Source organism: Callospermophilus lateralis, chromosome 11, assembly GCF_048772815.1.
Source record: "Callospermophilus lateralis isolate mCalLat2 chromosome 11, mCalLat2.hap1, whole genome shotgun sequence".
Taxonomy (NCBI): domain Eukaryota; kingdom Metazoa; phylum Chordata; class Mammalia; order Rodentia; family Sciuridae; genus Callospermophilus; species Callospermophilus lateralis.
In genome coordinates, this window is record NC_135315.1 from 23,489,429 (window position 1) to 23,631,193 (window position 141,765).

General features: G+C 46.5%; 4 protein-coding genes across 6 annotated transcripts in view; 3 read left to right on the top strand and 1 right to left on the bottom strand.

The window, feature by feature from the left end:
• Nucleotides 1-10,638: 10,638 nt before the first annotated feature.
• Nucleotides 10,639-42,041, top strand: Kpnb1 (karyopherin subunit beta 1). Its single transcript, XM_076869640.2, has 22 exons — nucleotides 10,639-11,064; nucleotides 11,165-11,223; nucleotides 13,374-13,556; nucleotides 17,689-17,889; nucleotides 19,510-19,662; nucleotides 21,121-21,180; nucleotides 21,936-22,025; nucleotides 22,585-22,695; nucleotides 23,466-23,567; nucleotides 25,616-25,840; nucleotides 27,196-27,387; nucleotides 28,688-28,818; nucleotides 30,122-30,269; nucleotides 30,675-30,746; nucleotides 33,033-33,177; nucleotides 34,310-34,392; nucleotides 35,591-35,698; nucleotides 36,194-36,337; nucleotides 36,650-36,755; nucleotides 37,122-37,236; nucleotides 37,694-37,855; nucleotides 38,949-42,041. Coding segments are annotated over exons 1-22 (2,631 nt in total). The 5' UTR covers nucleotides 10,639-11,024; the 3' UTR covers nucleotides 38,950-42,041.
• A 9,362-nt stretch (nucleotides 42,042-51,403) lies between these two features.
• Tbkbp1 (TBK1 binding protein 1) lies at nucleotides 51,404-68,249 on the top strand. Of its 3 annotated transcripts, none has more exons than XM_076870274.1 (10): nucleotides 51,404-51,474; nucleotides 53,308-53,561; nucleotides 53,855-53,977; nucleotides 54,236-54,340; nucleotides 55,667-55,847; nucleotides 56,414-56,589; nucleotides 56,705-56,766; nucleotides 64,726-64,844; nucleotides 65,067-65,785; nucleotides 66,787-68,249. In XM_076870274.1, exons 2-10 carry the CDS (start codon nucleotides 53,337-53,339, stop codon nucleotides 66,913-66,915), a joined length of 1,839 nt encoding a protein of 612 aa, XP_076726389.1. In that variant the 5' UTR covers nucleotides 51,404-51,474; nucleotides 53,308-53,336; the 3' UTR covers nucleotides 66,916-68,249. The 3 variants fall into 3 exon arrangements, with proteins under 3 accessions (XP_076726389.1, XP_076726391.1, XP_076726390.1); XM_076870275.2 differs by lacking the exon at nucleotides 51,404-51,474 and adding an exon at nucleotides 52,058-52,917; XM_076870276.1 differs by lacking the exon at nucleotides 54,236-54,340.
• Nucleotides 68,250-89,224: 20,975 nt separating this feature from the next.
• Nucleotides 89,225-101,234, top strand: Tbx21 (T-box transcription factor 21). The gene is made up of 6 exons (XM_076870766.2): nucleotides 89,225-89,715; nucleotides 98,271-98,425; nucleotides 98,742-98,863; nucleotides 99,512-99,670; nucleotides 99,817-99,878; nucleotides 100,087-101,234. Exons 1-6 carry the CDS (start codon nucleotides 89,225-89,227, stop codon nucleotides 100,703-100,705), a joined length of 1,608 nt encoding a protein of 535 aa, XP_076726881.1. The 3' UTR covers nucleotides 100,706-101,234.
• Nucleotides 101,235-140,954: 39,720 nt separating this feature from the next.
• Osbpl7 (oxysterol binding protein like 7) overlaps nucleotides 140,955-141,765 on the bottom strand; it is a 14,615-nt gene continuing 13,804 nt past the window's right edge. Inside the window, exon 23 of the mRNA XM_076869694.2 lies at nucleotides 140,955-141,765. This exon is cut by the window's right edge and continues 239 nt beyond it. The gene's annotated coding sequence lies outside the window, so the exon portion shown is untranslated.

A 141,765-nucleotide genomic window follows, 5' to 3' on the forward strand; every position in this document is an offset into this window, starting at 1 on the left:
TAGGGCTGGGGATGTGGCTCAGTGGTCAAGTGCCCCTGAGTTCAATCTCCAATACAAAAAAAAAATTACCCTAACATAAACTAGATTCAAATATGCACAAAATTCCTCGTAATGGCACAAAAGCTGAATATAAACTATATGTTGTTCAGGTAAATCTAAAGCTCCCAAGTAATTGGAACACAAGTTTTAAGTTTCAGTTCATCTTTCCCACATACTTATTTAAAAAAAAAAAAAAAAAAAAGTGTGTGTCGGGAAGGGGCTTTTCTCCACAACTGCTTAGACCAATTTTCTGACTGATCTTTTTCTTTCTTTTTTGGTAAATCTTAGTATGTTGTCCAGCCTGGTCTCAAACTCACGGGCTCACAAAATCCTCCTGCCTCAACCTTCAGAGTAGTTAGGACTATAGGTGCCATCCATCATTCCCAACATGCACCACACCTGGCTTTTGTTTTTCCCCCAGTACTGGGGATTGAACTCAGGGGCACTCTACCACAGAGCCACATCTCGAGCACTTAAAAAAAAAAAAAAAAATTGAGGGGGGGGGCGCCTGAGGTGTGGCTCAGTTGTAGAGCACTCACCTGGCATGTGCAAGGCCCTGGGTTCGATCCTCAGCACCACATAAAAATAAACAAATAAAATAAAAGGTATTATGTCCAACTACAACTAAAAAACAAAAATAAAAATTCTGAAGGTTTCTTAATTTAAGAAAATGAAAAAAAAATTCTGAGACAGGTCTTGATAATTTGCCCAGTCTACCCTTCCTTATACCTGCAATCCTTCTGTCTCAACCTCTTGAGTAGCTGTGTGTCACCATTCCTAATGTTGATGTATCTTTCTGTGGATCATTTTCATCCACCAAGTTGTTTTCAGCATTCTGGAAACAGGCCATTTGATGCTGAGATGATTTCTTGAATAATTCCTTCAATGACTGCTTTCCCTCTATTTTTCTCTATCTTCCATATCTCTTCATATGGAATTAGTCTAACTGAGCTATATCTACTTTAAAGATTTTTTTCATTCCTATTTTCCAGCTTTGGAGTTTTTAAAGGATATTTTAATTTTGTTTTTCAATGCTTTAATTGAAGTTAATTGTTATTTTTTTTTGCGGGGGGTGGGGGGGTTGGTTTTTTTGGTGGTGCTAGGGATTAGAGCCCAGGGCCTTATGCATGCAAGGCTAACACTCTACCAACTGTCCCAGCCCTGGTTATTTTATTTGTGGGCTGAGACATAGCTCAGTTGGTAGAGTGCTTGCCTTGCATGAATAAGGCCCTGGTTTCAATCCCCAGCACCAGGAAAAAAAAAAAAAAAAAAAAAAGAACAATTTTATTTGCTAACATCCTATTTTATAACCTTTTGTTCTTGTTTCATGTATATAATATTTCCAGATCTTTCTGAGAATATACATCATTGTTTTAAAGATTCGATTTTGGGACTGGAGTTGGAGCTCAGTGGTAAAGTACTTGCCTAACACAAGTGAGATACTGGGTTTGATCTTCAGCACCACATAAAAATAAATATATAAAATAAAGGTATTGGGTCCAACTAAAACATATTTCAAAAAATAAAATTATTTTTTGTTTTGTTCTATTCTCTGAACTGCTTCTATTTTCTCCCATTTCCTTCTTTCTTATTTATATGGACTTTGTTCTTCACGTTACAGATTTTCTTAACCACTTAGCACTAGTCTTTGACTGTACATAGTAAGTAGTAAGCACTAAAATTGACTCAAAGTTCTGTGTAAAGCAAAGCTTTTCAGTGAGTGAGCATTTGTATAGTGAGCTTTTATTTGGAATTCTCAGCTTTTTGTATCTGAAGTAGGTTGAATGGTAACCCCTCAAACATATCTATCCTAAACCCCATTAGCTGTGCATGTGATCTTATTTGGACAAAGATTCTTTGCATACCTAATTAAGGATCTTTAGATGAGGCCCTTCTAGATGGGCATCCCAATGGGCCCTAAATTCGATAACAAAGTATCTTCCATGTATCTGTGCATTCCTGGCAATTAACCCAGCAACCAGGGATTTGTGTATATTAGGACAGTGCTCTATCATTAAGCTATATCCCCTGTCCAACAGTGTCTTTTTCTTTTTCTTTTTTTCCCCCCAAGTACTGGGGAATGAACTCGGGGGCACTCAACCACTGAGCCATATCCCCAGCCCTATTTTGTATTTTATTTAGAAACAGCGTCTCAGAGTTGCTTAGCACCTCGCTGTTGCTGAGGCTGGCTTTGAACTTACAATCCTCCTGTCTCAGCCTTCCAAGCTGCTGGGATTACAGGTGTGCGCCACCACACCTGGACCTAACACTGTCCTTATAGAAGGTAAAGAGAGGAGAAAATTGTGAACTGGGAGGCAGGCGGATAATGCAATCAGAAGACAAAGCATACCTGCAGCCACCAGAATCTGGAACAGGCAAAGCAAAGAATGCCTTCACTTCCTCTAGAGAGATGACAGGCCTGTTGACACCTTTATTTCAGACTTCTTTCCTCAGAATTGTGAGAGAATTCTATTATTTTAAGCCACGCATTTTTGGGAGATTGTTAAACAGCTCTAGAAAACTAAAACAGTATCCATAGGTACTTCCTCTTGGGCTGGTCAGTGTTTCCAGAGGGATCCTCTAGTCTACAGAATTTAAGGGTGTTATTCACCAGACTGAGAGAATCTAAGGGACAAGTATGATCAGTGGGACAAGGAGGTCTTGCCATCTCCATCTTGTCTTTTGGTATTTAGTCTTTTTTTTTTTTTTTTTTTTTTTTTTTGGTGCTGGCAATAGAAACCAAGGCACTTCACATGATAGGCACCCAATGTACTGCTAAACTACAACCTCAGCCCCCAGAGTATTTTATAGCAATAAACAATTTGGCATCTCAGAGGCTTAAAAAAGAACAAAGGTTGTGGGGCTGGGGTTGTGGCTCAGTGGTAGAGCGCTCACCTCGCACATGCGAGACCCTGGGTTGGATCCTCAGCACCACATAAAAAAATAAACAAGGGAAATAAAGGTGTTGTGTCCAACTACAACTAAAAAATAAATATTTAAAAAAAAAAGAACAAAGGTTGTATCTTGTGCCTACCATGTCTGTCCCACTCTCATTTTTCACTGAATAAACATTTGTATCTTTCATTCTCAGTCTTTTTGGTACCATTTAAACATTGCATTATGAGGTCTGGTGATATAGTTCGATGACACAGCACTTTCCTTGCATGTATGAGGTCCCGAGTTCAATCCCTAGCACTAAAAAAATTTAAAAATATCTGGGTGCAGAAAAAATGTAATATACAGTGCCACAGTCTGGCTGGGCACAAAATAACCCAGCCGCCAGGAGGCACTTGTAGGTTCAAACAGGAACTCCTTTATTGCCCGAACTCCCTCGAACGCCACCCACGCGGCCCTTCCAGGAACACCACACACCAACCGGAACTCCCTCCCCCCACTTTACCAACCAAGGGCAAACTCTCCAGGAATCCCCAGGAGACCTCAACCAGAACTCCTCAAGAACTCAAAAGTAGCCGGAGGGCGCCTGAGGCAGCAGGAGCGGCCCTATTGCCAGACAGCAGGGGTCCATATACAACTGAATACACAGCCCCTTTCAATCCAGTATCATCCAGTCACAGCAATTATACTCAGCTCAACTTAATTATCATCGTCTTAATGGCTTGCTGGGTCACCCCTCAACCACTCCTTCTGGCAAAATGCCAGGGGCCATTCGGACTTGGCTGTGGCTGTCAACAATACAGGGAATTTTAAAAAATACCTACAATTCTTAGGGCTGGGATTGTGGCTTAGTGGTTAAGTACTTGCCTAGAATGTATGAAGCACTGGGTTCAATCCCCAGGACCACAATGAAAAAAAAAAAAACTAAACAAAATAAAGTTATTGGATCCATCTATAACTAAAAGTATTTTTTAAAAAAACACCCTATAATCCTACCATCCAGAGATAACCATTATTACATTTGATTTAGATATTCCTAGTCTTTTTCCTGTTCATAGATACACAGATATAACACATGCTTCTTTGATAGTAAAATCACTGCGATCTGCAAGTTTGTTTGTTTTTCCCTCTCCAGTGCCATAGATAAAAGCCCAGGGTGTGGTGCATGCTAGGCAAGCACATTACCACTGATCCACACCCACCTGCCAGGCAAGCTTTTTTTGCAGGGGGGAGGAGGGTTTACTGGGGATTAAACCCAGAAGTGCTTAACCACTGCACCACATCCCCAGTCCTTTTATTTTAAAATATTTTTTAGTTTCAGATGGACAAAATACCTTTATTTTATTTACTTACTTATTATTTAAAAAATATTTTTATTAGTTGTCCATGGACATTTATTTCATTTACTTATCTATATATGGTGTTGAGAATCGAACCCAGTGCCTCGAACAAGCTGGACAAGTGCTCTACCACCGAGCTACAATCCCAGCCCTATTTATTTTTATCTGGTACTGAGGATCAAACCCAATCCCTCACACACACAAGGTAAGCGCTCTACCACTGAGCTACAACTCCAGCCCCCCACTTTTATTTTAAGACAGGGTCCCATTAAGTTGCCTAGGGCCTCACTAAGTTGCTGAGACTGGCTTTGAACTTGTGATCCTCTTGTCTAGGATCATAGGCATGTGCCACCGTGCCCAGCATTTTTTTCTTTTTTCCTTAAGTTTTTTTTTTTTTTTTTTTTTTTTTAACTGAGCTATATTGGATCTACCAGTCAAGTGTATTTTAAAGATTTTTTTGTGTGTGTGCTGGGGATTCAACCAAGGGCCTTGTGCATGCAAGGCACTCTGCCAACTAAGCTATATCCCCAGCCCCCAAGCACTCATCTTAAGTATACAGATGATGGATTTTTTCATACATATACCTACAATATTATAATTTGCCTTTTTATACACAGCCATTTATTGTGAACATTTTTATATGATTAGATGATATTCAACAGCATATGAGGTTTTTTTTTCCCCATTATATTTGCATGGTTTTGTTTGTTGGTGCTGGAGATTGAACCCAGGCCTTATGCATGCTAGACAAGAGCTTTACCACTAAGCTACATCCTTTTTCAAAGAAATATTTTTGATATTGGAGAATGAACCCAGGAGCACTTCACCCTGAGCTAAATCACCTACCCTTTTTATTTTGCTTATTTTGAGACAGTCTCAACAAGTTGCTGAGGCTATCTTTGAGCCAGCAATCCTCCTGCCTCAGCCTCCCGAGTTGCTAGGATTATAGGTGTGCACTATTACACCCAGCTCATCCACAGGACCTTTTTAAAACTTTTTTTTTTTTTTTTTTTTTAATATTTATTTTTTAGTTCTCGGCGGACACAACATCTCTGTTTGTATGTGGTGCTGAGGATCGAACCCGGGCCGCACGCATGCCAGGCGAGCACGCTACCGCTTGAGCCACATCCCCAGCCCCCTTTTTAAAACTTTAAGCTAGGGTCTTGCTAAGTTGCCCAGGATGGCCTGGAACTTGTGATCCTCCTGCCCCTGCCTCAGCCTCTTCAGTAGCTGGGATTATAGGCACCACCACTGCTCCCAAATTAATGATTGAAAAAAATATATTCTTTAGTTGTAGATTGACACAATACCTTTATTTATTTATCTTTATGTGGTGTTGAGGATGGAACTCAGGGCCTCACACGTGCTACTACTTAACTACAACCCCAGCCCTAGAGAAGTGTTTTAAGGTAACAAGTCTCTCTGCTCCTGGGAATGAAGATGAAGTAGTTAAGTCTTGCTGCTTTTCAGTGAATGCTCTTGCTTTGCTAAATTTCTTGGAAGAATTGTCAAGTGGATACAGCAACTGAGTTTGCCCCATACTAAGCTGGTGGGCACTCAGTCTTTAGGATGTCACATTCAGCTCCATTCTCCCTCAAGGCCAGTGAGGCCAAGATTGAACAACTCCCTGTCAGCTGGCTTTGCTGTGTATCATCAGGGTAACTGGGAGGGAAAGCTGTAGCAATCTCATCCACTGCTTAGCCACACTTGTACACTGGGAAGCTTTTGTTTGGATGCAAGCTTTCCAAGGTAAGCAGATTCTCCCATTCCGTTTAACTTTTTTAGGTACTGAAGATTTAACCCAGGGGTGCTTTATCACTGTGCTACATCCTCAGCCCTTTTTGTATTTTATTTTGAGACAGGGTCTCCCTAGGTTGCTTGGCGCCTTGCTAAATTGCTGAGGCTGACCTTGAACTTGCAATCTTCCTGTCTCAGCTTCTGTAGCCAGTGGGATTAAAAGTGTGTGCCACCACACCTGGCTCTCCCATTTTATAGATCTGAAAGGTTAGGTACTTTGTTTAGGATCAAATAGAAGTATCTAAGACTGAAACCCAATCTTTTCTTGATGTCAGAATTCATTCATTTAAAAAAAATATTTATTTATTATTATTATTTTTAGTTTTCGGCGGACACAACATCTTTGTTTGTATGTGGTGCTGAGAATCGAACCCGGGCCGCATGCATGCCAGGTGAGCGCGCTATCGCTTGAGCCACATCCCCAGCCCCGAATTCATTCATTTTTAAAATTAAACATGTTTTGGTCCCAACTCCAAAAAAACCAAAGGCCAAATGTACTGATATGCGGATGCTAACACACAATAAGGGATGAGGGAGGGAAGAATAACAGTTCTGTGGATTAGATAAAGGGGAATGAAGAGAAGGGAGGGGGGATGGGAACAGGAAAGACAGTAGAATGAATTGGTTATAACTTTCCTATGTTCTTATATGAATACAGGACCAGTGTAACTTCACATTATATATAACCACAAGAATGGGAAGTTATACTTCCTGTATGTATAATATGTCAAAATGCACTATATTGTCATGTGTATCTAAATAAAAAAATAAAAAAACAAAACAAAAAAAGTTTTGGTCATGAATTTTTTTAAATATTTTTTTTATTTGTGGATGAACACAATACTTTCTGAACTTCAGCCCTAGCATTGGTCATGAATACTTCTGACATACAAAAAGTTACAGAGAAAAACCTGTCAAAATGAAATGCATTTTGCAATCCATACATAGTCCAAGAAATGCAACGCGAAGCCCCATGTACCCTACCCTGTCTTATTAATCATGGAGGAAGGTCCAATTCCTCCCACTTGGGATACTGCAAAGTGGCATCAGTATCCCTTCCACAGTGCAAGCCAGAAATCTATAGATATAGTGACAACACTTTCTTCCAATCACCAAGTTAATTACTTTTGGTACTCCTTTGTTTCCATCATTCCTGTTATGGTTTTCATTTTCACAAGTACCAACTCTTATCTGGATTATATTGATGACCTCCTAACCCGGTTCCCTGCATTTGCTTATCTCATTCCATCCAATCCCACACTGCAACCACTATCCTTCTTAAAACACTTCAGGGGCTGGGGATGTGGCTCAAGCGGTAGCACGCTCGCCTGGCATGAGTGCGGCCCGGGTTCGATCCTCAGCACCACATACAGACAAAGATATTGTGTCCGCCAAATACTAAAAAAAAAAAAAAATAATAATAATAATAATAATAATAAAACACTTCAATAGCTCCTCTTTGCTCTTAGGATACAGAAAAAACTGCTTGTATGGTATGCAAGGTTTCCCTACTCAATATTCTAGTTCCCTCAGTCCTTTGTTATCTTGTGTTTTGGGGATATTGGTCTTGCTGTTCCTTGTAACCCCCAATTCCTTCCGACCACAGAGCCTCTGTACATGCGATTCCTTCGTTCTTTTTTTTTTTTTTTAATTTTTTTAGTTGCTGATGGAACTTTATTTCATTTATTTATTTATATGTGGTGCTGATAATTGAACGCAGTGCCTCACACATGCTAGGCAAGTGCTCTCTACCACTGAGCCACAACCCTAGCCCAATTCCTCCCTTCTTTGGGTATGCTTGCCTTGAGTCCCAACTGGTTATTCCTTGGCCTTGTCATTTTCACTTCACATTTGAGAGGTTAAATGATTAAAATCTATCTTCCCTAACAGGATAAAGACCCAAAAGTACTAACTTAGCATAAAATTTGCTAAACAGATAACAGCCAATGCATATATAATATTTTTAGGGCAGTGTTCCTATGCAACATGTACTAACTCACTTAGGACCTCCCAAAAGCTTTGAGGAAAGTACAATCATTACCCCCATTTTACATTAAAAGTTACACAGCCTAAGAGTCTGTAAAGCTAGGAAATGAACACAGGAAGCCAGTTTCTGGAGTCTGAGCACAACACTCATGCTATTGGTGCCTCAGCAACACCTGCTGAATGCAGTAGCATGGGAGTACTTTTGACTAACAGCACCATTAGTAACCTTAGACTAAAACATTTTGTTTTAGTGCTGGGAATGGAATCCAGGGGCATGCTAGGCAAATGCTCTACCACAGAGCTACAACCCCAAGCCCAGGGTCTAATGATTGACCAGAACTTTACTGCTAAACTTTTATTTTCCCAGGATTTTATTTCAGTTACTTTAAAAATCCATTTGAGTGGGGCATGGTGGTGCACACCTGCAATCCCAGTGGCTCAAGAGCCTGAGGCAGGAGGACTGTAAATTCAAACCCAGCCTCAAGAAAGCGAGGCATTAAGCAACTCAGTGAAACCCTGTCTCCAAATAAAATAAAAAATAGGGCTGGTGATGTGGCTTAATGGGTGAGTGCCCCTGAGTTCAATCTTGATACTCCAATAAATAAATAATCCATTTTGAGGCCGGGGATGTAGCACTTGCCTAGCATGCACAATATCTGGGTTCAATCTGCAGCACTGCTAAAATTAATGAATAAACTAGCAAATGAATGAATTTGCCCTCACCTACCAATGTCATGACTGGTTTTGAGGTAGAGTAAGTGGTCTGGCAAACTGCTGGAGGGCAGGAAAATTTTGACTAAGAAGCAAAGGTGTATGTAGTTCATCTGTAGTGTAGGTAATCCAGGGAAGGACAATTCAAACTTTTCATGGATGACACCCAAATCTTCACCAATTTATTGCAAAGTTACACACACAGGGCTTCTCCCACCATTAGTAGACAGTGCTCAAGGCTGGGGTGAGGGAACGGTGAAGCCACAGGAAATAACTTGTCACAATATGGTGTGAGGAATGACCTCCCTATGCTTCTAACCTCAGAACTGCAAAGAAATTGCTAGCAGAGAAAGATCACTTCTTCTTTCAAAGATAAATGGCCAAGCTTTCCTAATTTTTTTTCAAGTCAGCAAAGACTTGAAAGTTTTCCCAGTGTGGCAATGTAGAGCAATAATTTCAAAGCTCAAGCTATATAGTGAAGAGCTCTATAAATCAGCTACATCCAATTCACCTTGAATCAACAAAGTGAAATGTAACTTTTCTTCTTTTTTGCTGTGCTGGGGATGGAATCCAGCGCCTTGTGCATGTTAGGCAGGTGCTCTACTACTAAGCTACATCCCCAGCCTTTTTTGAGACAAAGTTTACATTTCCAGGTTGGCCTAAAACTTGTAATCTTTCTGCCTCTGCCCCAGTCGCTGGTATTAAATGCAAACTCCCGATCAATTCTGGAAATGCTTAACTTGGAGCCCACCTACGAATGTCAGGAGAAGTCAAGAAACAGCTCTCTCTTTTTTTTAAACAGGAATTTTGCTAAGAAAATATCTTCATGAGTTCCTAAGACTAAAAAAGACCAAGGACCACGATCCTTTATGACTGTAAACACACTCATTCTGGATCAAGGTTATGCCTTCGTAGGGGCACCTCTGAAGGGCAGAAACATTTCTATTCTGTCAAGTACCTGGTAACTACGGACGGAAATCTAAGCCCATCCCTAAGTGAGACTATAAAAAGTACAGGTCTCAAAACCTACAAACAGGCCTAAGGGGCCTCCTTGGAGGGAAAGCGTCGTGAAAGACCAAAGAGTAGTTAGGAACGCTAGAGTCCAGTCCAGACCAAGTTACTATTACTAACCCACGGTGCGACCTTATACAAGTTCCATACCCTCTCTGGACTTCAATTTCCACGTCTGCGCTTCGGAAGTTGAACCACATGGTCTTCAAAATCCTTTCCAGCCAAGAGTCTAATAACAAGCAGATCTAGCTATTAAAGCAGCTTCATGTGGACGCAGTACAGAACTTTAACGGCGCCCCCCCCCCCCCCCCCCCCCCGCTCAGGCCGGCGAAACGCTTGCTCAACACGCCCCTCGGAGTGACTGCACTTTCCGGACCGCAGTCCGAGCGGTCCGCGATCAGCTCCACCCCTTCCTGGAGGCGTCCCATCGTGCTCCGCGCTCCTAAAACGGCGGGGCGCCTCCCGCCTTTCCGCGCCCGGACCCCGAACTCCTCTCCCCAGTTCTCCCGGGCACCCAGTCCTATCAACGTCTAGTATCCCAGCCAATCACAAGGACTCCGAGACTCGCCTTCAGCCCACCCTTCTGCCCGCGCTCAGCCTGTCTGAGCTTAAGGCCTTGACCAAGTCAATCCAATCAGTAGCGGGCTCTCACCTGCCCCACCCCGACTTCCCTCCCCTCGGCCAATCCGCGTGCCCCATCCCGCTGCCCGCCCAGCCAACCCGGACCCTAAAACCTGCGGACGAATGGGCGCAGGGCGGCCCTTCAACGAAGAAAGCCTGGCCAATTGGGGATTCCGCGTGGCCACAGTGGCAGCCAATCGACGTGGAGCGCGGTGCCGCCGCGGAGAGGTTCAGCCCAATATCCCTCCGCCTTCCTCCCTCCCTCCCTCTCTCTCTCCCTCCCCGAGAGCCGCCGCTCACTTACTGCCTCCCTTCCTTCTTTCTCCCTCCGCCACCCGAGCACCAGCCGCGCTCTGAGCTGCCCCCGGGGTCCCTCCCCCGCCGCTAGAGGAGCAGCTGCCGCCGCCGCCAGCAGCACATTAGGAGGGCGGAAGGAAGAAAAGAGGGGAGGAAGGAGAGCTAGAGCGCCTGCCCAGAGGGAGCCGGTGAATGGGCTTGTGGTGACCCCCGCCCCCCACCCCACCCTCCCTTCCCACCCGACCCCCAACCCCCATCCCCAGTTGGAGACGCCGCCCGAGAGCCCGGACCGTCGTCTTAGGAGGAGTCGCCGCCGCCACCACCGCTATGGAGCTGATCACCATCCTCGAGAAGACCGTATCTCCGGGTAGGACGCGGGGGCTGGGGGTCGGGCTGAGGTGATTGGGGTGGGGGAGGGGAGCACGGCCCCTCTGACCCTGCTCCGGTTCCCACTTTCCTCCCACCAGATCGGCTGGAGCTGGAAGCGGCGCAGAAGTTCCTGGAGCGTGCGGCTGTAGAAAACCTGGTGCGTCCCGTCCCGCCGCGCCCCATCCCGCCGCGTCCCCATCCCTGAGAGCGGGCCTTCCCGCCCTCCCGGAGGCCCAGGCCTCGGGAACCCACCCCGCCCCATCCCGTCCCCCTCCCCCCCCCGCGCCCGGTCCAACCTAACCCTGCCATCGGGAAGCCGGTGGGTGTGTCCCGCCCTGGTCCCCGGGGCTGGCCAATGGCGTACCGCGCCGGGGTGACTGCTGCCCAATCGCCGAGCGGACTGAGGGCGGCGGTGCAGCGGGAGGGAGAAAGAGGGAGGGAAGGGAAGTTAGGTTGCACGGCGCTGCGTGTTCAGCAAGGGTGGGGGTGGGGGAGCCGGGCCTAGGGGCCATGTGGAAGCTCCGGGACCGCCTGCTTGCCGGGTGCTGGCCGAGGCCGGCTTCTCCTTTCTGTCCCTTGGCCCCTGTGGCTCTCTCTACCTACTTCCCAGAGTTCTACCCTTTCCCATCTCTCTGGGTCTGTGCTTATGGCCAGGCCTGGCACCCGACTGCCTCTCAGCCCATTCTCAGTAAAATTTTTCCCTTTGCTGCCTGGTTATTACTCTTCTGAGATATACATACACATACATAGACAAATATATATTTGAAGTTAGGTGGGTTGATATTTGATCACTAGGGATCTGCATCCAGACAACGGACAGGCTCATCCTTGAGATCAGGCCTATTTCCTGATGAAATCCCAGAGGAAAGTTCCTGCCTCTCGTGTTTTCAAATTTAAGGGGCACCAAGGAAAAAGGAAATAATTTCGCTAAGGCCTGGACCTTTGTTTAAAAAAGTGGGGTGGATTGGTTAAAATAGCCTGCTGCCAGAAATGTTTCTCTTTGGTGTCCCTCCCTTGTTGGGGGGGATGGGGAGCACAGGGAAGGGTGGATGATACTTCAAGTCTTTTTAATAGGTAATAAGTCTGAAGAACACTGTAACCAAATGTGTTCTTTTGCAATATCCTGGCACAATAATGTCAACGACAACAAGGTGACAGGGCTTATTTCATACAAACTGCCTTTGAATGATTATTTTCCATACTTATGTGTGCTAGCTTTTACTAACCTTTTTATTCTTTGTCTAGAATAAATTTTCCTGCTCCTATAGGCTTATAAACTCCATTAAGAGTATATTCCTGTTTCTGCTTTTACTAATTTGCAAAAAGCCTTTTATTCTTTAAATTCTTTAATGGTACATAGTTAATAAAATTGGGGGGAATTACTTTCTCTCCTGTGCTTTTAGAATTTGTTAGCAGTAAGAAATTGTATCTGCTTTTGGCTTCTATTGACTTTCCTCTTTGGATAGGGCTTTTTTGGTGTGAAAATTTTTAAACAAGGGGTGGCTTTGGGGACCTGTGTGTCACAAAAGATTGAGTATGCTTTTCAGGGATCTATTATATTTAGTAGACAAGTCTAAAGTATGTAGGAGCCTTAGTACATTAACTGTTGACTATCTCATATATAAGATCATTTTTGTTGCAACAACTTGCCTTGCCATTTCTATCTTTTCAGTTATTCCCTAATTCTAAATATTCATTAGCATTTTGCCTTATAACTCGGCTTTTTTCATTGTTCCTCAGAGCTAGGCTCCTAAGTCTTGTGTTGGAGACTAGAAATTCTTATCTACAAGAATTTCCGTCTTATCAAAGATTACTTGCTTCCATGAGATCAAAAGCTACCCTCAGTATCATTTTTGGGGGGCTAAGGTCTTTTAAATTTAGAAAAAGAATTTTACTTTTGTACCCTGTCATAGTCCTTCAACAAAAACTTATTGAGTATTGAGTACTAATGTGAAAATTTGGAAAGATGATCTTAATGGGGAATCTTAATAAGTGTGAGGCTGCAGAAGATGGGAACTTCATCACATACTCAATGACATTTATAGTTTGTTTTTGATGTATGGTCTTGCGGTGTTACCCAGGTTAGTTTTAAAATTCTGGACTCAAAGGAGCCTGCTTCTGAGTGCTAGAACTATAGGAATATGCTACCATGCCCAGCTTTAGATTACAAATTTGGCATTTTCTAAGATAATTGAACATGATGTCCTGGAAAATTGACTGGTCTTATCCCCATTCCCAATCCCCCACGGTTTGATGCTCTATAAACTATCCAGAGTTGTTTGAAAATTTTGCATTTTTTCTTAACAGCCCACTTTTCTTGTGGAACTGTCCAGAGTGCTGGCAAATCCAGGAAATAGTCAGGTTGCCAGAGTTGCAGCTGGTCTACAAATCAAGAACTCTTTGACATCAAAAGATCCAGATATCAAGGCACAGTATCAGCAGAGGTGGCTTGCTATTGATGCTAATGCACGACGGGAAGTCAAGAACTATGTAAGTAAATTGCACCTCATTTTGGTCATACTGTCTAGGGAATAAGAAACATCTTTGTTCTTTTGCCATTTGCTTGGGACGGAGCTTGACAGTGTGACATTTGTGGGTTCTAAACTCTACCTGAAGGTGAAAGTTGTATTTGGTTTTAATGTCTTTCAATTCAGTTTGTCTGATGGATTGGAAATCAGTATCAAATGACTGAGGTAGCATGCAATGGTTTGGAGAGTTTTAATTGGATCTTTTGAATTGGAGTAGTATATGAATGGATGCTATATCAGAATCACTTACATAATTTGCATGTATATCTCCATCTCTGGGGATGTAGCTCAATGGTAGAGCACAGACCACATGGCTATCATGGCAGACCACATGGCTATCATGGCGTTGGGTTTGATCCTCAACAGCACACCCCAAAAAGGGGTGTGGGTGTGTGAATTTATAAGCTCTTCAGATATTTTGGTTTGGAAGGCCTAGAATAAAAGTTTTTGTTTTTTTTTCCAACTGTCATCCTATGTGATTCTTTCATAGTCAACCAGCATCTAGCTCTTGTTGAACTTCTGCTGTAGCTAGTTCTCATTCTTTGCTGGTTTAAGCTTGGCATTGTGTGGAATCAGAAGAATTAAATGATTTCTTGGGCCTTTCAAGCCCAAAGAGTTTGCAGAATGAGTATGACATTAATGATGGATGCTTTTATCTACTTACCAAATTGTGAAAAACTTTAATACTTTACTTTTTTCAAGAGTGAGATGGTGAATTTTGAGGAAAATGGAGTATCCTTTGTTGCTTTGCATCATAATGTTCTTTTGACTTTCTTGTTGAATTAGAAATTCATAATTCTATCTAAAGTATGGGATGTAGAATATAAAGATAGGTTTGGGGTAGGTAGGTTGGTTGGTTGTCTTAATGAAGTTCTTTAGTGGCCTGTGTTATGTGGATAAGGCCCAAAGGAGATTAAGTTAAACATTTGTGCAGTCATTTTGAGGAGAAACCAGTGGGCAGGTCATGGTTATACACCATATTTACTATATCTTAGTTCTACATGATAAGTAGCTTTAGGCAAATTAGTGTCCCTTAAGGCAACTACTTCTCTTTGTAATATGCTTCTTTTTGCAGTCTTGCAGTTAGGAAAGCTGTTTACTTTTAATCTTTTTTTGGAATATGTAAAGCTGTTTCAATTCACACTGGGTCTGCTTGTGTAACAACACTCCCTTCAGCCAGTTGACATAAGGGAAGCATACTCCATCAAAAAAAATTTTTTTCCTCTTTGTGTTGGTGTTTCCCTATATTGCCCAGGCTGCCCTGAAACTCCTGCCTCAGCCTCCTGAGTAGCTAGGACTACAGGCTTGTGCCACCACGCATGGCTCATCACTGAAAATTTTGATGCTCATTGTGCCTTTGGATTTCTCATTTCTTCAAGTGTGTGTGTACACACACACACATATTGGAACTGTAATTGAATTTATTGGCACATTGCTCTTGACACTTCTTTTTTGGTACTAAGGATTGAACCTAGGGGCTCAACCATTGAGCAACATTTCTGGTTCTTTATTTACTTTTTTATTGAATAATAATTATTGTTGTTGTTTGTTGAATTTATTGCTCAATAAATTGCAGAGGTTGTCCTTGAGCTTAGGATCCTCCTGCTTCAGCCTCCTGAGTCATTGGAATTGTAGCCACCGGATCCAGCAATGCTAAAATTTTTTAAAAATTGGGTAATAATCAATATTGGCATGGTTGAACTCTGATGCCTGAGAAGAAATTAGCATGAGCTGGGTGTGGTGGTATACACCTATAATTCCAGCTACTTGGAAGACTGAGACCCAGCTAGATTGCTTGAGATCACAAGTTCAAGGCCAACCTGGGCAACATAGTGAGATTCTATGTGTTTGTGCCCCCCACAAAAAAAGAAGCCATTAACTTGGCCTTTTTCATAGTATATCTAATGATTACTCTTAATGTTGGTGGTCTTTTTAAAGTGGGGAGAAATAGGGTTTCTGTGTTGTCTAGGCTGGTCTCATTTGCTATAGCATCACTCCTAGTTTAAAGGGGAAAAAAGGTTTTTGTACTCAGAAATTGGACATCTCCAGCCTCTAAGTTACTTCAAGTAGTATTAACTAAGGGTCTTCTAAAAGCAATTTTAAAGAAGAGATAAAAGGTCTGGCATTATGGCTTAGTGGTAGAACGCTTGCCTTGCACACATGAGGCACTGGGTTCAATCTTCAGCACCACATAAAAATAAATAAAGATATCATGTTCATCTACCACTAAAAAATATTTTTTAAAAAAGAAGAAGAGATAAGGTGAATGGGATTCAATGTGCTCCATATATGTACAGAGGTGTGAATGGGATTCAGCATAGTATAAAGAGATACCCTGACATGGGGAGGCAAGGAGAGAGAAAGATTGCTTAGTGAGTACGAAATTATTGCTAGATCAGAGAAATAGTTCTGGGGTGCTGTTACACAGTAAATTTTCTATAGATAATGGTATATTTCAAAAAAGTTACAAGAAAGGATTTTGAATGTTTTTTACCACAAATGACAAAGGTTTAAAGAATGTTATGTTTACCCTGATTGGAACTTTCTATAGTATATCTGTATATTGAAGCTTCAGGTGGTATCGCATTAATGTATACAATTTTTGTCAGTCAATCTACCCCACCAAAAATAAATAAATAAAGTACTATGGACTTTAGTCCTTTAAAAATACCCATTTAGCCCCTGGGACAATTCAGTTCATTTTTTTCCCCTCACTACATTGTGTTTTTAACATAGTTTTTGTCCATTCTGCTGTGCCTAGAGAACAAAATTTTGTTAAAATTAGTTTATTACTGGGTAAAACTGTTGGGGGTGAGGGCAGTCAGGGCAGTCAGGGATGGTGATATACTGTGTAAAAGTGAAAGGTGGGGAGTTCATTATTAGCTGATAATTACAAAGCAGGGTACTAAGTGACCTGACCCAGTCAGCAGAGCTGGCCTGAATATCTGGTAGCTATTCTTTGTCCTGTGTTCATGCCAGGAACAGTTAACTGTTTGACTTTGAGTGGACTGGGGATTCTTAGTGCCTTCATTGACTGAATTTAGCTGATCATGGTAATGATTAACACTGGGTCAATTGTGGCTTCATCCTTTAGCCTAACCTGTGACTTCACCCATTACATAAATGCTTGAGTGATTAACACTTCCAATGAGATATATTTAATGACAAGTGAATCTTGTTTTAATTGGCATATCTGGCTAGTTCTTGGAATCTGTTGGTAGTAGAGAGAACCATTCTTGGGCAAACAGAATGAATCCTTTTAAAAATAAAAATTCATTTTTAGGTTTTTGTAGCATCAGTAACTTTTGTTTCCATATTCAGTGATATTGCTTAACCAAGGCCTTTCTCTTTAAATCACTTAGAGTGCTGGGCTGTTGGTAACTAGAAGGAAGGAGGTTTATTTCACATGTCACCTATAAGTAGGATCTTTTCCTTGAGGCAGGTTTTAGACAGTGTCCTACTGTGAATCAGACCCACCTGGATGCCCCATAGGTAGTCATTCTAAAGCCTCACATTTCTTTCCACAACAAGGCTGTGAGCATTCTTCCCTTATATCACCATCAAGGAGCATGGAAGATTTGTGTCATTTCTGTCTTGAGGATCAAACCCAGGGCCTTGCATGTGTTAGGTAATCATTCTGTTACCAAGATATATCCTCATCCCCAGGAAAATGAATTTTATCCCTTGCTCTTCCCCACCTCCCTTTCATTTCCTTGACAAGGTTTCATTAAGTTGCCCAGGCTGCTCTCAAACTTGCCATCCTCCTGCCTCAGCCTCCTAGCTGAAGTTACAGGCATAGGTCACCATACCTGGTTCCCACTTAACTTTTAACACTATCTCTCCTAACCACTAGTTTTCTGCTGTGTTGATTGAGGTGTGTGGTTTTGGAGAAGTCTAATTCACAGCAGGGGATGGTTGGTTTTGCTTTTAGGCTCTGAGGAATGTTGATTTTTAAAGGTGTTGGTATTGAGGCTCACATGGTTTGGGCTTTGTTTTGTTGGCAGAACTTAATAGACAATGATATAAGGGGTGTGGTGGTAGGCAGATATGCTGAAGTTATTACAAATTGACAAATTTTGTCCCCTGTTTTCCAGGTTTTACAGACTTTGGGCACAGAAACTTATCGGCCTAGCTCTGCCTCACAGTGTGTAGCTGGTATTGCTTGTGCAGAGATCCCAGTAAACCAATGGCCAGAACTCATTCCTCAGCTGGTGGCCAATGTCACAAACCCCAACAGCACAGAGCACATGAAAGAGTCAACATTGGAAGCTATTGGGTACATTTGCCAAGATATAGTAAGTGCTTGCCTGGTGTATTTAATATTTGTATCTTTCATTCTCTCTAGCTGTGACTTGCATGATGTTAGGATTAGCTTATCAAATCATAAAGAAAACCATGCTGCTGCAATGTTTTGAAGTAGAACTGTTTGTTAATTTAGATCTATCCTCATAGATGCACTGAGTAAAGAAACTTGAGATTCACAAATTCAAAACATGACCAGGGATGTAACTCCATGGTGGCACATTTGCCTAGCATGAGCAATGCTCTGGATTCTATTTCTAGCATTGTAAAACAAACAAAAGTAATAATAAACTTAAAATTGAAATCCATATGTTTGGAGAAACTGGGTTTTTTCCCTTTTTTTTTCTTTTTGCAGAGCTGGGGATTAAATCTAAACACTTGAGCATGCTATGCAAGTACTGTACCACTGACCTACACCCTGAGGTTATTCTTATCTGGAGCATCCCTGAATTGAGATCCTCAATGTCCCATGAATTCCTGAGTGCTTTTCCATTTACTAAATTGCAGAAAGATTTGCCAGTTCTTCATACAGGTTGCAGCACAGTACTTCAGTTGCAGCTGCAGCCCTCCTATGATTATTATTGCCTCTGGAGGTTACCACTCTTTTTTATTTTGTACCAGGGATTGAGTCCAAGGGTCCTTAATCACATTCCTAGCCCTTTAAATTAGTACCAGGGATTGAACTCAGGGGCACTCGGCCACTGAGTCACATCCCCAGTCCTGTTTTGTATTTTATTTAGAGACAGGGTCTCACTGAGTTGCTTGGCGCCTGGATGATGCTGAGGCTGGCTTTGAATTCGCAGTTCTCCTGCCTCAGCATCCCGAGCTGCTGGGATCACAGGCATGTGCCATCACGCCCAGCCAGTATTTTTTTAGGAGACAGGGTCTTTCTAAGTTGCTCAGGGCCTAGCCAAGTTGCTCAGGGCCTAGCCAAGTTGCTGAGGCTGGTTTTGAGCTTTTGATTTTCTTGCCTCAGCTTCCCAAGCTATTGAGATTACAGGCGTGTGCCAATGTGCTAACATGAGGTTACTACTCTTGGTAACTGTTTTATGTAGACTTCATGTAACAAACTCACAGCACTTAACTTGGAGTTAGATATACCTAATTGTATTATACTAACATATTGATCTTTGGCCCTCAGCTATTCTGAAACTATTTGGTACATTATACAAAAGGAGAAAAATAGGGGCTGGGGATGTGGGTAGCGCGCTCGCCTGGCATGCGTGCGGCCTGGGTTCGATTCTCAGCACCACATACAAACAAAGATGTTGTGTCCGCCGATAACTAAAAAATAAATATTAAAAATTTAAAAAAAAAAAGGAGGAAAAATATATTATACAAAAGGAGAAAAAGCTAATGTTAACTTATGCCCATAGGCATTATGCTAAGAAATCAGAGACAAAATTGATGAGATTAATTTGTTTCTGTTCAAATTTTGGACTACTAGTTCTCTTGGATATTTTATAGTTACTTTGCAATAGTGTCCCAAAATGGAAATGCTTGGAAAATATCACAAAGTAATGATAATTAACTCATGGATTTTACAGTTAAAAGGACTGCTGATTAGTCATGAGTTTGTTATTATGTTCATTGCATTTCTTTGCTTTTTTCAGGACCCAGAGCAGCTACAGGATAAATCCAATGAGATTCTGACTGCCATAATCCAGGGGATGAGGAAAGAAGAGCCTAGTAATAATGTGAAGCTAGCTGCTACTAATGCACTCCTGAACTCATTGGAGTTCACCAAAGCAAACTTTGACAAAGAGGTAAGTTTTCTTTTTCTTTCCCTGGGGTGGAACCCAGGATCTTAAGCAGATGGGCAAGTGCTCTACTTGTGAACTACACACCTAGCTGAAGTAGGTTTTCTTTTTAAAACTTTGGTATAGGTTCAGAGGTTACTTGTAAAAGAAAACAGCATTACTTAGTGGGAATATTTTGGAATTTTAAAAACTTATAGCAATGGGGCTGTTCACTTTAGGAAGGTGCTCTTGAAGAACGATATAAATGTTTTGCCTGAAAATCTTCCTGTCATTTACTTGTTTATGTATAATGTAAAATATGCATACAACAAAATTTGCCATGTTTTATTGGTGCATTATAATTACACATAGTAGTGGGATTCATTATGTCGTATTTATACATACACATAATTTGATCAATCTCTTTCCCTAGTACTTTCCTTTTCCCATAAAATTTACCGTTTTAATAGTATATTCATGTAGAAATGGAACCAATCTTCAGAGCTTTTGCATCTTGAAAAAATGTCAGACTGAATATTGGGCTGGGGTTGTAGCTCAGTGGTAGAACACTTGTCTCACATGGGTGAGGCACTGGGTTTGAGCCTCAGCACCACTTAAAACACAAAAATAAAAGATATTGTGTCCATCTACAACTAAATGTGTGTGTGTGTACATTGAAAAAAAGATTCAATGTTATTTATTTATGTACATATACTATGTTTATTGAATTATCCATTTGGATTGCTTCCATCTTTTTGTCTGTTGTGAATGATGCAGTTGTAAATATGGGTATATACCTTTCTCTTTGAGATCTGATTCTAATTTTTTTGAGTGTATATCCAAAAGTGCAAATACTGGGTAATCTAGTCTGAAGACTTTTGTATTTGTTGACAATTTAGCTGGGCGTTTACCTTTTATTGGAGAGGTCTGAGAAGCCAGAGCAAACTGCAGTTCTAATTGATTAGAAAGCATGTTTTTTTTCCTTATAGACTTCAGAAGAGTTGGGAGAGTAGCAAATGAAGTTCATATTTTGTTCTCCCTTTACTCCTCACATTTGATGAGGATTTGCTACCCTCCAGAAAACAAATTTGGCCCCTAAAATAGTACAGATGTTTTGAATTCTCTTAAATTTTAAATACAAGGACATTAATTTTTCTACATGTAGGTTATTTTTTCTTGAAATGATCAACTTTATTTAAACCACGTGACTTTGTTATTTTCTGCCTAAATTCTTAATAGTGAAGGTTATCTTGGAGATTAAAAAGGATTAAAACCTTCTTATAAGGTAGGTCGTATACCAGACATTGGAGGCAAACTGTGTAGCCTCCATAGTGCCATTGTTGCCTCAAGGAATAGTTGCTGGATTATACCAGGGTTGTATGGGGCCCTCAAGGAGCAGCAGGTTTTTCCTTATATTGAAAATTCAAGAATCAATAAGTATGGTTCATATTTTCATAATTTTCTTTTTCTTTGTTCTTTCTGCAGTCCGAAAGGCACTTTATTATGCAGGTGGTCTGTGAAGCCACACAGTGTCCAGATACAAGGGTAAGTGTGTGGTCATACGAAAAAATAGGGCTCTCTTATGTACTTCCTTGGAAATGTCAACTCTAACTTAGTTTGAAATATAGGGAGTCAATGGACTAAAACAAGGTTTGAGTAACATTATAAAGTATTTTTTCCAACGTATTGAAGGAGAAAATAGTACTACTTGGAAAGAGCGTAATGGAAGTTGTAAGGGAGAGAGAAATGGTGGGTCCTTTTTTTTCCCCCTCCTCTCTGAACTAGAATTGAACCCAGGGACACTACCATTGAGTTATAGCTCCACCTCTTTTTATTTTTTCCATTTTAAACAGGATCTCAACAAGTATCTGAGGGTGGCCTCAAACTTATGATCTTCTGCCTCAGTCTCCCAGGTTGTTGGGATTATAGGCATTTGCCCAGCTTTAAGAGAAGAATGGGTTTTGATCAGCTTTGCTATTTTATTGCCATGTTATTCAAGTGATTGTTTCAACTGTAGCCATTGAAATAGTTTTGCTAGTGGTATAACCTAAACTTTCCCTTTAAAGTCTATAAAAGTAGCATTTTCATTCTGAATAGAATAAAATTTAGGGCTGTCATATGTCCCTTGGGCACCTTTGAAGAAAAAAAAAAGGAAATGGGAAGGGATAATGAGAACTGGGGTAGAGATTGATTTAGGGGGAGATTTTTGACATTACCCATACACAACCTTGACCCATTAGAGTTTACCATTGTAGATTGTGTTATTTTTAGTAAATTATTTAATTTACTCTTCTTAAAAGGTACGAGTGGCTGCTTTGCAGAATCTGGTGAAGATAATGTCCTTGTATTATCAGTACATGGAGACATATATGGGCCCTGCTCTTTTTGCAGTAAGTATTTCTTTTTTCTTTGTGTGTATGTGTATGTATATGTACCGGAAATTGAACACAAGGATGCTTAACCACTGAGTCACATCCATCCCCAGCCCTTTTTAATTTTGAGACAGGGTGTCACTAAGTTGCTGAGGCTGCCCTTGAACTTGTGATCCTTCTTCCTCAGATCCCAAGTTGCTGGGATTGCAGGTGTGTACCACCATGCCCAGTCTCAAGTATTTCAATTTTTAGGTGATATGAGCTTCTAGCTGATTGCAGGGAGTCATTATTCTTAGTTGCTGTTTTGTAATTTTTTACTTAATATTGTGAAATCAAGAAAATTCCTTGAATGTGTGAATAAATATAAGCAGCTCAGTGGTGTGCCAAAAAAACTTGTAGTATTATTGTGTTGGTAAAAGGAGTATATTTTGATAATCTATTTCTTGTTTCTTTATTTCAGACCTAGCTTTCATAAATTATGTTTTTGAAACTTGAATGGAATATCTGGTTAAAGAGGAGGGTCTAACTTGAGTCAATACTTACTTGAGGTCTGCGATGTCATGTTTTTTCTCTTAAGATCACAATTGAAGCAATGAAAAGTGACATTGATGAGGTGGCCCTACAAGGGATAGAATTCTGGTCCAATGTCTGTGATGAGGAAATGGATTTGGCCATTGAAGCTTCAGAGGTGAGCCTGGGAGGACATCACCATAGGGGAAGTGCTATTCTGACTAGGCTTGAAAGGTATTTCCATTTGTAGATGTTCTGGATGTCCTCTCTTCCCGCCCCCCGCACGCCCCAGCCAAACCTCCTCACAAAGGAAACAGATCTATAATGAGGCAGCTTATGTTTTTGTAGATATCTGATATGATTTGTTGTACATAATGGAATTAGTGCTATGAACACAGGGGGGCAGTAGGAAGTCAGTTTTATCATACACAACCTTGACCCTTTAGAGTCTACCTTTAATGACACCTGATGCTAAATTATTTCCTTTTTGGAAGTCCTAATGCATGCACAGGATGTGTATTTGATAGTTTACTAACTGGTTAAGGAAAAGAGTGGTTGTGCCCTTAGAATTTTCAAATTTAAGCTTTATTTCCAACCTTGTTTGTCATCTTGTTCTTCTAAAACAACAGCCTTATTTTTGTCATCCTATGTAAACTTCATATATCTCTTAATCCAAAGAACACAGATGTAAGGTTATTAGTATGAGTTGAGTTTGTGAAAAAGAATGTAATTTTTAAAGTTGCCTTGGTCCTTTAAGATAGATTTTATGTATAATCAAAAGAATATCATTCCAAGTAGATGAAAAAATGAGCAGTTCCTAAGATCACAGGAAATATTAGTGTTGGCCCCGTATATTTGTCACTAATCTTGGGACGGCTCTCATTGTATCCCTTTAGTATTGCAGCTTGTTCGTTTTTGTCTTAGAATCTGCTATACATTTCTCCTCAGGCAGCAGAACAAGGACGGCCTCCTGAGCACACCAGCAAGTTTTATGCCAAGGGAGCACTACAATACCTGGTTCCCATCCTCACACAGACGCTAACTAAACAGGTGAGCCTCCTTCCAAATCTAACAAGGTAAATTGTGAAACCTTATTTAAGGTGGGTTGGTTTGCTGTGGAACAGTTTCCATGGAGCAGCTTGGCAGCCCATCAACTATTTGATATTCTGTTATAGATGACTCAGGAATAACTGAGCTGGATCTGTAAGATCTCCTAGGCTTTGAGCTGTTTATAAAAAACCGGGTCTGAATATCTCATGTGTCTTAATTGGGAAGAGAGCACACACTGTTTTGATATTACTGAGTACAGCATTATCCACAGTAATAGAAGAGGTGTGTTCTGTAAAATTTGCAGTAAAGGTTGGGGGCTGGGAGTGTTACTCTGGTAGAACACTTGCCTAGTGGGTGCATGGCACAGGCTCAATGGTTGGCATCAAAAACAAAAGTTGGGAGGAGAGATGAACTAGGTTTAAGCTATTCTAATACCTAGGGTATCTTCATAAATCCGTGCTATATATATATTTTTTAAAATGCTGATTAGGTTAGTTTAAGAGTTGTATTCTGACCCATAAAAAGAAACTCTACTAATACAAGTTTTTTGTAAAAAGTGTGTCTTCCTTGCCATTCTGCTTTTTGTTTTGGGTATCAGGGATTGAACTCAGGGGCACTCAGCCCCTGAGCCACATCCCTAGTCCTATTTTGTATTTTATTTAGAGACAGGGTCTCACTGAGTTGCTTAGCGCCTGGACGATGCTGAGGCTGGCTTTGAACTCGCGATCCTCCTATCTCAGCCTCCCGAGCCGCTGGGATTACATGCATGCGCCACTGCACCCGGCTGCCATTCTGTTTTGACTTTATGCATCAGTTTTTCTTGGTATGATGTTTGGGACAGGTGCTTTTTTGTTTTTGTTTTTGTTTTTTTTCTGCCACTTCAGTTCTTACAGTGCATGTGAAATATTACCAAAGAATTGGCAGTGCTCTGAGGAAATAGTTAATTTGAACCCGAGAAATCTCTTTGTACATGGTAATATAATTTGTTTTTAGGAATATACACATTTTAACTTTGTCTTCAAAGGATAAGCAGAGATATGTTTGGTTTGAAATGAACTGTTTCCTTTTCATCTCATCTTTCAGTTTCACGTTGATTTTTTTTTTTTTTTAATCTTTTAGTGTCTTTGCTTTTGTGTATTTTTGTTATTTTTCTGGCTTGCATACAAATCTTTTTTTTTTTAAGTTGTAGATGGGCACAATATATTTATTTATTTTTACATGGTGCTGAGGATTGGACCCAGTGCCTCACAGGTATGAGGCAAGTGCTCTACCACTGAGCTACAGCCTCAGCCCAACAAATCATTCTTTATGTGTATAATTTTCTGACACTCCATTGGCAACATGCATTAAGTTATTGTGTGGTGATTCGCCATAATAGATAGACCTAGTCTACTTTTTAAAAATTTTTATTTATTTATTTGTCCTAATTTGTTATACATGACAACACTTCAATTTCAATTCATAGTATAAAAATGGAGCACAATTTTTCATTTCTCTGGTTGTACACAAAGTAGAGTCACATCATCCATGTCTTCATACATGTACCTAGGGTAATGATGTCTATTTCGTTCCACCATTTTTACTATCCCATGGTTCCTTCCTTCCCCTCCCTCCCCTTTGTCCTATCCAAAGTTTCTCCATTTTCCCCCACTTTCCCTCCCCACCCCCATTATGGATCAGCATTCACTTATCAGAGAAAACATTTGGCCTTTGGTTTTTGTATTGAAATAAACGGTAACTGGTATCCTAGAATTCTGTCTTTTTTCTTAGTCATTAACTCTCTCACTTTCCTGACCTTTATATAACTAAAGTCATTATGTATATTCTCTACATGTTTGTGACTTAACCTGTTGTTAAAACTTGGTCATTCTCAATTGTTATAAAGGCTATGCTGTGGTGAGTATTTCTGGAAGAGACTTAAAAATCAGGGCTTAATATTTTATTTCAAGAAGCTTAAGTTCTAAAGGTATTTGGGAGTCATCAGAAAACCTTTTGAATAAAAGTAATTCTTTGAACACAGACTCACCTAGTGCTACATCTTTCACCAGGATGAAAATGATGACGATGATGACTGGAACCCCTGCAAAGCAGCAGGGGTGTGTCTCATGCTTCTTTCCACCTGCTGTGAAGATGACATTGTGCCACATGTCCTCCCCTTCATCAAAGAACACATCAAGAACCCAGATTGGCGATACCGGGATGCAGCAGTGATGGCTTTTGGGTGTATCTTAGAAGGACCAGAGCCCAATCAGCTCAAACCACTGGTTATACAGGTAAAGCTGTCATTTTGTAAATATTAGTGGAATATTTATTGTTTGTTTCAACTTTTTGTTTTGAGTGTGCTTTTGTTTTTAATTACTTGCTGTCATTAAGAATATTAAGTATTTGGGGCTGGGGTTGTGTTTCAGCAGTAGATTGCTCACCCGGCACATGTGGGGCCCTGGGTTCGATCCTCAGCACCACATAAGAAGTAAATGAATAAAATAAAGGTATTGTGTCCAACTACAACTAAAAAATAAATATTAAAAAAAAAAAAGTAAAGTATTAGGATGAGACTGGGGCTCAGTGGTAGTGCACTTTCCTGGCGTGTGTGAGGCACTGGGTTTGATTCTCAGCACCACTTATAAATAAATAATGGTCTACCAACAACTAAAGTATTTGTTTTTAACTTTCAGAATTATGTAAATTGAGCTGGGAATGTGGCTTAGTGGTAGAATGCTTTGCCTGGCATGTGTGATACCTTGGGTTTGGTCCCCAGCACTGCCAGAAAAAATAAAAATTAAGTTAAATTAAATGTCATAAATCCAGAAACTTTTGAATGCAGAGAAAACCAAAAAGAAAGTCCCATTTTCTAGGGATTACTCTTAACTAAATATTGATCTATGCAACTTTTTTCACTGTACTTGTGTATAATAAAAAAGGATTTTTACAGTCTTATAACTATGTTTAGGGTATGATTTTTCAACATCATAGCATAAACATTTCCCAATTATTTATTTATTTATTTACTTTTGGATCAGGTTGTCACTAAGTTGCTGAGGCTGGCTTTGAATTTGTGATCTTCCTATCTCAGCCTCCCAAGACACTGGCATTATAGGCATGTGCCACCACACCTGTTTTTGTTTTTTTTTAATGTGGTGCTGATGATCAAGCCTAGTGCCTCACACATGCTAGGCAAGCACTCTACCACTGAGCCACAACACAACCCCAGCCTTGCCCTATAATTTTTAATGACTGATTATTCCCTTCTTTAGACAAAATTGACACTTTTGTAATAATAATCTATGGAAATGTGTTTGTTTTGCTAATATAAATCATCAGTTCATATTATTCACCTTAGAGCTTGCAAAACTCAGTCTTTTGAGATATACTAGTTGCCATCATACCTGTATCCTAAATTAGTCAGCATAAAGTGCTTAGAAACATGCATACCAAACTCTTATTAGAACTCCACATTGGAATTTGGTAGAGAAAGAATTTTGTCACATTTCACTCTACTGTTTTTATTTGATAAATGTTTCAGGAGCACAAAAGCATCTTGATGATATTTTGAGTTTAAATCCACCCATCAGTATTTCCTTTTGAGTAGTTGTCAATGTGAATTTGTTTTGTTTTACTGTATTTTCAGGCTATGCCCACCCTAATAGAATTAATGAAAGACCCCAGTGTAGTTGTTCGAGACACAACTGCATGGACTGTGGGCAGAATTTGTGAATTGCTTCCTGAAGCTGCCATCAATGATGTCTACTTGGCTCCCTTGCTGCAGTGTCTGATTGAGGGCCTCAGTGCTGAACCCAGAGTGGCTTCAAATGTATGCTGGGTAAGGGATTTTCTTCCTGGTGAGCTTGCCTGAGCCAGTGTCAAGAAAATAGGAGGTGTGTAGGGCTGGGTTTGTGACTCAGCGGTAGAGCACTCACCTACCACATGCAAGGCCCTGGGTTTGATCCTCAGCACCACATAAAAATAAATAAAGATACTGTGTCCAACCAAAAAAATAAATATTAAAAAAAAAAAAAGAAAATAGGAGGTGTGAGAGAAAAGTGGATCTACCTCATTTGGAAGGCTTTCTCTGAATACCGTCTCCTTTCTAATTTCTTCAATTAAAACGTGGGAGAATTGTCTATAGCAGGAGCCAGTGGGAACTGTTGAATCATGATGACTAGATCTCAAAGCACTTAGAGCAGTCATGGCAACCATGACTGGAGAGGCACTCTGTACTTGCTTTTTTTCTTTTTTGGGGGGGCAGGTACTGGGAATTGAACTTAGGCACTTAACCACTGAACCATATCCCTAGTCCTATTTTGTATTTTGTTTAGAGACAAGGGTCTCACTAAGTTGCTTAATGCCTCGCTAAATTACTGGGGCTGGCTTTGAACTCACTATCCTCCTGTCTCTGGACTTGCTTTTCTTCCTTGAGTTGCTCCCAGACAATAAATTTCAATTAAGGTAGACAGTTGTTGGCCACCATTGCCAAGAAAGGGACAAAAAGGACCGAAAGTGGGTGGTCTCAGTGCTGAGTCAGTATAGAGTACATGTCATTTATTGGGGGCCTTTGGGGTATAGAGGAGGAAGATGAAATAAGGAAGGAGTGGGGCTAAAAGCCTTTCTGTGAATGGAAAAATAACAGTATTGGTAGGTGAAAATCCTCTGCTGCTTAAATGAGTTGGATGTAGCCAGGTGCAGCAGCTCATGCCTGTAATCTCAGTGGCGCGCAGGAGGATCATGAGTTCAAAGCCAGCCTCAGCAATGGCAAGGTGCTAAGCAACTCAGTGAGACCGTATCCCTAAATAAAATCCAAAATAGAGCTGGGGATGTGGCTTAGGGTTGAGGGCCCCTGAGTTCAGTCCCCAGTAACCCCCCCCCCCAAAAAAAAAAAGAGCTGGGCATATTTATGATACAGGACAAGTAGACAATATAAGTAAGTAAATGTTTAGTTTTAAAGATACCTATAAAATGTAGAATGTATTGTGATGACCTTGACAGAAAAAGTCTTTTTTTTATTAGCATTGATATGTTCATAAGTCAGTTGGAGAACACTGCTCATGGTATCTTAGGGAAACATGAGGTAATCCTAGGAGACACTTCCCTCAGTACTAATATTTAATCTGTCTGCTTTTTAGGCATTTTCCAGTCTGGCTGAAGCTGCTTATGAAGCTGCAGATGTAGCTGATGATCAAGAAGAACCAGCCACCTATTGCCTGTCTTCTTCATTTGAGCTTATAGTTCAGAAACTCCTGGAAACCACAGACAGGTAACCAATGATCCATAGAAGTGGGTGATGTCACTGCACGTGGTGGCACCCTTCTGTAGCCCCAGGTACTTAGGAGGCTGAGACAGGAGGATAGCTTGAGTCCAGCAGTTGGGGAACAGCCTGGCAACATAGCATGTGCCTTTAAAAAAATAAATAAATAAATAAGAAGTGTTTTGTTGTTGTTTGTTTTATTCATGCAGCTCCTATTGTCCTCTGGAGGATAGAAATGTAGAGGGATCGGACAGAATTTTACCTGCCCTAGGGGAGTTACAAGAATCCTATTGTAGATTTCATTATTTGTTTAAATAAAAGGGAATGACAAACGTAAACTATGCTACTTAGGATTGTTAAGAAGCCCCATCATTTTTTTGCTTTTTGTTTTTAATTTTTTTTTTAGTTGTTGAAGGACTTTATTTTTTTGTATGTGGTACTGAGAATTGAACCCGGTGCCTCATGCATGCTAGGCAAGTGTGCTACCACTAAGCCACAACCTCATCCTGAAGCCTCATCGTTTTGCAGTATTGACAGTTGATGGTGGAGTATTTGGTAATGGTATAGGAGAAATGGTCACACTGTAAATCAGAAGATTTATACCAACTCAGTAACTGTCAATTTTATGATATCGGATAAAATTTAGCATTAGTATTTATACAGTTGATATATAAATGAGCTTAAGTTTGGAGTTGGGTAATTGCAATGACTTGGGTGATCAGGGAATGAGAATCTCAGGTCCTAAACCAGCTTCAGCAACTTAGCAAGACCCTGTCTCAGAATAAAAATAAATTGAAAAGAGCTGGGGATGTGACTTAAGTGCCCCTGGGTTCAATCTCTGTTACCCTAAAAAAAAAAAAAAAATTTGGGACCCCAAACTTGTGTTTTGTGTGTTATACCTAAAGCCATGAGCAAAGTAAATGATTAGGTAGGGGCTGGGCATAAACCTTCCATGTTTAATCCTGACTTCCCTGTTAAAGATTCTATGAAAAAAATTGGTGTATCTCCTCATCTATTCAGGCAACCTCTTTAATTTATCCACATGGATTCTTTTTTCCCCCTATAATTGTAGCCCATTCTCAAGGGTCATTCTATAGTTTACATTTTTGGAGACCATCATAAATATGACTAGTGGCTCAAAGTTTTGTTTTTTTTTTAAGTTCTGATTTCTAGATATTATATTGCCAAACTCAGATCAGGTCTACAGTTGTACCAGTTTCTGATTTTCTATTTTTTGGAGAGACATTCCAAAACTTCTCTGTCCTTTCTCCACAGTTGAGGCTTTAAGATTTTTGCCATATGTTCCTTACAGACCTGATGGACACCAGAACAACCTGAGGAGTTCTGCATATGAATCTCTAATGGAAATTGTAAAAAACAGTGCCAAGGATTGTTACCCTGCTGTTCAAAAAACTACTTTGGTCATCATGGAACGACTACAGCAGGTGCTTCAGATGGAGGTAAGACTGGAGTACCCTCAGCTATGGGGTGAAGGGGATAGTACTTTTTGTTGTTCAAGTCAAGTATATAAGGTTTAAGAAGGATGTAAGGCTTAGACGACAACAACCAAAAAAACCAATATTTCATTCTTGAGGAAGGCCCTTAGTTTAGTCCCAAACACCAGTGCCCCCATCCAAAATGGAACTTAACATTTTCATTGCTTGTCACAGTTTACTTGCATTTGTATTATGTTTCTTATTTTTACTTAACTTTTCTACAGTAAAATTGTTTTTTACTGTAAATAAAATACATAAAAAAAGCAAATAAAGTGTAAGATGACTAAATAAAATATGTAAATTTATTTTATGTATTATTTAATGGTGGAAGGTTTTCACATAGAATACGAGTTCTTCTTTTCCTTATAGTCACATATCCAGAGCACGTCTGATAGGATCCAGTTTAATGACCTTCAGTCTTTACTCTGTGCAACTCTTCAGGTATGATGGTGCTTTATCACCTTTTTTTTTTTTAATTCATACACAAAGTTACAAATAATAGTGGAATTCATTATACCATATTTGTTTCGGGGGTTTTGGTTTTTTGTTTGGTTGGTTGATTTTTTTGGTACCGGGGATTGAACTGGGCGGGGCTGGGGGGGCAGCACTCAACCACTGAGCTGCATCCCCAGCCCTATTTTGTATTTTATTTAGAGACAGGGTCTCACTGAGTTGCTTAGCGCCTTGCTTTTGCTGAGGCTGGCTTTGTCATGATCCTCCTGCCTCAGCTCCCCGAGCCTCTGGGATTATAGGCGTGTGCCACCATGCCTGGCTAATGCCGTGTAACAGTTTGGTCAGTCTCTTTTTTCCCTTCCCCTGATCTGCTTGAGAACTTTGCTAATTTTCCTTCTATTACTATTAGTTATAATTATATAAAAAGTGTGTCCCCCCCACCCTTTTCATTTTTGAGACATGATCTTATGGTCTTGCTAAATTGCTGAGGCTGTCCTTTAGTTTGTGATCTTCCTGCTTCAACCTCCTCACCTTAATGAAACCCAGGCCTCACTCATGAGAGTCAAGCACTCTACCACTGAGCCACATTTCCATTTCCAAACCCCTTACCACTTCTTAATAGCTTCAGGGAAGAAAGTCTGTCTCATGAGTTCGACAGTGCTTTTCTCAGTTTGGTATATGACTCTTTGGAAGAGTGATTTCCTACCTTCCTTTCCTTTCTGTCAAGAAAGATCCAGTTTGTCTTTTGAGAAGAAAACACCTCAGTATGTAATGGTCCCTTCCAGCTGAATAGCTAATTTGTGTTGGCAGCTTTTGATCTTGGTTTCCAATAAGACTAGATCAGTCAGATTCAGTTCCTAGCTGTGGTTCTCTTTTTTTTAGAAAAAGGGGTAGGATGAGGTGCTATAGCCCATACCTGTAATCCAGTGTTTCAGGAAGCCTGTAGCAGGAGGATCACAAGTTTGAAGACAGCCTCAGCAACTTAGCAAGACCTTGTCTCAAAATTGAAAAGTAATTTTAAGGGGGCTAGAGATGTGATTCAGTGGTTAAGTGCCCCTGGATTGAATCCGTGGTACCAGAAAAAAAAAGTGGGTTGGGGTTTTAATTCAGTGGTTGAGTTGGAACAACAACAACAAAAAGTATGGTGTTTCTAACATCATCTTTTGATACACTTGCTATTAAAAGTTTTATCATTGTTACACCATATAATGCCTTGTATTCACAGTAGAATCTTTTTTAAGGAGAGGCTGAAAGCTCTCATCTCATTGCTCTCATCTCAATGCAGTAGCTGGGAAGCTATTCCTTTCTTTAAAAAAAGCCCTGGAACTTATTTGTAGTATTGAATTTTAGTATTAATTACATTAATTAGGTCATCTTACCTGTGAACTCCTTTTTTGTCCCAGACTTTAACTTTTTAATAGATGACTGTTGAGAGATTTTCATTTCTCATCAGTCAAAATACAGGAAAGATTCAGTGACATGAGTTGAAGCAAACAAAAGAATAAGGAGACAGATTTGATGGCTGTGTAGTGTATGAAATTGGAAAATGTTTATCCGGACTGTACTTTTGATCACTTACAAATATGTTGGAATATAGGAAGCATTGCTTTTTGTTTTGTAAGTAGGAACTCCTAAAACAACATGATTTTTTAAATTAATTAATTGATTGATTATTGGTCCTGGGGTTCAGCCCAGGGGTGATTAACCATATCCCCACCCCTTTTTATTTTAACTGTCGTTCCAGTAAGACTAGAATAGGGAGACTACTTATAGGGGTTTGTCAGGCCAGCGTAAATGAAGCACAGAGTTTACTTTTGCCCCATTGAGGGTCTATCATATTTTTTGTGAACTGAAAAACAGAAGAGTTATTAAAATGAATGTAGCATTGCAGATGATTTGCAGTGTCAAAGTTCTTTTTTTTTTTTTTTTAAATAAGCACTCTACTGACTAAGCTATATTCTCAGCCCTGATCTGTAATCTTTTTTTTTTTTTTTAATTTTTTATTTATTTTTTTAGTTTTCAGCAGACACAACATCTTTGTTTATATGCAGTGCTGAGGATCAAACCTGGGCCACACGCATGCCAGGCGAGCGCGCTACTGCTTGAGCCACATCCCCAGCCCCTGCAGTGTCAAAGTTCTTGAGCAAAGAAAAAAAAATTGGCCTTTCTAAAACTTGAGAGGGGGTCTTAACTGATTTATAAAAGAAAAGATATAGTGTTCTGATAGAAAGGTTTGGAATTATTAATAGGTCCTGAATTCTCGTTTGTTCACAGAATGTTCTCCGGAAAGTGCAACATCAAGATGCTTTGCAGATATCTGATGTGGTCATGGCCTCCCTGTTAAGGATGTTCCAAAGCACAGCTGGCTCTGGGGGAGTCCAGGAGGATGCCCTGATGGCAGTTAGCACACTGGTGGAAGGTAAGTGAGCACTAATCAGTTGGGGAATGACTTCAGAAAGAAGAAGTTTTAATATCTCTGAAATTTTGCTAAAAAAAAAAGACATAGTTCTTTTACTGTGGACTGACTCGCTCAGTTCATAGATTGAACCTAAGTATAAATTATATAACTGCCTTGGCAATCTTCTTGAAGTCAGTAAGGAGCCAGTTTGCAACAGGGAGTCAAGATAGGGAACAGTTTCCTCTGAAAAAGGTTACCAATCTCATACTCATGAGATTACTTCTTGCCTTGAAAGTCCACTTGCTTTATTGACTCCTATCAAGGGTAGAGGAAGTAAAAGTTTCTAGTTTCATTACTGTCGTGTGATACCTCCTGGTTCCAGTTTTAATGCTTTGGACTAGGGTGTGGGATATAATGAAAAATGGAGTGAGTTTTAGGAATTAATTGATTTTTCTGATTGTTACATGTCTGACTGCAAAATTGCTCTGGGCAAGCCATATCTGACTTAAAATTCTTTGAAGGGCCATTAAAAGCACATAAAAGAGCACTTCAGAAATCTGGTATACTTCTTCAGGGTAGACCTAGATCTATAAGTATATTACTGAGGCAATTTCTTGAGGCCCACTCTCCTGAGGACCAGTCCTACTGCTGGCATAAAGAGCCTGTGTCCAGCTGGTCTGGCAACATGTGATACCTGAGAAGGGCAAGGAAGTTAATTTTGGCTCCTGAAGTGGTGTTTTGAATCTGAAGCTCTGTGCTGCTTTTCCTGGCTCTGGCTTGTTAAGCCCTTGATGGGATTGCCTAGGAACCCTGGTTTGAAGCTGACCTCTAGAGAGGACATATAATCAGATGAGGGGAGGTGGGGAAAGAAGCAGTATTACTGGCTCACTTCATAATTTGCCTTGAAGTTCCTTAAGATCCTGCCACTTCATGTTTTAGAAAAAGTAAAATCCCATTCTGTGTAAAGTTGGTACTGTCTCTGGGACATAAGAATTAAGCCCTCCTATTAGTTATGAACTTGGCTTATGTGAGATGGAAACACATTCCACCAACTTGTTGAGGATTGCATACAATTTTGGGAGAGCTAGGATGGTTATTTTGCTCACCTGATATCCTGTGTTGCTATCATTTGCTAATATCTATTTTGTTTCAGTGTTGGGTGGTGAATTCCTCAAGTACATGGAGGCCTTTAAACCCTTCCTGGGTATTGGGTTGAAGAATTATGCTGAGTACCAGGTAGGATAAGCTTTTCAAATTTTCAATTTTTTTTTTTTTTTTTTTTTAGTTGTAGATGGACAGCATGGCACTACCTTATTTATTTTTGTATGCAGTGCTAAGGATCGAACCCAGTGCCCCACAGGCTGATCAAGTGCTCCACCACTCAGCCCCAATCCTAATATTTATTTATTTATCTATTTATCTATCTGTCTATCTATTCATTCATTCATTCATTTATTATGGCTTTTGTTGTACTGGGAATTAAACCCAGGTCTTCACACATGCAAGGCAGATACTGTGTACCATTGAACTGTATCCCCAGCCCTCAAAATTAATCATATTCTCATACCTGTTAGCCATTGAAGTACAGAAAAGATCAGGTTCCTATGATCTAAGTAGTTTTCCTTTTTGCATTGTTTGAACTAGAAATAGTCTGTTTAAAACAAGATGTTGGGCTGGGCATGGTGGCACATGTCTGTAATCCCATAGGCTCAGGAGGAGCCTGAGGCAGGAGGATCTTAAGTTCAAAGCCTGTCTCTATATAAAATACAAAATAAGTTTGGGGATGTGGCTCAGTGGTTGATTGCCCCCGAGTTCAATCCCTAGTACCAAAAAAGCAAACTTAGGGGCTGGGGTTGTGGCTCATTGGTAGAGTGCTCACCTAGCACGTGTGAGGCCCTGGGTTAGATTTTCAGCACCACATAAAAATTAATAAAATAAAGATATTGTGACTAACTACAACTAAAAAATAATAAAATAGAGGGGGAGGGCTGGGGATATAGCTCAGTTGGTAGAGTGCTTGCCTTGCATGCACAAGGCCCTAGGTTCAATTCCCAGCACCACAAAAAAAGAGAGAGAGCGCGCAAGCAAAGCTTGTTGTGGTTTTGTTTGTTTGTTTTGTTTGTTCTGGGAATTGAACCCAGGGCCTTGTGCATGTGAGGCAAGCACTCTGCCAACTGAGCTATATCCCCAGTCCCAAGCTGTTTATTTTTTAACCACCTGTTTCTACCACCAGCAGCTCCAGTGAATAATGTCCTTTCTTTTTTTTTTTTTATTAATGGTATCTCTAATACTTCTAATTACTTCTTGCCATATTGGTTGTTAAAATTAACTAATCTCAGCTGTTTTTGGGGGGGTGGTCTTTGATTCTAGGTCCTGCCTTACCCATATAGGCCACCTTTTCTTTTTGGGAGATTATTTCCTTGATTCTTTTCAGGTTTGTTTGGCAGCTGTGGGCCTAGTGGGAGATTTGTGCCGTGCCCTGCAATCCAACATCTTACCTTTCTGTGATGAGGTAATGCAGCTGCTGCTGGAGAACTTGGGGGTGAGTGTCTACACATATGAACAACCACTCTTTGAATAAAATCTAAGTTGACAAGAAATTTAAGCATTAAGACCATGATAGGAAGCTGTAAGTTCCCATAGCACTGTGAGCTTATAGGAGAAGGGAATTATTTTCTTTCAGATGATTTTAGAATCTACAAAGTTAATTAAAGGAATGTGTACTCTACTTGTAGAAAAAAAGAACAATAAAGTATAAAGGAAAAACAATTTCTTGTGGGCTGGGGTTGTGGCACAGTGGTAGAGCGCTTGCCTACATATGTGAGGCACTGGGTTTGATTCTCAGCACTACATATAAATAAATAAGGATCCATTGACAACTAAACGATATTGTTAAAAAAAAAATTCTTTATCCAGCAATAATCACTTAACTTTTGTGTATGTCCAAAGATTCTTCTCGAGTCTCTGGATCAAATTTTTATGTTAGTTAAATGACTTTTTTTTTTTTTTTTTTTTTTTTTTTTTTTTTTTTAATCAGAATGAGAATGTCCACAGGTCTGTGAAGCCGCAGATTCTGTCTGTGTTTGGTGATATTGCCCTTGCTATTGGTGGAGAATTTAAAAAATACCTAGAGGTTGTATTGAATACTCTTCAGCAGGCCTCCCAAGCCCAAGTGGACAAGGTAAGCTTGAAGCTGTCCTGCTAATCGTTAAGTCCAGCTCTAAATGGAGGAGAGAACTATTTACAAACATACCATTAAAGGTGATCAGTGGTTGGATGTGGTGGCACACATCCATAATTCCAGTGACTGGAGAGGTGAGGCAGGAAGACTGAAATTCAAGGCCAGCTTGGGCAACTTAATAAGACCCTGTCTCAAAATAAAAAGGGATAGGGATATAGCTTAGTGGTAGAATATCCCTAGGTTCAGTCTCCAGTACCACAAAAATATATATATAATTGGTGTGATGGAAGTTTTATTCTTTGTCTCTTCCAGTCCGACTACGACATGGTGGATTATCTGAATGAACTAAGAGAAGGCTGCTTGGAAGCCTATACTGGAATCGTCCAGGGATTAAAGGGAGATCAGGAGAACGTACACCGTTGAGTATACAACCCAGCTCCTTAAGTCCACCCATCAGATTGCACAGCCAGATGAGCTATCTCTGCTGGTTGCTTTCTGACCAACCATGAATTACTATTGGGAGATATTTGTACTTTACCTCTTTTGACATTCAAGGTTCAGAAAAAAAAGTTCCATTTGTTCCTTGTACATTGTATCTGATTATTATTTGTTTCATCTGTTGATTTGAAAAATGACATCCTCGTTTAGGAGGAATAATTTGGTACTACTCTGCAGCTGGTTATCCAGCTCAAACCTGATATGGGTAGAATAGCTGGAAACTTTGGAAAAGGTGTGGTCCTGCCAAATTCAGGGCAACTTCATCAGCTTCTCTTTTCTTTTATAGCGGATGTGATGCTGGTACAACCCAGAGTAGAATTTATTCTGTCTTTCATTGACCACATTGCTGGGGATGAGGATCATACAGATGGAGTAGTAGCCTGTGCTGCTGGACTGATAGGGTGAGTTATACCTGCTTCCAAAAGCTAAGTATTCTCATGCAAAGTGAGAAACGTGTAGGAACGAATCTTGAGAGACTAATAGATGGTAATAATCCACTTCGTATCTCTTTTGGGTATTCATAAGTGATAATCCATTTCAGACCCTCCAGAGCTCTGTAATTTCTTCCTGCTAAACTCTGGTATTGGTCGGTACTTCTGTTTAACATCCTTTGAGGGTTTCTGATGCATTGTTAAGAGAGCATTGGTCTTAAGCCCAAAGATCTGGATTCTAGTTCTGATTTTTACAGTGAATTTAGCTGTTTAACCTTGGAAAAATTATCCTAATTTATATCTAAAAGCTCTTCTAGTTTTAAAAAGTAGATGAATGCTAAGAAGCACATATTTAACTCAGCAGTGGTTTGACAGGTTCAAAACATGGTTCCTGGAGTTCATTCACAAGTGGGTTTATTCTACGCAGGGACTTATGTACAGCATTTGGGAAAGATGTACTGAAATTAGTAGAAGCTAGGCCAATGATCCATGAACTGTTAACTGAAGGACGGAGATCGAAGACTAACAAAGCAAAAACCCTTGCTACATGGGCCACAAAAGAACTGAGAAAACTGAAGAACCAAGCTTGGTAAGATTGGGTCACCACTTTTCTTTTTTCAGGTTTCTTAGGAGGAGATACATTTAGGCTATTCTGTCAGGTGCTGGTATCTTATTGGTACTCTTCCCATGTAGGTGCTTCCGGGTGAGACCTTTGTTCCTCATCCTTGTACTAGGGGAAGAGTCAGGCAGTCTCATTTTTCTTGAGCCAGATATTTGATTGATTATGGTGCTGGAGAATAGGACTCAGGGGCATTTTATCACTGAGCTATATTCTCTGCCCTTTTTATTTTTTAGTTTGAGACAGAGTCTCACTAAGTTGCTAAGGCTAGCTTTGAACTTGCCATCTTCCTACCAGTAACCTTGTGAGTCACTGGAATTACAGGCATGCACCGCCCTGCCTGCCAACAAAACTTTTTTGTGGTTTTGTTTTGGGGGCTCTGTAAATTTAATCCAGAGACACTTCACCACTGAGCTTCATCCATAGTCCCTTTTTGTTTTTATTTTGAGACAGGTTCTCACTAAAAACCTCAATAATTTGCTGAGGTTAGCCTTAAATGTGCCTTCCTCCTGTCTTAAGACTCTTGAGTCTCTGGGATTATAGACATATGCCACAACACCTGGTTAGAACAGAACTTTTACAACGAAAAATTCCCAAAACATTTGGACCCTAATAAAACTATTGATAGAGGCATTCTCCCATAATTCTCTTTTCTACACCCTTCCCCATTCCCTCTCGTCCCCAATGCTGCGGATCAGACCCAGGGCTTTGTGTCTGCTAGACAAGTATTTTAGGACATTGCCAAACTCCATAGAAGATATCCTTTGAGACCCCTGCTTTGGAATATAGGTTTGTTTGTTTGCTTTCTGCAACTTAGTAAGTCTTAGTAAAAAAGGAGGGGAGGGCTATTTTTAGTTTTTTATTTTATTTTCCCATCTACCCCTGATGGATACACTCATGAGAGCAGGTAGGTGGCACATAGGAAGAGAAGGAAAATTATTCATTCTTCAAGTTGACAAATCCATTTAGCCTATGAGCACTTGGTTGTAGGAATTGGAGGTATTTAGGCTTTATTGAGCATATGTGATCCTAGGATTGATCTTTTCCTTCCATCTGTTTTTAGATCTGTTACCATTGGGATGATAACCTGAGACCCCCACTGGAAATCTCCAATCTTTTGAAAAACCCGGAAGTGAGGAGTGTGCACGGATGCTGAATGTTTGGGAATGAGAGGATGAGTGAGTGAGGCTTGAAAACACACCACATTGAAAATCCTGCCACAGCAGCAGCCGCAGCCGCCAACAGCAGCGCTGTTAGTGAGCTAAGTAAGCACTGACTTCGTAGAAAACCATAACATCAGCCATCTTGGAAAAGAGAGAAACGACGGATTTACTTGCTTACAAAAAAGCTGTCTCTTCCCAGGGGAGGCTAGAACTAGCTTTTCTGTCTTTTGGCAGTGCCGAGTGGAATGACTGGTTTGGGAAAGGAAGAGGGACTGGGTTCAGCTGTGGTGCTTTGTTGTAAAAGGCAGCCTGGCCTTTGCTACTGAGGAGAAAGATGGAGCCTGGGTCTCAAGCCCACCTTCGCTGTACCTTTGCCACACGGTATTGTACACGTGCAGGCTAGAAGGAGGGTGAGGGATTTTTACAGTCTGAGAATGAGTGTGTGTGAGTGAGGCGGTATCCACATTCTCAACTTCAAGTCATTGCAGTTTCTTTTTCCCAGAAAACAAGGGGTTAGATGTTGCATTTCATAAAACTAACCGAAGTTCTGTCTACTGATGCAGCACAAGACATGTAAAAAAAAAAAGAGAAAAAAAAAAGGAAAGACGCTCTTTAGGTTTTTGTTTTTTTTTTTTTTTTTTTTTTTTTAATTATTTTAGGGAAAATACTGACGAATGGTCAGAGCTCCTATCCTGATCTTTTCATCAAGGCGCCTTTCCTAATAATATGGTTCAACTGTGAATGTAGAAGTGGGGGGGAGGGGGGAGAAAAATAAAACTCTGAAGTTAGAGGATATAGAAAAATAAAAGTACAAATTGTTACAAATAAAGAATGCAGACTTCAGACAAAAAAGCCACAACCCAAACCAAAATTTAAATGCTTGAAATTGGCAGCACAAAAGAAAAGCTCTCTCCTGACTTGTATTGTGGCAGTCTGAACGCCCCCAGAGAATTGTGCCAAAGAGTTTAGAAGACAAATAACCAATAAAAGTAAACACACATGCGCGCACACACATACAAACATACACAACAGCAGACTTCAGGTAACTATTTTGGATTGCAAATGAGGATAAATTTAATGTTTAAACAATCTGATAAAATAACCATTTGGAAACTGCTTGGCCTTCTGTTCTCCTTTATTTGATTGACTCCAATGCGGTATTGGTCTCTTGCTGCACTTCAAAACCAACTAACCAACAAAATAAAAGTGTGTGTGTCTATATGTATGTATAGACACACACACAGCAGAATTCATGATGAAAGTGGCACTTGAAAATGGTTATATTTTTCCACTGAAGTTTGAAGATTAATAAAATGGTGTCAAACACTTCCCTGTTCACACATTTTAGTTTTTTGTTTTGTTTTTCAAGTGTAATGTGCTGTGATTACCATAAACCAGAATCATTTTCCCTTTTACAAGGGAACAGGGCACCCTGAATCTTAGACTTTCAGCAATAAGAAGGGATGTTGGTGAGCTTTTGGTTTTTGCAGATACTAGGGAGTTTTTGCTGGCATATGAGTATGCGGCTTTCAAAAAAAACAAAACAAAACAAGGTTTTTAAATTGCTTCCTAGTAGTTTGAGGATTAAAAAGCAAGACCCGCTTTCATTTTCATCCTGTAAAAAGCATGGGCTTATGTTTTTTCCCATCTCTTCCTTTGCATCTTCCCTTCCCTGATCCAGCCTTCCATTCATAAGTGGGATTGGCTCGGTTTTTGCCCATCCATATGGCAGCATCTCTAATAGCTCTTGTACAGGGTATCAGATATTGTGCCTTTTGGTGCCAGGTTCAAAGTGAAGTGCCGATCTATGAACCAGTGTACAAAAAAAAAAAAAAAAAATCCAGGTGTTTGAAGGAGAGACGCTCCATTGTGAATAGAGAACTCACACCAGCTCCTAAGCCTATTGAGAAGAGGGCCTGGTCCTCTTAATGCCTTGTTTCCATTTTAGTTGTTTCTTGAGTGAGGGAGAATGATATACTAACCATTCCTGATACTAGGTAGGGTTGGGTCAGGGCTTAGGGAGGGGCAGGAATATTGGGGAAAGAAAGAAAAAAAATAATCTGATCATTCCTCAGTGCTACCCATTTCTGTCCTGTGTGGGTTGTTTAGCTAGACAGCAGGAGAATAAAGTACACCAAGAACCATAATGAAAACAAAACCTTCCGAGTGTTTTGTCATGTTTTGTTCCAGGGAACCAGTTGATAAGTGCTGTTATTAATGCTTTCTCCCAGATCCATTCAGTGATGGAGAGGAGGAAATGGGCTGGTTGGATTGTGGTCTTGGTGCCTTGTAGTTATTCTGCACTGGTTATGTATTTAATCCTCCTCTTTCCTAGATACCTTTGGCAAGTGGATTTTCCATAGTCTGGGTATTTTCCTTAATCAGTTGTACCACCTAAGGCAACTGGATGCAAATGCATTCTGTCCAATCACTGTCTGGGCCTTCCCCCACCCTAGTCTTGGCACATTCCTTTAAGAATGTAGTTACCGTCTGCTTGGGAAGATGTCAGTGCAAATGTGAAGAAAATGGGCATCGGACTAGACTTTGGTTTGCCACAAGTGGCAGCTGCCTATACCAATTACATTTAATTTTGCTTTTCATTTTTCCCTGTTCCCCTCAGCCCCCCTCTTGAAATGTGGAAATTTTAGCTGTCAGAGGCAACTGTAATATTGCCCTAGGGACTTGTGGAGAAAGGGAGGGGAATTGCTCAGTGTAGTGTTTTAAACTTTCAGAACCAAGCAACTATTTACTCTTACTATTTAAGAAGTGTGTTAGTCTGACTTTAAGAGAAATCCAAACTCCATCAGCTTTTGATAGCATCTTGGTTTTTGAAACAACTTCAATCTGTAATTGGCATTCAGAATGCCCTTGGCATGCCAGTCTGTGTGATGGCATTAAAGACCTGTTAAAACACTTGAGCCCAACTTTATTAACCAAAACTGATACCACCACCTTTATCTTCTAAATAAAGTCCGCTTTATTTTTATTTTCAACATTTTGCTGCTTCAGTTTTTTGTTACAGATTGTGTCACCTCTGTAGAGGTGAAGTGAGTGATTTGAAAGGAGCCAGAGTGTGGTGATAGGGAGTGTGTGTGTGTGTGTGTGTATGTGTGTGTGTGTGCGCGCGCGCGTGTGTGCACTTGAGAGTGGAAGGACACAAAGGGCTGGGGTGGTGCTCAGTAGCAAAATACTTGCCTTTGCCTAGCACATTCAATCCCCAGCACTGCAAAAACAAACAAAACTGCAGTGTGATGTGAAATAGAAACACTTCACCGTGTATGAGGAAAGGAGATGGTACCAAATAGGTTTCCTTCTTGGAGAGTGAGTGACTTTGAAGCAGTACAGAGATGTCCTTATCTCATGCTTTTTTTTTTTTTAGGCTGAGAACTTGATATGGCCCATCTAAAAGTTGCTACCTATCTTGCAACATGAATTTAGTTTCCCCTTCCCTTTTTTCCCCAGAAACTGAAAGAACTGTAATTTGGGATTAAACTGGGTTCTTTCTTTCACTCTACTATTAATTAGCATAGTGGCACCAAGTTAACTGAGGTGAATACACACCTTAGTTCATGGTGGGCAAGTAAAATGAAGGCTGAGTTTAATTGGCCTACCTTTAACCCTTTCTTACTGCAAACCCATAAGATTTTTCTTTTTTTTATACCTTTATTTTATTCATTTTTATGTGATGCTGAGATCAAAGCCAGTGCCTCTCACGTGCTAGGCAAGTTCTCTACCACTAAGCCAACCACAGCCCCCATCAGAAATTTTGATCACACGTACTTCCCCATGTGTTTATATACTTGTACACCTGTACCCATGTTATATAATTTTAAGATAAAAATGGAAATTAAAAAGTTACATGAGAAACAAGTCCTAATATTTCTCCGCCCAACTTTGGAGATTACTGACTATTAAATCATATGCAACAGCAATTGGCAAGAATATTTCTCTGCTGAAAATATGCTTCATGGAAAGAATATTAGTTCAAATTGCTCCCAAGCAAAGAGCTTTTCATCAGTGTTCCTACCAGATGGCCACTTCCAGAAAACAGTACAATGTTACATTTCCTTCCAGGGCCAGCTTAATCTACCTGAATACAATACAATACACTGAAAAAGTTATATTATTAATACTCATAACAACTTTAATGACCATTATTGTTTTAGTGATGAAGAAGAAGGGGTAGAAAGATTGATGTAAGATCAAGTTCAGGCGAGCCAGGAATACCCAGGTAAGTCAGAAGACAGCATCCAGCATCTCACTTCTTCGCCGTGCATAACTGCTGTCAGCACCTTAGCAATACAACATAAAGGTCCATGTTCCGTACACTTAGGACGTGCCACCCACTTCCTTTACACTGTATAAAAACATATCTTAAGCCAGGTGCAGTGGCACGAACGTGTGATCCCAGTGATGGGAGGCTGACGTAGGGGTCTCAGCAACTTAGACCCTAAGCAATGTAGGGAGACTCTGCCTCAAAAAAAATTTTTTTAAGAAGAGCTGGGGATGCCTCAATGGCAAAGCATCCCCAGTACCAAAAAAGTAAATGGGTAAATAAATCTAAAACTTTTTTTTTTCCCCATGATACTGAGGTTTAAACCCAGGGCCTCATATGTTAGGCAAGTGCTCTAATGCCAAGCTACACCTTTAGCCCCATACACTAACTTATTTGTTGTTGGTTTCTCCCACTATAATGTGGGTTCCTGTGCTGGGGGCATATCTCACTGGTACAGCCTAGCATGTGTAAGCATTGGGTTCAGTCCCCAGCATCAGCACTGTGCAAAAAATGTAGGCTCCCGAATGCAGTGACCTTGTTTGTCTTTTATTTACAATTGTATGCTCAGCTTAGAGCAGTGTCTGACATACAACAGACCTTCAATAAATATTTGTTGAACTGATGACATGTCAGTACAGCTCAGGGAGTTTGTGATGGCCTCAGTGTTTGAAGGGCAGAGCATCCAGAACTAGGAATGGCCGGGCCTTACAAGTGGGGTTTCTAGCTCTTCCCTCATTTGTTAGATGACTTCCAGCTAGCCTCTTAGCTTTGGGTTAATGGGAGGAATGGGGACAAGATTAGTCAGTAATTAGTATCTCACAGAGTATAAATTTATTCGTCATTTATATTATAAAGGTACCCTTTTAGTCCCATTTTTATAGATGAGGAAATGGAAGCAAATGGGCTAAAAGTCTTGCCCAAAGTCATGCAAGCTAACAAGCAGTGCTGACACTGTAGGTTGTGCCTGTAACACAACCCATGTGTGCCAGTGTTGAATGTGAGCTTAGCTATTGATCAGAGCAAACCCTGAACAAAACATTTTGGAAATCAATAGCCAAGCCATTTTGAGTTCTATAAGACCCATCCTGAGCCTTTTAACTCAATGGGTTGTGTGTGTGTGTGTGTGTGTGTGTGTGTGTGATTCTTAACCTAAACTCAACTTTCCTCCTAATTGGAGTTTGAACTAAAACATCTCCCTGCACTTCTATTCCATTTTTCCTCTGAGCTGGAAGCTTTTGAGAACCAGGGCTGGGGGAGGGGTGGTGCAACCACTAGGCTGCTGAGTAAGCTCCACATCTGAATTACCCTATTCCCTCACTGATCTTGCAAAGCGAAGCACAGGCAGGAGGCCCACAAAGCCCAAGCTGGTCCTTCTACCAGGTGCTCTTTGACCACAGGTTCCCCAGCTGAGCTGTCCTCTGTGAAACAGAACTTCTTGTCTGAAAGGAAAGTACATCTCAGTTTTGGCAGCAGCCTGAATTCTAGATGCAGAGGGGCAGCCTGTCACCATCCTAAGAGAGAATTAAGAAATGGCTTTGTGTCAATAGCTCTCCACAGCAATGAGCAAGGCTTCCTCTTTTCTGAGCACTGTCCTTTGCAATATTTTAGTCTTTTTGAGTGTGACTTTGGGCAAATTCTTCAATTTTATTATTATTATTATTATTTTGGTACTGGAGATTGAACCCAGGGGTGCTTTACCACTGACCTAATCCCCAGCTCTTTCTTTATTTTTTACTTTTGCTTAAGCTTTGCTAAGTTGCTGAGGCTGGTCTCAAACTTGGAATCCTCCTGCCTCAGCCTCCCAAATCAAAATTCTTCAATTTTTCTGACCTATAGTCTCCTCATCTGTGAAACAAGAATCTAAATTATAGATAATACATAAAGTTCTTAGCCCAGGGCCTTCAATGCTACATAATTAATCAATTAATCAACAACTATTTATATACCAGACCCTGTTCAAGACATTGAGGGTACAGCAGCAAACTAAACAAAATTTCTTTCTTATGGAGCGATTGTTCTAATGGATAATACATAGGAAGTGGTCAACAATTCAATACAATTTTTTGTAGTGTTGGGGAACCCAGGGCCTTGCACATGCTCAGCAAGTGCTACCACTGAGCTATATCCCCAGGCCCAATATAATTTTGGGGGGATTCAGGGGCTGAGGATGTAATTCAGTGGTAGAGCGTTTGCTGAGCATGTGCAAGCTTCTGGGTTCCATCCCTAGCACTGCAAAACAAAAATAAAAATTTGGGGAGATAGACATAAACATAACTGTGGAGAAAAGCATATAGAGAGCTGTAAACAAAACACAACAAATCCTATTTCCAACCAAACCCTCCTAATTCAATTAGAGGCCTTGTATAACCTATAAAAGAATTTTGGGAGTTGGTGAAGGAATGAATCCTCCCCTGCTGTCCTAACTGAGGCTGGTCTCAAACTTGCAATCTTCCTGCCTCTGGTCAGTTGGGAGACCTACAACTGTACTTGGAGAATTGTTCTTCAGTGACCCTAATTTCCTAAGGTCTGGAACTTGAGGAGAGAGGTGAAGGTGGCACTGGATCCTGCATTGTCACATGTGTCTAATCAATTTTTCTGCTAGCCAGATTCTATTTGAGTCATCTGGGTTTTATTTTGATTCAGTCTAACGCTACCTCCTCCTACTCTTTGCAGGCAAGAATGGGACAAGAAAGAAAAAGTCTTTCTCCAGAGCAAAAGTCATGGAAGTGGGAGACAGTATCTCCCTGATGGCTTCCTAGGTGGAAATTTGCTAGGGCCCTGCTTTCTCTCTTACCAGTAATGACTAGCAGTTGATCCTCTCTCACTGCCCCTGGGAAGGCCAGTGAGGAAGGTTTCACAACTGCCTGGCCATGCTTCCCCAGGCTTGCCTTTCCCTTTCCCACCTCCCCTCCCCTTGCCATGCCCCTGGATTCTACTTTTTTCTGTCTCCATGATGAGCCTGGATAGTTATTAAGAGTCTTAGGAGGGGCTGGGGATGTGGCTCAAGCGGTATGCACCCAGCAATTGATATTTCACTGTTGGAAAGGAGAATTAAAAAAAAAAAAAAAAAAAAAAAAAAGAGTCTTAGGAGAGGGGGCTGGGGATGGGCTCAAGCGGTAGCGCACTCACCTGGCATGCGTGTGGCCCGGGTTCGATCCTCAGCACCACATACAAACAAAAAACTAAAAAATAAATATTAAAAAATTCTCTCTCACTCTCTCTTTTTTTTTTATTGGTTGTTAAAAACATTGCAAATATTGCAGAATTACATCAGTTACACATCCACATTTTTACATAATACCATAATAGTAACTGTTGTATTCTGCTACCTTTCCTATCCTCTACTATCCCCCCTCCCCTCCCCTCCCATCTTCTCTCTCTATCGCATCTACTGTAATTCATTTCTCTCCTTATTTTTTTTCCCATTCCCCTCACAACCTCTTATATGTAATTTTGTATAACAATGAGGGTCTCCTTCCATTTCCATGGAATTTCCCTTTTCTCTCCCTTTCCCTCCCACCTCATGACTCTGTTAAATGTTAATCTTTTCCTCCTGCTCTTCCTTCCTGTTCTGTTCTTAGTTGCTCTCATTATATCAAAGAAGACATTTGGCATTTGTTTTTTAGGGATTGGCTAGCTTCACTTAGCATAATCTGCTCTAATGCCATCCATTTCCCTGCAAATTCCATGATTTTGTCATTTCTTAGAGCTGCGGCGTAGTACTCCATTGTGTATAAATGCCACATTTTTTTTATCGATTCATCTATTGAGGGGCATCGGGGTTAGTTCCACAGTCTAGCTATTGTGAATTGTGCTGCTATGAACATCGATGTGGCAGTATCCCTGTAGTATGCTCTTTTAAGGTCTTCAGGGAATAGTCCGAGAAGGGCAATAGCTGGGTCAAATGGTGGTTCCATTCCCAGCTTTCCCAGGAATCTCCATACTGCTTTCCATATTGGCCACACCAATTTGCAGTCCCACCAGCAATGTACAAGAGTACCCTTTTCCCCACATCCTCGCCAGCACTTGTTATTTGACTTCATAATGGCTAATGGCTGCCAATCTTACTGGAGTGAGATGGTATCTTAAGGTGGTTTTGATTTGCATTTCTCTGACTGCTAGAGATGGTGAGCATTTTTTCATGTACTTGTTGATTGATTGTATGTCCTCCTCAGAGAAGTGTCTGTTCAGGTCTTTGGCCCATTTGTTGATTGGGTTATTTGTTTTCTTATTGTTTAATTTTTTGAGTTCTTTGTATACTCTGGATATTAGGGCTCTATCTGAAGTGTGAGGAGTAAAAATTTGTTCCCATGATGTAGGCTCCCTGTTTACCTCTCTTATTGTTTCTCTTGCTGAGAAAAAACTTTTTAGTTTAAGTAAGTCCCATTTGTTGATTCTTGTTATTAACTCTTGTGCTATGGGTGTCCTATTAAGGAATTTGGAGCCTGACCCCACAATATGTAGATCGGAGTCAACCTTTTCTTCTATCAGACGCATAGTCTCTGATTTGATATCAAGGTCCTTGATCCATTTTGAGTTAACTTTTGTGCATGGCGAGAGGAGGGGATTCAGTTTCATTTTGTTGTATGTGGATTTCCAGTTTTCCCAGCACCATTTGTTGAAGATGCTATCCTTCCTCCATTGCATGCTTTTAGCCCCTTTACCGAATATAAGATAGTTGTAATTTTGTGGATTGGTTTCTGTGTCCTCTATTCTATACCATTGGTCCACCCGCCTGTTTTGGTACCAGTACCATACTGTTTTTGTTACTATTGCTTTGTAGTACAGTTTGAAATCTGGTATTGCTACACCTCCTGATTCACATTTCCTGCTTAGAATTGCTTTTGCTATTCTGGGTCTTTTATTTTTCCATATGAATTTCATGATTGTTTTATCTATTTCTACAAGAAATGCCGTTGGGATTTTGATTGGCATTGCATTGAACCTATAGAGAACTTTTGGTAATATTGCCATTTTGATGATGTTAGTTCTGCCTATCCATGAACAGGGTATATTTTTCCATCTTCTAAGATCTTCTTCTATTTCTCTCTTTAGGGTTCTGTAGTTTTCATTGTATAAATCTTTCACCTCTTTTGTTAGGTTGATTCCCAAGTATTTTATTTTTTTTGAGGATATTGTGAATGGGGTGGTTTTCCTCATTTCCAGTTCAGAAGATTTGTCGCTGATATACAGGAATGCCTTTGATTTATGCGTGTTGATTTTATATCCTGCCACTTTGCTGAATTCATTTATTAGCTCTAGTAGTTTCTTTGTAGACCCTTTTGTGTCTTCTAGATATAGGATCATATCATCCGCAAATAATGATAATTTAAGTTCTTCTTTTCCTATCTTAATGCCTTTAATTTCTTTTGTCTAATTGCTCTGGCCAGTATTTCGAGAACTATATTGAATAGAAGTGGTGAGAGAGGGCATCCCTGTCTTGTTCCAGATTTTAGAGGGAATGCCTTCAGTTTTTTTCCATTTAGAATGATGCTAGCCTGAGGCTTAGCATATACAGCTTTTACAATTTTGAGGTAAGTTCCTGTTATCCCTAGTTTTTCTAATGTTTTGAACATTAGAAATGTTTAAAAAAAAAAAAAAAAAAAAAAAAGGTCTTCCAGCTGTCTTAGAAAGGTGAAGCAATGACTCTCAAGCCACATAATTTCATCCCTTGATTCACTGAAAGAAAATTCCTTATCTTTTTTTAATATTTTTTTTAGTTGTAGGTGGACACAATATCTTTATTTAATTAATTTATTTTTATCTGGTGCTGAGGCAGTGCCTCACGCATGCGAGGCAAGTGCTCTGCCACTGAGCTACAACCCCTGCCCTTAGCTTTTTAGTAGTTAGCTTAAATGCCATCACATCAGGAGACCTTGGGTGAATCTGAAGCAATTTTGTCCTCCTATTCTTCTCTGTTGCTGCCCGTTTATTCCTTTTACCTTTTATCAGAATATGTAATTGTCTTAATGATTTGTCTTTTTAATTTTCTGACCCTTCTGAGTATAAGCTACATGAGGTCAAGAGAGACATGCTCATCACAGCATTTCCAGTGTTGAACACACATAGGTGTTCAAAAAAATCTTTGTTGAGTAAGCATATAGTGAACAAGTACCCTCAGGGTGCCCAAGGATACAAAGCTGTATGGGACACAGTCCCTGCTCCCAAATTTACCTGTTTGGTGTGATCAACAGAACTAGTAATGGGGAGAATATAATGAGATCAGGTCCAGATCTGGTGCTGAGGGACATGTTAGAGCACTTGAACCAGGCCTAATCTCTGGTTTTTGCCCCCTACCTGCCAGGTTAGAAGAACTCTTTGGCTCCATCTCACCAGGTGACTTTATTTAGGCCATACCCTAAGCATCCAAGTAGCAGCAGGGGCTGATGACATTCTAAAGTGTGCTCAGAGGGTACTTGGACCTACTGCCTTTTCCAGCAAGGAAGGGATAGCTCGTCAGTTGATTTTACGTTTGTGGCAAAGTCGGTGCTCACTGAGGGTCTCAGAGACAACCCCATCACACCTTCTGGCCTACACTCCAATCTTTCCTGGTCTGTTTCAGAAGAGAACTTGTGAGCACTGAGGAAGGAGACATCTGCCTCACCCTTGGATTAGGGGAAGACACACATCACAGCCTTCACATCTAGGGGGTAGGTGGGTCATTCCACATGGCTCAGAGAAAGCTGGTGCCTGGGAGGGCAAGGGCTGACCTGCCTTCCCTTCTGGTCTATAAAAGGGAGCAGCCAGCAGGAAAGGCTGCAAGGGAAGCCAGCAGGAGGAGGAGGAGGAAACCAGTGAGAAATCCTTTGAAGAGAGCTCTTGCTGGCGGTCCTGGGGGGCGCTGCTTACCCTAGTCCAGTCTTCTCCCCACAGTGAAAATGACAGTTGCTGTTGCGTTTTCAAAGCTCACAGGATGCAAGAGATCTTTTCTTTCATCCTCTCCCTCTCCAATACAGCCCCCCCCCTCAATCAAAAAGGATCCCAGCAGCGTTTATAACAAAATGCTGACCCCACTAAGAGCCCCCTCCCTGGGCTATGCCTCCTTGCAGGGTTTCCTTCCACATCTCTTGAGGATACTTTTTAGTCACAGTCTTCCAATTTCCCCTGGTCATTCCCCACCTGCGGCTAGGTTGATCCTAACTCTGTACATTTTTTAATCTACCAGGGAATTAAAATGACTCATTAACACCTTCCAGTCATTCACATGTACCTTTAGTCCTGATCCCTGTTCTTCCCCAATAAGGGTGAAGGGTAGAATATGATATCCAATCTAACTCAGAGGTTAAATAACTTACCCAAGGTCACACAGTGGGAAAGTGGGGGCGGGGTAACAAACTTGTGTCTCCTGCCCAGCGGTTTGGCAGATGCTCAAATAATCTTTGTGGAAAGGGTAAAATATGATGTTTCTTCATTTCTCTGGCCTGTGGACACTTCTGTGTGATGGGGGGGAGATGTCCATCTTCCTAAATGAACATTTGATCTTAGTGCACTCTTACTTTCGAAGTTACAGATTTAACTAATCTCTCCGACTGCACCCTGTGTTCAGTGCCCCCTCCTCCCAGAGCACAGGAGTAGACAGGTCTAACAATTTTCTTCTCAAATGAACAAAGATCAAAACCATGCAAATAAACAACCTCACTTTCTCTCAAAATACACAGCCCCAAACCAAACGGGCAAAACACCAGCAGCACCCCTGCACTGTCCGCAGACGCCCCCAAAACACGCCACCACGCCACACTGCGCTGCGAAGCGTCGGGAAGGGGGGCGCCGCGCGGCCGGCCGCTTTGCAGGGAGCGGGTGGGCGCCGGGCGCGCTGCCAGGCCGGGCCGGGCCGCACCGCGGGGGCCGCCGCCCCTCGCCACGTGGTGGTGGCAGCGGCGGGGTCCGGGGCGCCTTCCCAGCTGGAGAAACCTGGAGCAGCCGGGGAGGAGGAGGCGGAGGAGACGGCGGCGGCGGCGGAGGAGGAGCGGGGCGGGCGGGAGGGAGGGAGGGGGTTAGGGGGAGGGGTGGGGGGTGGGGAGAGACCCGGCGGCGGCGACAGGGCGAGGAGCAGAGCGCGGTGCCAGGGGGGTGGGGGCACCGGTGCCCGTCTGGGGAGGGAGCAGGCAGAGGGGGTACGCTGCGATTACAAGCAGGAACCGGCGGCAGCTGTGAGTCCCCGGCCGGGGCGAGGGCGGGGGAAAGGGATCGGCGCCCGCGCGGGGCCCTGGGGGTCGCGGGAAGGCCGGGGAGGGGGCGGGAGGTTGGCAGGCAGTTTGCACAGGGTGGCGGGGAGGGGAAGAGCTCGGCGTCCTCAGCTCGCATTCTCCCGGCCCCGTCCGCCGGCGCTCCTCAGGCCGCACCGCCTCCGGAGCCCCTTGCCCGGCCCCGGGAGGGCAGCCGGGGGCCCGGGGCTCGCCCAGCAGTGGGGGAGGGGGCCGCGCGGTCTCAACGCCCGAGAGGGGAGGGGCGACAATTTCTGTCAGCCGAGCTGAAGGGGTTTAAAGGGCGGCTCTTAAAGGGGCCGCAGGAGGGGCCCGGGCCGCCAGAGGCACCCCCTCCCCAGCCGCCTTACATCGCCGCCGGGCCGCTGGGGTGTCGGGAGAAGAATGCAGAGGAAGGCAGCATTGGTGGGGTGGCCCGGGCGACAGAGCCCGCAAGTGGAGGTGGGCCAGAGGTGGCGGGCCGGGGTCTAGGGGGTGTGGTGAGCGCCGGAGAGCAGAGTAGGGGGAGGGGATGGCGTGGGCAGGAGAGGGTTAAAGGTGGGGCCAGCCCTACAAACACGCGCACACACTTCTTACTCAGACCCAGTCACACGCGTTTCCCTGGTACTTAGGTGAGGTTACGGGGGGGTTGTTGGGGCCTGGGCCTGAGCCCTTGCACTCTAAGCTTCTGCAGCGCAGCTCGGGGAGGTCGGAGACCCCACTGTCTGAATTCGCGCCTCACCGCCGAGCCCCCTTTCCCAGGCGCACACACGCTCCAACGCGCGCACACACCTCGGACATTCCCTTAGTGCCTCACGTGACACACGGCCCGAACGTGCCCACCCTTCCCACACGCTCACGCACGCGTGCTCACACGCGCGCGCACACACACAGCTTCCCGGCCGCTTCCTAACTCCGTACCCCCACTCTTCGCCCCGCAAAAGCACTCATTGACGGTGACACACCTACACTCATTCACAGACACACACTCCCCCCACATGCCAGCCACCACACATTCATAAACAGGGCCCGGAGAAGTACACACGCACCCCCTCGCTGCCTACTCCTTTCGGGAGCCCTGAGTCATTCCTGTCCCCTCCCAGGGCGCCCTATTTCCCTATGTGCCGGCACTCTGGGACTGGCTGGGGACTTTATTGACGTCCCTCATCACTTGAGTCCCCTTGTCCAGTTTGCTGCCGTTGACGCTCGGCCAAGGACTTCCTGCAGGTCCCAGGTCAGGGGCCATGAGCGCCTGGACGGTTGCAAGAGGGGGAGGCACTTCCTTTTCCTGAACTCTGGGATCCTGCGGGAGGAAGCGGGGAAGTTGGGCGGGGGCTAGCCAGAGGCTGACTGGGCCTTCCTTAGGGAGGAGCTGGGGTGCCACAGGCCTGGGATGAGCTGCTTGGTGAGGTACTTGGGGAAGTGAGGTCTGGGGTGGAAAAGGGTCTGAGGATGTGTCATGCTGGGAAGGCCCTCTCATCTACAGGTCTCCCTGGGTTCTGCAAGGATCCTCCTGCTGGCCTGGCTTTCTTGTCCCTATTTGTCAACTGTCACTGCTCCCCCACTCGCAAGTCTTCATGTGATTCCTGCCCTCTTCCCCCCACCCTCCCCACCAAGACAGTGGCAGCAGAGAGGATGGGGCTTAGCCATCTGGGAAAGGGCTGTGGCAGTCCCCCACTTAACTCTGGGCAGAAATCTTCCAGGCTGCTTTTCAGCTATCCACAGGATGCTTCTGGCCAGCATGAGTGATCTGAGGACAAGTGCCAGGTGTTCCTCTCCACATTGTTCCTATTCTCCCAGGAGGCCCAGTGTGGGCTGTGGCCCTTACCATGGAGTCCATGTTTGAGGAGGACATCAGTATCCTGACCCAGGAGGCCCTAGGGCCCAGCGAGGTGTGGCTGGATGGTCCTGGAGACCCCTCGTTGGGTGGGGACATGTGCTCTGCCTCCCACTTTGCCCTCATCACAGCCTACGGGGACATCAAGGAGCGGCTAGGGGGCCTGGAGAGGGAGAATGCCACCCTCCGACGCCGCCTCAAAGTCTATGAGGTCAAGGTCAGCATCTCAAGACAGGAAGGTAGTAGTATGGGTTGTGGGGGGATGGTAGCAGGAACTGGGTGTCCAGTAGAGATTCCAGGTATCCAGAAGAGAGGTTGAGGGGCCGTCTTCTCTGAGGGATGTGACCCAGCAGCAATCATGAAGGATCTGCTCTGGAGTGGTGGATCCTACCGGAGAACTGGAGGGGAAATTGGACACTCTGAGGCAGATTGTGGGGTTGGGGGCATGAAGAGACCCAGGCATGGGCAGGAAGCCAAGCTCAGCCCTCCTGAGAACCTGCCTTCCTGCAGTACCCGCTGATCACTGACTTTGGAGAGGAACACGGCTTCTCTCTGTATGAAATCAAGGATGGCTCCCTGCTGGAGGTAGAGAAGGTCAGTCTGCAGCAACGGCTCAACCAGTTCCAGCATGAGGTGAGTCCTTGATCCCCATCTAGCCCAGCTCCCTGAGCTTCCTATTGCTGGTACCTACTGCCATGCTGTCACCCCACTCCAGCCTCTGGCCTTCTGTTTCTTTGATCAGAGATGTCTACAGTTCTACTTAAACTAGCTACAGCTCCTCCTGCCCCTTCATAGAGTGCTGGGAGTCGGGGTAGTAGGCATGGGGTGGGAAGTGTGGGGAGCTCATTTGAGGATAGGCATGACTCTGATATGCCCTCTGGGCCTTTCCAGTTGCAGAAGAATAAGGAGCAGGAAGAACAGCTCGGGGAGATGATTCAGGCTTACGAGAAACTCTGTGTGGAGAAGAGCGACTTGGAGACAGAGTTGGGGGAGATGGTGAGGCACAGGGAGCAGGGGTGCTGGAGGGTGTTGCCAGGTGTTGTGGGTGTGTGGTTCTGCTGTGAGCATTCTGACCCTGTGATTGTGTGACCCCATTTCATACTCCTCTTGTATCTGAGTGCCCACTTGGTTTTGCAAGTGAGGTTCTGTGTGTCATCCAGCTTATGAGTGACTGTATTTGGTCATGCAGTGACCCTATGGGACACTGTGTGTGAATGTTTGACTCTCATGCTGGGTCTACCTTGTGCCTGTAGCACTGCGCCTGGGAGGTGATATGAGTGATCACAAAGGAGACCAGAAGTGTCTGACAGCTGGGACGGGTCTTGATGTGTGTATGAATCAGTCAACATGTGACTGTGCACGTGAGCAGGTGTCAGAATCAAGAAACTTGGTCTCTGCCAGTTCTTAGCTATGACCGCAGTAAAGTCATTTAACTTCCATCTCTCTGAAAAATGGGGCAAATGAGGGTAACTGGGTGTTTGTGTAAAAATGTTTTGTTTTGGTGCTGGGAATGTATTTTAGTGGTAGAGTACTTACTTAGCTTGTGTGAGACCCTAGGTTCTATCCCTAGTGCTGAAAAAAAAAAAAAAAAAGAAAAGAACAATTTTGCTTTAGTAAGCATAAAAGCTCATATGGCTTATTGTGTGCCAGGCCCTGTGCCTACATCTGAACACATATTTACTTATTTTAGCTTTTAAAACTATCATAAGAGGTAGGCATGGTACTGCTATTTGTTTTACACATGAGGTAGATGAAACCCAGAAGTAGTTAAGCTGCACATACAAACAAGCCTACACCTTACAGGGTGGCAGTGACTGGACACAAGGCTGAGTGTTGTTTGTTTTTGTTTTTTCAAGTTTTGTGGGTATTATTACTGGGGATTGAACCCAGGGGTACTTTATCAAGGAACTATATCTCCAGCCCTTTTTATTTTTTAAAATTTTGAGACAGGATCTCGCTAAGTTGCTGAGGCTGGCCTCAAATTTGTGATCCTCTTGCCGCAGCCTCCTAAGTTGCTGGGATTACAGGCGTGCACCACCTTGTCCAGGAGGCTTAATGTTCTTATGAGAATTCTTGTGTGTCAATGACAGAGATATTCGCTCTGACCTTGCCAGGGGCAGTAGCCAGAAACATCTGCATTGCAGTTGCTGGAAGAAGAGGCCTCACACCCATGGCCACTTAGAGCAAGAGTATGGGATGTGTGATCTGGTGGCCTCTGCTCTAGTTTGGGGAATGATGATTATACAGACATGGCGTTGTCGTGGGTGTGGGGAGTCCCTGTCAAGCCTGTGCAGACCCTCAACCCTCTTCCTCTGTCTGCAGCGGGCCCTGGTAGAAACCCACCTGCGGCAGATCTGTGGTTTGGAACAGCAGCTGCGGCAGCAACAAGGCCTCCGGGATGCAGCCTTCCCTAGCCTGAGCCCTCCGCCTGCCTCTGCCCCACCCTGTGCTGATCTGGACCTGCACTACCTGGCATTGAGAGGGGGATCTGCCTTGGGTCACGGTGAGATCTCAGTGATCCCTGACTTCCCAATCCCCAAGTCCCCAAGCCAAACCCACATTTGGACACCACTGGACACCAGTAGCTTACCTAAAACCCTGTTATAATACCTTAATTTTCTCCCACAATCATCCCATCTTCCCTTTCCAACTGTTTTTTTGCTGCAAACACCATTTCCCTAATTTCTCCCACTGACATTCCCACTTGGCCATTTTTGATAGGTGCCTGGCTACCAGTTGCAATTCTTGGGTTCGCCAGCAGAGGGTGCCCCCACCCAGCATTCTTTGCCTGTCTGAGGTTGTGGTTAGGAGAGGCCCAGGGAGAATATCCTAGCTGCTCAATCTGGTCTGGGATGTCTTCCAGAGGTCATCTCATTCCCCCCCTGGCCTCCAGCCAGGTTAGAAACAGCAGTCAGCCCCTCCCTCCTCACTCCCTTTGTAGTAGTCTGTCTCATCCTTGGGTATCTGTCCTGGCTTTTCTCGGTAGTCCCCACCTGTTTCATTTTGTGTGGATCTGGATATCAGTCGAGACAGCTAAGTCCAACCTGACATTGTCCTGTCCCCTGACAGCATGCTGGCCTGGCTCCACACCGAGTGTGAGTGAGCTGGAGCGTCGGCAGCTGGAAGAGGCCTTGGAGGCTGCCCAGGGAGAAGCTCGGGGGGCTCAGCTCCGGGAGGAGCAGCTCCAGGCGGAATGCGAGCGGCTGCAGGGGGAGTTGAAGCAGCTACAAGAGACCCGGGCCCAGGTAAAGGCAGAGGGCACAGAGCAACCTTAGACGTCCAGGAGTGCAGACAGAATGGCCGAGAAGGGGTCCAGGAAAGGGTAAGGCTAGGCTCTGACCTCTTGATCTTCCCCCTTAGGATCTGGCCTCCAACCAGTCAGAGCGGGACATGGCGTGGGTGAAGAGAGTTGGGGACGATCAGTAAGTCACATCTGTAACCCTTGCCCTCTTAACCTGGGGAGGTATATCCCAGGTAACCCTTAGGTTTGCTTTCCATCCCTCTGCATTATTTGAATGACCTTTCTTTCTAGCCCAGGCCTCAGGGGTATGGTGTCTCAGTTACTTGTCTTCTGTGTCCATACCTGGAAGGAGGTGGGTTCTGGAGTATTCAGGTTCTAGGATGTTCCTTTTGCCTTCTTCTGGGACCAAGTCCATTTCTTCTTGAGGTATCAGGGGCTGAGAGATGTTTACTCAATGACTTTGTTGCTATGTTCTTTGTGCTCTGGTGAGTTTAGGGGCCTCTTTGGGGCCCCATTTTTCTATAGCAGGAACAATGCCCGAGTACTCTTCCCTCCCTATTGAGGAGGAAGGAGATGGCCTCGTGCTAGATTTGCTGTGCCCTTTCTACTTGTCTTGGAAGGGAGCAACCCTTGGCTTAGAGGTGGGGTCTTCCTTGGGATCACACAGCAGTAGTCAGGGGAACTAGAAGGTACCTTGGAATCCTGTCAGGACAGAAGGGCAGCAGGAAGTAGTGTGGGAGCTCTGTTGGTGAGGACCTAAGAGCGGGACACAAGGCCACCCAGCAGTGGTGGCGCCTGATGCTTTTCACATCTGCAGCCGAACTCCTCCTCTCCTACTTTCTGAGAAATAGAGCTCAAACCTCCTTCCGCTCAAGTCCTCTGAGATGAGGCCAGTGGCACATACTCCTTACGTGCATTGAAGGAAAAGACTGAGGCCCAGAAAGGGGCAGGAACTAACCCTCTGTCACACAGCATACACAGCTCCAGGTCTCCAGGGGTCATCCCTCCCAGCAGCCATCCTCCTGGTCTTCCTCACAGCTTCTGGACAGTTGGGGATACCCCTCATCTCCGTTTCCACCCTGGGGTGAGGGCCTGGGTGGAGCTGTGATATCTGAGAGGGTGAGAACCCAGTGTGTGGGACTGCTGGGTGGTACCCCTCAGTTAGGCTACTGAGGGAGTATGAGGGCCCCTGTGGAGGGTCTGCCCTAGCTGTGGCTAGGGCTCTGGGCCCATCTTGCCCATGTGTCCAGACCTGGACATACACATACCCAAATATTCTAGAAGCCCAGCTTACCCCAGAAGTCATATGGCAGGCCCCCTTACACGTCATTGAGTCTGATCCCTTTCTAATAAGACCAGCAATGAAGGCTCTGGAACTCTGAGGCTTTTTGGCAGAGCCAAGTGTGACCATTCAGGCATTGAGTCCCAGGCCTTTCTGGGCTGCAGAGTGGCTTTGGCTTCCCCTCTCTGGACCCCAAGTTTCTCTCCTGGCTTGGAGCCAGTCACTAATGAGAGTGAAAGGGTGGTGAGGTAGATGGGTGGGAAAGGGCAGAGAAGGGGTGGGGGTCCCTAGGGTATGTGCTGAGTGGAGAGAACTCATCCCATAATTTGCTTTGGAGGCTGTGCCATCCTCTCCTCCTGTGGTTCTCACGGAGCCATAGCCCTCCTTGATTGCTGCGTCCACAGCAGCCTGGCTCTGCCTGCCCAGCATGCCTGCCTTTCAGGCCGGGTTTCTCTGGACAGCCCCAACTTGGCAGAGGCTGATTCTCAGAGGAAGTCCTCACTCCCCCAGTAGTTTTAGTTTCTTATAAACTCAGCTCCTTTTGGTAATTGGCACTTCCCGAGGGCTACCTCCTGCCCTCCCACCTGAGAAAGCCTTGGTCACCTGCTGTGGGCTGCCTTTCCCAACAACCCCCTCTTCCTTCTGCTTCCCCTGACCCTGTAGACTAATGAGAATTTACAGGTAGGATTTTCCAGGAGTGTTATGCTGGGGCTGGATTACCTGAGTTAGGGTGTAAAAGCTGAGGGGGGGGAGACATGGTTCCTGAGTCTATCTTATTCTTTTGGGATTCTCTTGAATCCTGAAAGGTGCCTCTGTATCGGCTTGAACACTAGGGCGGCTAGGTTGACTCTGGGACTCCTCACCATTAAACACCTCTCTTAGCCTGGCAGGGTGGCACACACCTGGAATCCCAGCAACTCAGGGAGCCTAGAGGATTGCAAGTTCAAAGCCAGACTTGGAAATTTAGCAAGGCCTTGTCTCAAAATAAAAATAAAAAAGGGCGTAGCTCAGTAGTAGAGCGCCCCTGGGTTAAATCTCCAGTACCGCAAACCATTAAATAAACAGTTCCCTTGTACTTATCCTCTGTGAATCCCCTTCCTGGTGCTGTCCATGCTGGGGAGCAGGCCTGGGATACAGCTCAGCCTTAAGGTTCCTGGTCCCTTCCTTCCTAGCTCCTGGTCCACAAACTGTGGCCCTCAGTGTCCCCCTGTAAACAGGTGCCCAGACCTGAACAGGCTGCCACCTTCCAGGTCTGACCTTGGGGCAAGATTTCCTTTCGTCCCCTTGGTTCTTGGTGGCCAGAGGCCAGCAGGACAAATTGTCCCAGATGCCAAGAGTCTCTCACAGGCCAGCAGCAATGATAAGGGAGAAGGTGGAAGCAGAGCCCACCAGCTTCTTAGGATGCTCAGAGAGCTAAAGACCCCAGGAGAGTCCCAGCCAAGGTGGCAGGTGCAGAACCCATGGCCCACTCCCCTCTAGTTCCTGAGTGGGACTTTTTGAGGGTGTTATTAATGCTGAGGGGGAGGGGGAGTCATGGGATTGCCTGAGGGGGATGAGACTCCAGGGGCCCTCTGAGGGGTGTGAGGGCCCAGTGAGGGAGGGGGCTTATTAGGGAGGGACCCCAGTTAGAAAATGGGACTCAGTATGGGTGGTGAGGGGAAACTATAAACTATAGGTCTTTCTTTTTCCCAACGTGGGGGGCTCAGTGTTGTAGCCTGGGCCCTTTTCCGTCCACCCCTCCTACCCCCCTCTCTCCGCCCACAAGCCTCTGCGTGGGCTGCGGTTAGTGGTGGGGGAGAAGTGTGAACTCAAGAGAGAGGATGGAAACTCTGCACGGAGGTCAAGGGCAGTGTGGGGTGGGTCAGGACGGAAGTTGGAGACCCCTATGTACCCTGAGCTTAGCCTCATGCCCCAGAACCAGCGGGCCCAGGGCCTCCCCTTTCATGCTTCTCACCCTCCCTACTTCCTTTCTTTCAAATCTCCATCAGCCTGGGTACCCCTGTGGTGCGGTGGTGTTAACCCTTGAGGAATTAACCCTTGAGCACTTGCAGCCTCCAGGCTCCCTGAGAGCTGGGAAGGGCTCTGAAGCCGGTCTGAGGGACTGGTGGGCTTCAACCCCCAGCTTGCCAACCAGGCCTGCCAGAGCAGTTCTTGCTTGCTGTCTCCCTGATGGGAAACTGCACGTCCTCTCCTCCTCCTTAAACCAAGTTTTCAGCTAGTGTCTCAAAAAAAAAAAAAAAAAAAGTCTCAAAACAGGTTTGTCCCTTTCCCTGCCTGTCCACAAGGACTCCTCATTCTTTGTCTGAGCAGGATGCTAGGTGAGGTGCTAGGTGAGGCTGGGCATTCAAGATCTCGTTTCATTCTCATAAACAACACGAGTTGCAGAGAAGTTCAGGAACTGCAGTGCAGATGCCAAGCAGGTCTGAGCAGGTGGGGACAGTGGGACCTCGTGGTTTTCCTTGTCAGATTATTCTGTAGGAGGCCTTTATGTTGGGGGGGGGGGCACCATGTGATTTGTTGACCAAATAGGATCACTTTTGAAAGTGAAAGGGGGCGCTATTAATAATTATGCTGGGGTAACTAGCGTGAACGGGACAGTCCTGGGCCATTGGGGACCCTGGTTCCTGCCCTGCAGTGAGCTGCTCTGTTCCTCTTCACTTGGGGAAGCTTCTAGGCACATTAGATATCTAGCTGTGCTGGAAACCTGGCAGGGGTTGCCATGAAGTACTCTGGGGACCACAAGTCATAGCTGGTCGAGGAGAGTAAAGGACTCAAGGCGCCCGGAAAGGAAGTGGTGGCGCACTGGCTTGTTGCAGAGCGACTTCCTCCTCCCCCAGCCCGCAACCTCAAGTCCGCTTGGCCCGGTGCTTGTGGTCCCCTCCCAGAGGGTCGGGCGGTCGGGCGGGAAGACTGATGCTGGGTGTGCCTGTGGGTGGTGGAAAGTTTGGCCCCTGAATTCCCCCTACAGGGTGAGGTGGCTGGGGCAGTGGTGGGCAGCTCTGGGCAGGGATGGAAGGGCTGGGAATTCTGGCTTGCTGTTTTTTCAATTCTGAATCAGATGATGATTCTGATCATGGGACAAGCTGTAGTTCTGACCCCAGTCCTAACCCTAATGCTGAACCCATCCCTGACTCTTACCCTATCCTAGCCCTGACTTCATATCTACCCACAGTGAACCATCAGTGAGCTCATAACCCTCTGCTTAGTCTGACCCCAACCCAGCTTCCTTTAGAACCTCAAGCCTCTCTTTGGGTCTAATCGCGTCATCCAATACTAGCTTGAATTCTGACCCTGCTGCATCTTTACCTCCTCACCAGCTCCAGTGTAGCAGCCAGCATGGAGAGCCCAAGGGTCTCAACAGCTGGTTTGAGGCAGAAAGAGGCCTAAAAGAGGATGCTTAGATCTCTAATCTTCCTGATCTTAGTTGCTTTATCAGTAACAGCGGTGCTTATTGTGAGATACCCGAGTTACTTGTGAAAAGAATGAATGAAAGGATAGGTCAATGAAGAGTGGAATGATTTGCAGCCGAGGGTGCCAGCTCTGCCATTTGCACTCTGGCTCCTCTGCAGGTGCCAGCCTAGTGGGCTGAGGTGCCAAGAGCAAGTGTTTGAATCCCTGCTGTGTGCCACCGCTGCTATGTAACCTTGAGCCAGCTCTTAACCACTCTCATCTTCCACTTCTATGCATGTCTAGCACCTTCTTCTCCCCTTCCCAGGCAGTTCTCAGGGCTCCCAGGTCACTTCCAAGTTCCCCAGCCTCTTCTTGCCCCTCTGTTGCCTTCTTGCTTTTTCGCTCTCATCTTTGCTGATTCTTTGGGAGGTGTATGTATAGTGGTCAGTAATCTGGACTTTGGAGTCCAGGAGGCCAGAACTTCCATCCCAATAGCTCCATCACTTTGAAAATTTAAGGACTTTGGTTGGTCAAGTGTGTCACACTTTTCTCATCTGAAAAATGGAGGTGATAACAGTAGCAACGTTGTAGGGTTGTTGTGAAGACAAATGATTTTCATAGCACAGTGCCTGGCCCGTGATCAGCACCTGTACAAATCATCTGTTTTCTTTTTTCTCCTTGGGTCCCTCTCAGGTTCTGACAGACTCAGAACTTTTCCTAATTTAAGCAATCGAGAAGCACCGTATTGCAGCCATCTGCTGCCCTTCACCTGACCCACTCTTCCCAAAGGCATGGTGATGGAAAAAGTGTTCAGGTGTGGGCCAGGAAATGGATGTGCATTTAGTTGCACGTGTGCAGCTCTTGGGTTGTGTTGTGAAGTTGAGATTTTTTCCACTGAATTGGCAGTGTTTTCAGTGAGTCATGCAGGTCGTTAGCGTATTCAGCAGCCTGGGCATGTGCATCTTGAGGAGGGAGAGATGCCCAGTGAAAAGGGAGGTCCCCCAGGGCCATGAGGCATCAGGAGGAGGTCAGGACCCTCACCCTGCCCAGGGTCTCAGGATCTTTGTGAGGGTGGCTTGGACCTCTTGGAGGAGAGAACCAGTCTGCCCTAGGCCCCTAGTGTCCACTTGGAGAGAGGGGCTGAGCGTTCTGAGTTAGGGGCTGCTGCTTTGGATTTCCTGTTTTTTTTTTTTTTTTGCTCGGGAGAGGAGGGTACCAGGACCCAGGCGGTGGAAACTGGGGTTGCTCCTGAGAGACGGGGCCTGGGAACTGAGTGTGGCAGGTGAGATCTCCAAGGTGGGGTGTGAAGTCAACGACCTGTATCTGTCACCTGAGATACAGCAGGGAAGGTGGATGGGGAGAGCAACTGTGGCAGCCTGGATAGAGAATGACACTATCAGTGCCTTGCCCAACGTGTCCCACCTCCCCGGAACAGATAGCATAGTCCTGCCCTTCTGTAGCCCCAGTCTGACAAGAGACACATATATCCTGCTTTCAGATTCCCTTGGTCTGAAAGGAGACTTCCTTTGGGGAGTCCCCAGTTTGATGTGGGGCATACATGGACCTACAGTCATGGGAGAGATGCCATTTCTTCCCACAGACCTGTGAGATGAGGTGGGGGAACACAGGACACATTTAGGGGGCCCAGATGTGGTGGGATCACAGGCCACAGGATTTGAGTGAGGGTTCCTAGGACTTCTTATCCCTCTGAAGATGGGTGGGGAGAAATCATCTTCCCTAAGAAGTGGACTCGTCCCTCAGACTCCCTGCCTGTGTGCAGGACTCCAGCTTTGGCCCAAATTGGTTGAAGATGGTTTTGTTGTTAAGGGGCTGTTTCCCCCCACCCACCCTCTAGCCCTGTCCCAGAATTAGTAGAGTGCCAGCCAGCAGGTCATTGGAGGAGTGCATTCACTATTTGCCCTCTCCACTTGGGCTTTTCCTGCCTTCTGAAGCCCTAAACTCACAATTTGCCCTCATTCCCTTTGGAATTTGACACAAGCACAGGAACACATGGACATCTTTCCTTGCACTCCTAAGACTGGCCTCACTTCTGCCCTCACCCCATCCCATCCCCATAGCCATGGGATGGGGATAGCCTTTGGGGCTGGAGAACTTTGGCTGCTCCCTGATCTCTGTCCTGGAGCAAGAGGTCCTTCCTTACTGAGGAGGAGAGTCACACGGAGTGATATCTACTACTGCCCTCCAGCTCAGACTTCCAAAGTTCTAGAAGTCTGTTCTGGAGTTGGGGAGGTGGGGAGAGTCAAATAAACCCAAATTGCTGCTTTTAGGGAGATCCCAATCTCTGTCCAAGTCCAGAACCGAAAGGAAGGCAGGACCCAAGGCCATGGCAGAGCCTCCTGTGAGGTCAGGGGGCTCCCTGTGGGTGAGCAGGCCAAGTGGACGAGGTGGAGGAGCGGTACTGGAGTGAAAATCTTTCATGGTTCTGGGTTAGAGTGACATAGAAAGCAAAGGAAAGGACATGGTGAGATGTCCCTTAATAAACCCAGAATCTGTTACAGCTCTGTTTCTCCTCTGGAGGTCTGAGCAGGAAGAGAGGGAAGAAGGAAAAGAAATGGACAGAGAGGCTCAGTTCATTATCAACTTAGTGAATATTTCCTAGGTACCAGGCCCTGGGCAAGGTGCTGATAATATAAATACAATGATATAATCCTTGCCCTTGAGGAACTCCCAGTAACATTCTAGAATGAGGTAGCCTTTGAGAGGTGCTCAATTTGGGTGCCCCCTGCAGGCGTGCAGTGCAGTAGGAGGAGGTCCTGGGAGGTGCAAGGCAGAAAAGAGCCAAAGGCAGCTTTGAGGTCCAGGCAAGAGTGTGGATCTAGAATGGGGCCAACTTGGAGTCATATTTATCAGTTGGCACCTATGCCAACCAGGAGGTTCTGTCTTCTCTTAGAAATGGGCTCATGATAGGCTGTACAGCAGTAGTTCCCAGCCTTTTCAAAGGTGAGGATGCTTTTTATAGACCCCTCCCCCCAGCACATGGCTCATGTTATACTTTTAGTATGTGCTATGAAAAAACTCAGTGACAAAAGCTACTATAAATTCAGGGCAGCTGTTTGATGAATCTGTGTTTTATTTGTCATCACAGCTTTTGCAGAGATTAGGAAAACATTCACACATACCTGCGTGAGCTATGATCTAGCCACAGACAATGCTTGGAGCACATAGGGAATAGGGGACCCCTGGCAATCTCTCTGCTCCCCATCCCAGCCCCTAGGCTGGGAACCACTGCCTCTGCCTGGGGAATGGGTCTCTGGAAGTAGATGGAGGCTCCCTGGTAGAAATGGCATTTGAGGTGAACCTTAAAGGCAGAGAGAATTCCTGCAGTTGGGATAGGAGGGTCCTGGAGTGGGGACCCAGTGCAGTGACAGAACCAGTTTTTCCTTCGTAGTTGGAACTGTAGAGCCCTGTCCCCATTCCTCTGTCCCACTCCCTGCCCTCTGACCTCAGGGTGAATTTGGCGCTTGCCTACACCGAGCTGACGGAGGAGCTGGGCCGGCTTCGTGAGTTGAGTTCCCTGCAGGGGAGGATCCTGAGAACCTTATTGCAGGAGCAGTCCCGGAGTGGCGGTGAGATGGGGCAGGATGACAGGGCAGGTTACCGGAACCGGGCAGGCAAGTGGGGATGGGGGTGGTGGCTATGGCAACCAACCTTAGTCCTGTGTACCACCTTGGACTTCCTTGCCTGGAGGAGAGTGGGTGGGCTTTGGACCCCGCAAGCCTCTAGCTACCCAGTTCTGACGGCTTTCCTGCGTACCTTCGTTCCTCAACCCGCCCTACTTTCTTTTCCAGGCCAGAGGCACTCGCCGCTGTCGCAGCGCCATTCCCCGGCTCCCCAGTGCCCCTCGCCCTCCCCGCCTGCCCGAGCGGTGCCACCGTGTCAGTCCCCTGTCCCGCAGCGCCGCTCTCCAGTGCCCCCGTGCCCCTCGCCCCAGCAGCGCCTCTCGCCGGCTTCACCCTCCTGCCCATCTCCTGTCCCGCAGCGCCGCTCGCCGGTGCCGCCGCCGTGCCAGTCGCCCAGCCCGCAGCGCCGCTCGCCAGTGCCGCCCAGCTGCCCGGCCCCACAGCCCCGGCCGCCCCCGCCGCCGCCGCCGGGGGAGAGGACGCTGGCCGAGCGCGCCTACGCCAAGCCGTCCAGCCACCACGTGAAGGCTGGCTTCCAGGGTCGTCGCAGCTACTCCGAGTTGGCGGAGGGGGCGGCCTACGCGGGCGCCTCCCCGGCCTGGCTGCAAGCCGAGGCGGCCACGCTCCCCAAGCCCCGCGCCTATGGCGGCGAGCTCTACGGCCCCGGCAGACCGCTGAGCCCGCGGCGCGCCTTCGAGGGCATCCGATTACGCTTTGAGAAGCAGCCCTCAGAGGAGGAGGAGTGGGCCATGCCCGCCAGCCCGCCTAGCCCTGAGGCAGGCACCATCCGCTGCGCCTCCTTTTGTGCCGGCTTCCCCATCCCGGAGTCGCCGGCCGCCGCAGCCTATGCCCACGCAGAGCACGCGCAGTCCTGGCCATCCATCAACGTGAGTGGGGCACACACCTGCGGCCCGCACCTTGAGATGCAGGGCCGAGAGTCCCGTCCTGTCCTGGGGACCCTGCCCTTCAGGTGTTAACACGCGAAATATTCACACCTGATAAGCAGAGGCCTGTTCCCTGGACCCCAGACTTAAGTCCCTTTACCTCCCTCTGCATAGCTTTTTGTTTGGGGAAATTGGGGCCTGCACCATTGAGACTTGTCTATTGCCGCTGTGAAGGGTATGGCCCTCAATCCTGGCTTTGATTTCAATTTCACTATTTAATAGCTGTGGGAACTGTATAATTTTTCTCCTCTGATCCTCAATTTCCTCATCTGCCAAATGGGCAGTTAATATCTAATTACCTTAGAGAGTTTGGGAGGCATTGAGCCTAAGGTAGCTTGCATTGTGCCTGACTCAAGCAACCTCTCTTATTTTGGTACCTGTGGAGGGGGATATGAAGGCTGTGGGTCAGGGGCCATCACAGGGACAGGACTTCCCTCCCTCAGGCCTCAGAGCCCCTGCTGTTTTCTGTCTGCCCTAGAAGACAGTTAGCTGCACCTCAGGGATTCATCATTTTATTGAAATAATGAGTTTCCTGAATGTCAGAGTTACCTTTGCCACCTAGAAGAACCAAAATATATTCCAAAGCCAGTCAGAAAATTATTTTGGGGTTGAACATTGTTTGGGATTATCCATTGCTTTGAGTTATCCAGAAGCTGTGTCTTAGTCACCCCAGGCACCTGTCTGGGTGTTGACGTTCCTCATTACTACAGATGCCCTGGCAAGCTGAGCAATGACTATCCTATACACACCTCCTGGGGAACCTATGTCCTGGGATAGGGGAGGAGATGCTGAGCTGGTTGGGGGTGTTGCTGGGGAAAAGGTGCCCAGACCCCTGCAGAATGCTGTAGACCTCCCTGCCTTAGATCCTGGGAAAGGGCAGACTGGGATTTGGGGACCATGGGTGGGGACTGGGGTCCACAAGTGACTCCCTTTTCTCCCCACAGCTGCTGATGGAGACAGTGGGCTCCGACATCCGCAGTTGCCCCCTCTGCCAGCTGGGTTTCCCTGTCGGATACCCGGATGATGCCCTCATCAAACACATTGACTCCCACCTGGAGAACAGCAAGATCTAGGGCGCCTCCTCCCAACTGGCTGTTTCTCTGTCCTCTCCTGTCACTCCTGAACACTCACTTTGAATGCTGCATGAATCTCGTGGGGCGGGGGGTGGGGCCTGCCCCTTGCGATCCCCAGATACCTCCACTAGCTACCGAGTTAATGTGTGTGCCGTCTTCCCTGGTCCAGGCACCACTCAGCTCTGGCTCTTCCCAGGAGGTCAGCAGAGGCTCCCTCCATCTTCCCAGTTTCTGCTGGGGAGATGGGACCTGGGCTGGGATGGGCAGGGGTGTACCTTCCAGCCTTTTCTGCCTTTCTGTTCTTAAACAGGGTTGGATCCAAGAAGGTGTCTAGTAGCTGGGCCTAGGCGAGGGGGAAGGTGTTGGATAACTCCAGGAGCTGCCTGAGCTCCTCCCCCACACCCATCTTTCCTAGGCACTGTACTACGCCCCTGTAGGGTCCCAGAGCCTGCTCTGACACTGATGCCAGTTCCTCCATCCCATGACCATCTTGAGGCTCCTGTTGGGGGAAAGAGGCATCTTGTTTCTTGTCATTCCCAGCAGGCCAGCCCTGTCTTCCCCCTCTGCCTACCCTGGGGAACAGGGAGGGTGGGAGAGGAAAGGGAGGCCCCTGAAGTGCTGGAAGAAGCCAGCCCAAAGAGGGTACCCTGAGACTGAGGGTCTTGTGTCATCACCTTCAGGCTAAGGGACCGTTTGCCAGCTCCCAGGCCCATGCCCTCCTTCTGGAGCCCTGACACTCAGGCCCAGATCGTAACGGCAGATGCTCCTCTTCACCTTTTCCCTCACTGGAGCCCCTGACACCATAGATGCCCTGGGGCCCAGGTGTGACTCAGCCTCTGTTTGGTGGGTGTCATCAGTGCCTGCTTCCCAGGCCAGAACCCGCGAATGGGCCCAGGGTGCTGTGGAGATCAACTTCAAAGAGCTAACCCCCTTCCCACACCCCACCGACCCACATTCCCTCTGTGAAATCTACCTCAGAGTCATACCCTCAGAAGGATGGGTAAGCAGGAGGCCAGGGGCCCCAGAGCTGAGGTGGGGAGCCTCTTGCAGAGGGAGCCTGCTGCCCACAATGAATCCACCCCTCCACTGCAGGCCTCCCCAGGCCTCAGCCCTGGGCAGGTGGCAGCGGATGCTATTGTCAGCGCATGTACCGTTCTGATCCAAATCTTCCAGGTCCCCCACCCCCTCACACTCCTCCCCTCCTTAGTGCAGGGGAGTGAAGGGGTGTGCTGGGCCGGGAAGGGGCCAAGGACTCCAGAGACACATGTCATTGTACCCTGAGTGTTCCCCAGAGAGGGGACATGGGGAAGGGGGCCTGGAGTGTGGAGGGGGGCCCTGTGCTCTCTGAACAAGTTGAAAGTTCAAATAAAACTTAACCTGTTACATCTGCCCTGGGGTTGTGCCTCCTCTATGCTGAGACAGGGCCACAGTGCCTAATAACAGGCGGTCTTGGAAACTGTCTCAGGGAACCACAGCCATGAGAGGGTGGGCACTGGCAAGTAGGGGACAGGACATGGGACCCTCACATTGAGAGCGATTCTGGAGCCGCTGACATGCAGGTGGTCACCAGTGGCTTGAGGAGTTCATTTAGAACATAGATAAGCCTCCAGCCAGCCTCAGGCAAGGGGCTCATGAAGTTTTCCTCCCAGAGGATCTGGCCAGTAGAGAGGCTCTAAAGCCCCGAGGGCACCTGGGATGTAAGGAAGTGGTAGAGCACTTGCCTCGCTGGCAGGAGGCCCTGAATGCCATCCCAGCACCACAGAAATAATAATCTGACTGTTTCTTCATCAAATGAATACTGCATTCCAGGAGCCAACATGGGGCCTCACAGAAGAGCATTAGTGTTCCACGTCCTCACAGGTTAAAGACGGGAGGGGCCAGACTCCAGCCTCCCTGCTCTCCCTGCTGCCTCAGAAGTCCCACACCTGGGAGGTCAGAACTGGGTCATGAACTCATGACTTCTGCCCCAACTGGGGTTATGCCCTCTGCAAAAAAGGGCCTAAAGTACTTATTCTCAGCCTTGACTGCCTTTCATTTCCTTTTTGGCCAAAGGTTCACTCAAAAAGGGACTGAGGGAAGGCTTGAGGAGGAGAGGGCTGGGAATGTAGCTCAGCGGTACGGTACTTGCCGGCATGCACCAGCCCCGGGTCCCATCCCCAGCAACATGTGCACAGGTAAAACACACACACACACACACACACACACACACACACTGGCAGGCAGGGGGCATTGGCTGCTCATTGACAGCCTGAGACTTTTCTCTAGACTCAGGCAGATATCCCTCTCCATTCCATGCCAAGGTCCCCAAGGTCCTGAGTGGCCTCCCCAACCTCTCTGTTGTAATAAACAACTATTGTCTGGAGCCAAGGCCTCAGTGCTAGGAAAGGTGGGGCCAGCTGACCCTGTGCGACTTGCTCATAGCCCTAGGAAAGAAGGCTCCAGAGCTTTTGTTGCATGGGTGCTCAGTGCCCTCCACAGTCCCCACATCTCAGCCACCTGTCATGGAGGAAGGCAGCACCCAGGTTTCTGGATCTGGGACCCGACAGATCTCTGGAAATGCTAGAGTGGTATGAAAGGATAAGAGGTGGTCTAGGGACATACAGGCAAAGGGAGATCCTGGTTCTTGAGAATGGCCAGGGAATGAGCTAGAACATAAGCAAGAGGTGACCCAGGTAACCTCAGCACAGTGCTTGAGTGTGCCTGAGGTGGGAGGGAACCTAGGTATCCCACAGCCTGGACAATTGCTCTGTCATGAGGGTGAGGGGAGCGTGGGGACATAGGGTACAGATTCTGTCAGCTTGTCTCCTTAATTTCTAGAGACCTGGGAAAGGGCTCAGGTGCAGGGCAGAAAGCTGCTGGGGGCTGGGGCGGAAGGAGGGGAAGGGAGAAAGAGCCAGCATTTCCCCAGTCAGGTCCTCTAGCTGCAGCTCACATCTAATGCCCCCAAAAGGAGAGGACTTCGGGGGAGGAAGAGCTGGGGAGGGGCTGGAGCAGGGGAGACACTCACCTTTCTCCCTCTTCTCTCGCACAGGACTGCCATCAGACAGGACACTTGCTGCTCTTGCTACTCATTGCTCTCAGGCTGGGAAGAGGGCACGAGGGATTGAGAAAACACAGGGGCAAAGGGTTGATCATCTCTGGGCTTCTGGACGGGGGGGGCAATTTTTCCTTTAACCAGGTGGAGGAAAGACCTCTGTCAAGTCTGGAAAAGGCACACCTGGGAAACCCACTCACTCCCCCCAGCATAGACCCCAAGCCAGATGTGACAGGGCTAGGGGAGATGACTTCACAGAGACCAAGCCATCCTCCCGCGTGAGTCCACATGCCAAATTTAAAGCCAGCTTTCAACATCCTCACCTTTCTCCCCCCCAGGGTTTCTCAGCAGAGCTACCAGGCCCCAGGACCCCTGCCCCGATCCCCGTGGCCCCATGCAAGTTGGGTCAGGTAAACAGCCAAGGAGGGCAGCACCTGTCAGAAGCTGGTGGTGTGTGCATGCATACCACTGTCTATGTGGAGGAGAAGCAGATCGCCAACAAAGGGAGGGGTGTGTGGGTGAGCCCTGTTAATGAGAAGCACCTTACCTAGCTGATTAGGACTGATGAAGAAAAGAGGGGGTGGGCGTTACTTAGTGACATCTTCATAAGGTAGGGGGAGCAGGACTAGCTTCCCTAGTCTTATATCTCCCTCAGCAAGGACACGAACTGAGCAGATTTGGCAACCACAAATTTGGAAGAATTGAGGTCAGACCCAAGGACGAACTATCAAGTGCAAGAGGGGTCATTGCTGGGAGAAATGGGAAAAGGCATCTAGGGCAGAGGCCAGATAGTGGGGGGAGAAGTGTGAAACCCTCTAGCACCCTGCCTCTCTTCCTGCCCTTCCTCCACTTTCTCTACCGTGAGAGAAATTCTCAGCACCCCGGGAAGCTCCCCCTGGTTGCCTAAGTGCCTCTTGAGATCTGACCCCCATCTGCAGAGGCTGTGAGCCATGCATCCAGCAGATTGGAGCCTGTACCCTGCCTATCAGCAGCCTGGGAGAGAAGGCTCGGGTATGAAGTCCCTGCTGGTCTGTGGCACTGGCATCTATGCAGATGCCATGTGACTCTATGTTCATGGCCCAGGGAGACCTGGCAGGGCTGAGGGCAGGAAGGGACTGGGTTATAACTCAGCCCCCACCTACAGCTTCAGCAATCCTCCATGCCACTTGAGCAGAGGGCAGGGTCCCCAGGCGCATGGCACAGATGTTCCAGTTGGCTGTGTGAGTGTGGGCATGAGGGAGGGGGAGGGGCCGGGGGACAGGATGGGTGTCGGCCAGCACCTCCAACACCTCCTAATTTGCATTACCACTGACACCCTTCTTGACCAAGAAAATGGAGCCAGAAATAACAAGGGGGGAGGTGGTTCCCTTGGGGGGGGGTTGACTTTGAGGCACTCTTTCCCTGCCTCCAACACTCCCACGGTACCAGGGGCAGGAGGTCACCCCACAGCTGGCTTGGGCAGGGGAAGTGCACCCACTGTTGCTCATCCACCCTCACATTAGGCAGACACCTCGTCCCAGCTTCTCACTGCCCTTGGCCCCAAACACCCCAGCGCTGCCCTTTTTCCTAAGCCCGCTTAACCCTGCCCCGATCTGAGGGCTCTCTCCTAGGGCCCACTTGCAACTGTGATGACCAGTGCTGCCCAGCTGGGGACTCATCTCTGCCAATGTCCTATAGTCTGTATCCTGCCTTCCCCATCAGATTGGCCATTTCCCAAGGCCAGGGGCCAAACCTCCCTGGCCAGTCTGGGAGAAGCATTAAGGGACCATTCTCTGTGGGAAATAGTCCAGATAATAGCAGGACAACTTGTGGTTAGATTCTAGAAATCTCTAGAAATGGCATGAGGTAAATCAAAAGTCTAGTGTGAGACCCTATCCCTGGGGATGTGTAGTGGGGGCCGAGAGGCCTGTTAGAGGCCTTTAGTCCTCCTGCACTTGGAAGAGCTCTCCAGATGCAGAGCCTCCCCCTCATGAGACCTTTGAGAAAAGGGTCAGGATTGTTAGTTAGATGGCCTTTCTTGTTATTTACTTATTGTGGTGCCAGGGATGGAACCCAGGGCCTCCTACGTGCTAGGTAAGCGCTCTACCATAGAGATGCACCCCTAGCCCCACTTAACATTTATGCCCCTGCGACTACTACATAGACCCTCATGACCATATCTGATGCTCAATTTATGTGCACGGAGTTGACTTCTGCCCCAAAGAGGGAAAGGAATAGTATGACAGCCACAGCTGGGGGACAAGAGACGGCAGGAGGGTGGCTGTGGTGAGGAAGCGCTCTCTTTGGCAGAGGGGTCCTGGGACCTGGGAGGGTGAGGGGTGAGGGTGGAGGCAGAACCTGGCAGGGAAACCAGGTCGCGAGAGACAGCGGGGAGAGTTGTGAACGCACTGTGGGAAGGAGTGAACGATGAGCTGAGAACTTCCCCCACTCTCCCTCAAGAGATGCTATTTTGGGGGAGAGAATATATGCAGTGCAGGGCCAGGGTGCAGGGAGGACACCAGCTTCTACACGGGTCAGCCAGGCCACCCCCTGCCTTCACTGTCTCAGCCATCTTCAGTGGTCCTGGAACCTTCCAGCACCTCCCTCCCCCCCTGAGAAAGTCTTCTTCCCTTGAGCATGAGAGTAGAAAGAATGAACCAGGAGATTTGGAGCTGGACTCTTAGCACCCTCTTGGGGGTCCCGGCAGCTTCAGACCAAGGGAGAAGTCTTGGAATAAAAATGTGGAGGGGTACTGTGGTGCAGGCACAGAGCACGTGTGGAGCATGTCCGCTCCCCAGCTCCATACTTAGGCATTAAACTCAGGGCCTGAATGGGTCCAGGGTGAGGCCCTTCCAGGGCCACTGAGCTTGCCTCCAAAGGTCAGCTAAGGAGGCTGGATGGGGTTTGCTATCAAGTGAAGCCCTTGCTTGGCACAAAGGGGAAATTCTTGCAGCCCTGCTCAGCCCTCTGGAGGCCCTGACTCATTTTGGGATGAAGGCTCCAATGCCCTGTGGGTTTCTGTGGTGGCCGGGTGCAGCGGGAGGACAGGACGCATAGATAGAGAGCATGCTGGGATAAGCAGAGACTTTTGTTTTCGTTTTTGGAGCTTGGCTGTGTCTCTGCTTGAGAATCCAGTTTTACCTGAAGATTGACTGGGGTCGGAAGAAGGTCGGACTCCCAGCTCATGAGCACAGCTGCAAGTAGAGAGAAACTTAGGTTAGAATTTAGGAAGAACTGCTGGACACAATGGTGCATGCCTATAATCCCACTGTCTGGGAAGCTGAGGCAGGAGGATTGTGAGTTCAAAGCTAGCCTCAGCAACTTATAGAGGCCTTAAGGAATTCAATCTCTCTGTGTTAAGGAATTCTGTCTCTAAATAAAATATTTAAAAATGGCTGTGGCTGTGGTTCAGTGACAGAGTGCTTGCCTCGCACATGTGAGGCACTGGGTTCAATCCTCAGCACCACATAAAAATAAATAAACAAAATAAAGTTATTTAAAAGTGGTGGAGGCTTGGGATGTGGCTCAGTGGTTAAGCACCCTTGGGTTCAATCCCCAGTTTCAAAAAAAAAAAAAGAACAACTTCTTCCTGTGAAGACAAGGGGCCGCATTTCCAAGGATGAATGGATATTCCACAGCAGTCCCCTTTCTGCTCTGAAGGCTCCAGGCAGGAGGGATGAAGGTGGGTTCAGGCATCAGAATGTTGATATCCCCAAGCCAGACCAGGAGGTGAGGGGTTGGAGTTAGGAGGCCACAGGTCAGGAAACCCCTCTCTCATCTCAGACCCTCTCTCTGTCCTGGTTTTGTGCTTTTGCTCCTGTAGCCTGATGGGCAGGGAGGGAAGGAAGCAGCTCTGGTGAAGCAGACACGTGCTCCTTCCATGCCTAAAGTGAGAGGCCTGCAGGACTTTTTGGCAGGGAGACTGAGATTAGACCTAACTCAGAGCCCTCAAGGGAAAAATGGGGATGAGAATACAAATCTCCTGGGGCAGAGAAGCTGAGTGGGCCAGCCAGGGGCAGGGACCCTTGCTTGTCACCCTGCCCAGGCATCTCACTCAGGCCCATTGAATGAGCACACCCCTCCCCCTTCAGAGAACCCTTGGCCTTGTGGGTGTTGTAGGAGCTGGTCTTCCTCTCCCCACGTGGCAGGAGCATACTGGAGGGGGCGGGAGGGTCAGGTCAGGAGATGGAGTGAGGGAGATGGCTCACCCACTGAGTGAGGGGCAAGGAGAGGACAGTGTCCACTGTGCTGGCCTTTATGGTAGGTCCAGGGTGGTCACACAAGTCACATAGGGATCAGAGAGCCCTTGGCTGCCTTGAATCCCACTGCCTCCTGGACTGGTGGAGGCTGTTCCTAGCGACAGAGGAGGGACCAAGGAGGGACTTGGCATGAGGACTCAGCACTCCTTGAGTCCTCTGAGCTCAGAGATTTGTGTGTGTGTGTGTGTGTGTGTGTGTGTGTGTGTGTGGCCTCAGCACTGTCCTGTTTCCCCACACTGGGCACAGGTGGGTCTCCTTCCCACCGTCAGGCAGATGTGCTATTACCACACTGTTCTCCAGACTCACCTGGTCATACTGCCCCTGGGGTGCACCCTGGAGAGACCCAATCACACACATATTTTACCCTTCCCACCCACCTGCCTCTCAGGACACCCACTTGCAGAGGCACGCTCCCCTGGTAAATGAGGGTACCCACCTCTCTCAAACCCAGGATCACAGTGCCAAAGGCTGGGTGCCAAGTACCACAGGGACCCTGGGAATGGTGCACACCAATGCACCTATGGCATTTCCACATGCACATACAGACACATGACCATACCCAGTGGTGTGCTGATATTTAGCAACTGGTTCTCCAGTTTACTGCTAAGATGGCACTGAGCACCAAGAGACGCACACTGACAGCTCTTTGGAGCAGGTATGAGCCAATTCTAACACCTTCACCCCGGTTCAGTATCCCTTGTAGAAATCACTTGGTGAGCCTCGCACACCACCTCTGGAAGCCACCAGAGGGCTGCACCTGGGCAGCAATGACTCATCAGGGAAGCTTTCCCCCAGTAGGTGCCTCCCTTTCCTAGCTTCACTCCTACCCCCTCTTATCTGGACACCACCTCTTGTCCCCTCTTCTCATTCCCTGTCACTTAGGGCTGCGAGGAGTTGTGGCTGGCACTTGGGCATGTCCCTTTCACTCTTGCTCCCTCCTTTCTCTTTCTGCCATGGCCAAGGCCCTAGGTATGCAAGGCGACCACCTGTAGTTAATTCAGGTAGGCTTCTGGGGGGAGGGGACAAGGCAATTCTAGGTGCTGCCAAAATCTCACACACTGTGCCTCAGTTTTCTGCCTCCTTGAGCTTCTTCATTCCTCCTTACTTTCTTCTCCCTGGTCACAAGGACAAGGGATCTGGTCCTTGGTGGAAACTGTGGCAAAAGGGAGGAGCCGCAGCTGGCAGGGTGGTGCAGCAGGTGGTGAGAGCCTTGCCAAGGGCCAGCGCCTCTGTCCTGCACCACGGGAACCTCGACTCCCTCCCTACTCAGAGCCTCTGCTCCTCACTTTGAAAACACGAGAAGACTGGACTAGGTGGTTTTAATTTCCCTCTTGGCTCTGACATTTTGGCATTTTCTATTTCTGAGATGCTCTAAACTCTTACTCAGTGGGAAGCTTCCTTAGAGCTAATCTTGCTCTCTTTCCCTGTCGCTCATGTGGGAGGAAAGGAAAGAAAGAGAAAGAGAAAAATGAAATGACATAAAAGGATGGAAATGAAATGAAAGAAAAAGGAAGAAATGGAAATGTAAAAAGGCAGAGGCGGGAAGGGCAAAGGGCTAGCCCTGGATGAAGTGAGGTTGCCAGAGGTGCTTGGTTGGGGGGGAGCATTGCTAGCGATTACAGCCCTGTCCTTTCTAGGTGAGTCTGTGAGGTGGGGACATTCTGGTCTTCCTGAGTCTCAGGTTGCACTGTGCAGAGCCTTGGCCTCGGCGTGCAGTGCCCGCCTGATTGGGGGCCAGGACCCAGGCCACACCTCTGCCAGGGCAGAGTATTTGCTGCTCCTTCTGAAAACTGAAACCACAAAATTGGCTTGTGGTTGGGTGGATATCAGTCACCGCTATTCAGCTTGGCTTCCTAGGATGACTAAGGAGATTGGAAACCACTCCCATTAGCCCCCCAAATTTTTAGAGGTGTCAGAGGTAGGGATGAAAAGTGGTTTTCTTTGGAGACTTTTGCTAAGTAAGGCCTGAGCTCTCGGAGGGCAGAGGGGCAGGGCTTGGGGGCTCAGGTTACCCAGGAGGGAGGTACATTATTCCTGGGCTTCCTCACCCAGTGACTTGGAGTTCAGTCGGGCTGGAGTGGCAGACACCAGGGTTCCCTTCAAAGTCTGCTTTCGGTCCTGCCTCTTCCAGCTGCAGGTTTTTCTTTTTTCTTTTTCTTTTTCCTGTTGTTGTTTTTAGTACTAGAGATTGAACACAGGGGCATTTTACCAGTAGGCTACATCTCCAGTGCTTTTTATTTTTTATTTTTTGTGGTGCTGGGGATTAAACTCAGGGCCTTGTGCCTGAGAGTGAGAGGCAAGCCCTCTACCGACTGAGCTATATCCCCAGCCATTTATTTATTTATTTTTTAATATTCTTAATTGTAGACGGACACAATACCTTTATTTTTGTTTATTTTTATTTTATTTTATTTTATTTTTTTGAATGTGGTGCTGGGGATCAAACCCAGTGACTCACATATGTTAGGCAAACGCTCTACCACTGAGTCACAACTCCAGCCCCCTTTTCACTTTTTATTTCAAGACAGGGTTTTGCTAAGTTGCATAGGGCCTAAGTTGCTGAGGCTAGCCTCAAACTTGCAATCCTCCTGCCTCAGCCTCCTGAGTTTGCTGGCATTACAGATGTGCACCACTGTGCTTGGCCAGCTCCTGTTCTAGAGGGAGCAGAGCCACTTGAGGGCAGAAATGGGCACAAAGGATTCCCTCTGTAGGGCCAGGCAGCTAAGCCGGGGCTTTAGCCTGGGACCAGAACCCTAGGTTGGAATTCCCCCACTGGCTCCCACTGGCTGTGTGCCCTGGAGACAGTCCCCTCCCCTCTCTGAGCCAAGGTCTGCGGGTGGTCTTTCAGGCAGCACTGGTGCAGACACTGGGAACTAGGTTGCACACACCCAGCCCTCAGCCTGGTTGGCATACTAATAGAGTTCCACAGTTCTAATTTCCTAGACCCTCCCAGAGTCTGGAGACGATAACTCAGGTGAACCTTGAGTTCAGGTGGAGGTGGGCCGAGAACAGATGCTTTCCTTTTCCCTTCTAGGACTCTAAAACACCCCTGGCCTGATCTCTTTTCTCGCTTCTTTGGTGATGGAAGCGCCAAGGCAGCATCCCCTGGTCTGTGTTACATAAGAGCATCCTTTAGAAAGTTTTGCCATTTTTATTGATCTGTAACATCTCAAAGCAAGACCTGCACTTGCCATGCAAATATACCCTCAAGGCAAGTCCCGGTGCTGTTCCCCATTGCTGCTCCCCAAGCCCCGCCCACAGAGGACACTGGAACTGCCTTGCCGCAGCCTCCCATCTTCCGCCCTCCGGATTCCCCCTGGGAGGCAGGAGGTGGGCTTTACCCGGGGCGCGGGGAAGGGGATCTCAGAGGTTTTTGGTGACTCTGAACTTGTCTAGCTCTTACTAAACCTCGATTTCCCCTTCCCGACATGAAAAACTTGAATTCTGTCCTCGCTGACCTTTTGTGCATCCTCAGTGCTCCTGGAAAAGGGGGAAAGCACGCAGACCTAGACCCTGACTCTGGGTCACCCGCACCCAGCCGGGCCACCACCCCAGCGCTGCCCTGCGCTGCCCTGCGCTCTCTGTCTGACTCTCGCTGTCTCGGTTTCTCTCCTTCCCTCCTTTCTCTCTCTCATTCTCCATCTCTCTTTCTGTTTCAGCTCCTTCATTCTCTTCTCCCCCACCCCCAGGCACGGGGGGTGTGGGGCGCGGCGGCACGTGCGATCCTATAGCTTGCTGGCTCCCGCCTTTCTCACCATGTCACCCCCAGTTTCCCCAAGGGAAGAGACCGTCCCCTGACCCTCCAGCCTTTATCCAGGGTTGGGGCGCGGGCTTCTGATCACCGGGTCTCTCTCGGAGTCTTGGAACAGGTGGGAAGGTTGAAGGTCTCCAGGGCACCTCTGTGACCTCCCCCCACCAGCGGAGCGCAAGGGGGTCCCCTGGTGGGAGGAAGTGGAGTCAGTCTGGTTTTCTGAGATGGGAAGTACCCACCTCCTGTTTTTATTTGTTCTAATTAGACATGACAATAGAATGCATTTCGATACATCATACATAAATGGAGTAAAACTTCTCATTTTTCTGGGTGTACCCAACCCACCTCCTCTTAAACTCCCGAATCCCCCAGCCTTTCCCCCCAAAGCTGGTGGGGTGTCATTTTATGGAAGGAGATAGAAGGAATTTGCTGAATGCCCAGGATGCAAGGTAGAGGAGGGGTACCCGGAGAGGGCTACCCACCCATCGTGCGCCTCTGGGAAGGGATGGAGAGCATATGTGGACACAGAACGTATGTGTGGACACCTTGTGCCACTCACAGTCGCACCAGAGGCATGACACCTCCCCTCCTCGCCCCGCTGGGAGCCCCGATAGATAGATAGATAGCCAGGCGGCAGGGGGAAGGGACAGGAAGGCAGGTAGCCCCACCCCCTCCCCGTGCCCACCAAGACCCGCCTCCCGGTGGCTGGCGAGGTCTCTGCCCCCTTGACTTTTCCCCGGCTTCGAAGAAACACCTCCCTTTAGGGGAAAGCGAGATGGTGAGGGGAAGCAGGGGAAGCACTGACTCGAGCAGAAGCATGAGCCTGATTTTCCAGTCCCGGCGGGGCGGAGGGAGATGGCACTGGGGACGCCCGGGCAAGGGGCCTGACTCAGAGCCAGAACCACAGTGCTCCTCCGCTATATTGTCGTCGGGGAACAAGAAGCCACCAGATTTATAAGAAACTGCGATTCATCTCTGTCCTCTTCCACTCCTCTGCAAGGGATTAAGGTTCGACTCAAGGAAGAACTTGCAGCCTGGGGCAAGGAAGGCACTGCCTCAAATGATTTTTTGGGTGGTTGTTGCTGGTATCAGAGATTGAAACCATGAGTACTCTATTATTGAGCTACATCCCCAGCCCTTTTTATTTTAACATAAAGTCTCTAAGTTGCCCAGACTGGCCTCAAACTTGGGATCCTCCTGCCTCAGCCTCCTGAGTGGCTGGGATTACAGATGTGTACCACCACACCTGGCTTCGCATGATCCTTTTGGAGGTCTTCCCTGGGTTTGTTCAAGACCGAATGGCACGTTCAGGGAAGCTTCTGAGCCAGAAACAGGGTCCTCCATTTCCCCAACCCAAAACAGGAGCTCTGAAATCCCACATATCCCCAGGGCTACTGCTGAGGCTGCAGCAGGGGCGGACAGAACCCCCAGAGTGGCAGACAGTCTGGTTGGCAGTGAGGGAGTGAGGCAGCTGGCAGCTCCAGCCAGCTCTGCCACCCACTTCTTAGCCACTGGCTCACAGGTCCCAAGGTGAGAAGCAGGAGGGGAGAGCGCAGGTTCTGTTGGGAGGCAGGTGTGATGAATCTCTTGGGGCGGGGGCAGAGGGAGGGCAGCAGCCCCGCCTGGCAGGGGGCACTCCTGGCACCATCCCCCTGTTCCTAGGAGTGGCCCAGGCTCCCCTCCACTCAGAAACACCAGTCTGGCAGTGGACTTGATAGCCAGGGCAGGGGAAGGGGAGAAGTGGGGACTGCCCCTGCCTCCCACTCCTGCACCCAGAGACCAGGCCTTGCTTGTCCTTCTGGTCTGGACCCCTTTTCCTCCACTGCCGCCCCATGCCTAGCCTGGCATTGGCTGTGATGGAGCCGGTCCCTGCCCCTTTCCGCCCCTCAGCCCTGCTTCCCATCCCTCCTGCTCTATAAAGGAGACAGAGTTGCCGAGGGCTGGGGTCCAGGTCTGCAGGGTCATCAGACAGGAAAGGACAGCAGGAGAGTGAGAAGAGGAGGCCTGAGTTGGGGTGAGAGGTGAGAGAGGACATTGGGACACCAGGAGTGACTTCCCAGAGCACAGGGGAACACTAAGCAGGTGACCTAAGGAGCTCTGAAGCCCCACATGTCCCCAGGGTTACTGCTGAGGCTATGGTCCTGCCTTTCTCCAGAGTGGAGGGAGGACTCTGAACCCGGACATCTGGTAAGGAGAGAGATTAGGGAGGCACATGACAGCCTGGGGAAATTGTGTCACCCCTCAGCGTCAGTTTTCCATCAGTGAAATGGGAATAACGTAACACCTTCTAGACACAGGAGAGGGAGCCTCAGCCCAGGGCATGGTCCAAGCACAGGCTGGTCATCGTGGGACCTCAGTTTCCTTGTCCATAAAATGAAGATAAGGGGGGTGGGGCTGGGGATGTGGCTCAAGCAGTAGTGCGCTCGCCTGGTTCCATCCTCAGCACCACATACAAACAAAGATGTTGTGTCCGCCGATAACTAAAAAAATAAATACTAAAATTCTCTCTCTCTCTCTTTAAAAAAAAAAAATGAAGATAAGGGTCCCAGCCCAGTTGACCTCAACTCCACTGTGAAGTCTAATGTCACAAGAGTATGCATTGTCTGGAAGTGTTCTCCTGTCCCTTGCTCCCCACCCCATGTGCTCCCCACCCCATGCGCCCCCCCCCCAGCAGCATTAGGGATGAATAAAGAGAAGAACTTGGGTTTTGCAGTTTCGAAGCTCATGGAGGCAAGGGACGAGACCAAGTACTAGCTAGATGTGGCAATATGTTCAGGGTAGCAGGGAGCTGGGAGCTCTGAACCTCAAGTAGAGAGCCCAGGTCAATGTGTGTGTGTGGAGAGAGAGAGAGAGAGAGAGAGAGAGAGAGAGAGAGAGAGATGTGCAAAGAGATGGGTCCAGTGTCTCCACTCCCAGCTACTCCCAGTTTCTAAGAACTTGCGTGACCATAAATCCTGGCCTGCAGGATCTGGTGCCAGTGATTGAAAAGAAACAAAGCCAGGCATAGGGAGGAGGAAATGACAGGCAGTGCACCAGCTTTCTACCTGCTGTGGCCAGAGACATGGGTCCAGGAGCCATCTCGGGGCCCTGCACAGAGTGCCAGCTGCCCATGGCCCTGGTGGAAGGAGGTTGGCAGGACGCCTTGTGACACTTGCTGGGTAGCTGAGGGGGGTGAGCAGCAGACATCAGGCTCCCGGGGAAATTGCAGACTTGTGTGTCAGAGCAGATCTGTGTCTGGGGTGGTAAGTGGGGTTAAACTCAAGGTCAGACCTAGCCAATCCGTTTTCACACCCAACATGGCCCTGGGTGCTTGCCCAGCATGGTGGTGACGGGAACCCAGGTGCCCACTCAGCTGGAGATGGAGCTGCTGGGAGCCTGGTGACTGGTTTGTCCCTCTGCTCTGGGTACCGGTTGCTGGGCTGCTTTCTGCCCATGCCTGGGATTCAGGAGGAGAGAGGTGTGGGGTCCCAGGCCTCACTTCCGCTCCCAGGTTGCAGGTGCCAGTCTCCAGGTGAGTTCCAGTGAATTCAAAAAGGGGAGGTGACTGAGCTGCAGTGCAGGGAGCTGTGGAAGGACAACTAGAAGAACAGGGGAGGGGACCCCACACTAGTAGGCATCTCAGATTTCCGTACAGACCAGGCACCGAGCCCCTGTCTGCTGAGAGCTCAGAGATCATCAACCGTCCTGGACCCGTGGGACCGTGGGGCTCCTGCTTCCTCATGCTCTGCCTTTCCCAGGCCACTGTGGTGTTCATTGCAAGAGTCAAGAAGGCAGGAAAGGGGGCTGGGGATGTGGCTCAAGCGGTAGCGCGCTCTCCTGGCATGCGTGCGGCCCGGGTTCGATCCTCAGCACCACGTACAAACAAAGATGTTGTGTCCGCCGAGAACTAAAATAAATAAATATTAAAAAATTCTCTCTCTCTCTCTCTCTCTCTCTTAAAAAAAAAGAAGGCAGGGAAGGAGGGAAAAGGAAGCTCCCAGAACAAGTTGAAGGGCCAGAGTGGACCCCCAGCAAGATGCGGAGTTGGCAGAATGACAAAGGGGACGCGGTGGTGGGTGAATCCATTCTGATATATAGGGTCAGTTAGCAAGCTGCGTTTGCAGCAAGGGAACCGAAGGCTAACCTAAGGCTAGAAGGTAAGAAGAACTTCCAGATTGGCCAATAGTCTTGCATTTTCTGGGACAGACTTGGTGTACACGGTGTGGGTTAGGCAGCGGTGGCATGGCCTGGCCTTTGAGGAGGAAGATGGGAGGTGGGTAGAATTCCAAAATGTCCCCATGAGACAAGGCTCGGGGAGGCAGAAAGCCAGCTCCTGGGCCTGCAGCCGTCTTGTCCCCACTCCCTGCTCACCCGCCTCTACCAACACTCCTCAGCCCCCACCCAGTGAGGCCACAGCCCTGGGGAAGCTACTTGCGTTCTCACCAAGGGCCCAGTGCCGGCTGTGGCTTCTTCCCTCTGACCTATTTTTTAATCATTTGATAGGATTTTCCCCCCCAAACCAAAGCCCTGGCCCCCTGGGCCCGTCAGCTCCACCGCGTGTCAAAACCACCCCTGTCACTTTGCGTTGGTTTCTCAGTCCAGCAGCCCCTCCCCGCAGGGCCTGAGAGCGATGGCTAATTACCCAGCTGCGGAGCGCCCCCCCACCCTTGCCCTCCACCCCAGTCCCAACAGAGGAGCCCTGGAGGCCTGCTGTGAGGAGACACTGGGGCCTCTCACCCTCCTACTGTGTGGCAGGAAGTCCTTCCTGCTGTCTAACCTCCATTCTTCCCTCTGTCCTGCCCCTAGTGGTGCTGAATCACAGGCACAGAGGCTATTGGTTTAGACTGGAAGAGACTTTGGGACACAAAAGGTCAACCAGCCTCCTGCCCTGAATTTAGTGATGTCATTGTCACTCTGGCTCTCACAGAATTCTAGGGAATGGTCTCTGCCAACTGACTCACTCTACAGAGCAGACAAATGTGGTAGAAGGAGAGAACCTAAGGTTATCTGGGGCTCGTGGTGGAACCAGGATTAGAACCCAGAGCTCCCTGTCGATTCGCCTGCTTCTGGGTCTTCTCCATTCTAGTCTGTTTCTGTGTCATGTGCAACTCTGAACCCACCCATGACGAGGTGCCTTCCCTGCCGTGTGCACCCCTGGGCTTTCTCCTGGGGTCTCCAGGCTGTCCACCATTAGGAAGTCTGTGCCTTCACATTCCCGACACGCACCTGCTGTTCCCTCTTCCCTCCTCTTGCGTCCATCCCTGGGCCACCTCATCCACTACCCCAGACAGGAGCTCCTCCTTCCACCCACAACTTTAGCCAGCAGGACAAGCCAAAGGGCCCCAGGCCAGAGACAGACAGGCCAGAGTAGACCCACAAATACAGGCTCCGTTCCAGACAGACGACAGACACGCAGTAGACACACAGAGAGCTAGACAGACCTCATGAGGCTGGCTGATGTGGCAATACCCACACAAACATGGGAGACTCAAGCAGGTGGAGACCAGAGATGGAGAGGAGGGTAGGGAACCTGCACTCAGGATGCGCACAGCTCCACACAGCTCCCTGGATAGAGGTGGAGAATCAGACAGATGGCAGAGACAGGGGGGGGGGGGGAGATATGAGAGGACGCAGAACTACAAGGATAGTATGGCTCACAGGAAGTAGGCAAGGCCTTGAAGAGAGGGGGCCAAGTGGGGCCTGTTGCTGTCCTCTGGCCAGAGGTCCTGGGGCTTTGCAGGAGGCCAGGCAGAGCATCGCTGTGCCAGGATGTCTTGCTGAGTCTCCCTGATGGGAGCTGGGAGGATCCCGGCTGCACAGGGTTAACCCCTCAGCCCGTCTTCCCTCCCCTCCATCCCCTTCCCGGGGCTTCTCTCCCTCCCTCCTCCCCCAGCTCCCTTCACCCAAAGCCCTGGGCACCCCCCCAACTTGGTAACCAGACCCTGCTTCCTGTCTGAGATTAAAGGCCTGTCTGCTGAGATTCCCCAGGAAGGGGGGGCACAGCCTCTCCCCAGGGCCTCCCTGAAGCATACTCTGGCATGTCCCCACGATGACAGAGGTATTCAAGTGCCCAACGTCTTAATGTCCCTTGAAACATTAAGTGGGAGCCATAGTCTCCCTGCACACCACTTGGGGAGGTGTGTGGGGTGAGGGTCTTATGTGAGGAGCTGGGTGGAGCAGTTAGATCTAGAGAGGATGGAAAATCAGAGAGGATGCCCATGGTGGGTGAGAGGGACTGAAGTGCAGGCTCAGGTGTCATCTGGAGTCAGAGGACAAGGGGCTTCTAGCTGGGACAATGCAGTGTTCGGAGCTCCCAAGGGCGACCTGGGGATGTGAGCCTGGAGCCCTTGACCTTGGGATCATCTCTCTATTCTGTGTTCACACTGACCACCTGGTGCTGGGTGCTGGGACTCAGAACTCCTGCAGCTGTCACTGCAGGGGAGGGGGGGGCATCTACAGGTGCTGTCACTCCTTTACCCCTCCCTGGCTGTTAATCCGATGGTTCCGGCCATGCCTGGTGAAGGTCTGGCAGTCTGGGCCTGGGTGGGGGTGGGGGTTCAGGGCTGGTGGACGGGCAGAGTCAGGTGCCCCAAGGATCCCTGGGAGGCTGGATGAGGGACAGGAGCAAGGGGTAGGGCTGAGGGACTGGACCACGGGGATTTCTCCATGTGCGAGTGTGTTCACACGTGTGGGCATGATGCGTGTGCACAGGTGGGCGTGTTGTGAGTCCACACCTGAGGGGCAGTGGGCAGAGGGACTGGAGAACGATGGCCCCTGGGTCACCTTGACAGGACCTCTTTCAGGGTGGAGACTAATCCTCATTCATTTGTGACCCCAGAGTCCACAGGGTCTGATTTATCCCAGCCCTGAGCACTGGAGACTCCAGGGAATGGTATGCAGGCGTCAGAGACAGGCCTGTCTCCTCTTGCGATGGCATCTTCTGAACAGAAGGGTTCTCTTTTGGCTCAAGGCCCTATGTGGAGACTGGGGGATGGATTGGAGGGACCCTTTATGGATAAGCTTGTGAGTCAGAGGGAAAGAAGGGAAGATCAGGTAGCTGGGAGGAGAGGAAAGAGGGACAGTTCAGCTCAGCCTGCTCCTCTGTTTTGCTCCTGCCTTAGGACAGAGCCCCTCAACCTTTACAGACAGAATTAGTCCTGGCAGAAGATCAATTAGCTCCATTTACTGACAAGGAAACCAGAGAAGTTAAGATACTCCACTAAGTCAAACAGCCAGCGAGGGTTGGAATTGGGCTTCCAATCCAGCCAGTTTACTACGTCTACCCCATTCCCCTCTGCATGGCCTTTGGTGCCTCAAAGCCTCCCAGCCTCTGTGGACCTCCCTTTCACAGGTGGGGCGTCTCTCTCCCTTTCTTCTCTCTTGCATTTCTCATGAGTCCCCTTCTGGGTGTCCAAATTTGTGGTCCCTGTCCCTCTCCATCTCTGAATCTCTTTCAGAAATGCACTCTGAAGTTCTCCCTTTGCTTTCTCTTCCCCATACACCTTACCCTCCACCCGCCCCCCTTTCAAGCCTCCAAGGCTGGAGGGCAGAAATCCTGGGTCCTGGCGCCCTGTGCTCTGAGTGTCCGCCACCCGCTGTCTGTCCCCTCCCCAACCCCCTCATCTCGCCTCTCAGCCCTAGCTGAGTATGAGCCCACCCAGGAGGTTTCCAGGTCTCCAGAGGGGACCTCAGCCCTCAAGCCGCCTTGTGGATTGGCGGGGGATCATCTGGTCCTCAGCGTTGAAAAAGAAGTCCAGCGCCTGTGGCTGCCCTTTTCAACTGTCATCATCCTCCTTACACCTTGCAGCACCACCCTGCAGTGACCCGCAGGCCCGACCTGGAGGTAGGAGAGGCCAGTGGGAGGGGGCTGCGAGCCTCTGGTGCCCAGCTTCACCCAGACCCTAAAATGTGCAGATTCTGGCTCCGCTGCAGGCCTGGGAATCAGAATCTCCAGTGGCAAGTCCCAGAAATCCACATTCCAGAAGCTTCCTGGCACAGTGTGGAGCAGGGGCAGAGCAGTGCCGTGTGACCTCAGGGCAGCACCTATAATTTTTGAATCTTGATAGGAAGCAACTTGTTCAAAAGGAAGTTTAGAACACTTTAGAGGACAGCGGGGTGAGCCAGCCAGTGCCGAAGTAGGGGTGCAGGGGCAATCTTCTTTTCTGCTTTCTATTATTATTATTATTATTATCATTATTATTATTAGGGTTTGAACTCAAAGGCTTTGTACCAATGAGTCATACCCCCAGCTCTTTTATTTCTTATTTAGAGACAGGGCCTCCCTAAGTTGCTGAGGCTGGTTTTGAACTTGCAATCCTCCTGCCTCAGCCTCCCACACTGCTGGGACTACAGGTGGGCACCACTGTGCCTGGCCTTTCACTCATTATTATGACTCTCCCGGACTCTTGGAGAAAGAATACTGGGCCAGGAGTCAAGAGACCAGGGTACAAGGTTAACTCTGTCACAAATGGGGTGTGTGACTTTGGTAAGTCATTCTATTCCCCATATTTGCAATCCAGCCTGTCTCCTAGAGTCTGATGCTGGTTGGAGACTCTCTCCCCACTCCCAGGCCCCACCCTGTGTTTCTCCTTCCCACCCCACTGGGGCCGGCCTTTGGATGCTCAGCGAGCAGATGGGGTTCTAGAAGAGAAGTGAGGAGGTCCCAGGGGGCCTTGTCTCCTAGCTCCTTTTTTTCCCACCTTTCCAGCCCTGGGGCCTGGGAAGGGGGTGAGGTGGCAGCAGGAAGAGGAGGTGTCACTGCCAGGGTTCTTCTCACCTAAGCTGGCAGAGGGGCGGGACTGGCAGTGGTGACACCAGGGCCACTCAGCCCCCGCTTTTCACAAGCACTTTCTTTTTTGGGTGGAAGAAATTGGAGGAAGATGGGCGAGGAATCTGGGGTTAATGAGACAGGCTGTAAGACCCTCTTACAGCCCATTAGGTTATAGGGAGACCACTCCAGTTCCCCTTATCCTCCAGAGACATGTTCCCAGGGCCTCCTGATTCTGAGATTCATAACCCCTCCTACTCTGGAAAGCTGGGTGGGAAGTCAGGTCATCCTATTCAGAAGCAGGAGGATGGACCACTTGACCTGAAAAAGAGGAGAGGGAGAGAGGAGGAGCAACAAGACTCCATTTGGCCTTCTACAGTCAACCACTTAGTAAAAGTGCCCCCCCCCAAAGAAGTGGCAGGATTCCACAGTCTCATGTCTCCTGGGGAAATCATTCAGGTGAGTCTTACGGAAATCTCTAATGTTTTACAAAAAGTGGCCAAGGGCAAGGTCACCCTCTTTCAAGCTATGCTGCCCCACTTCGAACAGCAGGCAGAAGCTTCCGCCTTCCTCAAGGCTTGGAGAAATGTGGGTAAAGGGCAGGGGAGGAGACCAGACCTGGGTTTCTGGTGCTGTCATGTATCCGGTCTCCATCCTCAAGAGATGTGTTGATTCTCTCTCCCCCACCTTCCCTGGGTCATGCCCGCCTCCTGGGGTCCCCAGTTTCACCTTCGCCTGCCAGCCTGCCTCTTGGTTCAGCTCTAGTTGGGAGCAGAGAGCTCCCATGGGCCCCTCAGGGTGAAGTCCTGTTGGGCTGGGACAAAAATATAGAAATGGGGCTGGCCCCTAGGGGAGAATTAGGGCTGGCAGGAATGGGGGAGAGAGGAGAGGTTAACCTTTAACATGATGAAACTGTTTTAGTTTTCAAAACGCTCTTTAAAATGTAAATCTCTACATGTTGATTTGAAAAAAAAAATTCCATGACACCTTGTTGAGTGAAAAAAAAAAAAAAAAAAACACTACAAAACATCATGTACAGTGTTTATAGAAAGTTATGTATTTGTGTGTGTGCAGAAGACAGAGACAGAGAGACCTTGTGTAGGAGTGACACCTGGAGGGATGCCCACCAAAATGTTAATTCTGTTTGCCTTTGGGGGCTAATGTTTGGGAAAGATTTATGTAGCTTTGCTACATAAAGCTTTTGCTTTTCTGTATAGCTAATATCCTTATACACAGGACAACCCACAATAGTGCTAATTTCCATTGAAAGAAAGAATACTTTTTGTTAAAAAGTGTGCCTATAGTAGCAGAAAAGAAAAATCAAAAAAGACCCACCTCTGTAGCCATCAGCTGAGGCGGCCACCAGAGCATGTGCTGGGCTTCCTTCCTGTCTGCCAACTCTGAACTCTTCCAAGGGCTTTCCATCCAGACTGGAAAGTGCTACACACTGATACTGGCTGGTGTCACGGCACCCCACTTGCAAAAGCAGATGTGTTTATTTCCCCAGTCCATGTTGAGACCTGTGAGGATGATTTTCAGGCAAGGGAAGTGACTTGTCCAGGTCATGTGTACACGAGTCACAAGCAGGGACTCTGAGCCCTGGTAGCCTAATACTGCTTCCAGCGCCCACGTTTGAGAGTTTTTTTTTTTTTTTTTTTTGGGGGGGGGGGCAGATTTGACCAGCCTAGCCCTGCTCAGCAGAGTCCAGGGCTGTGCCAACCTGGTATGGGCGGCTGAGAAGACAATCCCCTTTAAAGACCCTGCTGCCCACCAAGTTCTAGGTCTGCTTCTGAGCAAGATGCCCAGACAGAGGCCACCCCGGCCTCTGGTTGGAAAAGGAGGGAAACAGCTTCAGGCAAAGTCACTTAGCACAGAGCCTGGGCACAATAGCTATCTCTTGAATATTTATGTTGAGGCAGCTTGGAGCCTGCCAATGGGGTGAAAATGTCCAGCTAGTCCCATCTTGGCCATCCTCACAGGCTTCTGTAGGAGAGGTCTCTTGAGCTGAGCTTTCAAGGATGAGTGAAATGTCCCCGAAGTTTGAGGGGAGAGAAATGGACAGTTGTTTCAGGTGGCGGCATTGATTCTGCCAGAGGGCAAGGTCTACAAGCAGAGTTTCAGGTCTCTGGGGTTCGCTCATCTGCACTGTGCAGGGGGCCCTCCAGTCCTGGCCAACCGCGGAGGATTCGCCAGAGTATTAGCCACGAGGGGGCGGGGTGAGGCGGGGCGGGGCCGAGATGGTGGGGTGGGGGACCCGAGAGGTTCATAAAGCCACAGCAAAGGCCGCGCGACGCTAGTGACAGCGGCCCGCTGGAAAGGGAGCCCGGTAACTGCCTCGCGCCTGCCAAACGCGGGCGCGGGAGCCAGGCGCCCCAGCCCAGGCTCCGGTGGGGCCCCCACCCCGCCCCCGTTCCCGCCCCCAGCCGCCCCAACCGCCCCAGCAGTCCCAGCCGCCCCAGCCCCCGCGTCCCTCTCGCCTGCCCCCACGCGGGGAGGGACGGGTCCTCGACGGCTGCGGGAAGGTGCCCAGCCCGCCCCGGATGGGCATCGTGGAGCCGGGCTGCAGAGACATGCTGACGGGCACTGAGCCGATGCCGACGAGTGACGAGGGTCGGGCGCCAGGCGCCGACCCACAGCACCGCTATTTCTACTCGGAGCCAGGCGCGCCGGACGCGGCCGACCGTCGTGGGGGCGGCAGCCTGGGGGCGCCCTACGCCGGGGGCGCCCTGGTGCCGGCTCCGCCCGGACGCTTCCTCGGAGCCTACGCCTATCCGCCCCGACCCCAGGCGGCTGGCTTCCCCTGCGCAGGCGAACCCTTCCCGCCGCCGGCGGGCACGGAGAGCTACCAGCCCGGGGATGGCTACCCGGCCCCGGACCCGCGGGCTGGGCTCTACCCAGGATCGCGCGAAGACTACGGGCTGCCTGCGGGGCTGGAGGTGTCGGGGAAGCTGAGAGTCGCGCTCAACAACCACCTGTTGTGGTCCAAGTTCAATCAGCACCAAACGGAGATGATCATTACCAAGCAGGGACGGTGAGTGAGCAGCGCTAGCTCGCGGGGCGGAGCGGGCGAGAGCCTCTGTGTCTGGGCCGGAACAAGGACTTTTTTTTCTTTCTTTTTCTTTTCCCCTGGTTAGACATCGATAGTGTGTCCGTGTTCTTTGCAGTTTTGGCTTAAGCTTGAGGAGGCAGGGGATGGGGTTGTAGTGAGGACGGGGAAAGCTCTTAGGGGGTCGGTTTAGCCCGGGGAATTTCGCCAACAGCTAGAGAACTCAAAAAGGAAATGTGTGCGCGCAAGAAGTTACCTTGGTGGAGGGGAAGAGGTACCTCTGGCTTCATCCAGTGTTGGTGCGCGCCCCTGCCCAGCCCTCTGCCTGACTGGGGGTTGCAGCAAACAGAGAGAAGCAGACACTCTGACTGAGCCTGCGGGGCAAGGCTCCTCTTAGCCCCTCAGTGTGGGAAACTAGATCGCTGGGATCGACATCCCGGCCTTCTCCCTCTTTCTCCTGGGTCGGCCGTGTCCAGCCACCCACTTCACTTTTTTGCTGCTGTGTGCTGGGGCAATCTTGGTGCTGGTGGGGGTGGGGGGAGGCTGGGATTTGGTGACATGGAGAAGCCCTGGCCAACTTTCCTTTCCGGCCTTACTTTGAGATCATATGTCTTGAGTGTGTGTGTTGGGGGGGGGGGGGGAGAAGAAGAGGGACAGTGAAGCTTATTGGGGGTACAGGTCCCTCTAGGCATAGGCACCCGGGCCTAAGCAGGTGAAACTCAATTAGGGCCCATGCAGGTGTCACCCTTTGGGACTAGCCCCTGAAAACCTGCTCACTCCCCTGCCCAGATAGTCATTAATTCAGCCCCTTGGATGGGGGAGCCCCTTGGCTCCATGGTCCTGAACCCCTGAATCCAGCATGAGGATTAGGGGTTGAGGGTGCTGCTTCCGCATAGAGCCTCTGAGTGAGGAAAGAAAGAGAAACTTGCAGTTTGTGTGGTGATTGTTTAGTAAGCAACACCCTGAGTGGGCCTTGCGTGTCTGAAAGGTGGACTCACCCTTCCCAGGGCAGGGGCAGGGGGAACCATCCAGTTGCTCCTGTGCAGAGGCTGTGTCATTGGTGGGCCTGGATGTTGGGGCCCAGGTTGAGGTGCTGAAGAGTAGATACCAAGAGTGAGGCCTAGGAGGGAAAGGGGGAAGGCCACGCAGGGCCCCGGGGTGGGTATTCAATCTAGGCACCGCTAGAACATCTTCATTTTCCCTCCAGACGGTTTCTGTGAGTGCCCTGGGATTGAGGGACCAGGCATTAAATTGCTGAGCTGGGCCTCTTTCCTTGAGATGAACCCAGGAAAGGTGGCACTTTCTATTATGGCTCAGCCTTTGATAATGCTCCATCTTCTCAACCCCAGTCTCTCTCTCTGAGTGTCCCTGGCTTCTGATCCCAATGCGTCTGAATTGCAAGGAACCAGAAGATGCGTACAACCTTCCCACTGCACTGACAGGGAAACAGACCCAGAGACATCAAGAGACACTTCAGAGGTTACACAGACACCCATTGCTGGCAGAGCTGGCACCAGAGCCCAGAGGGAATCTGCCTGGGTTTCCTTCTTCAAACCCCCATAGCCACCAGTAAAAAACGGCCACCCATGCAGTCTGAAGGCCTTTCTTGATGCACTGAGTATTTTCACTTCCATTATTTCACTGTGTCTTTAGGTGGGCCAAGCAGTCTCCCCATTTTATTGTTGAGAAGTGCACAGATAGCTAGTGCTTGCACCCCAACACACAGCAGATCAGAAGTGGGGCCTCCTAACCCTCTGCCTTGTTGTATGGTCGGCAAGGTCTCCCAACGAGGCCTGGCCAGGGTCTCCCCATGGCACTGTCAGGCCTCTGCAGCTCCAGTCTGGAGGGCTGGGGTGAATGGAGCATCGGCCAGAACTTCAGGGATCTGGCTGGAGCTGGACCAGTGTCTTTCTGTCCTTCAGGGGGATTTTCTAAGTGCGGATCACCATCTATTCTCATTTGTCTGGTCTCCCTTTTAAATCTATAGACTTTTTTTCCTTCTTCTTCTTCTTCTTTTTTTTTTTTTTTTTTTTTTTGTGTGTGTGTGTGTGTGTGTTGGGGATGGAACCAAAGGCTTTGCACGTACTAAACTTACTTTTTTTTTTTTTAACCCAAAGATGCTTAACCTGAGCCACATCCCCAGCGGTTTTTATTTTTTATTTTGAGGCAGGGCACCACTGAGTTCTTAAGGGTCTCGCTAAGTTGCTGACCTTGAACTTGCAATCCTCTCTCTCAGCCTCCAGTGTCACTGGGATTACAGGCATGTGCCACCATGCCCACTACATTTTTTTTTTTTTTTCAAATTATGAAAAAGTCTACTATAGGGGCTGGGGCTGGGGCTCAGCAGTAGGGCACTTGCCTGGCATGTGTGAGGCACTGGGTTCGATTCTCAGCACCGCATATAAATACATAAAACAAAAGTTTATTAACAACTAAAAATATATATTAAAAAAAAGCCCACTATAAACTGGGTGCAGTGGTGGATGCCTGTAATCCCAGCAACCTGGGAGGCAGAGGCAGGAAGATCAAAAGTTTGAGGCCAACCTCAGCAATTTAGTGAGGCTGTAAGCAACTTGAGTCTCAAAATAAAAAAGAAAAAGGACTGAAAAGGTCTGGGGCTGGGGGCTGGGGATATAGCTCAAGTGGTAGTGCGCTCGCCTGGCATGCGTGCGGCCCGGGTTCAATCCTCAGCACCACATACAAAACAAAAGATGTTGTGTCTGCCGAAAACTAAAAATTAAATATTAAAATTCTCTCTCTCTCTCTCTCTCTCTCTCTCTCTCTCTCTCTCTTAAAAAAAAAAAAAAAAGGACTGGGGATGTAGCTCAGCAGTAAAGCACCCTTGGGTTAAATACTCAGTACTATAGGAAAGAAAAAAAAAACAACCCTGCTATATACAAAAGTAGACTGAAAAATGTACCCATCATCCAATTTCAAGAGTCGTCAGTACAGGTCCAATTTTGTTGTTTCCTTTTCTTTTTTGTGGTAGTGGGGATTAAACCCGGGGTGTTTTACCACTGGGCTACATCCCCAGCCCTTTCAAATATTTAAAAATTTTGAGACAAGTTGCTAAATTGCTGAGGTTGTCCTTGAAATTGCAATCCTCCTGTCTGAACCTCCTGAGTAGCTGGGATTATAGGTATGTGCCACTGTCCCCAGCTTGTTTCTTCTTTATCTCCACTCACTCCAACTTGTCTACAGCTGTATTAGTAACATAGTAGTAATTAGTAGGCTCTCTACACATTTGTAAAAAATGGATCTTAAAAAAAAATTAACACAATACCATTAGCAAACTTGAAAATAAATAACTAAATGTCACCCAGCTTCCTTTGTCATTTCATAAACATGTGCAAGTTGGTGTGTTTTACATTCTCACATTATTGGACTTATTCTAAGGGGCTCCTTTGGGTCCCAGTAGCTCCTCACTTTTTCCTTTCACAGCTCCCTTTGGATCAGGCCTCAGGGCCCCATGCTCAGGATGGGAGACAGAAGACACACCACCCCAGTTCAGTCCCACCAGCCCAGCAAGGGCCCCATATCTCAGCTTGGACTCTGGTGATCTGGGAAGTCTGTGACCATTTCTTCTAGCTTCCAAATTTTGGGCTCAGAGAACAGCTTCTTTTCTGTCCTCCTGCTTTGCCAAGCTGGCCTGTCCCCCTGTGGATTCTAGTGACCTCCCAGTCACCACCACATCACCCACAGCCTTCTTTCTTTTTGAAAAATTCTTCCACCCCAGGCCTACCCACAGCCCTGCAGCATTTCAGCCTTGAGTTGACTCACTTCGTCCCAGATCCTCCCTCTCCCACCCACTCTAGCCCTACTCCTTGGTTTGGACCAGCAGCAGTCATACTGTCACCCATGGGTGGAAATAGATGGGAGCAGAGAATGAATCCTTGTGGGGAGCCTGGTCAAGGCAGCTCAGGTAGGGCTTGGAGCGGGGAATTGAGAACAAAATGGCGGATGGGCCCATTTTTAAGTTTAAGTTTTTGGGTTTGTGGAGACTTTGGGCAGCCTGCTAGTGCCACACACAGACTTGTGCTTGGGTTTCTATGTGGAGTGTGTGTGTTGTGAATGTGCTGGCAAGTGTATAATAGCTGATGGTAGACATTCTTAGTAGAGGGAGAGAGGCCGGGTCTCTGTGGGTGTGTGGGTATGTATTAATTGCTGGTAATCCCCACTTATCTGGGTGTGATTGGTTGATTATTATAATTAAGATAACTTTGGGGAGCTCTGCTGTTAAGTAGCTCAATTTGCATTTGCGTTTGTGTATGGAAAGTTAGGAGTTGGCAAAACAACAATTTCAGTCCCACATGGTCCCTTCTAACCCGGTAAACGTTGCGATTTTCTTTTCTTCACATTCCCAATTTCCAGCACTTTTTGGATCTTAAATTCAATTTTTTTAAAAAAAATTTTAAGCAGAGCACAGTAGTGCAAACCTGTAATTCCAGGTCTTCAGAAGGCTGAGGCAGGAGACCCTCAAGTTCAAGGCCAACCTCAGCAACTTAGATGCTGTTTTATTAAGCCTTTTTTTTTTTGTACCAGGAATTGAACCCAGGGGCACTTAGCTACTGAGCCACATCCCCATTGCTTGTTTATTTTTATGTTTTATTAGGGTCTCACTGATTTGCTTAGGGCCTTGCTAAATTGCTGAGGCTGGCTTTGAACTTGTGATCCTCCTGCCTCAGCCTCATGAGTCACTGAGATTACAGGTGTGCGCCACTGCGCCCACCTTGATGCTGTTTCAAAATAAAAAATAAAGAGGGCTGGCGATGAGCTTGGTGATAGTGCATCCCTGCACCACAAAATAAAATAAAATAAGACAAAATAATCTTTTTAGGCTTAAGACTGCTTTTTGTTAGGCTGACTGGCTTCCTTTCTCTTGGGGCAGATACAAGCAACTTTTTTTTCTTTTCTTTCTTTCTTTTCTTTTCTTTTTCTTTCTTTTTTTTTTTTTTTTTAAGTGAGGACCTTGCCTATGTTGCCCAGGTTGGCCTCAAACATCTGGGTTCAAATGATTCTGGGATGACAGGCACATACCACTGTGCCTGCTCCATTTTGCTTTTTGGTGCAGCTGTCTGCCAGTGGCTAGCTGATTTCTATTATGTTGAATTGAGGTTGGTGGGAAATGAGGCCTTGAAGCCTGAGCACATTTGATATTTTGGAAAGTACAAGGCATTATCAGAATACTCTCTTTTTTTTGTTGTTTTTGTTTTTGTTTTCTGTACTGGGGATTGAACCCAGGGGCACTGTACCACTGAGCCACATCCTCAGCCCTTTTTATTTTTTATTTTGAGGCAGGGTCTCACTAAATTGCTTAGGGCCTCACCAAATGGCTGAGTCTGGCCTCAAACCGGCCATCCTCCTGTCTCAGCCTCCTGGGCTACTAGAATTAAAAGTGTGTTCCACCACTCCTGGCCAGAATACACTCTTAAAAGGTGATCCCAGTTTATACCCCAGTAGTTTCTGAGAGGATCCTCTTTCCTGCAGCTTCCTAAGCAGTAGATGCTATCAATCTTTAAAAACACAACTGACAAAAACTCTGTTTACTTGTTATTTTAATTTGCATTTGAAAACTGTGAGGTGGAGCATGTAACCGCTACCTTGTGGACCATCTTGAGGCAGGCTGGCTCTTAGGGGCAGCAGAGGAACTGTGGTCTTGGACTCTGTCCTCTGAGGATGGGATGGTAAGTGGTTTGGTGGGCTCAGTGTGGTACCAGACCCATTCTCCATTCCTGGTTCCTTCCAGACAAGTGTCATGTAAATTAGAGGGTGACTTAGAGATTCCAACTGGTGGTGATTCTGCACTTTTAGGGTGAAACCAGGACCTCCGTTTTCCTCTCCCTTTTGCTTGCCATCTGTGTATTCTCCATTTCCGGCTATTTGTAATAAAAGCATGATGGAAGCTGGGCGTGGTGACACACCCCTGTAATCCCAGCAGCTTGGGAGGCTGAGGCTGGAGGATTGTGAGTTCAAAGCCAGCCTCAGTAATTTAGCGAGGCCCTAAGCAACTTAGCAAGACCCTGACTCTAGGTAAAATATAAAAAAGGGCTGGGGATGTGGCTCAGTGGGAAAGCACCCCTGGGCTCAATCCCTGTTATCAAAACAAAACGGGGGGGGGGGGGGGGCTGTCTCCAAATTTCTCCAAGCCCCAGTTTCTTCAAATATAAAATTGGAAACAACATTTTATATCTCAAGGACTGGCTTGATGAACTGGCTGGTGTATAAGTAGAGGCTCAATAAGTGGATTTCTGGGCTGGGTTTATAGTTCAGTGGTAGAGCATTTGCCTAGTATGTGTGAGGCCCTGGATTCTATCCCCAGCACTAAAAATAAAAATGTTCTCTTCGATTCCTTTATTCCTACAAGTTTGACTAGGGAACCAGTTACAATATAGGAAATATTTGAGTGACCTTCCCACCACTGCATATTGAACTGATGAGAGCAATGTGTTCAGAGTATTCTCTCTCTCCAGGTTGTTCAATGCCTAATCCCTCAACTTTGATTCCTCCAGGCAACTGGCCTGTTGAGCCCCTGGGGCCCAGAGCCTGGAACCAGGTCTCTGTTCTTTGCTCAGGATCTTCCAAGGCCAGGGAGCTTTGAGAACTCTGGGCCTAGGAGAAGGTGGGATGGAGGTTGGACAGGAGAGAAATGAGCTGAGTTTCATATTTTTTTGAGCTTCTCAACAATTTTCAAAGGAAAAATGAACAGGAGTTATTTTATGGGTGAAGAAAACTAAGCTTTAGTTTGGGAATTAACTCTTCCAAGCTTATGGGGCCAAGAAATTTCTTTTTTCTCAGCTCAGGGGTCTGGGGAAGACAGGAATATGACAGCAGCCTCCTAGGAGACCTTCCCAAGATTGTCAGGGTTCTGGTTATGGGACTAGGACCCACCCCAAAGTGTACTTTGACCCCTGGAACTTTCCCTCCCCAGGTTTCCTGACTCAGCGGCCAGGAAACCTCATGCTACAGGACTTCCATGGGAGGAGGAGGTGTGTGGGCATGAAAGGCGCTTCTGACAGCCCTGCTCTTCCTGCTTGGGTTCGAAGACAGAGGTTCATCCATTCAAGCTGGTGATGGATGGCCTTGGCGCCCCCAGAGGTGGTGTCTTTTGGGAAGGTGAAGTGGTGTTGTGGTGATGGTGGAGGTGGTGGTTAGCGGGAGCGTGGTTGGAATGGTGATCATGGAGGTGGCAGCTGTCCCGATGGTGCTGTTGGTGGTGGTTGTAGTGATGAGATGGTGGTGAGGGTGACGGTGGTTGTGACAATGGGGTGGTAGTGGAACGATGGTGATGATGGGAGTAGTGATGGTGGAAGTGGTAGAGACAGGGGTGGCAGGAGACGGTTTGCTTTTTGAATCTTTACTCTGGCACGGTGGGGGATACTGCAGCATCCCAGCCCCTAACTTCCTCTGCTTTTCCTGGGAAACCAAGATTTTGAGCATGAAGACTTATGTTTGATAGACCTTGACCTTCTTTCAGGGGGTTGGGAAGCTTCCTGTCCACCTAGGATGATAGCTGCTTCTCTGAAGATCCAGGCCTGGGGCAGGTTGTACTACGTGTACAGATGTCAGGCCCAGGAGTGTGGGACAAGGACGGCCTGTGGGTGGGTGCCCTGGGGCTAGGAGCACGTTGCACAGAGTGGGAAGAGTCACAGTGGAGAGGATGGATGGGGACTGAGGTACAAGGACCTGCTGGGAATGGCCTATAAATTACGGCTTTGCCCCTCCTAGGAAACACCTTAAGGTTAGAGACCTCTGAAAGGAAAATGTTTTAAAAAGTCCTTGGGCTGGGGGTATAACTTAGTGGAAGAGAGTTTGCTTAGCATGTGAGAATGGGCTCAATCCCTGCCCCCCTGCAGAAAGGTAAGGAGAGAGAGAGAGAGAGAGAGAGAGAGAGAGAGAGAGAGAGAAAAGCAAACTCTGCTGGGTGTGATGGCACATGCCTATAATCCTAGCAACTTGGGAAGCTGAGGCAGGAGGATCGCAAGTTCAAAGCCAGCCTCAGCAAAATCGAGGAGCTAAGCAACTCAGTGAGACCCTGTCTCTAAATAAAATACAAAATAGGGCTGGGGATGTGGCTCAGTGGTCAAGTGCCCCTGAGTTCAATCCCTGGTACCCCTCCCCACCAAAAAAAGCAAACTCTATACTTGTTGATCCTCATATAAATATTTTACTATGGCTGATTTCATGCCACCAATGTAGGTAGTTGAACATGGAGTTGGGGGGAGATGCGCAGCACGCCACCTTCTGTACCTTCACTGCATGGGTACAATAGGCATAAGTCACCTCAAGAGTTAGTAAAGTAATGGGAAGTGATGATTTCTCAGTATGGGTTACCTTGGATTTTCATCAAATGTATTTAATTGTAAATTTATACAATTGAATTTTAATTATGGTTGTATTTAACAACTGACTGGCAAACTTACTGAACCCTTTCCTGCTGGCTGTGGTGAGCGGGTGGAGGCTGGCTCCAGCACCCCAGGTGCACACAGGTGACTGGCAGAGAGCGGGGGCTGATGGATCCTCGGGCGCTCTCTTTCTTGCAGGCGGATGTTCCCATTTCTGTCATTCACTGTGGCTGGGCTGGAACCCACCAGCCATTACAGGATGTTTGTGGATGTGGTCTTGGTGGACCAGCATCACTGGCGGTATCAGAGTGGCAAGTGGGTGCAGTGTGGAAAGGCTGAGGGCAGCATGCCAGGTATGTGTCCCTAGGGAGCCGTGGGCTTGCTTTTTCTCCAAGAGCGGGCGCCCCCTGGTGGATCCCCAAGCCATTGTCCCTGGCGTGGAGGACTGAATTCCACATCCCTTCCCACCCCGCTCTATCTTGTGTTTGTCTTCACTTTTCTATTTTGTCCTAGCTTGTCCCCTGCTCAGTTCTCTGCCACAGCTGTCCCCCTGCCCTGATCTGTCTGGTACTTTCCCTATATTCTTCTCCCCTTCAGAGCGGGGAAAGCTCCACATCACCAAGGGTCTGCCCTGGGGGCCTGCTTACCTAAGAGGTTAACTGTCCACAGGGAACCGTCTGTACGTCCACCCAGATTCCCCCAACACTGGAGCCCACTGGATGCGCCAGGAAGTTTCATTCGGGAAACTAAAGCTCACCAACAACAAGGGAGCCTCCAATAACGTGACCCAGGTAGGACCTCCACCCTGGAAGCCACCCACCTGGAATCTGCTACCTCCTAGACCACAGGAGGGGTGTGGGGGGGGATTCTGTTCTGGAAGAGTCCCTTTCCTTCCTCTCAATTCTAGTTCTTTCCCATCCATGTGGGGAGGAAGATGAGATGGGAGGAAGCTGAATCTAGGTGGGGGTCACATTCAGGCCAACACAGGCCAAGCCAACCTGGGGACCTCTTCAAGGAGTCCCAGGCTGCCATGATTTGTCACTCAGATGGGCCTAGAGTCAGTCCCAGTATCCCAGGGTATGTATACAGAGTATTTCCATACTGAGAAATCCTGTGCACTTATCCCAAAAAGGCCCTCTTGTGCTAATCTCTTGATCACAGTGGACTTCTGGGAATGGGAAATGAATGGCGCGGGAGTCTAGAACTGGTGCCCCAAAGATGTAGGCAACTGGATTTGGAAGACCTGAAAGAAGTTACCTGGGGGTAGGGCAGGGGAGGGCACAAGATGACCTCAGAGCCCTTCTAGTCTCATGGTAGGGCCAGTCGTTGATGGGAGAGGAGGGCTCCACAGGGCTGTGCATCCAGACCTAAGGCCACCGCAGAGGGAGCGGATTCATCAAACTCCCTCCCCACCCACCATCACCTGACTCCCTCCTCAGATGATCGTGCTGCAGTCCCTCCATAAGTACCAGCCCCGGCTGCACATAGTGGAGGTAAACGACAGCGAGCCGGAGTCTGCCTGCAACGCTTCCAACACACATATCTTCACTTTCCAAGAAACCCAGTTTATTGCGGTGACCGCCTACCAGAACGCCGAGGTGAGGCTGCCCAGGCCATGGGGGCCTGAGCCTGGGATAGGGCAGAGGGACAGCACTGGGGCTGGTAGTCTTCCTTGGGAGGGATTTTGGAAGTTCTCAGGCTCCAGACTCAAGCTTTGGGTGACTCTTCTTTCCCCTCTCTCTAGATCACTCAGCTGAAAATTGATAATAACCCTTTTGCCAAAGGATTCCGGGAGAACTTTGAGTCGTAAGTGCCACCGAGTTCAATTCACTTTTGGTCCCTCCAGAAATGAAACTCTAGATTAGTGCTTTCTCTGCCCTGGAGGGTAGGGAGGGTGCTGGAGGGTGGGCAGACCAAGGAAGGGAGGGTCAGGGAAAGGACGTGGTATACCAGGCGGAACCTAGGTGACTGGCTGTGTTTGTGACTCATATCTTCCTTTCAATTTTCTTCTTAGCATGTATGCATCTGTTGACACCAGCGTCCCCTCCCCGCCTGGACCCAACTGTCAACTGCTTGGAGGAGACCCCTACTCACCTCTCCTGTCCAACCAGTATCCCGTCCCCAGCCGCTTCTACCCTGAGCTTCCTGGCCAGGCCAAGGATATGGTATCCCAGCCATATTGGCTGGGGGCCCCCCGGGACCACAGTTATGAGGCTGAGTTCAGAGCAGTCAGCATGAAGCCCGCATTCCTGCCCTCCGCCCCTGGGCCCACCGTGTCCTACTATCGAGGCCAGGAGGTCCTGGCACCTGGAGCTGGCTGGCCTGTGGCTCCCCAGTACCCTCCAAAGATGGGCCCAGCTGGCTGGTTTCGCCCCATGCGGACTCTGCCCATGGAACCTGGTTCAGGAGCCTCTGAGGGGCGGGGGCCAGAGGACCAGGGCTCCCCCTCGCTGTGGACCGAAGTCACCCCCATCCGGCCAGAGCCCAGTGACTCAGGACTGGGCGAAGGAGACTCTAAGAGGAGGCGGGTGTCCCCCTACCCTTCCAGTGGTGACAGCTCCTCTCCTGCTGGGGCCCCTTCTCCTTTTGATAAGGAAGCCGAAAGCCAGTTTTATAGCTATTTTCCAAATTGAGCCCAAGACGGGGAGAAATGAACAGATCCAGTGTTGGTAGGTTGGAGGGTGCCAACCGACCCCATCACAGACGCAGGGTGGAGAAGACCCCGGCTCCCTCGGTCCCTTCTCCATATAGTTGGGGAAGAGGTGGGCCCATAAGGATTCTGGGGTTCACTTCCTGTTCCACAATGAAATGTCAGAGGAGTGTCGCCTGCTCCTTCCTCTGCCCCAAAATACGGTCATGTACCTGGTGCTGCTTCTCGCTGTTGGTCCCATGGAGAACAGAAAACAGGCACAAGGTCTTGGACACAAAGGAGCTTTGTGGCTTCTGGTGGGGTGGGAGGCTCAGATGGGGAAGGCCAGCTCTGCTTCTTTGTGGAGTCGCTTTCAGTGGCTTTATTTGTGAGTGTATTAATCCCTGATCTGAAAATAAAGACACATGGAGTTGCCCAGCCAGGGCCAGGGAGAGGACTCAGGTGAATGGGCAGCTGGCCGGGGCCCCACCTGCTTGGAGACAAGACAGAGCAGTAGAGAGGAAGGGGCTGGGGCGGGGGACAGTTCACATCTTGCCAAGCGAGGTCCTGTTTGTGGTGGTTGTATGTGCACGTGCTTTTTCCTTGTCTTTTTTTTTTTTTTTTTTTTTGATGGGGAAAGCTATTTATTGCACAGAGAGTGGTGTCTCGATGTATTTCTTTGTGTTCATCACTTTCTGAAAATAAACATGAAACTGTTTAAGTGTGTCCTGCTTCCATGCCAGGTTGGGGGACTCATCTGGGGATGGCTGGTCTAGCATACCTTTTTTGTGGGTTTTCATTTCTGGGGTACTGGCTAGAAACCTGAAGTGGCCTCGTTCAGGGGATAGGCTGAGTTAGAGCAAGGCTACATGCCTTACCCTCCGCACTCAGGTAATGGTTGATGCTGCCTCTTAAGGCATCTTGGGATAGAGAGGCATGTCTCTGCCTGTGTGTGAGCCTGGCCTGGGGAGGAGGAGTGTGAGGGCCAGGCAGGGCACAGGGCTAAGTGGGGTGGGGGTTCTGCAGGCCGTGGTGACACCTGATTTCTCTTTGCATTTCTACAACTCTAGGGTTGTTCAAGGATTAGAATAAATATAAATTGGGCTATGTGGCACTGCTGTTTATGTAGGTCGAGAACAGCAACTATTGGCAATTTCATGTGATTCAAAGTAATGCAAGTAAAGGGCTTAAGAATGGTGCCTGATAATCAGGAAGTGCTCCTGTGTAAGCCATCATTATTATCATTTTCTAGCTCTCTCTGTCTCTATAAATACACTGAATTGTGTTTGTAAAATAATACATGCTTTTGAGAAAAGAATTCAAGCAATGAAGAAAGGTGTAGAGACAGCAATAAATTATCTGAAGTCTCATCACCCATCAAGAATTATTATTAATAACCAGGAGCCCGTGACCAGAGGCAGGAGGATGGCAAGTTCAAAGTCAGCCTCAACAACTTAGTGAGACCCTGTCTCAAAACAAAAAAGTAAAAAGGGCTGGGGATGTAGCTTAGTGGTAAAGCACCCCTGGGTTCAATCCTTAGTACCATAGGAGGAAAAGAATTATCATTAGCATTAGATGAGCTATATAGAAGTACTGTATAGAGTTGGAATCATACTGAGAATGCTTTTTCTTAATGAAAACTATTGAATTTTAGTTAACAGAATTTAATAACACAAAAAATCAAGCGCACAAACAAAATCCCCAAACTCAAGTGAAATGAAGGAATTGTTGAACTTGAGATAAATTTTTCCTCACATAAAAAATATTATTCTGGGCAGACATTCCCAAAATTAAAAACAAAAATTTGTTCCTGAAAGAACACTTTAAGGTTAAGAAAGAGGTTTATGAAAAATACTATGAGGCTGAAGTTATAATGTTTGCTTTGCCCCAGTACAGGGTGTACCCCATCTTAATGAGGAACCATAACATGGCCTTTGGCTTATCCTTACAATTATTTTTGGAGCAGGGAAAACTTTACTTCTGTCTCAGTTCACATTTCTCCTTTCCTGGTCTCTACCAGATGCCATTTCTTTTCTTTCTTTCTTTTTTTCTTTGTCTTTTTTTTTTTTTTTTTTTGTACCTGGGATTGAACTCAGGGGCACTCAACTACTGAGCCACATGCCCAGCCCTATTTTGTATTTTATTTAGTGACAGGGTCTCACTGAGTTGCTTAGAGCCTTGCTTTTGCTGAGGCTGGCTTTGAACTTAACATCCTCCTGCTTCAGCCTCCGGAGCCACTGGGGTTACAGGTGTGCGCCACCCACTGCACCCAGCCTGCCAGATGCCATTTCTATCACCTTTTAGTCAGAAGGAAAAGATAAGGACACACACTTGCTCCACCCTCTTTAGATTTGGAAACCGATACTTTTGTGAACTGCATTAGGAGCATTAGGAGTCCTCTCATCCTTTTCTCCTCTGCCTCTATTCTTGACTGACACTTTCTGGGGTTAATGGTATTAAGCTGGTGCTATGGTTTACATCTAAAAATGTCCCCCCACCCCTACAAAAGCTGATGTTTTGAAAGCATGATCCCCAGTGTAGCAAAGTTCAGAGGTGGGGCTTTTAGGCAATGGTGAGATCATGATAGCTGTCACCTCACCCAGCAGTTTAATCCATCTGAAGAATCCACCATGTCAATGTACTCCTGAGTGGTAACAGTAGGCAGGGGGGCAAGGCTGCTAAAGAGGTAGGTAACTGGGAGCATGGCCTTGGACTATATTGTCCCTGGCTTCTCCCTCTTCCTCCCCCTTCCCTCTACTCGTGAGCTAAGCCATGATGCTTCTTCCACCATGATGCTCTGCTTCACCCGAGGCCTGCCAGCAACAGAGTTGGGCTGACCATAGGCTGAACTTCTGAAACTGAGCCCAGACTTTTTTCTCTAAGTTGTTCTTGTCGGGTTTTGTAATCACAGCAATGAAAACCTGAATAACCCAGTTCAGTCTATTTTGTTTCTTAGGAAACTGTTGGCACTTACAACTAAAAAAAAAAAAAAAACTTAAAAAAAAATGATTGAGATATTTCTTTATTTTTTTAAAAGATTTTTTTAAAGATGGACACAATAGGGGCTGGGTTGTGGCTCAGCGGTAGAGCACTTGCCTAGCCTCATGGAGTTACTTTTTTGAGGGGTGTTGGGATAGAACCCAGGGGTGATCCACTCACAGCTACATCCTCAGCTCTTTCTATTTTTTATTTTGAGACAGGGTCTCACTAAATTGCTGAGGTTGTCCTCAAAGTTGCAATCCTCCTGTCCTAACCTTCCTACTCCCTGGGTTTATAGGCATGTACAACTTTGCTGAGCACTAAATTCTTTTTTTTTTTTAATTTTTAATTTTTAAAAAAATTTAAATTGATTTTTAAAAAAATAAATGACAGCATTGCAATTCTTATTACACATACACAGCATAATTTTTCATATCTCTGGTTGTATATAAAGTATGTTGACACCAATTTGTGTCTTCATACATGAACTTCGGATAATGATGTCCATCACATTCCACCATCCTTGCTAATCCCCTGCCCCTCCCTTTCCCTCCAACTCCTCTGCCCTATCTAGAGTTCATCTATTCCTCCCATGCTCCCTCTCCCTCTCCCACTATGAATCAGGCTCCTTAAATCAGAGAAAATATTCGGCATTTGGGTTTTTGGGATTAGCTAACTTCACTTAGCATTATCTTCTCCAATGCCATCCTTTTACCAGCAAATGCCATAATTCTATTCTCTTTTATTGCTGAGTAAAATTCCATTATATATATATGCCACATTTTTAATCCATTCATCCACTGAAGGGCATCCAGGTTGGTTCCACAGTTTAGCAATTGTGAATTGTGCTGCTGTAAATATTGATGTGGCTGTGTCCCTGTAGTATGCTGTTTTTAAGTCCTTTGGGTATAGACCGAGAGGAGGGATAGCTGGGTCAAATGGTGGTTCCATTCCCAGTTTTCCAAGGAATCTCCATACTGCTTTCCATATTGGCTGCACCAATTTGCAGTCTCACCAGCAATGTATGAGTGTGCCTTTTTCCCCAAATCCTTGCCAACACTTATGTTTGTCTTCATAATAGCTGCCATTCTGACTGGAGTGAGATGAAATCTTAGAGTAGTTTTGATTTGCATTTCTGTAATTGCTAGAGATGAACATTTTTTCATATGTTTGTTGATTGATAAAATATCATCTTCTGAGAAGTGTCTGTTCAGATCCTTGACCCATTTATTGATTGGGTTATTTATTATTTTTTTTTTTTTTTGGTGCTTAGCTTTTTGAATTCTTTATATACCCTAGAGATTAGTGCTCTATCTGATGTGCGGGGGGTAAAAATTTGCTCCCAAGATGTAGGCTCTCTATTCACCTCACAGATTGTTTTTTTTTTTTTAAAGAGAGAGAGAGAATTTTTTTTTTTAATTTACTTTTTAAGTTTTCGGCAGACACAACATCTTTGTTTGTATGTGGTGCTGAGGATCAAACGCGGGTCGCACACATGCCAGGCGAGCACGCTACCGCTTGAGTCACATCTCCAGCCCCAGATTGTTTCTTTTGTTGAAAAGAAACTTTTTAGTTTTATTCCTTCCCATTTATTGATTCTTGGTTTTAATTCTTGCGCTATAGGAGACTTACTACTGAAGTTGGGGCCTAATCCCACATGATGAAGGTTAGGCCCTATTTCTTCTTCTTCTTTTTAAACTAAGTTACTTTTAATAGTAAGAAAGATATTTTTGCAGAACACTCAAGAGCTTAAAACAAAACAAACAAACAAACAAAAAAACCTAACACTAGTCTAACTACCTAGATATTCCCCCATCCTTTCTTCTGCATTTCCCTCATAAAAAACAGCATACTGGATTCTGCATTTATCCCTTTCTTGATTTTTGTATATTATTAATTCATTTATGGTACTGGGGCTTGAACCCAAGAGCACTCTACCATTGAGCTACAGCTCAGCTCTTATGTTTTTTGTTTTTTGTTTTTTAATTTTTTTATTTGTTGGTACTGGGGATTGAACCCAGGGGTGCTTAACCGCTGAACCACACCCCTAGCCCTTTTTTATATTTTATTTAGAGAAAAGGTCTTGCTGAGTTGCTTAGGGCCTCGGTAAGTTTCTGAGGCTGGCTTTGAACTTGCAATCCTCCTGTTTCAGCCTCCCAAGCCCCTGGAATTATAGTTGTGCATCACCATGCCTGGCCTTATATTTTATTTTGAGACAGGATCTAGCTAAATTGCAAAGGCTGGCCTCAAATTTATGATTCTCCTGCCTCAACCTCCTGAATAGCTGGAATTACAGGGATGTGCCACCATGTTTGGCTGTTGAGTTCTTTTCTTTCAGTAATTGCAAGGTTGAGTCTCTCTTTATGTGTTTACTAGTCATATGTCTGTGAAATGATTTTTCATTTCTTCTTCCCATGATTCTGGTTCTTTATATATTCTTGATAGCAATCATAACTTGGTTATTTGTATTGCAATGATGTTCTTCTAGGCTTTTGCTAATATTTTTACTTTATTTTATTATTTTTAATATTTATTTTTTAGTTGTAGTTAGACACAATACCTTTATTTTATTTATTTGTTTTTATGCGGTGCTAAGGATCAAACCCAGGGCTTCACACATACTAGGTGAATGCTCTACTGCTGAGTCACAACCCCAGCCCCCAAATTTTTATTTTCTTAAAGTTGTTTTTTTTTTTTTTTTTTTTTTTTAGTACCAGGGACTGAACTCAGGGCCACTTGATCACAGACTCACATCCCCAGTACTTGTATTTTATTTAGAGACAGGGTCTCATTGAGTTGCTTAGGCCTTACTAAATTGCTGAGGCTGGCTTTGAACTTGCAATCCTCCTGCCTCAGCCTCCTGTGCAGCTGGGATTACAGTTGTGCACCACTAGAAACTCAGAGTTTTAATGACACCTTCCCCCAACTCCTTTTAATCATGTGCTGGAAATCCTAGGTTGATTCTCTAATTTCATCTCCTAACTTTATAATCCATTTCATTTTGTTACTGTTCTTAAAAAGTTTTTGTTATGTTCTGATTCTTCATTGATTTTAAAATTGATTTTATTTTTTTTTTCAATTTCTAAGAGCCTTCCCCCCATATTTTATACTTGTGCATTATACATAATGATGGTACCTACTGATGGAATTCATTGTTACATATTCATACATGCACAGGATAGAACAGTATAACTTGGCCATTATCCCTAATACCATTCCTCTTTCCCTGCCTTCCTCCCTCCTCTGGTCCCTTTCCTCTCCTCTACTGATTTCCCTTCAATGTTCATGAGATCGCCTCCATCTTTCTTTTCCTTTTTTCCTCTCTAGCTTCCACATAGGACAGAAAAAATATGCAACTCTGACCTTTTGAGTCTCTCTTGTCTAACATAATGTTCTCAAGTTTTGTTCATTTTCTTGCAAATAACATAATTTCATTTGTTATGACTGAATGAATCTTCATATACCATATTTCCTTTATCCATTCATTCGTAGATGGTGAGAAAGATATTTTTACAGAACACTCAAGAGCTAAAAAAAAAAAAAAAAAAAAAACACTAGCCTAACTACCTAGATATTCTCCCATCCTATCTTCTGCCTTTCCCTCATAAAAAACAGCATACTGGATTCTGCATTTATCCCTTTCTTGATTTTTTTATATTATTAATTCATTTATGATACTGGGGCTTGAACCCAAGAGCACTCTACCGTTGAGCTACAGCTCAGCTCTTATGTTTTTGTTTTTTTATTTTTTGTTAATTTTTTTATTTGTTGGTACTGGGGATTGAACCCAGAGGTGCTTAACCACCAAGCCACACCCCTAGCCCTTTTTAAATATTTTATTTAGAGAAATAAAAAGAAAAATCACTATGGTGAACTGTGCTGCTATAAACATGGGTATGCATGAATCTCTGTAGTATGCTGACTTTGGTTCTTTGGGGTAAATCCCAAGGAGTGGCATAACTGAGTCATATGGTGGTTCTATTCCTGGTCTTTTGAAGAATCTTCTTGCCGATTTCCATAATAGTTGTACTAATTTATAATCCTACCAACAGTGTAGAAGTGTTCCTTTTTCTCCAAGAGTTATTTTCTTCTTTATCTCCAAATGTTTGTAGAGAATTCTGCACTCATTTTATGAATGGAAATTGTCTTCTCATATCTCTAAATATATTTGTTAGTAGGGGAAATTTTTCTTTTGCTTCTTGAAATAGCTCTCCCATCTCAAAGTTCCTTTTTTTTTTTTCTTATTTATTTCAGATTCACTTTCAAATTGGTGTTTTTACTCAAATACTTGGTGATCCTTGACTGTTGGCTCGTGTTTAATGAGAAGTCACTAGTAGGTCCCTTGCACTCTTGTGTGCATATGGTAGAGGGGTTTATCTAAACACCAGTGGGCTTCGTTGACATAAGGGTGACCTGAAAGGGTCATCAGGCAGGAGATCTGGCAATTCTGTGCTGGAGCTGGCTCATACCAGTATGCAAAAACCTGAATGTGACATCTTTTCTCAACTGCATTCAGTGACATCATGTTGGTAGCTTGTAATTGTCCATGTTGAGAGTACTTACACCATCAGGATGAGCCATTGCTACACCTGTGGGCACACTTCCTCTCAGCGAGCTGGTTGACTCCCCAACACTGGGAGCTGGCTTACGATGTTGAGTCCCCTGTCGTCCCCAACAACACCAAGAATCAATATCTGGGGATGTTCAGTTCTCCTGAGGAGACTTAACAAAGTTCTCAGTAGCCGACAGTGTTCTAGGGGTGGGGTAGAAGAGAAAATGAGAGGTCTTGCAAACTTTCACTTCAATGTTCCTTCAGTTTTGCCTCCCCTTCCAGCCACTGTCTTTGATATCCTAAAGTCCCACGCCTGTTCTCATTTTCTTCAGAGATGAACACTCTCGGCTTCTGGGAGGTGGTGGTCCTGGCATGGTGACTCCCTTGGTTGCTCAGTGTGGGGAGCAGCCAGATGCACCTCAGATTTCAGTCTTCTAGCCAATCTACTATGTTTAGCCCCTTCGCCTGGGCCTGACACTCCCAAGACCTGAGCTTCTTAATGGATTTCCTTGGAATAGATCAGTTCACTTATTATTGATCCTTTTTGTAGGCATTTGAGGCTGTAGCTCGATTTTGCTTAATTCCTCTGCTTTTTACGTTTGTTGAAATTTATTGCATGTTTCTTTTCCTTCTGCTCTTCTCTTTGCTCCTGTGTTTATATATATCTAAAAATTTCTTTATTATCATTTTAATACCAATGTACAAAGTTTAACCTAAATACTCTTCGGTGATTTTGTATGGAACCTGGGAAATATTTTCAGTACTCATGGGTTGGCATTTTTTCTCTCTCCTTCCCTCTCTTTTTCTTTACCAATTTCAGGAAAGTTTTCTTTAATTAAAAAAAAAAATTAGATGTTGATGGACCTTGATTTTATTCATTTATGTATAAGTGGTGCTGAGGATGGAACCCAGTGCCTAGGCAAGTGCTCTACCACTGAGCCACAACCCTGGCCCCAGTTTTCTTTAATTTTACCTCTGATTACTTCAATTTAGTTGGTATTTATTTTTCAGGGACATCTGTAACTCTTTGACTTGATCTCTACCCTCAGTTTCTCTTGGAAATCAGTTTTCAGAGCTGGGCATGGTGGCACACACCTGCAATCTCAGCTACTTGGGAGGCTGAGGCAGAAGGATGAATCTCCAAGGAGACAGTGATGCAGAAGGCTAAATATCTATACTTACGATTTTCATGGATCTCTTTGTGAGTGTGTATAGTTGCAGCTATCTTTTATTATCTTGTATTTTGTAAACGTTAATAATGGGAAGACTCAAGACTCATGCCTAGGTCAGTGGGGCAGGCTTGTAATCCCAGCGACTCAAGAAGCTGAGGCAGGAGGATCTCGAGTTCAAAGCCAGCCTCAGCAACAGTGAGGTGCTAAGCAACTCAGTGAGACCCTGTCTCTAAATAAAATTCAAAACAGGACTGGGGATGTGACTCACTGGTTGAGTGCCCCTGAGTTTAATCCCCGGTACCACCCCCGCCAAAAAAAAAAAAAAAATAATAATGGGAAGATTCTATAATCGGGTTTAAAAGTAACTGTTCTGTTCAGAGTGTGATACTAAACACTAATACTTTCTCAGACTCAGCAAAACCCAGCTTGTCTGAATTACTTATTCCTAGGTTATCAGTGGTTCTTCCAAGTAGGGAACAGAGGCATAAGAATTGCTTTAGGAAACATTTAAGAAAACACAACCATCTATGCTCATCCTCTTATTTATTTATTTATTTAATGGTACCAGGGATTGAATCCAGTGCTTGTACATGCTAGACAAGTCTACCACTTGCTGAGCTGCATCCCCAGTCCTGTCTATGCTCATATTTTTATATAACAAGTATCCTGGGCTGGGGTTGTGGCTCAGCGGTAGAGAGCTCATCTAGCACATGCAAGGCCCTGGGTTCGATTCTCAGCATCACATAAAAATAAATAAATAAATAAATAAAATAAAGGTATTAAAAAAAAAAAAAGTATCCTTCTGTGATAAAGGAGAAATTGTGGTATAGATATCTGGCCAAATCAGAACAATCTTTTAACTCACTGATTGTGTGTGTTGAGGGGTTGGGAGTATGTTTTACTGGGAATTTAACCCAGGGGCATTCTACCATTAAGCTATATTCCCAGCCCTTTTTTAAAATTGTTATTTGGAGATAGGTTCTAAGTTGCAAAAGCTGGCCTCAAACTTGTAAACTTCCTGCCTCAGCCTCCAAATCACTGATTGTAGGCATGTACCATCATGACTGGCTTAAGTGGATTTCCCTCAATTCAGTTATGGTTTTTGTTTTTTGTTTTTTATACTAGGGATTGAACCCAGGGACACTTAACCACTGCACCATATCCCCAGCCCTTTTTATATCTTTTTTGGGACAGGGTCTCACTAAGTTATTTAGGGCCTTGCTAAGTTACTAAGGCTGGCTTGGAACTTGTGATCCTCCTGCCTCAGCCTCCCAAGTCACTGGTATTACAGGTGTGTGCCACTATACAGGGCTCAATCATATTCTTTTTTAGAGCCTTCATTGGGAATTCAAACTATATTGCTGAATTTTAGTTTCCTTTTCAATTTTGTCTTATCTACCTCTCCTTGATCCTGGCCCATTATCTTTATTTCTCCATTCTTTCCTAATAGATTTCTTTAATTTCATCTAGGATGCTGAACAGTTCTCTGGATTTTTTTTTTTTTATATATATTAAAATGGAAAAGTAGGGCTGGGGATATAGCTCAGCTGGTAGAGTGCTTGCCTCACATGCACAAGGCCCTGGGTTCAATCCCCAGCACCACACACACCAAAAAAAAGGCAAAATAATTAAATGAGATAAATAAATAAATATTAAATGAGATAATAAAATAAATAAATAAATATTATATATATATATTATAATATATATTACTATATACTTGTATTTTGTAAATGTTAATAATGGGATGACTCAAGACTCATGCCGAGGTCAGTGGGGCAGGCCTGTAATCCCAGCGATTATATATATATACTGTTAGCTACTATTACTATTAGCTATATATTAGTTAAGTAAATAGTTAAACTCTTACCCTTTGGGGATAAAATAATGGATATTCTATCTTTAAACCATATTCCTCTTTTCTGTGTCCACACCCTTTCCCTCCAGCAGTAAGCCTCATTTTTGTATAATATGACCCAGCTCCATCTCACGCCCCATCGTAGCTTGTTGGAGTGGGAGTTGGTACATGAAAGAATTGGGATCTCCAGTGATTAGTTAGTCTGGGGCAGTGCTTGAATTTGGGGTGCATGAACTGTGCTGTCTTTGTAATAGGGCAGCTAATTATACGAAAATGCAGAGAATGTAGTTTGCAGAGAGAAGAGATAAAGAAGATATGCAAGAGATACAGGAATAAAATACAGGGAGGGGTGAGTGACTGCAAGAACAAGAGTGAGAGTGAAAGAGAGTTTCCTGGTTTCAGTTCCTCTTAACATCCCACTGAACTTTTCCGCCTGTCTCCTGGAGCTGCTCCCCCCAGCCCCCATTTGCTGACAACAATTTCCCTTTAGTTTGGAGTGGGAGCCTGAGACCATTCAGAGCATCTCAGTAAAGACTTCCCTTCCTAGTCATGACAATCAAACCACATCATGTGAGTAAGAGGATGAAGAGGCTACTCATTCTGTTCCTATGACGGGGGACAAGTATCCAGCTCATCGCAAAGTAATATCCGACTATGAAGGTGTGGGTGCAGGATGGGGGCACATACTCATTTTGCCCTTAAAGGAATTATTTTCTATCAACTAAAAGGTTGCCTCTAAGCCGGTGTGATGGCGCACCCCTTTAATCCCAGTGGCTTGGGAGGTTAAGGCAGGAGGATCGTGAGTTCAGAGCCAACCTAGCAAAGGTGAGGTGCTAGAGTCACTCAATGAGACCCTGTCTCTAAAATACAAAATAGGGCCTGGGGATGTGGCTCAGAGGTTGAGAGTTCAATCCCCGGTACCTGCCTCCTTCCAAAACAACAGTCGGCTCTGTCATTTCTAGGTCTTGCTGAAGCATGAGGGTGCAGGATCCATTGGAGTAGCAAAGCTTGTGAAGCTGAGTGCTGATCATTGACCAATCAAAGCTGTAGCCTCAGGTGGAGGTTCGTATCCAAGTTCTGCCAACTTCTCTAATATATATATATTTTTTTTAGTAGATGGACACGATACCTTTTTTTTTTTTTAAGACCTTTATTTTATTTGTTTTTATTTTTATGTGGTACCAGGGATCTAACACAGTGTCTCACACATGCTAGGCAAGGCTGTACCACTGAGCCACAACCACAGCCCCAATACCTTTATTTTATCTATTTATTTTTCTGCAGTTCTGAGGATGGAACCCAGTGCCTCACATGTGCTAGGCAAGCGCTCTGCCACTGAGCTACAGCCCCAGCCCCCTGCCTACTTCTCTTGAGTAATACCCACCAGGGAAACCTAGGGCTTCAGGTCAACAAACAAGTGTAGGCATATATTTTGGATGGCTGCTGTGACATTGGACAGCAAGTTGCCTTTTTAAAAGAAAAAAGACTGAGTGAGATTCATGTAGATGGGAACCAAATCTGTGAGGCTGATAGCAGCTTGGCAGGGACCAGGGGGCATTCCCCAAGGAAGTTCCGGAATGTCAGCAGGGTCAGGAAGTCTTTCATGGATGTTGTCCTCAGTAACAACTTTGTTCTTTTAAAACTTTTCATTTATGAAAAATTTCAAATTGACAAAAAAAATCCATTAAATTTAATAATTATTAACATTTTGCCATATTGCTGCATCTTTTTTTCCAGGGTTTTGTTTATTTATTTATTTGTTTTTATCATTTGTTTCATTTTTGTTTTGTTTTTTGTTAAAGATTTTTTTTTTAGAGAGAGAGAGAGAATTATTTTAATATTTATTTTCTAGTTTTCGTTGGACACAACATCTTTGTTTGTATGTGGTGCTGAGGATTGAACCCAGGCCGCACACATGCCAGGCAAGCACGCTACCACTTGAGCCACATCCCCAGCCCCTTGTTTTGTTTTTTGGTATCAGGGATTGAACCCAGGATTGCCTAACCACTGAGTCATATCCCCAGCCTCTTTTAATTTTTCATTTTGAAATAGGCCCTGTCTTGGGCCTCACTAAATTGCTGGCTTTGAACTCATGATCCTCCTGCCTCAGCCTCCCAAGCTGCTGGGATTACAGGGGTGCGCCACCACACCTGGCTTCCAGATGTATTTTGAAGTAAATTATGAGTATCATTATATATCACGTTCATATATGTCAGCCTGCATCTCTTGAAAACAAGCACTTTTTGAATGACCACAAAACCATTATCACACTATATAAAATCAGCAGTTTTTAATATGTCCACTTACTAAGTTCTTTTTTAAAAAATACATATATATTTCAGTTTTCAATGAAACTTTATTTTATTTATTTATACGTGGTGCTGAGAAACCTAGAGCCTCACACATGCTAGGCAAGTGCTTTACCACTGAGCCCCAACCCCAGTCCCCTAAGTTCTTATTCATATTTATCTAACTGTCCCCTAAATGTCTTTCACAATTGATTTGTTTGCACAGAATCTGAACAAATCCCACATCTCATATTTCATTTGGTTGTTATTCCCCTTAAAATTTTTAAAATATGCAATAGACCCTCCCACACACACCTGTCTTTTTTCTTTCATGCTGTTGACTATTTTTTCAGCACTGGGGATTGAGCCCAAGGGTGTTCTACCACTGAGCCACAGCCCCAGACCTTTTTATTCTTATTTGGAGAAAGGGTCTCATTAAGTTGCTAAGGATGGCCTCAAACTTGTGATCCTTCTGCCTCAGTCTTGGGAGTGACTGGGATTACAGGCATGTGCCACCATGCCTGGCAAATTTGGTTTCTTCAAAGTCAACAGGAGGGGGCTAGGGTTGTGGCTCAGGGGCAGAGGACTCACCTCACATGTGGAAGGCACTGCGTCAGATCCTCAGCACCACATTAAAAATAAAAAAATAAGGGTATTGTGTCCATTTACAATTAAAAGATATTTTTTAAAAAAATCAACAGCAGGACTGGGGTCATGGCTCAGTGATACAGCGTTTGTCTAGCATGTATGAGGCTCTGGGTTCGATTTTCTTTCTTTCTTTTTTTTTTTTTTAAGAGAGAGAGAGAATTTTTTTAATATTTATTTTTCAGTTTTTGGCGGACACAACATCTTTGTTTGTATGTGGTGCTGAGAATCGAACCCGGGCCGCATGCATGCCAGGCAAGTGCGCTACCGCTTGAACCACATCCCCAGTCCTCTGGGTTCGATTTTCAGCACCACATATAAATAAACAAATAAAATAAAGTCCATCAACATCTCAAAAAAAAAAAAAAAAGTCAGCAGTATAACCTAGCATATATGAGTACCACAAAATCAACAGCATGAGAGCCGGAGGCAGGAGGATTTCAAGTAAACAAAATAAAAATTAAAAAAAAAAAAAGGTCGAGGGACTGGGGTGGTAGCTCAGCAGTAGAGCACTCGCCTAGCACAGGCGAGGCCCTGGGTTCGATCCTCAGCACCACATAAAAATAAATAAATAAAATAAAGGAATTATGTCCACCTACAACTCCCCTCTGGGGAGAGGGTGGGGATGGGACTCAGCAGTAGAGCTCTTGCTTCACACGTGTGAGGCATTCAGTTCAATCCTCAGACCACATAAAAATAAATAAACAAAATAAAGATATTGTGTCCATCTACAACTAAAAAAAAAAAAAAAAAAAAAAAATTAAAAAAAAAAAAAGGTCTGGGGAGGCAGCTCAAGGCGAAATGCTTGTCTAGCATGTGACAGGCCCTGGATTCAATCTTCAGTACCACAAAGAAGAAAAAGCAACAGATTCGCTGTTCTATAGAAGAGTATCTCCGTTCACTTTTGGAGCCAATTGATTTCTCATGGTGTGTCATCTAACTTGTTTTTCAGCCCCTTTTATTTCCTAAAAATATGCACATCTACATATGCAGTATATATATACACATATATGATACACATACATGTATATGTGGGTACACATGTCTGTGTGTATGTATATGTATGTACATACATGTGTGTTCAGCTGCTGTAACAAAGAGACCATAAAACATAGTAGTTCAAACAAGAAAGAAATGTAGTTCTTTTGCTTGTGGACCTCTTGATTTAGGGTGAATAGGTAGCTCACCTGTGGGGACAAGTAGAGGTTATGTATTGTACAGGTGTCCCAATCTTTGGAGATATGACACTAATTTCAGCCTGAATTTTCAATACCAATTCCTCTCATTATGAAGTTGGTCGAATGGTGTGGAAGTAGAGTTCTCCACATTGGCCTCATTGACAATGTCAGGGGAATCACCTCAGTGGGGACAAAAGTCTCTCTCTCTCTCTCTCTCTCTTTGGTACCAAGGATTGAACTCAGGGGCACTCGACCACTGAGCCACATCCCAGCCTATCTTGTATTTTATTTAGTGACAGGGTCTCACTAAGTTGCTTAGTGCCTTGCTTTTGCTGAGGCTGGCTTTGAACTCGGGATCCTCCTGCCTCAGCCTCCTAAACTGCTGGGATTATAGGCATGTGCCACCGTGGTCCTTTCCTTAACACCACTCACTTGGGTGGTAGCAGGGAAGGGAAGGTTGGTGCCTTTTTTAAGCCTAGTCAGCATGAAATCACCCCTTAGCTTTTGCTGGCGTGTTTGGAGTTAGGCCATAGCTTCTTTCAATTTTTTTTTTTAATAGCTGACATTTCTTTTTTCCTGTTTTTTAAAATTGGTGCTTATAGTTTTACATAATGGTAAGATTTGTTGTTACATATTTGTACATGCACACAATATAATATAATTTGGCCAATATCATTCTCCGGTGGTATTTCATCTTTCCCTTCCCCCCTCCCTCCCCTTTTCTTCTATTCTACTGATCTCCCTTCAGTTTTCATGAGATCTTTTCCTTTTTCCTCTCTAGTTTCCACATATGAGAGAAAACATATGATCTTTGACCTTCTGAGTTTGGCTTAACTTTGCTTATAATGTTCTGAAGATCCATTCATTTTCCTGCAAATGACAATTTCATTCTTTATGGTTCAGTAAAACTCCATTGTGTCTATATACATTTTCTTTACCCATTCATGCTTTGACGGACACCTAGGCTGATTCCCTAGTTTGGCTAATATGAATGGGGCTGCTACAAACATGGCTATGGATGTATTGCTATAGTATACTGACTTTCATTCTTTTTTAAAAATTTTATTTATTCTAATTATATATGACAGCAGAATGCAATTCAATTCATATTATACAAGTGGAGCACAATTTTTCATGTCTCTGGTTGACTGAGTTTAATTCTTTTTTTTTTTTTTAAAGAATTTTAATATTCATTTTTTAGTTATCGGCGAACACAACATCTTTGTATACGGTGCTGAGGATTGAACCTAGGCCGCACGCATGCCAGGGGAGCAGCTACCGCTTGAGCCACATCCCCAGCCCCCTGAGTTTAAATCTTAAGGTAAATACCCAGGAATGCTGTAGTTGGTGATTCCATTACTAGTCTTCTGAGGAACCTCCATATTGATTTCCATGGGATCACGAGTTTCTTAATGTGTTGTTCAGCTCCAGTTGAGTAGCTATTGTTTTAAGTTTTCTGCATTGCTAGGCCTTCCTTTTTTTTTTTTTTTTTTTTTTTTTTGGCCCTTTAGGTAGAGAAAGCGGGCTTTCAAGGTTTTCTTTTCTTTTCTTTAACGGAGGTTCAGTATTTGTTAATGTTTCTAGGTAGCTGTCTTCCCCATCCCCCAGTTGGGATATATGAGGCAAAAAGAGAATTCTGAGAATTCACCACTATGTCACAGTTTAGGGTCCAGGATCCCTAAGCCAGTCTTCTTCTCTCTCATTTTTCAGAGTCTTTTTTTTTTTTTTTAATAAAGAGTTTGTAAAGTTATAGATGGAGACAATACATTTATTTATTTATTTATTTATTTATTTATTTATTTATTTGCAGTGTGCCTCACACATGCCAGGCAAGCGCTCTACCACTGAGCCACAACCAGCCCCTTTCAGAGTCTTCCAGTGCTTGTTTTACATGTAATGTCTAGGGTTTTAGTTGTGCTTGTCAGGAGGTATAGGGGACATGTGTCTACTTCATCACTTCAGCTACCTGGAATTTGAACTATTCCCATAAACATACTTTTTTTTTTGGCGGTGGGGGCGTGTTCCAGGGATTGAACTCAGGGACATTAGACCACTGAGCCACATCCCCAGCCCTATTATGTATCTTATTAGAGGCAGGGTCTCCCTGAGCTGCTTAGATTTTAGCTGCTGCTAAATTGCTGAGGCTGGCTTTGAACCTGCGATCCTCCTGCCTCCGCCTCCCGAGCCGCTGGGATGACAAGAGCTCACCACCGGGTGCAGCGGCTCCCAATAGCACACTTTATATTTGTTTGATTTTTTCTAGCCCAGGCTGACCTTGAGGTTCTGGACTTAAGGGGTCCCCCTGGCACAGCCTCCTGAGTAGCTGGAACAATCAATGGCTCTCACCACTCTGCCTGGCTACTCCACAGCTACTTATTGTAATTTTAAATTATGTTTTGAGGAACCTCCATATGTTTATCAAATTACATTTGATAATAATTCCTCCTTTGCTACTTTTTTATTTTAAAAAAAATGATCTTGATTATGCCCATGAACTTATCTTCCTGATGAAATTTTTAGACTTAGCATTTCAAATTCCCTTTGAAAAACCCTATTGGGATTTTAATTAAGATATTACATTAACAGATTAATTGGAAGGAGGTACCCACATTAGAATTTTGAGTCATACCATCTAAAACCAAAGTCTTGTTATGTTTATTCATGTTGTATTTTGTGTTTTATATGAAGACTCACTTCCCCCCGCCCCCCCCAGTACTAGGGACTGATTGCAGGGCACTCTACTACTGAGTCATATCCCCAGCCTTTTTTATATTTTATTGTGAGACAGGGTCTGACTAAGTGACCCAGGCTGGCCTTGAGTTTGGGAGCCTCCTACCTTAGCCTCCCGAGTCTCTGGGATTACAGGCACAAGCTACAATGCCCAGTAAAGATTCAAAATTTTCTTAAAATTTCTTTTTCTTTTTATTTATTTTTTCTTTTCTTAGGTACCAGGGATTGAACTCAGGGGCACTTGACCACTGAGTCACATCCCCAGCCCTATTTTGTATTTTATTTAGAGACAGGGTCTCACTGAGTTGCTTAGCACCTTGCTATTGCCTGAGGCTCGCTTTGAATTTGCAATCCTCCTGCTTCAGCCTCCTGGGATTCCAGGCAGGCACCACCCATGCCCAGCTTGAAATTTAGATTTATTCTTTTTGGTACTGGAGATTGAACTCAAGGGCACTCAACCTCTGATCCACATCCCCAGCCCTATTTTGTATTTTATTTAGAGAAAGGGTCTCATTGATTTGCCTAGTGCCTCACTTTTTGCTGAGGCTGGCTTTGAACTCATGATCCTCCTGCCTCAGCCTCCTGAGGAGGCTAGCACTTTCAAATAATTATTTCTGCCTATAGAGTCCCCAGATGTAAGATATACATTTATCTTATATCTGGCCACTTTACTCAATCTTCTCATTAATTCTTCCAGTGGCTATTATTTTTTTTCCTCTACTAAGCATGCACTTTCCCCCCATTTCTTCTGGTAACAGTCACAGGAATACATATCTGATCCAGCGTAACTCAATAATAACATCCTATGCTCCTGCATGAAACATGAGTAAATGACCCAAGACAAACAAAGCCCTTTTTGGTATTTTTATGGTTGTAGTTAAAGAGGAAGAGACTTGTTTCTTCTCTGGTAATGGAGCTGTCAACCACAATTCTGGGGTATTGGATGTCACTGTAGCTAATATTCTCTATATGTACAGAAAAACCCATTCTATACTGGTAGACTAAGAAGCTGCAACTGCTGGGCGCAGTGGCTCACATCTGTAATCCCAGCAGCTCAGGAAGCAGAGGCATGAGGATTGCAAGTTCAAAGCCAGCTTCAGCAATTTAGTAAGACCGGAAGCAACTTAGAGAGATCCTGTCTCTAAATAAAAAATAAAAAGGGCTGGGGATGTGGCTCAGTGGTTAAGCGCCCCGGGTTCAACCCCTGGTAACAAAAGCAGAAACAAAAAAAATCCCTGAAACACAGAGTGTAAAAACCAAACAGATGGGCTGGGGATGTGGCTCAAGCGGTAGCGCGCTCACCTGGCATGCGTGCAGCCCGGGTTTGATCCTCAGCACCACATACAAACAAAGATGTTGTGTCCGCCGAGAACTAAAAAAATAAATATATATTAAAATTCTCTCTCTCTCTCCCTCTCTGTCTTTCTCACTCTCTCTTAAAAAAAAAAAAAAAAACAGAGAGGAGAGAGAGAGACTAACAGTATTTTGTCTCTATTTCTAATACACCCCTGCCTTTCCCATCCTATTTAAATTTGAGTGGAGTTGCTTTCTTTACAACTAAAAGAATCTTGACCATATCTTAGGACTCATACTTGTGCCTAATGGTACTGGAGTTATTAGAGACTTGATGGAAAAATATTAGATACGGAACATGACATTCTTCTGTGGTCTTCAGTAAAGTTCTGTCAGGCAACAGGAATCTTTCTTTTAAGCTGAATCACCAGAGAAGTTTAGCTTTGTTAAGAAAGATCTGATTTGCTTCTTGCCAATGATCTAGGTCCACAGAAGCTGCTAAAGTTAAGTTAGGTGGGGCCAAAGGAAATGATCCTTTTTCATATATATATATATATATATATATATATATATATATATATATTTATTTATTTATTTATTTATATTCATACACACACACATTATTTATTTATTTATTTATTTTGAAGCGGGTAAAAGGAAAGTGACCACGACACTCAGAGCGACCAAGAAATATTTATTGCGGCAGTGTCTGATTAACAGGGAAGGAAGAGGAAAAAAAAAAGAGAGAGAGAAAGAGAGAAGGGAAAGAGAGAGAGGGATAAAGCAAAGTGAGAGAGAAAGAGAGACAGAGAGAGAAAGAGAGAGAGAGAGATAGAAGGGGAGGTTAGAGAGAGTGAGAGAGAGGACGGTCTGCCAGTAGAGAGTTTTTATAGCCAAAATCTAATGGGGTCTCTGGGTCTGCAAGCTGCCTTGTTGACTTACAGTGACTGGATCATACAGTAGTTGCTAAGTTGACACCCTTAGCACCAGACAGGTGGGGGTCGAGTGTTCAGCCTTGAATGGGGTCGAGTGTTCAGCCTTGAGGCAAACAAGTGATAAGGAACCAGACGGATGGGGGCCCAGTGTCCAGGCTACCCTGCAGCTAACATTCATTAAGTCTGCTCTGCAACTAATGGGGGTGGGGGGGGGTGATCCTGGGCATGGAACCTTGAACCCAGGGGCACTTTATCACTGAGTTACATCCCCAACCTTTGAAAAAAATATATTTTTTTGATTTTTAAAATATTTTTTTAAAAAATATTTATTCTTAAGTTTTAGGTGGACACAATATCTTTATTTTACATTTATGTGGTGCTGAGGATGGAAACCAGTGCCTCGTGCATGCTAGGTGAGCACTCTACCACTGAGCCACACCCCCAGCCCTAAAATATTTTTTTAGTTGTCAATAAATCTTTATTTTATTTATTTATATGTGGTGCTGAGAATCCAACCCAGTGTCTCACACATGCTAGGTAAGCACTCTACCATTGAGCCACAGCCCTTATTTTATTTATTTATTTGAGACTAGGGTCTCCCTAAAGTGCTTAAGGCCTCACTAAGTTGCTGACATTGGCTTTGAACTTGCAGTTCTCCTGTCTCAGCCCCCTGTTTTTGTTGTCTGTATTTCTCTCCTTATAATCCCAACAGCATTCAGGGTTGACAGGAGTTCCAGGGATTACAAGCTTCCTTGTTCAATACCAGTAAGAAAGAGCAAGTCCACATCTCAGCATTCTCAGCAAAAATCCTGAGATTTGCTATAAGTGGGCTGCCAAACACCATGTGTTCATCACCAGTCATTTTGATTATGGTGATGGGAATATACTGATCAGCATGTCCCTAGATTTGGGGGTATAAGACATCTCAGATGAAATATATTTAATATCCTGGCTGAGAGTGGGATGGGATGGGTACGATAGCCCCTCCCCAAAGGAAATTCAGTGTCCTAATCTGTGAACCTGAGGTGTTCATATGCCAAGGGAGAAGCTGAACCTAGCATCTGGACATAGAGTGGAGCCTCCAGATCTCTTGCTAAAAGGCAGAATCCACTAGAGAGGGGGATCAGAATCAAATTTCATGACCAAGGGAGATTGTTGGCAATGGTCACTCGTGCATGGCGTCCCCAGGAATTGCAATGGCAGAAAGCCAAGAGGGATTTAAGGGAGTCCTATTACCAGAGAAATTCTGACCCTGGCAAAAAGGGGGCCTCTGCCTGTTCAGCCCTAAGGTCATTCCAACTCAAGCTTTGCCAATAGGAAGTGGGGCATTTGAGCAGGACTTTAAACTCCTCCCCGGTCTGGCCCTGTGGATAAAGGATGAGACAAACCCAGTGGTGAAAATCAGAAGCAATCAGATTTACTGTGGAACAACTGACCTCCCTGTCCGTCTCCCTCTGGGGGCACATTTTCTAGACTCTGGACCACTGTTACTTTACATCCTTCCTTTCTTTCTTTTTATTTATTTATTCATTTATCCATTTATATACTGGGAATTGAACCCAGGGGTGCTTAACCACTGTGCCACATGTCTTTTTTTTTTTTTTTTAATATTTTTTAGTGTTGATGGACCTTTATTTTATTTATTTGTATGTGGTGCTGGGAATCGAACCCAGTGCGTCACACATGCTAGGCAAGCGCGCTACCACTGAGCCACAGCTCCAGCCCTTCCTTTTTATTTTTTGAGACAGGGTCTTGCTAGGTTGCTTAGGGTCTCACTAAGTTGTTGATGCTGGCCTCAAACTTGTGATCCTCCTGCCTCAGCCTCCCCAGTTGCTGGGATTACAGGCATGCACCACTGTATCCAGCTCCCCCTTTCTTTTTAGAAATATAAATCACAAAATATAATTATAAGTTGTTATGGTTTGAATGTGGTTTGACCCCTTCTGAAATTCACGTTGACATTGGATTGTATTGTGATAGTGGTGAGAGATGGAGCCTTTACAAGATGATCAGGTCATTAGGAGTGATTAATATCTTTCTCACACTAATGGCTTAATTATCATGAAAGTGGGTTGTTGTCAGGTAAGCCTGGCCTCTGTTGCTGTCTTTTGCATGCACTTGCTTGCCCTTTCACATTCCACCATGTTATGATGCTCTTGCCAGATGCCACTGCTGTGCCCTTGGCCTTCCCAGTCTCCAGAACCATTGTTTTAGTCAACTTTTACGCTCTTGTGACTAAAGGACCCAACCAGCACCATGGTAGAGGAAGGAAAGTTTATTTGAGAGCTGGTGGTTTCAGAGGTCTTAGTCCATAGAAGGCCAGCTCCATTCCTCAGGACACGAGGTAAAAAAAAATAAATAAATAAATTGTAAAGTAAATGTAATGTAAACTTGAAAAGTGGTAAATTTTGTTGTTGTTTGGTACTGGGGTTTTAACCCAGGGGTGCTTTACCACTGAGCCACTTCCCCAGTTCTTTTTTATTTTTTGTTTTGATACAGGGTCTTACTAAGTTACTGAGGGTCTCACTAAGCTGCGAGGCTGGCCTCAAAATTGCGATCCTCCTGTTCCAGGCTCCTTGGGATTACAGGTATGCACTACCATGCCTGGCAGAAGTGATAATTTTTTAACCACTTCTCTTTTTCGCTTTCCTGACAGTGCTAGAAAATATACTTATCTCTCTGTGGCTAATTTATTAACTTTAAGCAGTATCTCTCGACTCCCTGCAATGAAAGTTGATGGATTTAACTTGCTTTCACAGTTCCCCTTTTCCCCGCAATCCCTGTCAGTTACATACTTATTTACTTTAAGGGCTTTAAACACTGTACTTGAACATCTGTTTCCTGACTTCTCTTTGGATGGTTGCCTACTCCAAATTGATTTTGTTTTATTCTCATACTTGATTGATATTTTGGCTGGGTATAATTTCCTCTCAATATCAGTTAGGATAGAGTTTAGTTGTAAATAAGAGACTCAAAATAGCAGTGGCTTCAACTTATGTAAAAGACTGAAGGGGATGAGGCTTCTTCCAGTTTTCTCCTCTGCATCACTTAGGACCACGCTGTCCTCCTGGTCCAAGATGATGAGATGATGAAGGCCTCAGAGTGAGGCCAGGAGAATGGAAGAAAGTGCAAAGAAGGAAGAGGCAGTTGGAATTTAACCATGTTGGCAAAACCTAGCTTCAAGTGAGGCCGGAAAGGGAAACTTCATTCTGGATGCCATGCGGCCAGTTACGAATTCAAGGTTCCGTTGCTAAGAAAGAACCAGAGAACAGGTGTCGGGGACAACTGGTGGTCTTAACTCACCCTCTGCTCTTTTTTTTTTTTTTTAATTTTTAATATTTATTTTTCAGTTTTCGGCGGACACAGCATCTTTGTTTGTGGTGCTGAGGATGGAACCCGGGTCGCACGCATGCCAGGCGAGCGCGCTACCACTTGAGCCACATCCCCAGCCCACCCTCTGCTCTTTTGAAGGTTTGATTTGCATCAGGTTCTGCTGCTGACAACCTGATTTTCATTTCTTGGAAGGTAACGTTTTCTTTCCCCTGGAAATTTACAAAGGAGGAGGGAGGATGACATATGCAGGGCCTTTGGGACCAGAAAGCACAAACCGTTGTGTCACGGTTGCTGCTCCCCTGCACCCGCCTCTCTCAGCCTCCTTCCTGCACCCTCAGATTCTGAGTTCACCTGCTCAGTGAACATGGGTGTTCCACAACTCTGTTCACCTGAGCCACACCATCTACCCTGCTGGGTGAACCCCAAATTTATCTCCACCATTTATTCCTTTTTCTAAACCTCTAGATCCAAAATAATCTAGTCATCTACCAGGTATCTCTATCTGAGGGACCCACATGTTTCCCCTCACCCCTCCCGTGTCAATCTGAACTCTCTAGTTCCTCTGCTTCAATCGCAAACTCCTCCTGTGTTCCTCTCTTGGAATCACAAGACAGTTTACCCCTTTCCCAAGCCAGAATCCCAAGCCTCTAAGATCTGTGCCTCTACATTTCACTGCCTCTTCTGAACTTCCTCTTTTTCTTTTTTTTGGCTAGGCTAATTTTCTCATCTTCCATAATTCAGTGGAGGGGCATTTTTTAAATTGTTCTTTTTTAAAAAAAAAAATCATTTATTTGTATGCAGTGCTGAGAATTGAACCCAGTGCCCCACACGTGCTACCGAGCTACCACCCCAGCCCCTGGAGGGGCATTTTTGACCCAGTCTGTCCTGGTTTCTTTCTGCCTTCCTCTGGGTGGCATGCCCATCTTTCTGAGTTCCCACTGTCTCTGGAGAGTGACTGCGTCCCATCCTCCTCCTTTACTAAACATCAGATCCTTCACCTGCACTGTGGAGTATTGAAGGTAGAGACCGAATCTCCAGCCTATAGCAGAACATCTGACACAAGGAAGTGGCAGCTCCTGTCAGGCCTAGTGGCATGCGCCTGTAATCCCAGTGACTGAGGAAGGAGGATGACAAGTTCAAGGCCAGCCACAGCAGTTGAGCAAGGTCCTTAGCAACTTAGGGACACCCTGTCTTAAAAAAATAAATAAAAGGGCTGGGCATGTGGCTCAGGGGTAAAGTGCTCCTGGGGTCAATCCTCAGTGCCAAAAGATAAAAATAGAAGGGGCAGCTTCCATTGCTCACTGGCCAGCCCATTTCCCAGGCCCTTCCTGATAACTCTATCCCCTTTTCTTTGGGGACCCCTCCCTCACTCCACATGGTCTTGAGGAGCTGTGAGATGTGGTGGTATCTCCTGCTTCTGCCTCCTCTAAAAATGTGGACCCTGGGCGGGTTCATCCCAGCATCCCGTGTGCCCAGCCACAGTGATGATTAGACCGAAAGATCTCAGTGACCCAAAGGGGACCAAGCAGATCCTTCTTGGCAGTTAATATACAGACATTGGAAGAAGGTCCTCTTTACACTGACATTACTAGTTGAGGTGACAGAGGCATGGGCTGGGACAGCCCTCTTCCCTGCCTTGTGAAAGGAACCTGCAGAAGAAATCCAAGCAGGGACAAGAGGAGAAGAGATGCAGCAAAGAGGAGGTCCTGCTGGCCTGGAGTCCTGAGCTCCAGTTCCTTTGATCCTTGAGACTCTTGTAGTGTCCTACCAGTTATGGGAGCCAACATAATTTTTATTTAAGTTGGTCCCCATGGGTTTCTGCTGGGCATAAGAGCTCTGACTAATAGAGAATTCCATTAAAGTTTAATATAAACATTAAGAATCGAAGTGGACCATCTCCTGTCCCTCTTGCCCACCTCTTAGTCCCTCTGAGCTTGCCAAGACTCCTCATCCTGCTCTCTGAAGAGGGTGACTGCATCCTTGCTTGAATGGAAGCTTCAAGGCTGAACTCCACATCCCCATAGGTGAGACCTTGGTGATCTGATCCCCACTCCCCTGGTGACTCTCCTGTCCTCTTTCCAGGCAGCCTTGGCTACAGCCAGATAAACGCTCACAGGTCTCAGAACCTGTCTGCTTGCTCAGACTGTGGGGACTACATGCCTCACCTGCAATACGCGTGTCTTCCCAGGGCTAAACCTGACCCACTCTCTAAGACCCACCTCAAGGGCAGGTCCTGCAAAGCCTTCCCTGCCCTGCCCCAGAGGAGCTCAGCCTCCTTTTCTGCAGTAATTGCCGCCGCCTGTGCCCGGCATGCTGAATCAGCCACTGTTGACTCATCCGTCCTTCCTCTATTAAACAGGGTCCCATAGGACAGAGATCTGCTCCTGATCCACCTTTGCGGCCCTGTCCCCACACACCCACAGAACATCGTCAGCAAACATGGGGTGAGTGGGTGGTCTCAGGAAAAGGCTTCATTTCCTTCTCCCCAAGTGTTGGAAAGGGAGCTCTCCTGGCGCTTTACACCCCCAGGTTTCAGGTTTCAGAAGAGAGGTGGATCTTATGACCACCCAGCCAGACCCTCTCCAGGCCCAGAGGGTGTGAAGTGAAAAGGCAGTCATCTGACCCGCCTGCGTCTACACTGGCTTTTGGTTCCTTGGTGATAGAGCCATATTGGCCCAGAACACTCTGGCTGCCCCGAGAAGTCAGATGTGAAGCAGCCGCACCTCCTACTGCATCTCCACATCCCAGAAGGGACAAAAAGAACCAATAAGAAAAGGGAGGCTGTTGGACATCTCTCTACCCTCCACGTGTGTGTGTGTGTGTGTGTGTGTGTGTGTGTACAGAGTCATCCTGGGGAGGGACAGGGTAAGCTTTGGGGAAGTCAGGGATGAGGCCTGGGGACAGTCTCTGTATTGTGTGTACACATGTCCCTTAGCTGTGACTGTTATCATGTGAGGCTTCCCATGCCAGTGGGAGGCAGTATGGGGGAGGGCTTAACAATACAGCATCTGGAATCCGGATTCTCCATGTGACTTAGGCAAGTCATTTAACTTCTCTGTTTCACAATGTTCTCATCTGTAAAATAGAGGTGATCGTAGGACTTACCTCACAGGGTGGCTGTGAGGAATAAATGAATGATTTATAAAGCACAGAATAATTGCTGTGGAAATGCTTGTTTACACAATAATAGGGTTTTTGTGTGTTGAAATCAAATCTCAGAACACCAGAATCCTTTATGCCATTAATAAAGGGACCCCTCATGGGCTTATAAATGCAATAAGGATGGAGCAGAAATGGTGGTGGAACTTCTTGAAGGTAGAAAAGATATAGTGAAATACCTCAGGTATCCACAAGAGGGCATCCCTATTCAAAACAAAACAAAACAAAACAAAACAAGAAACAGCACAGGATGGAGCCCTGTGGGATGCTAGGACTTCTCTTCCTTCTACTGTACTTGAGTATTTTTGTTTTGGTTTAGTTTAGTTTTGGTACTGGAGATAGAACTCAGGGGTGCTCTATCTCTGAGCTACATTCCAGACCCTTTTTAAATTTTTAAAAATTTTTTGGCACTGGGGATTGAACTCACGGGTACTTGGCCACTGAGCTACACCCCCAGTCCTATTTTGCATTTTATTTAGAGACAGGGTCTCACTGAGTTGCTTAGTGGCTTACAGTTGCTCAGGCTGGCTTTGAACTCACAATTCTCCTGCCTCAGCCTTCTGAGCTGCTGGGATTACAGGTGTGCAACACTGCACAACTGTGCCCAGCTTTATTTTTTATTTTGAGACAGGCTAAGTAGTTGGGGGTCTTGCTATATTGCTAAAGCTGACCTTGAACTTGAGATCCTCACTCATCAGCTTCCCAAGTTGATGGGATTACAGGTGTGCACCACTGTGCTAGGGTACTTGGGTATCTTTATCAAAGCAGGATCAAGCAAAGCCACAAATGTGTGATGATGGCTGAAAGTGCTGCCCAGTGATAATCAATAATTCATATACATCCATCTCCAAACTTGGGCTTTGTGCATCCAAAACATAACCTTTATACCCCCAAAAGACTCAGATATCCCCAAATTTTAACACTGTCCCCAAATCTACCACTCTGAGGGCTGTTGTGATAGTGGGAGAGGAGGTGTCAGATTCCTCCACATCTGAATATGCTGGTTACCTCCCCCCACCCCCATCACATCCCTGGGGGTCAGGCCCCTCCACTAGTCTTACCTCTTGGGCCCTCATAATCTGACTCTTAAGCCACCCTAGACTCCTTTCCAATACCTCCTGCTTCCCCAGCTACCTGAACCTGACCACAGTCTGGGCTGGGTCACCTGAGTCTAGCTCTGGTCCTTACCTTTGGTTTTCCAGAAGTAGCCAAATTGGGATGGGAGACAGGTGGTGGGATAGAAGATATCCGTCTGAGAAGGGTAAGTATTGAGGTGGTGCCATCAGGCTCAGTGCCTGATTCAGCAGAAAACCCATGACTAACAAGGGACCCTACTGCTCCCCCTAGTAAAGAGGAGAGAAGGCAAAAGATTGGGAAGGTAGGTCACACAAACCCTCCCTCTCACAATACAGGCTCAAGACCGCCCCTCCTGCAGCCTGGTCCCTTAGGGATGTAGGCCTGGAGGGTCCAGATATGGCAGGATAACTCACACGCCCTTCAGGCCTCCTCTCACAGCTCCCACAGGTTGGGGGCGGGGTGCAGAGGAAAGAGCGATGATGTCTACGGAAGACTTGGATTCTTAGGCCTGTCTCTGCCATTTTCTGCTGAGGATGAGTTTCCTCATGGATAAATTGGGGAAAGGATGCCACCCAACTAGGGGGATGGAGTGGCAGATTGACTTCTGCATATAACAGAATCAGAATTTGGAAGGCAAGAGAGATAAGCCAACTGTAGGCGGGAACCAAACATGATTCCAAAAATTACCTAACCATTTAGTTGAGGCAAGAAGACAATAGTGAAATCTAAGGTCCATCACCATCCTCCCAAAAGATGGGATCCAAAAGGAGAGGATGGTTCCCTCACCATCAACCCCTGAGGCAGAACACCTCTTTACATCCGTCAGCTGACTGATCCCACGGAGTCCTGTCCCACCCGCCTCAGACATTCAACTTTTGGAAGGACAGACAGGAAGACCCAGATTGGCAAACAAGGAGGTCAAGAAGATATGGACACCTGTCCCCAGGCATCACCTTTAGCGCGCGCTCTGGGACCCACAGAGAGTGGCCCAGGATGGGATGTGGCTGGGGAAATGCGGACCGCGAGATGCCTGCGGGCAGCCAGGTGGGCACGGCCTCCAGGAGCAGCAGGGCAGGGCCTGGCCCCTGGCCCCGGGCGCTCGCTCGGGTGCAGCAGGCCCGCTGGCCGCGGGGCGGAGCCCGAGAACCAGAGACGCCTGAGGAGGGAGCTGGCGCGCCGTGGCCTTGGTCGCCTGTGCCCGCAGCGACGCTGGCCCGGGCTTCCCTGGGCTGCCTGGCTCGCGGTGCGCGCGGAAGGCGATCGTCGGTGGCTGCCCGGACTCAGTCCCCCGCCGGCGGGGACACCTGGCTGGGACTCGGGAAGGAGGGCGCTTCGAGCCCGAACCGGGTGCAGGTGTAGCTGCGAAATCTAGGTCCCCTCGGGGACATCAGTACGGGGAGCTGCGGGGCCCGGGACCGAGACCTCAGCCTGCACCCCTCACCCTGCAGAGAGAGCGAGCTCGGACCGCCTGCCGCACACCCTGTCGCGCGCGTCCGTATTTCCTCTGCAGTTTTTAGGAGGGGACCGACTGGAGATATTTGAGCTGGGTACAAGGGCGCAGGCGGTTGTAGGGAGCGAGTGGAGGAAGGTGCAGCACTGGCCATCCAGACCTCTGAGTTTGCAGGTGCTAGCTCAGGGCCATCTGTAGTGGGCTCTGGGTGTTTGTGGAGCTGCAGGGAAGCAGGGAATGGCCCCTTCTAACAGGGATCCTGATTTGCCTGGGGAGCAGAAATTGGTTCCCACAGCAGCCCCATTGCATTCCGGAGGTCCAAAGACCCAGCCCTGAATGCGCTCTCTCTCTCTCTCTCTCTCTCTCTCTCTCTCTCTCTCTCTCTCTCCCTCTCTCTCTCAGCAGGGATTGAACCCAGGGATACTTAACCACCGAGCCACAACCCCATCCCTTATCTTTTTATTTTATTTTGAGACAGGGTGTCTCTAAATTCTTAGGGCCTCACTAAGTTGGAGAGGCTGTGTCTTGAACTTGTAATCCTCCTGCCTCAACCTTCCCAAATTGCTGGGATTACAGTCCTATGCCACTGGCCCTGGCTATGAGCCTAATTCTTTCTCAGTATTTCGCACCTGGGGGCCCCTCACTCCCTGTGCCAGTAGAGGCAGTATTCTATGAAACCCTCCCAGCCCTGGCTCTAACCACTCCCCAACCTGCCCTCCAGGCCAGAATCCTTTGGGAAGCCTCAGTTGAATCACATCATGCAACATGTCTCTGGGCCTAATTCAGGAAGGGGGTTCAGTAAATTTTCTGACACTTAGAATCACAATTGAGAGAACCTAGTTTGTGCCCTTGGGGATGGCAAGAGCCACCATCCAGGGCTTGTATTCTGGTGAGAAGACAAGAAGACAGATAACAACACAGAAAGATAAGATGTCCTAGGCTGGGAGGATCATTGGCCTGGGACTCCAGGGTCTTGATTTCTGCTCTTCTCTTGTGTAAAATGGAGTCATAGTGTGTACCAGACATGTTATCACAAGGATTTGGAATTTAAAAAAAAAAAAATTTAGGGCCTGCTTCCCTCCCAGAGTGTCTCTTTCCTCTCTGGGATGTTTTCCCATCTGTCATGTGAAGCACTTTTAGACCATACCCAAGATAGTGCTGTAGAGATGTAAGTTATTTAAGTTGCATGTGAACAGTGGTGGGTCCTATGAAGTGGGCTCCTGGCTAAGAAGACCTGCTCCAGACCTGAGGTCAGATTTGACATCCCCCCTAGAGTGGGGCCTCACTCAGAGTAAGTCCCTGAGCAAGTGTCAGCAGGTGTCAGCCCAGTCTGCTCCTAATTAAGTGTTCAGCTGTTACATCTTAGGTACCTGAAGTTAGAGTTAAATCCAGGACTGGAGGGGGGTTATTCACTGTCATAGCAGTTATATTCTATTTGGTGCCTACAATGAGTGTCCCAGACATTTTACAAGACTTCCCCCTCTATTCTTTATAAATATTTCTCAGGTAAATAATTTTCCCAGTTTACAGAAGAGGAACATGAAATTAAAGGAAATTCAGTAACTTGACAAAGAAAAATCATTTAGCCACAGGTTATGGACTTGGGACTCACTTTTTTCATCTCTATTTAAAAAAAAAAAAAAAACTTCTGAAAGGCTTATGTGATACTTTATAGATTTAAATTATAAGATGATCACTTTTCCCTAATAGGAAAATAAAAGCAAATTGCTTAGAAACCCTGGGAAAATGAAAACCCACATAGGTTGTCATTTCTGAGATGTTAACCCTGTTCCTGAGAATGAGATCAGTGATAATCTAATCAAAGATTGTTCTCCCTGGAGTCTTCTGAGAGGAAATGAACAAGTTAATGCAAAAGGAAAGAAACTTAAGAAATCTCAAAGTGGAAAAGAGTTTTGCATTTTTTAATAAAATTCAACAAACACCAAAGGCCCCAGCAATCTCACTCCTGAACATTTATCCCAGAGAAATGAAAACTTATGTTCTCACGAAAACCTGTATACAATGTTCATAGTAGCTTTATTTATAATAGCTCCAAACTGGGAAAAACCTAAATGTCCTTTCATGGGTGAATGGTGAAACAAACTGTGATTCATCTATACCTTGGAACACTACTCAGCAAGGAAAAGGAATGAACTATTATCATGTGCTGCACCTGGATGAATATCCAGGACATTATGCGAAGGGGAAAGGAGCCAGTCCTAAGGTCTCCAAGGTTTTAGAGCTCCAGGAAAAGTCCCCAGATGTCTCACAGGAGACGGCATCAGGATACAGGATTTGGGGAGAGGGGATGTTGAAGGATTCTTTTATCTGACCAAATGGCAGACCTTGTTCTCTCTCATCTGGGGAGGGATTGATTTCTCCAGGAAGGGGACTGACTCCTCATGAGGCCTTTCTATAAGGCCATAAGGAATAGCAGAAAGCTTTGTTATGCTTTCACTTCAAACTAATTTTTTTTTTTTTTTTTTGCGGGGGGTACCTGGTATTGAACTCAGGTACACTCAACCACTGAGCCACATCCCCAGCCCTGTTTTGTATTTTATTTAGAGACAGGGTCTCACTGAGTTGCTTAGTGACTTGTCACTGCTGAGGCTGGCTTTGAACTCAGGATCCTCCTGTCTCAGGCTCCTGAGCTGCTGGGATTACAGGTGTATGCCACTACACCCGACTCAAACCAATCTTATTGGATATTGTGGCCCAATGTCTGTACCTATTTTATCTTTATTTACTTTTAATTTAATTTAATTTAATTTGTAGTGCTGGTGATTGAACCAGTGCCACTCTACCACTGAGCTACATCCTTAGCCCTATTTATTTTATATTCTGAGATAGGGTGTCCTTAAGTTACTGAGGCTGCCCTTGAACTTGTGATCCTCCTGCCCCTGCGCCCCAAGTCACTGGAAGTACAGATATACACCACCACACCCGGTCAGTCTGTTCCTAATTAATTAATTAATGTTGCAGTTTAGTTTGGTTTGGCACTGGGGATTGAATCTAGGAGTGCAAGAAGAAAATCTTTGTGACCTTAGGCTAGGCAAAGAGTTTTTTAGAGACAACACCAAAAATCTGGATTCATGAAGTTAAAAAGTTGCTAAGTTGGGTTTCACCAAAAATGAGCAGAAGTTTTTAAACAGACATGTCACCAAAGAGGGCAGCATGTGAAACAATGCTTTACTACAGCTGTATCTGTCTTATTACATCTCTTTGACTTAACTATCTCCTCTTCTACATCCTAACTCCTTTTCTAAAAGGAGATGCTATTTATTGCCTCTTCGCTATGCCAGGCAAGGTTTATTTTCTTCTTATTTTTGTTTTTTGAAAACTTTTCCACGATGAGCATGCATTAATTGCTATCAGCAGCAAAAGAGACTTTCGTTTTTTAAAACAATAAAGAAATGATAAGGAGAAATCGACCACCTGTGTGATGACCTCTGTCACTCATCCATCAGGGGAGAAGCGCTTCCCTGCCTGTTCTTGTCACTTCCCTCCAGGCTTCCAAGTCCCACGCCTCCTCAAGTCAATTTCTCTTCTGCTTCCTTCTTAGAACGGCCCCGTGCGTCCTTCCACAGTCAGGCTTCTTGAGGTCCCTTTCCTCTGGACATAATGACAAAATTGTGCGAGAAGCCATGTGGGATTGGGGCGCCCCGGACCCGCTCACTCTCTAGGGTGAGGGGTGCAGGCTGAGGTCACGGTCCCGGGCCCTGCAGCGCCCGGTACTGATGTCCTCGAGGGGACCTAGATTGCGTGAGCAGAAGGAAAACGCAGAGACGCAGCTACACCTGCGCCCGGCTCGGGTTCAAGGCGCGCTCCTTCCCGAGTCCCAGCCAGGTGTCCCGCCGGCGGGGGACTGAGTCCGGGCACAGCCACCGACGATCGCCTTCCGCGCGCGCCGCGAGCCAGGCAGCCCAGGGAAGCCCGGGCCAGCGCCGCTGCGGGCACAGGCGACCAAGGCCGCGGCGCGCCCCTCCCTCCTCAGGCGTCTCTGGTTCTCGGGCTCCCCCCCGCGGCCAGCCGGCCTGCTGCACCCGAGCGAGCGCCCGGGGCCAGGGGCCAGGGGCCAGGCCCTGCTCTGCTGCTCCTGGAGGCCGTGTCCCCACCTGGCCGCCCGCAGGCATCTCGCGGTCCGCATTTCCCCAGCCACATCCCATCCTGGGCCACTCCCTGTGGGCCCCAGAGCGCGCGCTGAAGGTGATGCCTGGGGACAGGTGTCCACATCTCCTTGATCTCCATGTTTGCCAATCTGGGTCTTCCTGTCCTTCCAGAAGTTTCTGACCCCTTGTAGCTTGCTTGTCTTGAATGTCTGGGGCGGGTGGGACAGGACTCCCCAAGCCAGGCTCCTTAACGGGGTAGTGGGATCAGTCAGCTGACGGACACAAGGAAGGTATTCTGTCACAGCAGCTGATGGTGAGGGGACCTCAGAGATGAGGGATGCTGCTCCTCCCTTTCCGCCAATGCCCAGAGCTCCCCACCTTTTTAGAGATGCTTTGTATCTTCCTATTGTTGACAAAAATACTGGGAAATTGAAGGCCCCAGCTGGAGTCTGCAGGCCCACACTCTAAACTCTGCTGTTTCTCTCCTGGAAGACTGGCTGCTGCGTGGGGAGTGTTCCCCAGAGTGGGGGGCAGCACAGCCAGAGATGACTCATGCCCAGGGTGCTCCTATGGAGGAAGAGGCTGCCCTAAGCCTACAGGACTTTGCTAAGAGGAGTAGGGAGGGAAGTCTAATGGGACCCCCCTGCAACCTCCCCTCTTTTCTTCATTCTCAGGGGTCCTAGATGAGACTGATAGGGAATAGAGAGACTCAAGTGGTGGGAACATAAGTTTAACAAATACTTCTATAAAATGGGCCCACTGTGCTGACCCCCACATGCTTTTTTTTTCCTTAATTTTTTTTTTTTTAACCTGCAGCCCTGCCTGACTGAAGTCCATTCCTCAGCAAACTACCTGTTATCTGCAGAAAAAATGCAGGCCCTAAATGCCAGTAAAAAGGGACTTTTGTGAACATTACACAGGCTGAATCCAGAACTCAGGGAGATAAGGATAATTCCCCCTAACCATAAAATCTGTAAGAACAGGTTCTAATTAGAACCGACCAGCATGAGCCAAAGTGACCTAGAATTGTCATGGCAGTGGGAACTTGAAAGTCTGATGTCATCCTGCCCTCAGTCAAAAGTCAAGAGGTGGACCTGGTTGGAACTCTCTGAAAATTTCCCTGGAAAACTAGAGGGCAAGAGATGCGGTGCTGTCCCTCTCCCTTCTAAGAGGACCCACTCTCTCCCTTGAGAGTGTCCCCATTTCCCCTTTTCTATTCTTTCTAATAAACTCATGCTTGTTACTCTGAGTTACATGTCTGAAATCTTTCTGACTTAATCACAAGAACTGGGGTTTGAAGGGGGAGGAGTCTCTGCACTGCCTCAGTTTCCTAGAAGACCTCAGCCCCGTAACAAGATCACAACAGCCATGACTTTGCTAAACCAGTAGTGGCATAATGGATACCTTCTTTCAAGTTCCCATTCTTATCCTTCCCAGGAGGGCATAATAGATGTCCCCACCTCCAAATCACACATACATACACGTATGCTCCCCCCTTATGCTCCCCCCATTCAGAAGCACACAGGAATCTTCTCCAGCCAACCCCTGACATTTGGAGAACCCCAGACAAGAGTAGAAATGCAGAGTGCCTGACAGGGGTTCTGTCTGTATCTAAGGGTAATGCTCTTCCTGTTTCCTATTCTATCTGCCTTTCTCTTTGGAAGTCCAAAGTGGGATTCAAGACTAAATTGAGGGCTGGAGATGTGGCTCAAGCGGTAGTGCACTTGCCTGGCATGCGTGCGGTCTGGGTTCGATCCTTGGCACCACATATAAACAAAGATGTTGTGTCCGCTGAAAACTAAAAAAAATTTTTTTTAAATAAAAATTTATTAAAATTCTCTCTCTCTCTCTCTCTCCCCCCCCCGCCCCCGTTAAAAAGAAAAAGATTAAATTGAGCCTGGTGGGGTGGTGCACACCTGTAATCCCAACAGCTCCAGAGGCTGAGGCAGGAGGATTGAGAGTTCAAAACCAGCCTCAGCAGAGGTGTGGTACTACAGCAACTCAGTGAGACCCTGTCTCTAAATAAAATACAAAATAGAGCTAGGGACATGGCTCAGTGGTCAAGTGCCCCTGAATTCAATCCCTGGCACCCCTCCAAAAAAAGGCTAAATTGAGGGGTACCCACCCCAGTGTGTGATGGGCTGGCTCTGAGGACGCAGAAGCAAGACAGACGTTCAGGGCAACTTAGGAAAACACCTAAAGGCTCCAGGGGGTGGAGGACCTGGACAACTTGTCCTGGTGAGTCTGTTACCTGCAGTGAGAGGTCCTGACCACCTTCCTGCAGACCATCTAAGCAGCTTCTGGAAGTGGGTTGGGGACACCTAAGTCTCCCAGAACAGGGGTTTCCCCTCTCATGAGAATTTTCTGAGTCATTAAAGGGGTAATGGTAGAGTGACTAGCAGTTGGTAGGAATGTGGGCTGTAAATAGTATCTGCTGCTGCCAATTATTACTGCTGAGTTCACCCCAGCCATGGCCACGGGCTTGGGAGCCTGACACTCTGAACAGATGGTTGAAGCAGGCACCTGCCAGGTGGTGCTCAGGAAGTGACTGAACTGGTCCTTTCGAGGGCCTCAGGCGCCCTCTTCAGGATTCTTGGAGGATTGCACCACCTCGTCTAAGACACACTTCCTGCTCTTCTTTCTCCTTCTTGCTCCTGCCCTAACTCTTCCTTTCTCTTCTACTCACACATTTTCATAGCCCAGCCTGCCTATCCACCTTTCATTCTCAGGACAGGCTTCTCTTATTAGGAATCAACAGGGCCCAGCATGCCCAGGGTTCTGGCACCATAGAGCTAATGGTTTGGACTTGGCCATATGAACCAACCCCTCTTTGAAGGTTTGGATGTATCTTTCAGCAACTCCAAGATTCTGAGCACTATGTGATGATATAATGAAACATGGGAAGCACCCTAGAACCCCCACTCCCAGGGCCAACCTCTTCCAGCCCCTGAAGCCACCAGTGAAATTGAGGTCAGACTTGAAGACCTTTCAGTCCTCAGCAGCTACTCAGGCACTGCAAGTCCCCCAACCCCACTGTCCTCACTACCTTCCATTTCCCCTAAACAGAGAGGATGGGTACCCTATACACCTCAGCACCCTGCCATTCAGCTAAAGGCTGCTCCACCCTGCACTGCTTCTTTCCACACCAGCCTCGAGGTTGCTCCCCACCTCCCCTCAGAGGGAATATGAATGCCCGGCCCCTCCACAGACTCAGTGCTCGCTTCCTTCTCTGGTTTATTATACACACACACACACACACACACACACACACACACACCTCCTTTTATTCAGAAGATGCAGAGAATTTGAGGGTTAATTGCAACTAATCTTGCAATTCCGATGTCCCTGTCAGCTGTTCAATAGTTAAATTAAAAATAGATCCATATCTGGAGCAGTTGCTGGGGTGGTGGAAGGTCCAAATTAAATGAGGTGAGGACTGTGATACCTCGTGCCTCTTCCTCCCTCTGCCCCCGATGATTGTGATACTGAAGACAGTAACTGACTCAGTGTCAGCAGAAACAAAAGCAAGTCAAGTAAGCATGAATACACAGGCAAGTCTTTACTGGGACTTCTGCTAGAGCCAGAGGGAGACACAGTGCTATGTGTCAGGCTGTTCTCATAAAGAACATCCACAGCAGGGCTCGGTGCTGCACACCTGTAATCCCAGCAGCTCAGAAGGCTGAGGCAGGAGGATCACGAGTTCAAAGCCAGCCTCAGCAATGGCAAGGAGCTAAGCAGCTCAGTGAGGCCCTAAATAAAATACAAAATAGAACTGGGGATGTGGTTCAGTGGTGGAATGCCCCTGAGTTCAATCCCTGGTACCCGCCCCAAAAGAGAACATCCACAGTCAGGGCTGGTGCTACATGACTGTAATCCCAGCAGCCCAGGAGGCTGAGACTGGAGGACTGCAAGTTCAAGGCCAGCCTCAGCAACTTAGCTGAGGCCCTAAGCAACTTAGTAAAACCCTATCTCCGGCGGGGGGTGTGACTCTGCAGTAGAGTGCTCGCCTCACATGCGCGAGACCCTGGGTTTAATCCTCAGCACCACATAAAAATAAGTAAGTGAAATAAAGGTATTGTGTCCAACTACAACTAAAAAATAAATATTAAAAAAAAGACACTGTCTCAAAATTTAAAATAAAATAAAAGGGCTAGGGATGTGGCTTGGTGTTAAGTGCCCCTGGGTTCAATCCCCAATGCCAAAAAAAAAAAAAAAAAAAAAAGGCAGCTGTGGGCTGTGGGATAGGCAGGGACCCAAGTGTCTTGATGTCACCACATATGGAGTAGGGTTTTGGTTGGTCAGGGCTCTTCATCACACCTCTTCATGTGAAGTGTGTCTCATTACCATCTTAAGTCTCCACTTCAGGGTGCAATTTTTTACTATGCTAATAAAGTAAAGGCTAACTGTAGGTGACTTTGGGGACTATTCTATACATGCATTTGCCCTTTCTCATCTGAGGAGACTCTCGAAGTCTTCTGACCACTTAACTTGAGAAGGCTGGGCTGACTTCCCCACATCCTGTTTCCAGGTGTGTTCTCTCTCCCATAGCCTTGAAGATAGATTCACTTTTCAACTCCTAGTTTTCGGTAATGTCTGTTGACCCCATAATATTGAGAGCTAGCTTGACTCTGGCATTCCCCCAGGAGGTTTACTCCCTCAAACCGAAGGGGTTCTGTTGGTCATAGGGGTCCCTGATGGTCTCACTGCCTCTGCTTTCAAGCTCTGTCCTTTGTCATCCGGGGAAGTGGGCCCTGGCTTGGTGCACTGGTATACTCCAAGCTGAGTCAATATTTATAGTGGGGGTGGGGGGCTGGGGTTGTGGCTCAGTGGTAGAGCGCTTGCCTTGCACATGCGAGGCCCTGTGTTTGATCTTCAGCACCACATAAAAATAAATAAATTAATTAAAGGTATTGTGTCCAACTACAGCTAAAAAGTAAATATGAAAAAAAAAGAGATTTATAGTCATTAAGCCCACATACCTCCATGTCCTCCAAGCAAAGACAGGAGGTCTCACTGTGTCCCAGGTCATCTGGACTAGGTCGACATGGACTTGAGATAGGGCCTCCTTCTCAGAGCACTGATTTGAGACCACCCACTCTGGTCTTCCCAGCACCCAGGAGGCAATCACTGCCCTTTACACCCACATCACCCTGTGCCATTCACACCTTGGCAGGAGCTCTGACACCAGTCCTGAGCCCCCCCTAGTGGCAATGGCCCACCAAACCCTGGCGGGATGAGGGTGGGTATTAAGAAAACAGTTCTTCTAAAAGGACTCTCCTTGGGGCTAGGGTTGTGGCTCAGTGGTAGAGCGCTCGCTTACCACATTCCAGGCCCTGGATTCGATCCTCAGCACCACATAAAAATAAATAAAGATATTGTGTCCAACTAATAAATAAATAAGTATTAAAAAAAGGAGAGGACTCTTCTTCCCCTGCTGGTCCCCAGCAAGGTGACGACAATCTTATCTTCCCACCCCGACCTGCAACGGTATGTTGACACCTGGGCAGCGGGGCTGGGAGAGGATGCAGATCTAGATGGGGCAAGGCACAGAGGGCTTGGTTCCTGGGCAGTGGAGCTTCTGGTCTCATGTCTCCACTGGAAAAAACAACTTTGGGATTTGATCTGTTTCAAACTTCAGGTCTTAAAATACATAGAAGTCAGACACGAGCTGCTGTCAGGTGCTGCGTTGCTCTGAGGGGATGGCCAGGATCCGTCGTGCACACTGTTTTTAAAAGATCCTGAATGTGCATAGGTTTTGGTTGGTTTGAAGATGCACTGAGATTATTTTTGATGAGTGTCGTCTGGACAAGTGTGTTCATTTTGACTTTTTTTTTTTTTTTTGGCATTATTGGGGATTTTTTTTATATTTATTTTTTAGTTGTAGGTGGACACAATACCTTCGTTTGATTTTTTATTTTTCTTTTTTGTATGTGATTCTGGGGATCAGAACCCAGGGTCTTGTGCACATGAGGCAAGCACTCTACCAACTGAGCCACAACACCAGCCCCATATTACTGGGGATTTAATTCAGGGATGCTACACCAACAAGCTCCTTTTTTTTTTTAATATTCATTTCTTTATTTTTGGTACTGGGGATTGAACTCAGGGGTGCTCTACCACTGAGCCACATCTCCTCTCCTTTTTATTTTTTCATTTTGAGACACCGTCTTGTTAAATTGCTGAGTTTGTCCTCAAGCTTGAGATCCTCCTGTCTCAGCCTCCTGAGTCGTTGGGATTGCACCTGGCTTCATCATAACTTTCATACCTTTAATAACTAATCTGGAAATGTGGAGTGGGGGCTCTCTCTGGCTGGGGGAGAGGGAGAAGAAAATGACAGTTCTTTTCACTCCCAGAGAAAGCATGACTTTGGGTGGGGAGACCCACCAAACCAGAGCAGGGACAGGGGGATGTGGCTGCGGTGGGGTGGGGCAGGGGTGAGGCAGGCTGAGGGGCTGAGAGAGAAGTAATGAAGTGTGGGGACCAGGTTGTTCACAGACGTTTTCCTTTAAGACCCCAAAGAAGCCCAATGATAGATGGAAGCATCTGAACAGAAAGGCAAGGGCTATGGACCCAGATCACTCGGCTGTGGAATAATGCCTGAGCCGACCTCGATGGTGGACCTTCAGCCTGCTGCTCACCCTCCCCTCCCTTCCTGAACTCTCATCGATCTTGGGGTTGGGGGGACACAGACCCTACAACAAATGCCCACACCAGGGGAACAAGGACCATACAGTTTTCTACCTGCTTGAAGATTTGGATTTTTTCCACCAGGACCTGGGCAGCAACGGAGGTATTTAAAGCAGCAAGGAAGAGCCACATTTTCTCTTTTGAAATCCCCATGAGAGCCAGCATTAGGATGGAAGTGACTGTAATAGTCCAGACAAGTGTCCGAAAGGACCCTGTCTGAGCCAGGTGCACAAAGAGAGACACCGGAGGTAGAAGAGACAGTGAGAGCTGCCATAACAGAGTTCCACCCGGTGGGTGGCGTAAAACAGCAGACATCTGTTCTGTCACAGCTGAGCCAGAGGTCCAAAGGCAGGTGTTAGCCTTGGTTCCTTCTCGAGAAGGCTCAGAGCAGGGCTCTCTCCCAGCGCCTGTCCACGCTGCCGCCTGAGTTCTGCTGGCTGCGGTGTCCTTGATGTTCCCTGGTTTGCAGATGCCTCACTCCAGCCTGTGCCCACCTGCCCACACGGCCCATGCCACATGACCTGAGTTTCCATGGTCCTCTTCCCTCTGTGTGTGTCTGTGTTCCCAACTTCCTCTCTTTTTAAAAGGACACCAGTCATTGCATGACAGCCCACCCTGATCCCAAATGACCTCATTGTAACTTTATATCTGCAAAGACCTAGTTTCCAAATGTGTCACATTCCCAGGAACTAGGGACCAGGAACATATCTTTTTTGAGGGGACACAATTCAACCACCTGCAGTGGCCTTCTCTGGTGCTTGGACACATGTTTTTCAATGAAAGATCACAGGCCAACATCTGGGACAGTCTTTATTGGAGCTTGGAATGTCATAGCAATTCACCTGACTCAGAGGCAAGAAAATGAGCAGTAACAGTGGTGGACACCCAGCAGGGGGGACATCCAGACTACATTAAGGACCCCTGCTTGCCTGCAAGCAGGACATAGTACGCACGGGCACATATACACACACACACACACACACTCCTACACAACTTTACACTCACACCTGCTCACTCCCTCCTCGTGGGCCTGAGGCCAGGCACCTCAGACTACCCACCTCCCCCAGCCCACCCACCTCTGGAGAGGACTCATTCACTTTGGGGCATCTGTGGAGCCGGAGCTGAGACTGAGGGGAACCACTTGAGGATCAGGGACCAAAGAGCTGGAAGCTGCAGGCGTTTTGCAGTTTGGGAGGAGAGGATGCAGGAGGGTAGGGATGGCCAGGGACCAGCCACAGGAAACTGGAGGAGACCCTGCTGGACTTTCTCCAGGGCAAGGGGAGAAGATGCTGGAGACAGGGCAGGTGGAAGGAAAAGCTGTCTCCTCTCCTTCACTTGAACCTTGCAGCTGGGGCCAGCGCCCTGGGCGCAGGAAGCCTGGGGGGCATCAAGGGGTCCCCTGTGTCCTAGGAAGGCACTGAAATGGGGAGCAGATCCTGGGAGCCTAGAGTCTCCTCCAAGCACTCCAAGGGGGACAAGGAAGGGGGTGACAGAGCGAGAAGGGTCGCACATGCCAGTTGTTGAGGCAACAAGACTGGGGAAGCATGGATTCTGCTTCTTACCCCAACAGTGGGGCCGGGCGTGTGCTGAGTTGCAGCCCTCTGGCCAGCAGAGGGAGA

Excerpts from the sequence above, each read along its gene's own strand:
- Kpnb1 (XM_076869640.2), top strand. The coding sequence starts at position 11,025 with ATGGAGCTGATCACCATCCTCGAGAAGACCGTATCTCCGG. Across the intron at positions 13,557-17,688 it reads GACGGGAAGTCAAGAACTAT|GTTTTACAGACTTTGGGCAC; the intron begins GTAAGTAAATTG and ends CCTGTTTTCCAG. Across the intron at positions 19,663-21,120 it reads AAGCAAACTTTGACAAAGAG|TCCGAAAGGCACTTTATTAT; the intron begins GTAAGTTTTCTT and ends TTCTTTCTGCAG.
- Tbkbp1 (XM_076870274.1), top strand. The coding sequence starts at position 53,337 with ATGGAGTCCATGTTTGAGGAGGACATCAGTATCCTGACCCAGGAGGCC. Across the intron at positions 56,590-56,704 it reads TACAAGAGACCCGGGCCCAG|GATCTGGCCTCCAACCAGTC; the intron begins GTAAAGGCAGAG and ends CTTCCCCCTTAG. Across the intron at positions 65,786-66,786 it reads AGTCCTGGCCATCCATCAAC|CTGCTGATGGAGACAGTGGG; the intron begins GTGAGTGGGGCA and ends TTCTCCCCACAG.
- Tbx21 (XM_076870766.2), top strand. The coding sequence starts at position 89,225 with ATGGGCATCGTGGAGCCGGGCTGCAGAGACATGCTGACGGGCACTGAG. Across the intron at positions 89,716-98,270 it reads ATCATTACCAAGCAGGGACG|GCGGATGTTCCCATTTCTGT; the intron begins GTGAGTGAGCAG and ends TCTTTCTTGCAG. Across the intron at positions 98,426-98,741 it reads GGCTGAGGGCAGCATGCCAG|GGAACCGTCTGTACGTCCAC; the intron begins GTATGTGTCCCT and ends AACTGTCCACAG.